Here is a 117,167-nt window from a genome sequence, read left to right as displayed (position 1 = left end):
CTGGAACTAGCTCTTGTAGACCAGGCTGGTCACAAACTCACAGAGATCCGCCTGTCTCTGCCTCCCGAGTACTGGGATTAAAAGCGTGCAGCACCACCAACTGGCTGAAGTATACATCTTTAATGAACAAAATCCAAAGATTTTCTGTACTGCTTTTTAAAATTTTATTTTACTGACCCTGTAGAGGAAATTCTTGATGCATATATGGGTTGAACAAGTTTGTGGGACTTTGTGTGTGTGTGTGTGTGTGTGTGTGTGAATGCAATGACTTTTTATAAACAAGGGAAGAGAAGCGCCTAGGTCATCATGTCAAGGCTGTTTTCTCTACTACTGGCTGTAGGAATGAGCCTCCTTTGAGATCTGGTTAATAAGGGAGTGAGGACCTTGACCTTGGCACAGTACTTGGTCCTCGGGAGAACTCCAGGATATTGGAGTAAAGTTCAGCAGTATTCTGGTGTAAGCGTTCTCTAGTCCTCTCGTTATCACTACACAGCAGTTCCAGAGCTTGAGAGTCTCCAGCCCTCGCTCCTAATTCCTTCAGTGTGGGGGTGGGGAACAGTGGTTGTCTTTCTCCTCAGTGTCCTCTCTTCTCTTCCCACACGATGGATTTCCTCTGCTGCTTTTCAACTGTGTAGAAATGAAGGCTGGAGAAGACGGATATGATAAACGCCGAAGTCATTCTAACTTACCTAAAACAGCATGGTGAACCATCTCTGTGACGAAAGTCTGTAATTCCCCTAAATTTGGGGGACTTTAAAGGTCCGTGAGTGCAATGGTTTTAATTTTTGCTGAGCCATAATGTTGAATCATGTTGGATAGACTATGACCCTCAGATCCATATCCCATCACATTAGTAGATCAAAGAGGGATCGTTACACGCTGTGGCTGTTTGATTGCCCCTAATGTTGGAATTAAATTATGTAACAGTGCTCTAGATCTCAGCACAGGATTGTTATACTTCGTAACTACTGCAGGGGTTTTCACCTTGCCAGAAAACAAAATAACAAACCTTTACAGCAATTTAACCTTCAATCTTGTAACAGTAATCAGGCAAATTGAACAGGCTAAGTGGTCTAAGAACCTGTTACAAAAACAATTGCTGACAACACAGCTAGTTTTGTTGACATGAATCTGAAAAATCCAGAATCCTGGAGGCTGAATTTCTAGGATGTTCCTTGGGGCAGGGCCTTAAAAGAAATGGCACTAGCCCTGTGAGCCTGCACAGACAGCAGAGCACTTCAGCAGCTGCCTGTGACACAGGCAGAAGAGGTCGCAAGGAGAGTCGAACCATTTCCAAGCCAGTTATCCCCCTAGGCAAAGGGTAGTTAAGAGAGGTCATAGCCACACCCAGATTTGAATTCCAACCCTAACTAACCAATCAGCTCTCCGTGCCTGAACAAATTGTTTTCAGGGTCCTTTTTTTTTTTTTAATCCACCGTCAGAACAATCCTAACTCTTGAAAGTTGTGTGACCAAGGAATGAGTTCCTCTCAGCTCTCAGTACTCTAGACTCAGGGCTCCTCATGGATGCTTTGCTGCATTCTCTGACATGGCTTTCTAGGCCCATATCCTACTATGCCTGTCCTCTTCCAGAGCCTGGATTTTGCAAAGGAAAAAGTAAAATGTTGTCATTGCTTGTCAAAGGTCTTTTTGCTTTTGAGGCAGGACCTATGTCTCTGGTTGGTCTGGAGTTTGCAATCTTCCTGTCTCCCATGTGATTGCCTACACCAGCATTCCTGGCCTTTTATTTGTCTGAAACTTGAGTTCCTGGGCTCAGGAAATCAGCCCCAGCCTCCTGACTGCTGGAAGACAGGTGTGCCCCTTCATTTTGAAGGTCTTTAAAACAAAGTACAGGGGCTGGAGAGATGACTCAGTGGTTAAGAGCATTGCATGCTCTTCCAAAGGACCCGAGTTCGATTCCCAGCAACCACATGGTGGCTCACAACCATCTGTAATGAGGTTTGGTGTCCTCTTCTGGCCTACAGACATATATGCAAACAGAATAGTGTGTCCACAATAAATAAATAAATATTTAAAAAAATAAAACAAAGTACAACTGCGTATGTTCCCAAAGGCTGGGTTTGAACCCACACAGCAAAAAGCTAAGAATTTCGAGAATTCAACTTTTACTAGATCCCCTTGCCCCCCAGGCAGGGCTGGGATTACATTCAGGCCAGGCAGGACCGTGCTAGGTAAACCCTCTTGCCCCTAAGCTATAGCCTCATCCCTACATTTCTGAGGGGAGAAGGCCCAGAATCAAAACTATTAGTTATGTTTCCCTATGCTAAGACAGTGGCAAAGGTCACACTACAGGGTGTTAAGGCTATTCTGCTCATGAGCCTAGACTGATACTGAAGAATTGAAATCTAGGAACTTGAGAGACGGCTCCTTGCAAGAGGCCCTCAGTTTGGTTGCCACAACCTTTCCACACATTCTTCTGGCTTCTGTGGTCACCAGAAATGCACAGATCACACACACACTCACTCATCCACATACCATTTCCAAACAGAATACGTCACCACTGGCCAGGTCTCCCTCTCTTCACCACTATTTCCTACCTAGTAGGAGTAGAAGCAAATCAGACAATATAGCTTTTTAAAAATTATTTAATTTAGTAGGTTTTTTTTTTGAAAAAAAGCAATAAGGCAAAAAAACTGAAAATATATTTTCTTGTTTTGCTTTCATGTGACTTTATTCCATCTTCAGGACTTCTAGGCTTCTTCCGTTAGCAGGGGTCTGGGAATCAAGCTAGAAATGTAGTGCAGATATAGAGGAAGGGGCTAAAGCAACAAGGTCCTGGGAAATTTCCATTCTATTCGAAGGCTCCAGAGATGGTGCCCATTTTATGGACCTCCCTGGAGTAACCCCTTGTGCTGGGAAAAGCCTTCTTAGGAGGAAATTCCCCAGTGCTCAATCTTTGATCATATTTGACCTAGGGAGGGAGAGCATGGATGCAGGGGATGACTAAAAATACTAATTTACCCAGTAAAATCCAATTTCCTGAAGGGATAGCTTCCTCTGGAATGGTATTTTCCCCACGGACCCACAATGGCTGAGGCTCAATAGTTAAGGAACAAAAACAAAAATATTAACAAAAAGTACATAAGGAAGGCACCTCAATTTATGACCCTCAACCAAGGGTGGGTTGCACAAGGGTTATGTTTCTGAACAGGAAACTAAAATTAAAACAGAAAAATTAAAGGAAGCAAGCCAGGGCCCGGCAGGCAGTTCCCAAAGGGCACAAGGGCTCTTAGCTCACATCCTTGGAAGAAAACTCTTTTGGGATTTAGCCTGAGCTGGCTGGGACATAAGGAAGGTGGAAATCACCTTCCTGACTTTCTACCCATACTCCTACGGAAGGAAACTGAGGCAGGAAAAAGACTAGGACTTCCTTTCCAAGAGCCAGGTGGTCAGGGAAGCAGAGCTGAGGCAGCAGTGGATCACCATGGCACGAACCCTCCTCCTCGTCCCTGTTCAGTAAGCGCCACATGTTTGGGGTTGCAGTGCCCCTCAAAGGTGGAAAGCAGAGGAGCATCGGCCCATATTAATGCATGTCCAAGAGAGTCCCAGGGAGACAGGTGGTATATAAAAAAAAAAATCAAGATTCTTCATGGGAAAGAGGAAAACAAACAAAAAATTAGATTTTTCTCTACATACACACACACACACACATATATATATATAATATACAGATGATTTAACACATTATTCCAGAGGTGGTTCCATTCCATGGGACTTTCAAGATGATGAAAACGTTTGTTGCAGAGAAACTTCTCTCAAATTCTGAAGTGTACAGAATGGGTCAGGCAATGTTTAGCTCCAGAGTGTGGCACAAACCCAAACTGGTACTGTGCCAGGAGAAAAGCCAGAAAGGCAACGAAAGACGGGATGAGGAGGGGCTGGGAAGGTACAAATGGCTAGCAGTCTTCTTCCACCCTGCCTGTGTTCTCAGAGGTTCTCCACCTGAGGAAGACCATAAAACCCCTTCATAAAAATACTGTGGCCCTCTTATCAACTACCAAAAGAGGCCTCTGGTTGTTGTCAAAGTAGAAGAAAACAGCAGAGGGGTGTTGTATATGCAAGTGAAGACAAAATCTCCAAGAACGTAACTCAATATTCCAGCCCTGGAGAACAATCTCTCCTGCAGATGCTCCCAAACCTTAGTTATTTACACACGCTGCTACATTAAACCAAGCCCATGTGTGAACACACTTCCTAACATGAGGCCTGTGCAAGATGCCTCTGCTGATTAAGTCTTAATGTGTTTCTTTTTACAGAACTTTAAAATCAGTTCTTGCTCTGAACAGCACCAAAATGCTCATGAATCACAATCTTATGCAGATCTTGGCTGAGCAGGACACTACAAAGGAAGGGTAAATGACGTCATCTTATATTGGGTCAGAGGGAGAAGACCAGGGACACTTACTTGCCTTTACAGATGTAGAGTAACACTAACTTTCAGCCACTAAACCGCTCCCTTACAAACATGAGTATCTACTACGTCGATTTCAGCGTCAATCAGCTAAGGCAACCAGCCAATCACCACCATGGGTGTCTGCTTCTGGTGATTGATTTGGAAAAAGTGATTGGTTAAGACAGACAAATTTGAGGAAAGCACTTGGTAAGAGTCCCAACTGCCAGCCTTCCTGCACATCCTCTGCCGTCTTCTCCGATCGACCCTCTTCCTTTGAGTTATAGCCACTTCAGAAAATGTCTGGGCAAGAACCCCAGTCCTGCTTTTCCTTACATTCCCAGTATTCACCCCTATAAATATGAGTTAGCTCCTTGGTGACAGGGTCCTTCTTCCGCTCAAACCACAGTGCCTTATAGGGGTCATATGGTGTGCCTAAAAGGGAAGAAAATGAAAAGCAAGTTTAGAGCTGGCACTTGCCATGTACAAGAAATCAGAGCAGGGGACAGGGTTGTTACCATCTTCCGTGGCTTTCACAGCTTCTGCTTCTCTCTTTTTCCTGGAGAGTCTCTGCTTTTCCTCTAGGCGCTGCTTCTCAGCATTTGCTTCATCCCAGCGCCCATTTTCCATCAGTCTCTGGTCAGGCCTCAACCGGCTGTCTGTGGGCGCAGTGCCACCTTCCCAGGCATTGAGAGTGAGGGCGAGCTCTGAGAAGTAGTACATGTTTTCTGCATTCTTCCTAAGAACAAACAAGACAAAAGAAAGGCAGCTCTAGAGCCTCAATTCAATCCAAGGAGCAACAGCTTGGAACACTGCCTGTATCTAAGTGTCCCACACATGGAAAAACTCCAAACTCTTATCAGGTAACTCCAAATAAGAGAGCCAAACTATACTGCTCCCACCTTTCCCAAGCATTACTTCATCCAACAGTTACTGCAGCATCTGCACTCAGAATTATCTATATTTATCAGGAAGAATAAAATCTTCAAAATTGCCTCATTTCTATTTCCTTTGCTTCCCTTCAGACCTCTTTCTGGGATGATCTGGCTATTTCTGTAGACATAATATATGATGATAACAAGAGACAAATGGCCTGCATTTGTCTCCAAAGCTCTGTGTGTTAGCTCCTGGGGTCTGTGGGGAAACTGTTAGTAGGCAGAAAGCAGCTTTCTTCCCTGGCTGCGCTGAATTGCTGTGAGAATGCAGGGCATGGTGGTGAAAGCCTGTAACCCAGCTCTTGGGAGGTAGAGGACCAGATCAGGACTTCAAAGAGCCTGAGCTATACAGTGAGACTAGACATTGTCTCAAAAACAGAACACTAAATTATAAAGAGATTGTTTTGAGTGGACCTTAAGAAAGAAGAACTACAATTTGGTATATGTTTGGTGAGGTAGATTCTTGGAAGAAATCATGCTTCAACTCCTATCATGTGTACAATCTCTAGTAATCTCTGCACAGGTTCTGATCTCCCTGGACAGTTCCACAGACAACCACAAAGAAAGCAGGCAGAACACCTTTATACTGCCCCAGAATTATACGCAAAGCCACCAGGAGGCTTGTATGCGATACTCACGGTAAAGGATTCCTTTTCCACAGCATAACCCTACTTTCTTCTGCTTCATGGCCTCTCTGTCGACCATCACCCCCATTTTCCCCAGAGGCTGGCTGAACTTTGAAACAATCCATTTTCTCATCCCATGTCCCCAGGAGGGCAAAGTGAACTTTTCCTGATGGGTCTGTAACTTCTCCTGTCACCTACAAGAAAAAGTCTTAGGGTAAGTCCTAGCTAAATCCAATTATTATAACACAGCCATGAATTCTTATTACACAGGAATTTCTGATGTAAGAAGGAAAAGTACCTGACAAAGTTACTCTAGAAATTACACAGATCCACAAACCCATTTGAATCCTCAACTAGTCTTCACTTTCCCCCCATTTTTTAAACAGTTTCTTTGTGTAATCCTGGCTGTCCTGGAACTCACTCTGTAGACCAGGCTGTCTTCTGCTTCCCAAGTACTGGGATTAAAGGCATGCACCACCCCCCTGGTTAGTCTTTATTCCCACGTGACACTCTGGATCTTGTAGATCAGGCTGGCCTTAAACTCACAGAGATCTGCCTGCCTCTGCCTCCCGAGTGCTGGGATTAAAGGTGTGCACCACCACCTAGCTTCTTTACATCTTCTTTATGCCTACTTTTCTGACATCCATATATAGAATACATGTCTTTCTACCTACCTACCTCAATACAAATGCACACTCACCAGCCCTTCTAAGGGATACACACTAAATGAAAAATATTTACATTTCAGCCTCTCTTACCTTTCTTGCTACATCCCTAGAGAAGTAGCTATAAGGAACAAATTTAAGATTACACTTGTCTCCTGTCTTGTGATTTACGATGTCAATCTCACCAGACTATAAAGAGAAAAGAATCATGGGTTAGTTTTATGAAGACTGACGTAAATTTTACATGTGAGCGCTCCCTTGTTTAAAGACCTGGGGCACTGTGGAAACCCTCTGTAATCATTGTATTTCAGGTTGAAATTAAGGTCAAACTGTTTGTGTTTCACATGTTGGTAACATGACTTGGCCTTCAGTACACAAACTGAAATGCACAGGTAGTAATCCACCCTTCTGAATAAGTCCCTCACGAGGACTCTTCTACAATTCCTTTGCTTGACACAAATGACAATTTCAAAACTCTACAGATCTTCCTATAGACTCCATTTGTTTGATTTTTTCACTCCTTTCTAGCCCTCAGATACTCAGCTTAATTCCGCATCAAGCATAAACCCTCCTCAGAAGATAATATAGCCTCTTTTCTGGCCGAGCTAGAACAGTCTTACCCCAAAGCTAACACTTAACTAGACAGACTCTCAGCATGTCTCCTGTATTAGGCAATTCTATTATACTTGCAGCCTATACACGCCATATTTCTTCAACGACACACTAATTCCTGCAGGGCCTTCTCTGACTTTCTAACGCTAGTGCCTAGGACACTGCAAATTCATTAAGAGCCGGGGCTATGTAACTCTGTCTTGCATTCCTTTATATTGCCCAACAGAGTCCCAGGAGTCACTGATGGAATGTATAATTTGGTCATTCATAAATAATAATTTGTAGATAGAATTTTACAGAGGTGGGACTACTGCCTGAGAGAATATCCTTTAAGAGATCCAGTAAAAAACAGTCTGGGACTAGCTACTGGATCCTAAATACAACAAAGATTACCTGAAGAGGTACTCTGAAGTTCAGAGACATTCTGGGTATCTTTGCTCACCTGATCTATCCACAACTTGCCCACAATAATGTTGTGTACTGTTGTGGTAACTTTTTTCCAGGTGTAATGGTGCCCAGTTGCATGGAAAATACAATGGATGGTACCTAGAAGCAAAAGTGTACAGCCAGGTATCAGAAAAACAGCACCATGCACACTAGAAATAAAGATTAATTTCCTTTTAACATTTCTTACTTTATAAAAAGAAAACAGCAAGTAAATAAGGAAAGAAAGAAAAGCATAACTTTCTCAAATGTTGTACTGGTTTACTTTTGTTTATTTGATTTTAAGTATAGGAATAAAATGATTAGGTGATGTCAGATAACAATTGGTGCACTTTAGCTAGGGAGTTGTATAATACAAATTTCAAAATTCACAGAAAAAAGGCAAATGTGTCCCATCATGGGGGAAAAAACAAACACTGTGAAAGGAACAAGTATGGGCAGTCAGGATTAGTAATCAGTTGGGGGACCTTAAGCAAACCACTTATCTATGGGTCTTAATATTAAGAGTGGAGAAATAGAGAGAGGAGAGCTTCAGAATTGGAACTGGACTTGGTCCTGGTTTTTCACTCACTAGCTATGCAACCCTATGCTACATAATAATTTGTCTAGGTTTGCTCTGGTACTAGGAGAATCTTTTGACTGTTGTCATTTCTCAAGAGAGATTATCTTAGGTGGGTTTGAAACTTCATGCTGCTGAGGTAACTCGGTGGACCACTGACAGCTAATGTTAATGAAATAATTCAGGATGAGAGCAAGACAGGTCAGAAAGTCAACGGTGTGGTGGCCCAAGTTTGGGCTTTGAGTAACCCATTATCATCATACTTACTAACCTTCAAGAAGGAAAGACAGATGTTGAATTAAATCTTACGGATTTCAATTAATTAAGTTTACATTATGAACCCCGTCCAAAACCAAAACACCCTCTGGAGTCCAAAATTCAAGAATAACACATCCTGATTCCTTTGGGGTCATGGAAGTGCTGTATGCAGAACCCTCCTTGCTTTAGCTCCCAAGTCTCTTTCATTCAGCTAACCCTGATTTGTAGAGAGAATGACATCACTGTATGTGCACCACTTTCCTGAGTTCCACAAGTCATTCCAGTAAGTTTTCAAAACTAATGACACCGGAGAGATGGCTCAGTGGTTAAGAGCACTTTTGCCTTTGCAGAGGACACAGTTTGGTTCCCAAAAGCTACATAATGACTTACAACCATCCATAACTCTAATTCTAGAGGACCTGTCTTTGACATTCTCTTCTGATCTCTGAGGATACCAGGCACACACACAGTACACAAACACATGTGCAGGCAACACACACACACACATAAAATAAATAAATCTAGAAATTTTTTTTTCAGTTGTCAAACCTGAGGGAACTTGGGTATCCCATAAATTTATAGCTTGTTGGTCCAAAGTATGGAAAATTTTGCACACCAAAATTTGTGGCTTATATCAGAAGCAAGGACATTTTGGGGACTGTGCTCTTAATGTACTGAGACTGTAAATACTGTGGGTAGTTAAATGTCAGAACTGCACTTATAATAAATATTTTAACTTCTTTTGGCCGGTTTTATCATCTACAGACTTGGGAAAGCACATCCTGGTCAGCAGTAAACATTTTATTTGCTCACCAAGGTGCTTGTAATGTAACAAGTACTTAGCAGGTATAGCTTCCCAAAGGATACTAAATTAAAATCCGTAGCAGGAGCAGAGGTATCTGAGACCTCAAAATGTGTGTGTGTGTATGTATGTGTGTGTATGTGTGTTTGTATGTAGTTAAGAGCACTTTCTGTTCTTGCAAAGGACCTGAGTTCTGTTCCCAGCACTCATGTCAGGTTCTCACAACTGCCTTCTGGTCTCCAGAGGCATCTGAACACTCAAGGCATACACATACACAGATATACATATATACACATAATAAAAAGATATTTTACAGAAACAAGATTTTACATTGAATTACAAGGGAATTTAATCAGCTAAAACAATTTTGAAAATAAACAAAACTGGAAGATTCACACTTTCTGATTTCAAGCTTATTACAAAACCATAGTAAACCGGGCAGCGGTGGCGCACACCTTTAATCACTGCACTCAGGAGGCAGAGGCAGGTGGATCTCAGAGTTCAAGACCGGCCTGGTCTACAGAGTGAGTTCCAGGAAAGCCAGGACTGTTACATAGAGAATCCCTGTCACAAAAAACCAAACCAAACCAAAATAAAAAACAAAACAAAAAAAATCGCAAACAAACAAATGCATACTAACAAAAACAATGTAGTACTGGCATAAAGACAAAGAAGTTATGATCAGAAAGCCCACAGATAAGACCTTACATACACTCTCAAATGATTTCTGACAAGGGTGCCAAGATCATTAAATAGGAAAAGGACAGTCTTTTATTTACATGCAAAATGAAGCTGGACCTTTGCAAAATAGTATACACAAACATACACAAACATTAATCCCAAACATCAATTTTTTTTCCAAATGTCAAATATTACACCTCAAACTATATAAAACTCAAAAGAGGTCAGGCAGTGGTGGCCCAAGCCTTTAATCCCAGCAGTCAGGAGGCAGAGGCAGGTAAATCTCTGAGTTAAAGGCCAGCCTGGTCTACAGAGTAAGTTCCAAGACAGTCAGGACTACACAGAGAAACCCTGTCTTGGGTGGTAAGTGGGGTAGGCTGGAGTGAGGAAATAGGGACACTCGAAATTGAAGGCAAAAGTTTCAAGACATTAGTTTAATAATGACTTTTTTCTTCTTTGGGTTTTCAAGACAGAGTTTCTCTGTGTAGACCTAGCTGTCTTGGAACTCAGAACTTCTGCCTCTGCCTCCCTAGTGCTGGGACTAAAGGTAAGTGCCACCATCACCAAGCAGTAATGACATTTGGGATGAGACACCAAAAAGTATAAGCAACAACAAAAACAAACACAAAAAGAAAATAGAGAAAATGGTCTTTTTTTGAAAATTAAAAATTTTGTACATCAAAGGGCAATACAATAAAAAGGAGTAAAAAGGCAACTTACAAATGGAAGAAAACATTTGTAAATCCTATTTTTTGTTTGTTTGTTTTCTTTTCTTTTTGATACAGGGTTTCTTTGTGTAGAACAGGATGGTCTTGAATTCAGAAATCTGCATGCACCTTCTGAGTGCTGGGATTAAAAAAATCATGCGCCACCACTGCCTGGTTTATAAATCCAATTTTTTTTTGATAAGGGAATGATATCCAGACCACATATAAAACTCCTAACACTCAACAAAACTCAGTTTTAAAATCTGGCAAGGAGTGTGGCGGCACACAATTTTAATTCCAGCACTCAGAAGACAGAGGCAGGGAAGTCTCTGAGTTCCATACCAATAAGACCTTGTCTCAAAAAACAAAATAACAAAAACTGCCAAAAAGGCCCAGGTATGGTGGTGCACACCACTGATCCCAGCACTCCAGAGGCAGTGCATCTCAGTAAGTTCGAGGCCAGCCCAACTGACATTTTGAGATTCAGACAGCCACAGCTACAAAATCTCAAACAACAACAAAAATCCTAAAAACAACTGGGAAAGGACTTACATAAACTACTCTAAAGTAAACACACAAATCATTGAAAAGCACACGAGGGAGGAATGAATGAAGGACGTGAGGTAACTACAGCCTTGGCACACTGTCTGGAGTGATATACAATGGTAGAGTCACATAAAATGATGGAAACTGTGGAATTTCTCAAAACATTAAAAAGAATTACCATGTGATCCAGCAATTCCACTACTGCTATATACTCAAAAGAATAGAAAGCAATGACTCTAAGAGATATTTATACTCAACTTCACAGAATTTATATGCAATAGTTAAAACATGACATGGAAGCAACCTATAACCATCAACAGGTGGACAGATTAAAAAAAATGTGTGTACATGTGCAATGTAATAGGAATAGTTAGCATAAAAAGAGAAATCCTAACATTGAACATAGAAGAAAAAGACCCTGAGATGAAATAAACCTATCAAAAAAGACAAATCTCGAAAATCAAAAAAAAAAAAAAAGACAAATACTTTTAAATCACAGATCTGTGAAAATTGTACAGACGAAAAGTAGAGCAGTGGTTTTCTGAGTCTGGAGGAAGGCCAAATGAGGGGTCTGGGTGCAGTTTCAGCTGAACAAAATAAAGTGTCTTGGAGCCAGATCATTAACAGTGTTCATATACCATCATGGATGTAGTAAATAGCACTTAACTACACACTTAACATGTATGAAATGCTTATATATGTGTGTGTATACACACACGCTCACACACACACACATACACATATATAAAAGTATATAATTACAATGAAATATTTGAGGGGGGGGAAGCATACAAAAGCCAAAAAAACAGTAGAATAACAAAGTCAAGATGTTGAGAAGACTATCAAAGGAAGAATTCTATATCCAGTAAAACTATCCTACATAAGCAAGAATTCAAGAATCATTCCCAGATCAATAAAACTAAATAATCGGTCTTCTAAAAATTATGAAAGGACACACTATCAATAGCTTTACTCCACATTAAGAAACTAAGAGAGTCAGGCGGTGGTATCGCACACCTTTAATCCCAGCACTTGGGAGGTAGAGGCAGGCGGGTCTCAGTGAATTCGATCCTGGTCTACAAAGTGAGCTCCAGGACAGCCAAAACTGTTACACAGAGAAACCTTGTCTTAAAAAGCAAAACAAACAAAAAAAGAAACTAAGACCAGTAAATCCAGCTATATATTAAAGACAGTATATAACTTTTTCTTATAAAATATCTCTATAAGTAAACAAAATAAAATTATGTGATAAGATTATGAAGTATAAAAGAACACTTTGCAGGGGGTGGAGAAATGGCTCTGTGGTTAAATGTTCTTGCAGAGGAGCCAAGGTACAAACATCTGGTGGTACACAACTGTAACACCAGTTCCAGGACATCTGATGAGTCTGGCTTCTGTGGGAACTACACTGAACACAAATGTACACATTCACATGCAATCTCTCTCTCTCTCTCTCTCTCTCTCTCTCTCTCTCTCTCTCTCTCTCTCTCTCCCTCTCTCTCTCTCTCTCTCTCTCTCTCTCTCTCTCTCACACACACACACACACACACACACACACACACACACACATTAAAACTAGCAAAAATAAATCATAACAGGGTTTCTCTGTGTAATAGCCCTGGTTTACCTAGAACTTGCTTTGTGGACCAAACTGGCCTTGAACTCAGAGAGATTCACCTAATTCTGCCTCCTTTTGGGATTAAAAGCATGTACCACCTGGGCTGGAGAGATGGCTCAGTGGTTAAGAGCACTGAGTGCTCTTCCAGAGGACCTGGGTTCAATTCCCAGCACCCACATGGCAGCTCACAACTTCCTGAAGATCCAGTTGCAGGGGATCTGACACCTTCACACCAATGCACATAAAATAAAGTTAAATAAACTGTAAAAAATATTTAAAAAAAAAAAAAGCATGTACCACCATGCCCAGAAAAAAAAAAAAAACCTTAAAAGACTTCTCTCTCTGTCTCTGTCTGTCTCTCACACACAGAAGAAAATCAGTGCGGAATGAGGAATGGCAGCAGCTGTAAAGTTCTGGTGTGCTTCCAACTCTACAGGTCAGGACTCCTACTCCCAGGCTTCATCTTTTTGATCCCAACACAAAAAATAGCTTGTAATTCAATAAAATAAAGTTTCATTTTATCCAGGATTCAATCATTACATAAATGACACCTAATCCATCAAGCAGAGGAGAAGACTGTGAGAGAGAAACCTAATCTCATAATCCTAACTGTTCTATGTACAGACAGAACTAGAGTAATGGGAAAACACCATTGAAATGATGTCTTTTTTTTTTTTTTTTTTTTTTGGTTTTTCGAGACAGGGTTTCTCTGTGGCTTTGGAGCCTGTCCTGGAACTAGCTCTGTAGACCAGGCTGGTCTTGAACTCACAGAGATCCGCCTGCCTCTGCCTCCCGAGTGCTGGGATTAAAGGCGTGCGCCACCACCGCCCGGCTTGAAATGATGTCTTAAAGGCATGCTAGAATCCATACTCTAAAGTAGTACTTAGAGACAAAAAGTAAATAAACTAAAGAGGCAAAGATATGGCAGGATGGGTCTTAAAAGGGTGCCTGGCCTCCTTACGCATTTGAAAGCTGGGGAGTTAAATGGTAACTAGCTAGTGATGCTGGTGCCTGAATTAGAGTTCCATTTCTTGATGCCTGAAACAGTAGCCTCCTCCATCATGCCAGAACACCTTTCACCGGAACAAATATGGTGGCCTTACCGAGGGGCATAATGGAGAGGTATTTGCCTCGAAACTTGCTGGTGATTTTGATTTCCTGACGCAATGTCCAGCCATTTTTGGATTCAGCATGGTGTGCGGCAGCAGGGGGATGATGACTCACCTTGGAGAAATCAGGTTTGAATTAAGAAAAGACTGGAGAAGAGAAAGACATGGCTCATTAATTGGCAATAAACACTCAAGAGTCTCCCTTTATATTTTTACATCCACAACAGTGGTGAACGACAGGCCTAGTGTGTTGAATCCTAATGAAAAAGAAGACAGAATGGGCTGAGACTGGCTTCTCAAAACCTACCCAGTCATAAGAAAGGAAAAGTGTTACAGATCTGGGCTCTTTACCTGCTCACAGAGGGATCGATAACCATTCTCCTCTAGTCGGTCCAGTTCGAAGGTCTCCCCAAGGAGAGGGTTGAATGGCTTGCTGGTTCGGAAGACAGTAGTGGAATAGGAGGAAACGGTGAAGGCTGCAACATAGCAGAGCTGTTCTAGAGAGTTCTCACATTTTGCAGCTCGGTCTAATAGCTCATGGTATTCCAGATCTTCAGTAAGGCGCTGAAGCATGGACAAGGGCTCATTAAAGTTTACCTGTAAGGAAGAGAACAGATTTAAAGCCTTTTCCCTGCCATTCACAGGAGACAGCTGGAGATGCTGAGATGCTGTGGTGATAAGGCAACAGGAAGACAAAAGAAGTTGCAGCTCTCCGATTAGACTCCAGGTGACCCACTCTCCCCTGTTAACATCTACGTCAGGGAGTGGCAGGAGTCACTGCCCTCTCAGATGGAAACCATGCGGCTTCTAGGCAGCACTGCAGACTCGACAACAGCCATAAGTTACTGACCACAGGAGACCCCATCAGACAGTAAATGAGGGAATTAATTGAGTGATTAAAGGAACAAAAATTTCAGAAGTGTACCTAGAGAGTAAGTTAGATATGGAACAATCTGGGGGAGAAGCAAAGGGGAGATAAGATTATAAAAGTACAGGAGTGCCTTGACCACAGAAATGATGGCACTGCCGAAGTCAGCTTCTCCCCTGGACTAGACGCTGGCTGAGGCTTGGTCAGGAACTGACTTCTGAGGCTGGACAGTGCTCTAGACATGGACTGTTGCTGCTGGAGTGGAGAGGAAGCAGGACATACTCTCACTCTTCAAATCTGACAGCCAACTTATAGCAGTCAATCGCTAGATGATGCATTTCAGCTAGGGAAAATGTGCGCCTATCCATTAGACAATATTATCCGAGTGCCGTGTGTGCCAAAGCCTGTGCTTCCCACATGGTGGAGAAGTGAACAACAGACACTGCTCACACTGCTTCTCCCTCAAGAAAATAAGTTAATTTCTAAGGTAACTTTGAAATTTTAAATAATTTTGCTAATTTAATATTTGTTGAAAGACCAGGCATGGTGGCACATGCCTTTTACCCAGCCATGTGCATGAAAGAAAAGACAGCAGGTGAATCTCTGTGAGCCTGAGGCCAGTCTGGCTTACATAAAGAGTTCCAGAACAGCCAGAACTACATAACACAGACCCATGTATCAAAAAACAAAAACAAACAAACAAGTATATTTTGCTTTAGGGGCTGAGCTTAGCGAGTAGGAGCTCTTACTCTGCCAGCATGAGGACCTAAGTTCAAATCTCTACTACCTACTACTACCTACATTAAAAAAAAAAAAACAGGCATCATGGCTGCATGAGCTTGTAACCCCAGCACTGGGGGTAGGGGGAGCCCACATGTAGAGACTGGCACCTCCCAAGAGTTCAGTGGCTGTTCAGTCTAGCTGAAATGGGGAGCTTCAAGCCCAGTGAGAGACCATCTCAGTATGACATTGCCAGGTGAGGTTCTCCTCTGCCCCCCATGCACAGCCCACACAAAATATAAATAATTGAGAGAGAGAGAGAGAGAGAGAGAGAGAGAGAGAGAGAGAGAGAGAGAGAGAGAGAAGGGAAGGGAATAGAAAAATGGCTCAGTGATTTCTTTTCTTTTTTGGTTTTTTGAGACAGGGTTTCCCAGTAGCTATGGAGCCTGTCCTGGAACTCTGTAGACCAGGCTGGCCTCCAACTCAGAGATCCACCTGCCTCTGCCTCCCGAGTGCACGACCACCGCCCAGCAGAGGCTCAGTGATTAACAGCACTTGCTGCTCCTCCAGAGGACTGGACTTCCATTAGTAACATTCATATCAGCTGGCTCACAAGCACCTTTAACTCCCGCTCCAGGCAATCAGATGACTCTGTCCTCCAGCCACTTGAACTCACATGCACATACCCACACATATATGTAATAAGCCCACACTACGAAAATGCTTGAATGTGGCACAGTGTCCAACTGGTAACAGTAAGACCCGAATCCTTAATGTAGCAGAATCTCTTAGTGACAACAATTCAGGCAGAATAAAGAAAATTTTTCACATATTCAGAGGAAAATCATGAAAAGCTGTGTCCTGGGCTACCAGACATAGAAGAGAACCTGGACCAGAGAGAGTCCACACATCACTAGTCTGTCACTATTTTTCATCTACATATAACCCACCTTCTAATAAATGTTCCAAGAACCCTGGTCACACTCAGAGGCCAAACGCAAACAAATGAGTTTGAGTATTTTAAGGAGAAGGAAGCAAGGACCTTACTCACTGCTAATGAGAGTTAGTTAGCCACAAAAGACAACCAGTGATTAGCAACACCAGCCAGCCATGAGCTGGGGACATGAAGAAGGGACATCACTGTACCTCAGAGGGTGAAGGGATATGCAGAAGCTTAGCACCTTGAGGAGCTCAGGAAAGACTGTTTAGTGAAACCTAGAGTCACACAGATGTTGTCAGAAAAATGCCTAAGAGGAAGCCATGATCTCCTACTGCTGACTTATACTGGCAGTGCCCAGCCAGATGCCAACAGGAACAGAACCGGCTGACCCCAGCTCTCTTGTGATAGAATGCTGTCTGAAAGATGACTTGTCTGGAGGGTACAGGATTGCACACTCCTAACGGCGATATCAATAAGGAAAGAAGATACAGGTCACCTACCCCAGAAGCTCTTTAGAAATAGAATCTACATCCCGAGAATGACGGCCTGCCTTTCCAGTCCACCTGCCTACTAATTCCTATAAGGTGCTCAATGCTCAAGCAAGTGGTCCTCCTTTATTTAGGTTTCCCAAACACCAGTGTTTTGGAGGTTTCTCTACTATAAGCTCATTAAGATCCTTTTCTTAGCTGGGTGGTGGTGGCGGTGATGCATGCCTTTAATTCCAGCACTTGGGAGGCAGAGGTAGGTGGATCTCTGTGAGTTCGAGGCCAGCCTGGTCTACAAGAGCTAGTTCCAGGATAGGCTCCAAAGCTACAGAGAAACCCTGTCTCAGAAAAAAATAAATAAATAAAATCCTTTTCTTCTAAGTCAACTTTCATTTTATTTTACTACCACTATTTTTTTCCTTTCCGTTCCTTTTCTTTTCTCTTTCTTTCTTTCTTTTTCCTTCTTTTTTTTTTTTTTTAGACAGAGTTTCTCTGTGTAACAGCTCTGGCTATCTTGGAACTTCCTTTGTAGACCAGGTTGCCCTCAAACTCACAGAGATCCACCTGCCTCTGCTTCCTGAACTGTGATTAAAGGCATTTGCCACCACTGCCTGACTATTACTACTGCTATTACTATACCATCATCATCAATATTATTATTGTGTAGTACTAGAGATGGAATGTAGGGCCTTAAACACCCTAGGCAAGCAATCTTATCACTGAGCTACATTCTCACCTTCAGATTTAGTCTTTTAAAGACTAAACCTTACACACGTGTATAAAAATCTATTTATTTTTTGAGGCTCAATTAATTACTTTAGTATTTGCTGAATGTCAATGTCAGGCAATATGCTGAGCATCAAGGACATACATAGCAACAATACAGTTCCTAGTTATGAGAAACAAACAGTCTATGAAGACGTGGTACCTATGTACCAAGAGGCTGAGGAAGTATTTTATTTCTGCTTCTAAGTACCAGGTTATGGACAGAACATGCAGCTCCCACACCCTAAGTCTTTATTTCTAGACTTTTCTCTACGTAGCTATGGTCAGATAAGTAAGTTGTGGCCACAGAGATTCAAGAGATTAATGGATTGTGCAATTTCCAGGAAGTACCTTTAAAAGGCACAGCCTGCTCTTACTTTTCCATCCTCTAGCTGACTGCAAAGTATCCTCCGACGGCTCAAGGAGCCATTACAGATCTATGAATTACAGCACTTAATCATTAGAGAGCCACAAAACAGAAAGAAACTTGGTACTGACAGTGGTGATATCAGCTCTGGACAGCCTACTTTTTGGATTTCAAAATAAGGATGTTAAGCTAAATTTGTTTAAGGCAGGTGCCTGTTTTCTGTTTGCTTTGTTTTTGTTTCCTCTGTAAAGAGCTACACAGTAAACATTTAAGCCTTCAGGACCACGTGGTCTCTGTCACATCACTCAACACTGCTGCTACAGCAAGACAGCAGCTACAACAGAAAGGAATGAATGAGTATCTCCGTCCCACAAAGCTTGATTTGTGGACAGTAGCCTCATGAATTATTACATTCCTTTAGATTTCTTCCCCAACCACTTAATGAAAAAATAAAAATAATTCTTGGCTTATGGCTGTTTAGATGGCAGCCAAATTTGGCCCCAGGGCCTTAGTTTGCTGACTCCTGATTCAAATTAACGTAGCTTGGGATTTCTTTCTATAAGCCAAACATCTGCCTAAGACGCACGCTCGCACTGCATAGGGCAAATTAGAGATACTCAGAAAATACTTGTAGAATGAATAAGCAAGCAGAACACTGCCAGACACAAACTATGGAGCTTCCTGGAGCACAGGGGATCAATATTTTACCCTGATAGATACTCCAGAGGTTTATTAAAGAGTCACTATAGCAAAATCCTCAACAAAGAGCCGTAGTCACAGCAGAGTGCCATAGGCTAGTGGACAAATAAACATAGTTCAAGCATAAAGAGCAGTGTGTGTAAATGCCTGAAGGGAAGAGGCAAAATGCCTGATACTTGAGGTCTATCCTGACTCTAATCTTCCTGACAGAGATCTGCCCATCAGGAGAAAGCACACAGCCCACTAAGGAACCAGATTATAGTCAAGGCAGCGATGACCCACTAAAGGACGGTAAGTTGAGAACTGACATGACCACACTTCCAGTTTTCCCTTTGACAAGAGCATGGATAGACAGAAGTGTAGTTAGAGGAAGGGAGGTCAGTTCAAATCCCATCTCTTTGCTTATTTTTAAGACAAGGTCTCAAGTAGCTCAGGCTGGCATTGAACTCCATCTGTAGTGAAAGCTGACCCTCAACTCCTGATCTTCCTGCCTCTATGTCCCAAGTGTTGAGATCATAGGAGAGTACTACCATGCCCAGCCCCAATATCCATCTTCATCATGGAGATGGTCCTTATCTTCTAGGTTTAATTAACTACTTTTATTTCTTTGTTTCCTTTGTATAGGGCTTCCCATAGCACTAAAAGAGGAAAAATACCATCCACCTATTTCCTTGACTATCTCTTTTAATCTATGTGTATTTTGTTTTTCTGTGCATGTCTATAAGAGTGAGATAAGGTCTCACTCTTTAACCCAGGTTGGCAGGGAACTATGTAGCCTAAGCTAGTCTCAAACTCTTGTCATTCCTCCCAGTGCTGGTATTAACAGGCATGAATTGTCACACGCTATTCACAGCTACTATTCTGTTATTTTAACCCGGGGGAGGAGAGGATAGTTGTGTGTATATGTGTGTAATGAGTGCATGTGCATACCAAGGCAGACACCAATGTCGCCATGCCTGACTTTTTATGTTCTTGTGCTTACATGGTAGAACCTTTACTGACCAAGTCATCTTAATCTCACTATATGCTTCTTCAAGACAGTATCAGTGCTGTGTTATCTGTGCATGCCTCACGCCTGCCTGCCTGCCTGCCTGCCTGCCTACCATGGAATTGCTCATAAATGTTATCAAAAATAAGCAACTGACTCTAGATGATCTGGAAAGATACTAGATCCTTAGCCAGTACTACACAATCTGACTTAAAAGGATGGTTTATGACTAGCAAGGAAATAAAGACCATGCTTAAAGCTGCTACAGTGTAACCAGAGTGCCACTGAGGCAGAAAGGACACCAGTCTTGAGTATTCGAGGACCTCACCGGCATTGGGATCTTAGAGAGCTCTTTTCCAATGCAGTTCTTCATGATGCTCCACAAGTTGAGGCTGTAGTTTGGCTTATATGGTATTCTGGTTCTCTTTTCCTTCTTGGTCTCCTCCAGCTGATGCTTGTACTAGAAGCAAAAACAAAGCCATTCAATCAGCCACAAAGAACAAAAAATCTGCTATCTATAACCTTCCCTTCCCCCATGCTTAACAAACAATAACAGAAGTTTCTATTTATCTTAGCACTTCACAGACAAGTTCTTGGGAATCAAAACTAAAGTCCCTCAACACTGACAACTTCCGAATAAGAGTTACCTGTTCATCAAGGCTGATGTCACTGCTGGCTCCACTGATATTGCTACCAGTACGTCTTCATGGATGAAAAACAGAGGAGAATTAGAACAAAGACCAGAATTTAAGTTTGGTCCTCATCAGTTCTTTATGAAACACAATGCCAAATATACTGCACACACTTAGAATGGGTATGAATTTGGGAGTCTCTGGAGAATTCAGTGTGTAAGTGCTAACAGTTTTCCCACATCTTAGCAACTGTCACCAGCTCAGACTCTCACGGGAAACAGTCTTATCATAAAAATACACATTCATTTTCTTAAACAGTCAAGGACAACTTACTTGTGGCCCAAATTTTCAGGCATGGTGATAATCTCTGGTGCATCAAAAAATTCATTCTCATCATCTTCATCACTCATGTCCCCTTTGCCAGAACAGCACTGGTCTACAAAGAAAAAAAGCCTCATTTGTTTTCTGTGGTTACATTTACCAATGCCTAGCACAGTGGGTTCTTTTAAATACTAATAACAAACATGGCAACAATGGTTGAAAGCAGTGGGAAAGCCAAAAGAAATCAATAGCTCTAAATGCATTTCACATGAGCCACCAATTGAGAATTTCTTCCGTCAGCTGCAGAAACCACGCAGATTGTATCAGACCAGCTATGTAAAGAGCTCGGTTTCTCACCTTTACCAGAGCCAGCACTGCCCGGAGTGTTTGCCGGCAGCACCGTGGCTCCCCGGAAGGCTCTCTCCAGGTGATTGTGCTGCTTTGCCAGCTGCTCAAGAGTCTCTTCCAGTCGGATACGCTGGTCTCTTTCATACTGTAGAGACTTCTGCCACTTTTTACTATGTGTCTGGGCTAACATGAGGAAATCTCTGCAAGCCTGTACAGAGAAAGTGTTGGTTATGCCACCTCAACTAGTCAGAGTCTCCACCAAGTAACCTTATTCTGGGAACATGAGAAGGCATATGACAATTAAATACTTCCTGCTATTTCACAGTAGCGGGGACAGCCAGCTCTGTGCTGCAATCAAGGTCAGACTGAGGAAAGAGCGAACACGGTTGTCATAGTTCTCCTATTTTCCTGGTCACGAGGACCAAGCAAATACCAAGTGAGCAGCAAAGCCAGACAAAGCATTAGTGGCAGCAGCATAAAGGGCGGGCATGTGAACTGCACCCGAGATCTTCTGAATAAAAGATAAAGTGTATGAAAATTGCTTTCAATAAATCAGCTACACTCACAAAACCCAAAGCTGAGGACTGAAACAGAGAACAGATCCGCACTGACTCACACTAGAGATGGGGTAACTTGGCCTTGCTTTTATTTCAGTCATTTCGGAAACAACTGAACTTAAAAATTAGAATACTACTTGGTGAATTAAAGATGGGAGGTAGAGAAAAACAAACAACCCCCCCTCCCCAATCTGATTATCTCCATACCTTTACTGACTCCTCAAGGCTAGGATCAAATCCTAATTACGGTTACAATACAAACAGCCCTCACACAACTACTCTCCCAGCCGCTGTTACCTCTGTACTCTACAGCACAGCCACACTGAACTCACCATTTCTAGGACACACAGCTCCTTCCAGTCCTAACTACTTAGGTATATGCTACTCACTCTGCCTGTACCTCTCTTCCCTTGCCACCTTCTCTAAGAAAGGAGAGGACCTATAAGAGAAATGGAATTTCTGTGACACCCCCACTCCTAAGCAGCCAGTTGCTTCTTCTATGTCCTTACCAGTTTCAGCATACTTCTGCCTATCACACGCACAGCTGTATCATGACTGGGTTTCTATCTCTCCAGAGGGATCACCAGCAACTTTAGAATACATTTTATAGCTTATTCATCTACAGGTCTTCAGCTCCTAACACACAGCAGGAGCCACATAAAGTTTGCTTAATAAACGAAGGAAGGAACCAATGTAAGCTTGGAAGTGTATTCCCTGTAACAGAGAAACTAAAAGGTTCTATTAGAATGTCTGCTCCCATGGTTTCAACAATTGCCTACAGGTCCACCAATGGCTACTAAATCAGTGATTCCAAATTGGACTCTCTGAGATTCAGACCAGAATATCCAAGTGCCTATTCAACGGTTCAAAGTACTTCAAAATCAGTGGCTCTCACGCTTGATTCACCACATTCTCTTGCTGCCTGTTTTCTCCTTTGAATTTCTCCATCACAAAGCGGTTCCAAAGCCTCCAAGCTGTCCAAGCCTATGGGTGTCTCTCTTTCAGAGGTGCTTCCTTCTTTACATCCAAATACTAAGTCCTAGTGACTCTCCTTTGATTTGCTGGAGTCTGTAATCTCTTTCCAGCACTCCACTGCAGAAGTAGTGGAGCACAGATCTAGAATTGGGCTGGCTAGCCTCAAGTCACAGCTCTTTCCTGCCATCTGGTTAGTTACAGAAGTCCTCTGTGCCTCACAGTCATTGTCTATAAACACAGACTAACACAGAGACCACCTCAGAGTTGTCACTGTCCACATATAGCACTTAGGACCACACCGGGCTCACAGGAAGCATTCAGTAAGGCAGTAACCAGCTTGCCTGCCTCAAGACTGGCCTCAGCCTCTTCTAGTGGGCTACCCGCAGCCCGCTCATCCGCACCTGCACTGCCCTAACCTCCACTCAAGCTTCACCTCTAGCTACTTCCTCACCTAATAGTCACCAGCAGTTCCCAGACTGAGGAGAACGGGTCCACAAATACCACATCACTGCCTCCACCAATTCTCCCATTCTCTTCTTATAATATTTACGGATAATAATTAAAATTTAGCAAGAAGCACCAGGCATGGTGGTACCTGCCTTTAATTTCAGCACTAGGGAGGCAGAGGCAAACAGATTTCTGTGATTTTGAGGCCAGCCTGGTCTACATCATAAGTTCCAGGACAGCTAGAGCTACACAGAGAGACCCTGTCTCAAAAATTAAAATAAAATTGCCTTCTTTTTAGGAAGATTTCATTCTCCCTCAGCATTTGGATGCTGTGCTAGCTTCTTTAACTTTCCAAGTACAGGCGGAACACCTCCAATGTGCTGCCTATGATGTCTACCCTGTCACAGCACATAGCTGCTCAGACTGCCTTTGCACTCTGTTCCTCCTGCCTAAGCCTCCAGAGTACTGAGATTAACAGGCATGTGTCACCACACGCACTGTATTTAGAGCCTTGCTATTATCACCTGAAAGATAAACAGATAACACGCAGGATAAAAAGTGAATTTTAGATAACCACTAGATGATAACAGGGACACAGGCAGTGGACAGGAAAGCAAACAGGGAAAGAACAGCTTTCTTCCACCAAGCTGTTGGCTGACTCAGTGTTGTCCTGAGGACTGAACCCACAGCCTGGAGCATGCAAGCAAGTATTCTCCCACAAAGCTACATTCCCCTCCTAAAAGCTTGGTTCTGACTTCTAAGATCATTCCAACATAACCTAGAACTTGAGGATGAATAAGTCCCCAAAGAATACATAAGAACAATTTACAAGAGAAAAGGCTAAGGCAAGGCTTTGGTTTTATAAAGCAGGGGTGCTTTATTTAGGGGGAAAAAAAATCATATTAGAATAAGGAAAAAAAGAAGAAGACTGTCAAATAGTTGAGTATTTACCTGATGTTGATAACTATTAGCCATCCTTCTTAGGTGACTGTAATGTTTGGAGCAGATTTTTTTTTAAAGGATACATATTTGGGACTGGGAAGGCTCTAGCAGAGGACCTGGGTTAGTTTTGCAGCACATGGTGGCTTGTGGCCACCAGTAACTTCAATCCCAGGAGTTACTTCTAGCCCCACAGGCACACAAGAGGTATACAGACATGCATGCAGGGCAAACACCCATAAACACAAAATGTAAGTCTACAGATTTACCATGGATATCTGTTTGTGCGATTACGAGGCTTCCTGGTCACTCAACACCTGCATCAACACTGACCTGCTGAATGCTCCTAGGAGGTGGCTAACCTTCCTGAAATTCCTAAAAAGAAAACCTAACTCGTCTTCTTTCTGGCTGGGGTAAATCAGAGCCATGAAGGTGTTCAACATTTAAAATAAAAGCTAACACAACTGCCATAAAGTAACAAAAAAAAAAAAAGAGAGAGAAAATGGAATTTCCCCTTCCTCACAGGGAAAGGTCTTTGATCTTCAGGCACCACAGGAATTAAACTAGATCTTCTCACGATCATTCCCTAAACAAGAGAAATCTGGCACTCGTGAGGTAACTTTACCCATTTAATTAGATGGGGAGAGAAGCTCTGCAAAACCGTTTCTCACAGAATACTCGTCTCACTTATGAAATGTCCTTGAGCATTTTTATGTGCACAGGAGCTAAAACAACCTGTCAGGTGAGAATCAGTTACCAGGAGAGGAAAAACAGCATCGTAAAACCTGGTATTCTTTCATACCTAGCAATACATCAGTAAGGCCAAAGATGCTTTGTATTTACCCACAGTCTTCTAATGCCTAAGTGGAGTTTTCTGGAGTCAAAGGCTAACACTGAACTAACTAGTATTACAAGTTCTCAGCAGTGCTTGAGCCAGGCCCTGCTCAGCATTCCACATGCAGGATGCCTTACCATGCAGACTCCAAGGAAGAAGGAAGCAAAAGAACACAACAGAGTAAAGCATTCAAAAGGCTCTTTCAGCTCTGACAGATAAGCTTAGAAAAAAGAGCAAAGAGGCAAAACCAAAAACAGAAGTTTAGGCACCAAGCTAATATGTAATAGCACCTCAGATGCCCTGCCACTCAGAGAAAGGAGGTTGCACCACCGGGCTCCTTACTGCCTCCCAGGCTGATGCAATGTCCATCTAACCACTTGAGCAGAGTATCTTCACCTGGGCAGCCAATCCTGTTTCATGCAACAGATGAGGATACCTAAAGCACCTAATCTTCGAAGCAAGGCTTAGGACAGTCGCTGCTCTACCAGTTAGTTCCAAGCACTGTGAAAGCATGACATTTCAGAGGGGAAGTGTCAAAAAGTCAGAGGTACACCATCTTTACTCACATTGATCATGGCATTGGAAGTTATCCTAAAGAGTGTAGCTCGTTCATTGACTTGTTTGATTTTCTCGTTGCTCTCAGCAGGCAGCTTCAGGGACTCCAGCTCACTGAGGGAACGCTGCAGGGCAGTGCCATGCTTAGCTATCAAGTCGTTGCACGTGCTCAGGTCCTCCACTTTGCTGGAGAGTGTCCGGAGCGTGTTCTGAAGCTCAGTCTTGTCAGTTTGTGAGACAGACTCTTCATCCCCAGATTCATCTGCAGGGACGCCAAGGTTAAGTTCTGTCTCTAGGATCAGGACCAAGAGTTGGAGCCCTACCTACTCTGCTCCAAGTAAACCACCATGCTTCACTATGTACATTCTGAGCAACTGAGGGCTGGCAATTCCAGAGGATTCCTCTACAGTGTGGCCCATGGCCTACAGCATACAGACTCGAGGCACTTCATAAAGGAGCACAGTCTCAGGTTGCAGTCCTAGATACTTAGATTCAGATGGTGGGAGGCAAGGCCTGGACCTGCATTTCTCTTTTAAAATTACATGCATTTCTAATTATATTTATGGGGCCAGGGTACGGTACATGTGTCATATGCATATATGGAGAGGTCAGAGAACAACATAGTGGGGGTCAGTTCTCTCCCTCCACTATGCAGGGCTCAGAAGTGGAATTCAGTTGTCAGGCTTGTTAGCAAGTGCCCTCGCTGGCTAATCCATCTCACTGGCCCAGAATCTGTGTTTCTAACTGTGACCAAAGTAGTCCTAATGTATACTGAAGTTTAAGATCCACTGACAGAAAGGATAGTATGGAAAACTGGATAGCTCTTCAAATTAGGAACATATAACTAAACCTTCCAACTCTTTGATGAGACAGCATCTCACGCAGCTCAGATTAGCTTTGAACTCTCTGTGTGTAGCCAAGATGACCTTGAACTCCTGATCCTCTTGCTCCCAACTCCTGAAAGGTGTGACCACCTCTAGCTTCAGCTATTCTAGTGAATCAAAGGCTTCAGGCATAGTAGGTAAGCACTCTTACCAACTGAACTACATACATCCCCAACAACAAACTTTTAAACATTAGCCTGAAGAGTCCAATGTAATCCAAAATAATTATTACCGCAAAGCCACCACTGTCTTTAGGGAGGCATGCAGGCCTTCTGCAAAATGGGTTGAGAACCACAGAGCAGCTTCTTTTTCTGTTTGTGTGTTTGTTTTGCAGAGCAGCTTCTTGAAATAGTTTATGTCGCTAAAAGCTCTATTAATTATTTTTCTCCAAGGGAGAGCTAAACTTCATGATGAACTTATCTGACCCTAAAGCCACTCCAAAAGCAAAACAAGAGAGCTCTCAGATCATGATCAAGTAGGAACTGTACCGTACCTCTCTCCATCAGCTGTGCACTATCAGTTTGTCACTGCAAACTGTTTCTCCAGCAGCGTCACTCCTTTGCGGAGCTGACTTCAGCCTTCAGATTAAACAAAAGGAACAAGAAAGGACCTGTCCACCGCGCTAAACTGAGGCAGGGCTCAAGGTCAAAATGTAACCCATCCCTACAAAATAAAGCAACGGAGTTTCCTCTAGTGACTTAATAGACACTAGGCGCGGTATGGGACCTGGTAAACGTAAGTCAGGACTGGCCGTCTCAGTTCTCTGCCACTAGCAAGCTCAGCATGACTATCAATATCTTGAGGGCAAATCCTATCATTTTCTTTAGAAAAGAAAAAGCTAATTTTAAAAAGATTTTCACTACTATAAACTGTGCTTGTGTGTGGCAGATCCTCCTGGAGCTGGACCCACAAATGGCTGTGAGCTTCCTGTCATGAGTGCTGAGAACTGAAATCCCATCCTTTGTAAGAACAGGACGTACCCTAACCACTGAGCAATCTCTCCAGCCCAGAAAAGATTGTTTATTAGGTATCTGTCGATTCTGTTACAACTTTAATAAATGAGAAGCTATCAGAAACTGGCCTAAAATTCCAGCACTTGAGAGGTGGAGACAGAGGGAGCAGGAGTTCAAGGTCATCTTAAACTACAGACAGAGAGTTTCGGGCCAGCCTAGGACGTGAGACTGCCAGAAAACAAACAAAACAATAACAAAAAACAACCTAGAGAAGAAAATATACAAAGGTCCAAATTGTGAGTTGTAAGATTACTAATACTGAAGCCAGGCAGTGGTGGCCGCACACCTTTAACCCCAGCACTCGGGTGACAGAGCAGGCGGAGCTCTCTAAGTTTGAGGCCAGCCTGGTTTACAAGAGTGATTTCCAGAACAGCTAAGACCATTACACAAAGAAGCCCTGTGTGTGTGGGGGGGGGTGATTCCTAATACTGAGCTAGTAATAAAATAATTATGTCTCAACTAACATGAAAAACAAAACACAGGCCAGGCATAGTGAAGCATGTCTTTAGTCCTAGCACTCAGGAGGCAGAGGCTGGAGGATAGGGTTCCAGGTCATCCAAGGCAACTAGTAAGACCGTGTATCCCTGTATCAAATTTTTTTAAAAAAAATTAAGCATAAGCACTTTAGTACCAAAGTTTTTCAACTTTGGGTACTTGATTCTTTCTTGGAGAGCAGGCGTGCTGTTCTGTGCCTCATAGGGCACCGAGTAGTATCTTTGGCTTCTAGTCTCTGTGTGCCAGTCACACCCCCAGCTTCCATTATTTCAACCAAAAATGTCTCTAGACATTACCAAATGGCATGTGTGTATATATGCAGGACTGAACTCAGTTTAGAACCACTACTCAAGAGAAATAACATTCAATGAGAAGCTTGGGATATCTAACGTACGAGACACAATCAAAAGATACACTGCAGTCAAGGGTAAAAACCTGTGCTACTCAGGTCCAGTGTTCCTTTGCTCCGTACCTGACTCTGCCAGCATCTTCACAGCCTTGGCCTTGGCCAGTTCCAGGGCTGTTACCCAGCGCTGCCGCTCTACTTCTGAGCTGGCCTTCAAGTGGTAGGTCTGAGCACCGCCATTGGAAATGATAAAGTTGCAAGAGTCTTCCACAGTGATGTTGGCTGTGGCGAGGTTGATGGTACCACGGCAGGTGTGTCTCATTTCTGCCTTGGACCTGCCATAGCAAGACAAAAAGGCTAAATAGAAAGGCTAAACAGCAAGACATTCGTCCTCCTCTACTTCTAGTTTCTTTCATAACTCTGGGCACTTTGAAAATTAAGTAGTGTTAGGAATTAACAAAGTCTTGTTATAGTTCTCTCAACCCTGGAAATTTAAACAGTAGGAGGCAGCAGGAAAGCTTCCCAAGCTTATAAGCATTATGTGAGTCGGATTTTATTGCCCCATTGTTCCTCCTCCCATTAGTTTGAAAAACACGGTCTTTACTGAGCTAGAATTGCACGAAATATTAACTCAGCAGTTAATAGGTACAAATGAATGAATTTTGACAAGTGGATCCAACTGTGAGACCACAACCACAATCTAAGTGAAGACCCTTCCCTCACCTGACACAGTTCCCTCGTGCCCACTGCAGACAGAAACTACTTTTTACTTAGCACGTTATAAAACACTTTATAACCTTGTGCAACAAAAATTTTTGACACTCTCATTCTCTAAGAATAGCTCCATTTTTATACACTGAGCCACCCCCACACTGTAAATCAGCCCAAATGAGAACTGTCATGCAACACTTAGGATTATATTGCAGAAGTGTATAAAAGGCAAATCTTAAGTGATTAGACTATTAAATATTGGTCATGGCTCAAATGATAAGAAATAAGAATAATTGCCAGTCTGAGACAATAAAGAAAGAATAAGCACAAAAGAATCACCAGGCATTTCACTCTTTCTGGAAAATGCAGTTTCCTAAGTTCCAGACTTTTATTGGTGGGAACTCCTAAGCCATCCTATTAATAGCCAGGAAAGACTCAGCAGGTCTGCACTCAAGAGGACTGGGTGTAAAACTTTCCCCCGATCTCTACTGACAGTTCTATTAATAGGCTAACTTTTGAACTTTACAACATTACTTGGTGACAACAAATTACAAAGCACTTGACATATAAATATCAAGATTCGCCTTAAACATCAAAATCTCAGCACTACATGCATGCAGAGAAAACTGCTCATGTCTTCACTATCGCTGGCTATGCCCAGGGACCTTCAGGTTCAAACTGCACTTCTCCCTGTCCAACTCGGAACATAAAGAGGCCAAAGTCCTCTGCCACAGCACAAAGCAGTGGAGCCACCAGCAAAACACACCTGGTACATCCAGAACTCCTACATGCCAGGAAGGGCACACACCCTTCCCCGACACCAAGATTTAGGATGTTTGAGTGAGTCTGTTTACTGCCCCTCAAGACAGATCCGCTGGTGTTCATTTCATCTCGTCTAACCTTTCTTTCTCAAATGTACTAATGAGCAATAAGGGATCACGGGGTGGGGGTGGGGGTCTCAAAGGACTGGCCATTTTCCATGCCCTGCACCTGCCACTGTAACGTGAATCCCTGCTTTTTCTATTCTTACCTCCCAGCCCCAAGCTTCAGTTACACTATGAATAATGCAGACTGAATTAGAGAGCCACAGCTGAGGGCCAGTTCACACTCACTACCTGGGCCTTTTATCACACTTCCACTAACAGCCTCCTATGATCTCTTCTGCCTCCACTGTCTTCATGCACCAGAGAAGGCTCTTGGATAATATAAAGTCCATAGCTGTTCAACAGACACTAAGGAACATTGGGAGGGAGGCAGGTTTGACCACAGCGCTCAGGCTTGGGCAAACATACCTATGGCTATTAATGTTTAGAACAGATGCAGGAAAGATTCTGAGCCTGCAGTCAAAGTTCTTCAGTCATTACAATATCACATGGTTAGTTTCTGGCTAGAAAGTCTTTGCCTGAAAAGGCCAGATGAAATAGTAATTTAATCTCTAGAAGCTAAAAGGAAAACTAATACTGTAGCCTGGGATGTTTTGGGGAGAGCTGGGATCCTGTGTAAGAGAGTTATGGGGCATCTTAGTAAAGAAGCAAAAGAAAGATGAAAAGGAAGGCTTGCTCATGTCTGTTCTTCCATCATCAGAGGATGGGGTCTATGAAGGAGAAAGGTATTTTAGAAATGGCATACTTAAGAGACTGTAGCTTTTGGACGTCTGACAACAGAGGAGGAATAACATAGTTAAGTCATTCCAGGAAAGAGATGGGATCACAGGCACCCTACTAGGAAGAAAAAACTGCCAAGGATGTAGGAAGGCAGTACTTCATGGAAACTCTGGAGGTGGGGTAATGCATCGACAGATAAACCGGACACTGTTGATTGGTTGCTTGTGAGGGGGACCATCCTAGTTAGCAAGGACAGGCCGATGGCATACTTTAGTATGTTTTGGAAGGAGTTTTGGCAGAGTCAGCTACTGTGAGAAAGAAGGTAAAAGTAGCAACAGATATATGAAGGGGAAAGCAACAGGTAAGTTATTAATGTCCAAGGTCAACACTGATTAAGATGGAGTCTAAACAATGAAGTAGCTTGCAAAGCAGAAAACTTGACTGGATTACAAAGGCCATAGAATATTTTTAATTTTTCTTTGAATTATTTTATGTGGAGCTTTTTGTTTACTTGTTTGGGTTTGGTTTTTATTTGTTGTGGGTTTTTAGAGGCAGGGTTTCTCTGTGTAGCCTTGGCTGCCCTGGAAGACCAGGCTGGCCTCGAACTCACAAAGATCTGCCTGATTCTGCCTCCTAAGTGCTGGATTAAAGGCATTCACCATCACCACCGGGCTTATTTTATGTCTTTTGCCTGCTTTTATGTACAGGCAGTTAAGTGCTCTTAACTATTGAGCTCTCTCTCTGGCCAAGACCATACAACATTAAAATCCTTGGATAATGCACATTTTTTTTTTTTTGAGTATGTTGTTCTGGCTGTCCTGGAACTTGCTATGGAGACCAGGATGCCTCAAACTCATAGAGCTCCACCTGCCTCTGCTTTTTGCTGGGATTAAAGTCTTGTTGTCACCATGCCCAACCCTTAATGAACAATATTTGAAAATGGGGGGGGATCAGTGATTTATGAACCAAATTAGGATATGAATCAAGTGAACATTAGGATAATAGTCAATTAAAACAAGATATGAGCTTGAATACATGGGAAAAAAACTGTGGGTCAAACTAAAGCTTTAGATGTATCTTATAACCCTAAACCGAGTTCTAGAAGAGCAGAAGAAAAGGGCTGTATTAAAACTAATTCAGAATACAGCAATGCAAATACACCTACTCACAACTAACGCTGCATAAACAGGGCAGGAACTATCTTAAGGCATCTTCTGTGGCCGAGAAGAGATAAGAAGGGCCACACAACAACCTCCAATTCAAACTCTCCTTGTAGGTCTCTAAAAGACAAGCCAATGCTGTTGAGGAGAAAGTTACTTGGCGCTGAGCCTTTTGGTAGTAGTGACTACTGGTGACACTACAGAGAAATACAGGCTGAGCTCCTGCTCTGCGTCAGACGCTTGGGTTCCCAAACTGGATGGCCTTTAGGAAGGGATGTCAACGAGAAATGGAATTATACTAAGCAAATTCCTCTTACGGTATACTTCTGTACTTTTTGCATGAAACACATTAGAACCATAATCCATAAACTGTTTTAGGTAATTATCTCTGCATCCAATTGGTTCATGTGGCAATGACCTTGGTTTTAGGTTATATTGGTATAAACTGTAGTTTCGAACCTGATTTTTCCAAGACCTTGGGAGAGCTACCAATGCTAAGTCGGCTTCCTTGTCAGGAACCTGAGAACCTGTCCTAACTCCCAGGGAGCTAGAGCTATGAATACTGAATGAAATGTAGCATGTAAGGCAGCCAGCCACAGTGCCCAGCCAGTGGGAAAGCTTACGACTTATCCCCAAGCACCTCTCAACACTTCTGTCTCCTCTGTCTAGTAATATAAGCCTCATAGTGTGACATGTTATGACCATGTTATGAGTCACGGTAAGTATACATTGACCATACCAAAATAAGCATTGGAAAACTTTAATAATCATTTCAAATACATGCATTCTTCCTTTAATAAAACTCAATCTTAAGTAAAACTATAAAGAGCACGGAACTGCTGGATAAGACAATCATTCCTGTGGGAGGAGATGGGGCAAGCACAAGCTAAGCTATGGTAACTCCATTCTCGGCTGTCCAGATCGAGAAAGCAAGCGCAAGCTTGGAGAGGTAAGACATATGGTGGACGGAATCCCTAAGTCTCCCCGCCCGCGGTGCTTTGCTGTCTGAATGTGTGGAGTGAACAAGCAAGGGTAGCTCTATCGAGAGTGTATTAAGAACCTTTAATTTTAGAGACTGGACACAAAAAGTTAAGAGTTAGAACTTTCACTGTAAGTTCCCGAGGGGCAGTGCCCGGGCTGGGTCTATGCCTCTCCAGCCTCATAACAGTGCCTCACTTGCAGAATTAGTGATTGCACCCACGTGGTAGCGGAAATACAATGGCAGAGCAGATGCTCTCCAAACAATTGCTGACAGGAAAGACCCGGGGATGGAGGCAGACTAGGCACCAGAGACGGGTGATGGCGGGGACAGGAGCGGCGTGTCAAATCGGGAGGGTCTGACTTTTGCAAGCTGTCAACCTATACAGGTGACAGCCAGGGACCCAGGGCGACCTTGGCAGCGAAGCCGGCCGGCCAAGAGTGACAGCGCGGGTCCGTGGGCTGCACTTGGGGGGGGAGGCCAGGTGAGCGCGGCGCCCCGGAAGCAGTTACCTGTAGTAGCTCAGCAGCCCGTTGCTCAGCACGAACCATCGCCGCTGGTAGCCTTTGATGTAATTGGTCCATTTGAAGAGCCAGCCCTCTCTAGCAGAGCCCGAGCCCCCGGCGCCCGAACCGCCCGAGCCCGCGGCTGGCGGTGCAGAGCCCGGGCCGCCCGCCGCCACTCCCCCGGCCGTGGGGCCCGGGCCGCCCGCCGCCGTCGCCGTGGCGGACGCCACCCCGGAGCCGGGCCCCGCGTCCCCGCGTCCGCCGCCGCCTCCCACCGCGGGTGGACCCGCGCCGCCGCCGCCCGGAGCCGCGATGGCGGCCGGGCCTGGCCCCACCACTCCTCTCAGCTCGGTCGCCGCCATAAGCCGCCGCCGCCCGGAGAGACACGACCGGAACCGCCTACGAGCGCCGCCACCGCCGCCCGGAGCGCCCAACACGGCTAGCGCTTCAGCCGCCGCCGCGCAGCGTCCCCGCCCCGCCAGCCCCGCCGCGGGAAGGAGGGCTCGGCCGCCGGGAAGGAGGGCGGCGATTGGTGCCGCCAAATGTCACTTGCGGAAGACCCCGCGGACATTGGCATTTCTCTCGGGCCTGTCATGCTACTCCGCCCAGTGAGAAGCTCGGGGCGCGACGCGTCCTCCAGGCCTGCTTTCGATTGGTTCACGGAGAAGCCAATCAAGCGGGTCTACAAAACCATTGGTGCTTTTCTGAAGTCCGAGGACGGGAGAATGTAGAGTGCCCGGCCGGTTTGGCCTCCGATTGGCTAGTATTCCCGTCAGTCATTTCAGTTTATGCTTCTGTCACTGCCACGTCACCCCCGCCCATCGCTCTGCCCTTCATCCTCTTCCGCCCTTAGGGATTGGTGGTTGGTATCAGCTGCTCAAGCCTTTCTACCAATTACTGAGCGCGTTGAGGTAAAAGGGGCAGAGCCCGGCCTTCACATCCTCACTCTTATTTTTTATTGGCTGACACCTCTGTCTTTCACACGTCGATGGGCTATGGCTGGAGATGATTGGCCCTGGATATTGCCAGTGAAAGCTGGGGAAGGCCGAGACGTCAAATAAATTCCTGGATGCGCGAGTGGGCCGCGCCCTTCTGGTCGCAGCTTTAAGGAAGTGGTGGACTTGTATAAGCGCTCTCTGGTGTGGGCGTGATGTGGAGTTCCTTCCTTCTGAATTAAGATTTGCAGATGGGTTCGGGGAGAGAGAGATGGACGGTTTCTGGGTCCTCCTAGGGTTCTCTTCTCAGGCCCTGTTTCCTGAAGAACCCAGAAAAAGCTTCCTCCTGGACCCATGACGCTTCCCCTTACCCCCACCTCATTCTCTTGATTTACCCTCTGTCTCTTCATTCTAGATGATTATAAACTTCTACTGGTTCTGACTATCAGTTTGCCTACTTAGTTTCCGGGAAGGATAGATGGGCAAGGACCTAGCTGTCCTTATATTTCTTTTCCAGATCTAAAGACCCTTACTAGGTTTAGTGTGGTAAAAACACATATAATTCTCTTGTTTGTTGTTTGGCTTTGTTGTTGTTTGGTTTTTTTTTTTTTTTTTTTTTTTGGTTTTTCGAGACAGGGTTTCTCTGTGGCTTTGGAGCCTGTCCTGGAACTAGCTCTTGTAGACCAGGCTGGCCTCGAACTCACAGAGATCCGCCTGTCTCTGCCTCCCGAGTGCTGTGTTGTTTGGTTTTGTACTGAGTGTTGAATCATTCGGTTTAATGAGTAATTACAGCTTGTGTTGGGGGGGGAGGTCACAAATTCAGTTACTAGTGCACCATTAAGCTGTTGTAAGCCATTATAAAAACAGCCAAAATCTGTAATTCAGGGAACCTAATAGCTGTTAGAGTTTGAACTGGCAGTAGGAATAGGATTTAACTTTTTTTATTCATTGCTTTTAATTATGTGTGAGGGTATGTGTCTCTGTGTGTGTTTGCACTTGTGTGCAGGTACTTGTGGATGCCAGTAGAGGACATATGATCCCCAATCCCCAGGAGCTGGAGTTAAAGTGGATGGGTAGCCAACCCGTAGGGATAATGGGAACAGAACTTGCCTCTTTAACCATCTCTCTAGCCCCAGGAGTCGCTTTTAGAGCCTGCGGAGACTATTTTCCTCATCGATGTCAAGAAAGTAATCTAAGCCAGGCAGTGGTGGTTCATGCCTTTAATTGAGCACTTGAAAGCCAGAGGCAGGAAGATCCGTGAGTTCAAGGGCAGCCTGGTCTACAATGTAGGTTTCAGTATGGGCTACACAGAGAAACCTTGTCTCAGAAAAAAATTAAAAAAAGGACACTGACATAGCTCTCACCTGGAGGTAGTGCCTTTAAAACAGCACTCAAGAAGCAGTGGCTGGCAGGCTAGAGTGAGTTCCAGGATGGCCAGGGCTACAAAAGACTAAACAGAAAAAGTAATCTAACCTGTTTTGTTTGAAAAGCCTGACTTCTTGCTTCAGTTAAAACATTTACAGGTGATACCAGAAAGGAAGGACCTTACAATAGTGCAGTTGTAATAAAGTTTGTTTGAATTTTGACAAACCGCAAATGGATGTAAAAAAAAAAAAATGTGAGCAGTGCTGCCACGTATCCCTCCGGTCAGTGTGGGATCACAAAAGGAAACACGCACTTTTAAAACCAGGAGATCTGGCTGTCCCCATTTCAACCCAGTAATCTACTTTAATGCCACTATTCCAGGGACAGCATTTTAAACGAGGTCCCTGTGATCTTGCAGCACAAAGTATAAATGTCATTGATTATTTCTTGCCAAAATAATTGAAATGGAATCAAATAAAGCCTCTAGATCTGAACTCCTGTTTCTAGGGGCTAGAGAAAGCCATTCAGTCATAGTCTAAGGAGACAGACAAATCAAGGATGTGGGGTCCCGGGAGATGGCTCAGAGGTTGTGATGTTTTCTTCTCTTGCTCAGGAAGCAGATGCAGGCAGATCTCTGAGTTCGAGGCCAGCCTGTTCTACAAAGTGAGCTCCAGGACAGCTAGGGCTACACAGAGAAATCTTGTCTAGAAAAACCAACCAACCAAACAAACAAACGAAAAATATTTGGAAAACTATGCCCAAGTATATAGAGGTGAATATTACACTATCTGTAATTTACCTTGAAATGATTCAGCACAAAAGGCAGAAAAAGGAAGACAGCCACTCAGGGTTAATTGTCATCAGTGAGACAGAGCATCTGAGAAATGACTTAAAGTAGGAAGAATTTGTTTTGCCTTATGGTCGGGATCTCTTTGCTCCATTGATTCTGGGTCTGTGTGATGAGACAGAACATGGGGAGCGTGTAGCGCAGCCGAGTGTGCAGCGCAGCAGAGTGTGCAGTGCAGCAAAGCACCTTACTTGTTAGCCCACAGCAAACAAAGGCAGGTCCCAGCGGTCTACCTTCCTCCAAATCTTAGAGAGATGACTCTGCACTAAGAGAGTTTGCTGCTCTCTCTGTCTCATTTCTCTCTCTTTCTCGCTAGTTTATTGAGACAGGATTTCTGTATGTAACAGTCCAGGCTGTCTTGGAACTCACTTTGTAAACCAGGTTGGCTTTAAACTCACAGAGATCCTCCTGCCTCTGTTTCCCAAGCGCTGGGATTAAAGGCATGCGCCACCACCGCCCCACCTTACTATACCTATAAAGGACTGAGGCTCAGTGTCTAGCACCCATAATTCCCACCTGTCTGTAACTCCAGTTCTAGGGGAGTTGGTGCTTCTTTTGACCTCCTTAGGCCCCTGTACACACTATGTGTACAGTGCACATACATATTCTCAGGCACACACAAGTGTACATAATTTTTTTTAAATAGATTTGTCTATTGATTAGTTCAAAGCCCTTATGAATCAATCACCTCCCAGCGTTTGAATCCACCACATGGGGGAACCAAGCCTTCAAGAAAGGAGCCATTCGGCAGGCAGGCACTCAGTGTATGTAAATCATCACAGGGGAGTGTACTCTAGAATCTGCACACATGTCAATGTACATACCTATGTGCTTACGAAAAAAGCAAATATAGCAAAAATGGAGTGGGTCTTGCATCGTTGGTTGGTTTTCTCACATGTGAAATATATCACTGTCCGTTGTGCTACAGTTTTTATTTTTGTTCAAAAAGATTTTCGAACAGCTGCATGGGGTGAAACATGGCTTTTTCTTAGCACTTGGCAGGCAGAGGCAAGACAATCTCTGAGTTCGAAGCCAGTCTGATCTATTGAGCTAGTTCCAGGACAGCCAGAGCTATGCAGAGAAACTGTCTCAAAAAACCATAAAGGAGAAAGACTTGCCGGTTGTGGTGGTGCACACCAGTAGGATTTGCTGAAGGAGGCAGAGGCAGGAGGATCATGAGTTCAAGGCCAGCCTGGGCTACACATTTAAAAAAACAAGACTTAAAAAATGCTAATTTGAATTATTGTTGTCACTGCACACTGCCTCCAGAATACAGCTCAGAATTTTTAGTCTGACAGATGAGGCCCTTCTGTCAGTCATCTCTGCCCTCCAGCCTCCTCTCCTGCTTTTGTCTCCACGCCCCATTAAACCAATCTACACACCTTCTCCAGGTGGGCTTTGGGTTTCTGCCTGGTGCCCTTGTAGAGACTTTCTGTCCATTCCAGTGGCCAATGTGATTAGTGTTATGCCCAGATCTCAGAGTCCCCACAAAACCAACTAGGAGACTGAGTCCTGTATGTAAAAGCAAAGAGCCTTTATTCTTATGCAAGTTTGCAAACTCGGACTCTTATGTGTCCAATGTGATCAGAGAGCCCAGAGCTCAGTTAGAGTGGGGGCAAGGAATTTCTAAGGTTCAGGACCCCTGATTGACTGACATTTGTCTAGGGGTGTCCTGGTTAAAAGTAATGGATATGTTCTGGCAGCTGATCCTATCTACAAGGGTTGGAACCTTAGGAATTTCCTTTGGATGGTCTGTTCCTAGGTGGTGCCTGGTAGTCTCAGTTTGTGGTCTTTTATGGGAACCAGGTATTGCCTCAGAGTAAACTGCGGAGACTCAGGCCTCCATTGAGTTTGTCATGGCTGGGTCCTACAATTAGCACGTGTTTATAGGGTGTCCCCTGATTCCCCTTTCTTCAGACTCAGACTTTCCCTATGATATTGCCTTAAGTGTTAGTCAAAACATCAGAGAAAAGCACATTGAAGAAGGGGACATTAGTTTTAGATCATAATTTTTGTTGTTGTTGTTGTTGTTTGTTTGTTTGTTTAAGACAGGGTTTCTCTGTGTAACAGGTCTGGCTCTCCTGGAACTTGCGCCCAACAGATGTGTTCCCATGGATTCACTGGAAACAGACACTGGGATTTTTACCTGGTAAGTCACTGCCACATGGCAATACACAGGTTAATAGAAATGAGTTAAATTAAGATGTAAGAATTAACTAATAGGGGCTGGAGAGATGGCTCAGAGGTTAAGAGCACTGATTGCTCCTCCAGAGCTCCAGAGGTCCTAAGTTCAATTCCCAGCAACCACATGGTGGTTCACAGCCATCTATAATGAAATCTGGTGCCTTCTTCTGGCCTGCTGGCATACATGGAAGAAATGTTGTATACATAATAAATAAATAAAATCTAAAAAAATTAAAAAAAAAGAATTAACCAATAAGAAACTAGAACTAATGGGCCAAGCAGTGGTTTAATTAATACAATTTCTGTGTGATTATTTTGGGGCTAAGATAGCCGGGTTGTTTGGACAAACAAGTGGGCCCTCCTTCCAACAATGATGCACCCAAAAGGTCTGCTTCACTAATTCCTTTGTCAATCCATCCAATCAAGATTAATCATTACGGGGCTGTGAGATGACTCAGGGTTAAGATCATGTATCATTCTTACAGAGGACCAGAATTCTGTTTCTTGCTCTTACATCAGGCAGCTCACAACTGCCTGTTACTCCAGCTTCAGAGGGACCCAAACCCTCTGGCCTCCAAGGGAACTCATAATCACACTCACATGTACACACACACACACACACACACACACACACACACACACAATTAAAGATAAATTTAGAATACTTTTTGAAAGGTTAACTATTGCATCTTGTCTTACAAAGATTTATGTTTCAGACCTATCTCCCCCACTACAGGGTGCCTCCTGCTAAGGTACCATTCATCCCTGCATTATGCCTGGTTTTAACTGTGCATATGCTATCCACTTGACATCTCAGTCATGTGTTGGAAACACCAGAGCAAACCTACAAACAGACAGGCTCCACATGAAGCATAAAGAATCTGAGGGTCAAATGCATATACTCAACTACACAAATGAACATACATGGTATTTGTACAGAGAAAAGATTTATAATAACGATACACACAGGAAAAGCTATGGAGGGCAACTGGGGTGTTAGGAAAGAGAGTAACACATGTAATTTGTTTCAAAGAAGAATAGACACCTTTTAAGCTGTTAGGGAAAAAATGGAGACAGTCATCCATGTGAAAGAGTCTGAGGAAGAAAAAGACAGTGACCCAGGTGGAGACAGAACATGGTACTCGGAGATCTGAAGGGCTCTTATGAAGTCTGGATTTCTTTCTTAGTGCACAGGGATTCAGTTAAAGCAAGTGACTGTTGTCTGAGGTTTTCTGATTATTTGGATATGTTGGACACACGGAGAGTCCGGGTTTGCAAAGTTGTATAAGAATAAAGGTTCTTTGCTTTTACATACGGGACTCAGTTTCCTAGTTGGTTTTTGGGGGGACTTCACGGATCTGGGCATAACAAGGTCAGCTGGCTCTGTGGGTTTTCCCATTATGACTTGACCCTTCTTGCTCTTTGACTGGACTCCAGGGACTCAGCCCAGTGCTTGACTGTGGATCTCTGTATCTGTTTCCATCAGTTACTGGATGAAGGCTCTATGATGACAATTAGGGTAGTTACCAGTCTGATTACAGGAGAAAGTCAGTTCAGGCACCCTCTCCACTATTGCTAGGAGTCTTAGCTGAGGTCATCCTGGGTTTTAACTGAGGATTCCTGGGTTTTTCCCTAACCCCATAATGGCTCCCTCTAATAAGATCTCTCTTTCATTACTTGACCTTCCCCTAACCCAAGCATCTTGTTTCCTCCGCTCTAACCCTCCTTCTCTCCTCCCTCCAGTTTACCCAGGAGATCTTTTTTTTAAATATGTATTTATTATGTATACAATACTCTGTCTGTGTGTATGCCTTCAGGCCAGAAGAGGGCACCAGACGCCATTACAGATGGTTGTGAGTCACCATGTGGTTGCTGGGAATTGAACTCAGGACCTTTGGAAGAGCAGGCAATGCTCTTAACCACTGAGCCATCTCTCCAGCCCCTACCCAGGAGATCTTATCTGTTTCCCCTTCCTAGGGCCATCCACTGTGCAGCCCTTATCTTTATGGGTCTGAGCACAGGAGTTCTTTGCTTTCAATGAGTCTGTTTGACTTCAGCCTCTCTTCTAGCGTGCATTTCACACAACAGTTTCCAGGGCGGATCTTCTTAATCTAGTCTGTTCTTCCTCCAGAATTCTAGATCAACCTGCCTCTGCCTCCTGAGGGCTGGGATTAAAGATGTGTGTCATCACACCTGGTTTACATCCAGGATTCTCAATGGCTTCCTTGATATGGAGGTTGAAATTCAACAACTCTTCTGCTAGGTTCTAACATTCCTTTACAATCTTGATTTTCACCATTATTCTATTTCAGCATACCTACCAAACACAAATGCTTTGGACATTTATGCATTCATGACTTCTTCTTCTTCTTCTTCTTCTTCTTCTTCTTCTTCTTCTTCTTCTTCTTCTTCTTCTTCTTCTTCTTCTTCTTCTTTTAAAAGCAAAAACTCCTTTTACAACTTGGGCAGTGGTGGCACACACCCAGCACTCAAGAAGCAGAGGCAAGCAGATCTGCATTTGAGGCCAGCCTGGTCTACAAGAGCTAGTTCCAAGATAGCCTCCAAAGCTACAGAGAAACCCTGTCTTGAAAAACCAAAACAACAAAAATAAACAACAAGAACAAACAGAAATAAAAAAAAGACTCCTTTTACATACATACCCCTCCTCTGTGTTTGTTTGGTTTTTGTTTTGTTTTGTTTTTGGGATAGTTTTTCTATGTATCCCTGGCAGTCCTGGAACCCATGTAGACCAGGCTAGCCTCAAATGCACAGAGATCCACATGCCTTTGCCTCCTGAGTGCTGGGATTAAAGGTGTGTATCACCTTGCCTGACTGGGAATGTGTCATGTTTTAGCAATTAGAAATAAAATGGATATGAAGAAGAAAGATCTGTGTGCAGGGTTTTTTCTTTCTTTTTAAGTTTATTTTTTAAGTTAACATACAGAGAAGTAGGTTTCATTACAGCATTTTCTTTGTCTGTGCGCACATGTGTGTATGTGGGTACATGCATGGATGCGTGTGCACGTAGAGGCCAGAGGTCAACCTTGTTTATAGTGACAGGAGTCCCTCATTGGCCTGGAACTTGCTGACCTGGCTATTCTGGGGATCTGCTGCCTCCCCAGCACTGAGATTACAGGTGTGTGCCATCATAACCAGCTTTTTGAATAAGGGTTCTGCAGATTAACCAGCGAGTTTTTTTGTTTTTATTTTGTTTGCTTTTTCCCAAAGCAAAGCCCTTTACTGATTATCACTGCAGTCCCCATTACAGGATTTCCACACAAATCCTTTGTTCTTAATTAATCTCTCCTCTGCTCTGCTGCTGCCTTCTCCCTCAGATACTCCCCTGTCTGCTTCCTAGGTCATTTTTCTTCCTTCTGAGCATACACGCTTTTAACAGAAACACGTGTCTTACTTATCAGGTCAAACCTTTAAACTTATTTTGTCGTTGTGCGTGGTGGCATTGGCTCTATGGCCCAGCTTTCACCTGTGATATTTTACCAATGGTGCAGATGTTTGTGGTGGTGAAAATCTTGTTAATGGAATGCAGTGTGAGCACTGGGCCCCATTTTACCCTCACTTCATAATGTGTTTTAATCGATAAAACACATGTTACTGGGAAACGTAATCTTTTTTTAAGTTTTAGTTATTGATTGATTGCTTTTTTTGTTTTTTTTTGGTATGTGTGTGTTTTCAAAGTACTCACCATATATCTCAGGCTGGCCTAGAACTTGCTCTGCAGACCAGGCTGGCTTTAAACTGACAGAGCTCCACCTGCCTTGTGCCGTCATGCTCCAACAACTGACTTGTTTTGAGGGACAGCAGGAGTCTCCCTTTCTCTCTCTCTCTCTCCTCTCTCTCTCTCCTTTTTTTCAAGACAGGGTTTCTCTGTGTAGCTCTGGCTGTCCTGGAACTTGCTCTGTAGATCAGGCTGGCCTAGAACTCAGACTGCCTCTCCCTCCTGAGTGCTGGGATCAAAGGTGCGCACCAACACTGCCCAGCTAAGGAGTCTCTTTGTAAATATGAATATGAAGTAATCTGAGTTTGTTTTAGACTGAATTCTCCCAATGCTTTACTGGGAAACACTCCTTCGTGGGAAATGAAAGCAGCAGGAAGGGCGAGAAACCAAAGAAAGCAATGCCATGGCAACAGAGACCCTCAATCCCGACATGAGCTAGACCAAGTCAGCTTACTGAGGTGTTCAAGCTTCAGAGTAGATAAGGCTCAGTCTTCTCCCTGAAGACTGTCCAGGGAGTATGCAATCCTGAGAAACAGACACTCACTCAGCTGTGAGCCCTCAGCCACCTGAGGGCAGTGCCCAGTCCCGAGGTGGGCATCTAGGTGGTGGCTCCAGAGCATCCTATACTTCACAAGCACATCCCTCTTAGGTCAAGACTTTTTTAGTTCACTTAACCTACGTGAAAGACCCTGGTAGAAGCTGCATCTGGTAATCCCATTGTTGCTTGTGCTTGCCAGAGGGACATTAATTCCAGCTCCCCCTAAGCGATTCATAATGCCTACCAGTTCCAGGTACTGTTATCAGAGCGGGAAAGAGCTTGGGGAATGAATTCTATTTTTGTGAACACTGGGGATTGGTCTAATTTCCTTGTTTGCTGTCTAACTTTTCCTGGAGCCAGGGCTATCTCTAAGCTTTCTAGCCTTCCTCTTTCGCTCAAGTCTGGGCAACAGAATGATGTAATTCAGTGAAACTGAGGAGGCAGAGTGAAGGAGTTAGAACAGATCTGAGAGAGTCTCAAGGGAAATAATGGGCCTTCTGCTTTTGGATTTTTAGATGCAAGAACCACATTTGGTGTGTTTTGTGTCTAACCATGTGAGGGAATCATAGTTTTTAAATAAGGAGAGCTTCACGTGCCCTCACAGGAGGCACCATTTACTGCTTATTCATTCAGTCACAGTGTCCCAGGGCCTTGGTCACCTGGGCTTAAGTCCTGTTTTCAGTAAATAAATTCAATCTTGGGCTGTTGATACAATAGCTCGCCAATTTTCTTATCACCATATTAATAACTGTTTCTTAAGGATTTGGGGGAAGGATTAAATAAAACACAGGAAATGTGCCTTAATATAGGATACGAAATGCTAACTATAATTATTAATTGTGCAAGATCATTAGAGCCCAACATATCTCACCCAAGTTGTGGTTCATATTTGAAGCCTCTCTCCTACAGGCTCATATGCAGAAGGTTTGGTCCCTAGTGAGTGGTCATATTAAGAGGTGATGGGATCACAGGACTCTAGCCTCATCATTTGGAAACTCATAACTGAATGGGCTATCAGGAGATGAGGCCTGGTTAGAGGAAGTAGATTTATGGGACTTTGGGGCTGACATTTGGAGGGCTATCCTTACTCCTGGACTCTTCTGTATGATATTTTATTTGTATTTTAATAAATAAAGCTTTCCTGAAGTTCAGATAGTAAAACAGTCTTGCAGACCAGGCAGTGGTGACATACACCTTTAATCCCAGTAGTCACACTAGTTGCTATAGAAACTGGGAGGTAACAGTGCATGCCTTTAATCCTAGCCCTAGAGAGGATTATAGACAGGAGGACACAGCTCTCTGATGTGGGATTCCCCTCTGTATGCTGTGAATACCATTGGTTAATAAAGAATCTATTTCAGCCAGTGGCTCAGCAGAGTAGAGCTAGGCGGGGAAAACTAAACTAAATGCTGGGATAAAGGAGGTAGAATCAGAGAGAAGCCATGTAGCTCTACCGGAGAAAGATGCCTGACAAAACTTTACCTGGTAAGCCACAGCCATGTGGCGATACACAGATTAATGGAGATGGGTTAGTTTAGGATATAAGAGTTAGCCAGAAATACACTTAAGCTATTGACCAAACAGTATTGCAAATAATACAGTTTCTGTGTGATTATTTCAGGGCTGAGCATCTGGGAACAAACAAGCAGCCTCCTTCTTACTATAGCTCTCAGGCATAGTTTCATTCCGAGGATTCCTGGAGACAGGATTGCCATTTTGGACTGAGGTAGAGGTAAGAGCCACTGGCTGGCTGTTTTGCTTTTCTTTTCTTTTTCAATATTTATTTATTATGTATACAATAGTTTGTCTGTGTGTATGTCTGCAGCCCAGAAGAGGGCACCAGACCTCATTACAGATGGTTGTGAGCCACCATGTGGTTGCCGGGAATTGAACTCAGGACCTTTGAAAGAGCAGGCGATGCTCTTAACCACTGAGCCATCTCTCCAGCCCCCTGTTTTGCTTTTCTGACCTTCAGGTTGAACCCCAAGATTTGTCTCTGAGTTTTTATTAATTGTGCTACATTCTTCCTCTGCCTTCTACCTACCATGAAGGGAAATTCTCCATCTACCACATGCTCTTTGCCTTGATGCTTTGTCTCAACACACTTGGGATCAGAAGCAATGGAACCAAGTGAGCAAGGGCTGAACCCATGATACCAAAATCAGCCTTCATTTCTTAAATTATTGTTGTTAATGTTATTTTTTTATTGTTTTGTTTTTTCAAGACAGGGTTTCTCTGTAAACATTCCCAGCTGTCCTGAACCTCACTTTGTAGACCAGGCAGGCCTCGAACTCACAGAGATCCACCTGCCTCTGCCTCCCGAGTGCTGGGACTAAAGGTGTGCACCACCACCATCTGGCAACGATTTTTTAAGTGTGTGTACATGGATGCTTGCTGGTCTGTATGTGTACCACAGGCAAGGAGTGTCTGGGGAGGCCAGGGAGAGTGTCAGGCCCCTGGAATTACAGGGAGTTGTGAGCTCCACGATTAGGGTAATGGGAAACACAACCTATCTTCTGAAAGAGCAGCAAGTAACCCTACCACTGAGCCATCTTTCCATAACTCCCCAAATTGTTTTATAATAGATATTTTGTTCCAGCAACTAAAAGCTCCAATGGTTTTCACTGAGAACATCAGCCTAAGTTCAAACAGACATGACTAGGCATGTCATATATTACCTATGGTTTTTAAATCTTTTATTTATTTAGGTTTTTCCAGCCAGGGTCTCTCTGTGTAATAGTCCTGGCTGTCCTGGAATTTGCTTTGTAGACCAGGCTTTGTAGATCAGATAGTATGGGGGTGAGGGATGGGAGGGATTTCCAGTGAATATTGAGAATTCACCTGCATTTAATTTTCTGTACACTTTTACACCCAATACAACAGGGGAAACTGTCGAGAACCAGCCTCAACAAAAATACCTCTTGCCAGGTTAGGGGCATGGGAATTTAGAAATAAAAGTAAAGAATATGAAGCCACATAAAAAATAACAGGACAGAAACCATAGAAAGGACCCAGGAGGGCATTCCAGTGAGTACTAAAAATCACCTGTGTTTATTTTCCCATAGCTTTTATACCCAGTGTAAACGGGGGGTGGAGAGGAGTAACAAAAGACTTAATGTGATACAAAGGACAACTCAAACAGTAACACTTGGAGACGTCAAATCATTAGCATTCTGTTGTCTCGGTAGCTAAGCTGCTCTAGATCACACATACTGAAGGCAGTCACTCCCCAGGTGACCTCATAATTACAAAAGAAGGAGCAGAAATACATTTGCATATCCTGACCACCTGTCAGGATGACATGGACCTACTTGAATGAGCTATTTTAACATTAAAAGAACCAAGCAATTACATCCTGAGTTGGGGCATGCAACTACACTTGTCGATCATTTGAGCAACCTCCAACTCTCTGATCATCAGACAGGGTAGAAATGGGCCCATATTTTTGGGCCTCAATAGGGAACAAAAGACTGCTTCAACATGATACAAAGGACAACTAGAATGTTACTTGCTTCAATATTTTGTGACATCAAGTCATTAGCATTTTGTTTTTTAGGCAGTGAACCCACCCTAGACCAAATATCCTGAAGGCAGTCACACACAAGGTCAAATCTCCTATTTCAAAAGAGGGAGCAGAAATCTGCTTGAATTTCCTGACCATTGGTCAGAGTGGAGTAGATCTACCTGTATGGCCATCTTAATGTCAAAAGAACCAGCTAACCACTTAGGTCAGGATGTGTAGCCCTGGTTGTTGTCAACAATTTTGAGCACCTCAAACTCTCTGACCTTCAGACAAAGTAGAAATAGGCTCACACTTTTAGGCCTCCACACTCCCTGAAGTCTTAGACACAGACAGCTTCCTCCATCCTGTATTGTTTCTGTTGGTAAGGTTACTTTTTCCCTCAAGGTGGCTGTCAGAGCTCCAGTTGTTTCTAACTGTGTCATAGGCAGCATGAAGAAAATGAGATCTAAAAGCAAAGCTTCTCTCTCTCTCTCTCCTCCTCTCCCCTGTCTCCAACATACAAACTCCCGTCTAGACCCAGCACCATGCCTATCTGCCTGTTGTCATGCCTTCAGGCATGATGGCCATGGACTCTAACCCTCTGGTGAGCCAAGCCTTCCAAGGCATCTAAAAATAATCCAGCGCACTTACTAGACATACTCCTTTGACTTCCATTATGTCAAATGATCCTCTGAAGGCAAGTGACTGGATGTGGCACAATGGCTGCAAGCGTCTGAACAGTCTTGGGTAAGCAAGAATCAAGGATGCCATGCAAGGGTCTTGGCTGGTTTTGTGTTTCTACTTCACACAAGCTAGAGTCATCAGAGAGGAAGGAGACTCAGTGGAGGAAAGGCCTCCATGAGATCCAGGTGTAAGACATGTTCTCAATTAGTGATCAGTGGAGGAGGGCCCAGATCATGGTGTGTGGGGGCCATTACTGGGCTTGAGGTTCTGGGTTCTATAAGAAAGCAGGCTGATCAAGCCATGAGGAGCAAGCGAGCCTTTGCACCAGCTCCTTCCTCCAGGATCCTCCCCTGTTTGAGTTCCTGTCCTGACTTCATTCTATGGTAAACAATTTTGTGGAAGTGTAAGTCAAATAAACCCTTTCCTCCACAACTTGATTTTTTGGTTATGGTATTTCATCACAGCAATAAAAACCCTAGCTAAGACACATGAGTTTATTATCAACACTGAAAAGAGATGTAATAAGCTACATAAACCTTTAGCATCAGAAGAAAATGAGTATTTTAAAAATGTAATTGAAAGAAGAAACCATTGAAGAGAAAAGAAATGGAATAAGAGAGAAAATCAAGTTATTAAGAGTGAAGAAGGAAAAAGGGAGGCAAGATTTTTGTGACTGAAAAATTAGACCAGCAATTAAGGGAATGCTATGAGGAATTCAATACTAAATTGGTTTGTGTCCATGGGAAAAGGTGGGTGAGGACTGGAAAGTGAAGATAGCATTTAGCAAAGAGATGAAGAGGCTGGTGGAAGAACAGGTATTCACAAGACAGATTAAACAACAACAAAAAAAAAAAAAAAGTGAGAAAAGAGGAAACAGAAAGAACTGGTGGAAAACATGTCTGGGCTGAAGGTCCAAGTCAGCAGAATCTAGGAGCAAAGGCTGCACAGTGAAGGAAGGGAGAGGAGGTCTGCCTCCTGCAGGACAACAACACACAGGTTAAACTAGAGACCCCACAAGAGAAGCTCTCACAACGGAAGACAGAAACAGGAAACTAAGGCCATTCTTTTTGAAAAGCAAGAGAAGATAATCTATGTAGCAAGAGCACAGACAGGAGGGGCCTGGATGAAACTTGAGGGATGGGCCCTTCAAGACTTAGAAAAGGAGGCAGATAAATATAAGCAAGTGAGAGGCTGACTCTCGGAGAGATGGCTCAGAGGTTAAGCACACCGGTCCTGAGTTCAATTCCCAGCAACTACATGATGGCTCATAACCATCTGTAATGAGGTCTGGTGCCCTCTTCTGGCATAGAGGTGTACAGGAGGAACATTGTATTCATAATAAATAAATCTTAAAAAAAAAAAGCAAATGAATGAAGACATGGCAAGAGAAAAAAAGGTATATTATGAACATCTAACTTAGTGACAAAAGGAAAAAACAGCTGAGGAGAAAATGGGACAGAACACCAGAGGACACAAAAGCAAAGAAGTTGGCTAAGGAGGGTCAGGAGCTGGCACTTAAAAGGGGGGCTAGAACGGAACTCATGAAAGAGGATATGTGTACATGGAGACCCAAAGTTCAAGAAAAGCATAAGGAACCAAGTTATATCTATTTTATTATTTGCCTTTACGTTTTAAAAGTTAATTGCTTACTCCTACTGCTTATTCTCTGGCCTACCAGCATCACCCATCCTTCTACTGCCTGGCTACTGGCCATTCAGCTTTTTATTAGACCAGGCAAGGTGTAACAAATGCAACACATCTTTACATAGTTAGACAATTATTCTGCAACGCAAATGCAACACATCTCTACATAACTGATTCAGAAAATATATTGAGTGAGGTAACCCAGACCCAGAAATACAAATGTTGCGTGTTCTCTCTTATTGGAGGCTCCTAACTCCAAATCTTCAGATGTGAATACCTAGTCTGCAGTTAACTACAGAAACTAAGAAAGTTAAATGAGACCATTTCCAGGCTAGGGAGATTGAGGGGAAATTAAGAGGGTAATAGTAGGGTACAAGTGATCTGGTAGAGGAAATGGGAAAAGGGGGGCTACTTAGAGAAGGAAAAAAGGGGTAAACACACCAGAAGGGAGATGGGTAAAATAATAGTATGGTAATCTGACAAGGCCACAAGGATTATAATAGTATTTACCTTAAAAGTACCTACAATACATGTAATTCTGGGTGTGGATATTCATATATAGTTTTAAGAAACTTTTCTCATTTGGGCTGATGGTACTTCTCCCAAGAACCAAAGATCATCTAACAAAAACTTCAGTGCCAGACACGAGTAGCCTTCTTTTGAGTTGTTGACTAGGACTGTCCAAGAGACTCCAAAACCATTACAAACTATTGACATTGCCCTTGGTTATCCCCCAGAGGTGGAAGATAAATCCCTGCTTCTGAAGATATCAGGGCCAGAGGCACCTGAGCTGGAACTGACCTGAAATCCCCCTCTCAGAGGACTTTTATGGTACCAGAAGGCTCCATGTAAGCTTCCAAAGGAGGGAGGCAAGCAACAGTCCTACCCAGCTATGATGTCTATGAACCACATCAAAACCTGCATGGCATTATAACTTTATGGGTGCAGTAGTGGCACACACACCTCAGTGGTAACCAACAGCTCTCTAACCTGACTTAAAACCTGTTCAACAAGAGGGATACCATGCCTGGTACTGGAAACCTAGCTGACTAGTCAGTGCTAGTGAAGTCATGGTTATTAGAGGAGAACCTATAGCTACTAATTCACTAACCCGGCAACATCCCTAACAACAATCGAAAAGCATTTGCTCATATATTCACAAGTAAGTGTAGTCTTCACCACTCATCAAGGGACTTCTCTGCAACAGATGGAGACGACTACAGGAAGACATAACCAATCCAAGTGCAGACTTGTGGAGACCAGTTCCAACAGAAACATTTACGAAACACTCCCACACCTAAGGCTCAGCGATTATTGCTGAAGAGGGGGCAGAAAGAGTATAAAATCCAAAAGATTAGGGAGTTTGCTGTGAGATTGTGTCTTATAGTAACATCAGGCACTATACCTGTAAAGTCTCACCCACATGAATGCTCAAGCATGAGCTGAACAAGAATGGCACCGATGAACATGCCAACCTAGATGGGGGAAATCTATGAGGAATCAACCCTACACAGAACTATAGGCTAGGGCTGGAGAGATGCTCAGTGGTTAAGAGCACTGACTGCTCTTCCAGGGGACCAGGGCTCAATTCCCAGCACACTTTCACACCAATGCACACAAAATAAAGTTAAATAAACCATAAAAATATTTTTTTAAAAAAAGAGCTATAGGCTATTGAGGAAAGCTGGCAGTGGGAGAGGTGGTCCTCCTTAGGGAAGAGTACATCAATCAATTGTCTAGTACTAAATGGTCAGCCCTGAAAGCAAACATACCAGTAACATTGTACGGACTCAACAGGTTATATATACTTGTATAAAAATACATATATGGATGCAATAACAATTAGTGAAAAAGGGAAAGGCCATGAATTTGAAGGACAGTGGGGAGGGGCATAGAGGAGGGCTTGGAGGGAGGAAAGGGAAGCAAGAGATGTTGTGATTAAATTGTACTCTCAAAAATAAAAATTATTGGGGCTGGAGAGATGGCTCAGAGGTTGAGCATTGCCTGCTCTTCCAAAGGTCCTGAGTTCAATTCCCAGCAACCACATGGTTGCTCACAACCATCTGTAATGAGGTCTGGTGCCCTCTTCTGGCCTGCAGTCATACACATAGACAGAATATTGTATACATAATAAATAAATATTTAAAAAAATAAAATAAAAATTATTCTCTTGGAACTCAGTGGTTAAAAGCATTTGCAGTTGTGGGTCTGTCTGGAGGACCCACATTCAGTTCTTAGCACCCACTTGGTCAGCTCACAACCACCTATAACTCCAGTTCTTCTGGCTGCCATGGGTACCAGCACTCATGTAGACACGTGTACACATGCACACACGCACATATGTATACACACACATACACACAAAGTAAATTTTTTTTGAATTTTTAGAGTTTTTAATAGTTAAACACAGAGGTCTGCTTCATTTCAGCCCCTTTACTGCCAAGCCAGGGGGCAGGGACTGTTTCAGTTTCTCGGCTTTCTCCTTGTCTGTGATGACCAGGGTGTAAAGGTACCTGCTACAGCGGACCTTGAACTTCACATTATCCTTGTTCTTCTTGATCTTGACAGACTTGGCATCCTTCTGCCGGGCCATCAGCAGGAAGTCCTTGATTTCCTCAATTTTTTGAGGCATGGCGACGGGCGCTCGGCGCTGGAGACCGTACCTTGGATTTAACCCCCGTCCCCAACTACCCCAAAGACTCACAGCCCAAAGTAAATATTTTAAAACAGTTATTTCCTCAATGATTTTACGTTTTTTGTTTGTTTAGTTTTGTTTTGAGAGAGGGTCTCATGTAGTTAGGCTGGCCTTGAACTCCTGGCCTCTTGCCTCCACCTTTCAAGTACTGAGATTATACGGAAGCATCTTCACAACTGACTAGCTAGTCACCTTGCCTTTTAAAGGTGCAGAGTATGCATCTTGCAGAAGGAAAACGGTGTGAGGTTTCGTTAGGGAACCTGCTATGTTGCGGGTGTGACTTGCCAGTAAAATTTATGTTGAAGTTCGGTTGCCCATGTGAGATGATTAAGAGGCTATGGGACCTTTAAGAGGTAATTAGGTTATAGGGTCTCCACTCGCATGAAGGAATTAATAAAGTGCCATAAAAGTGGGTTAGTTATCAGGAGGGCTTGTGCAGTGGGTCAGTTGCTCTGTTCCTCAGCTCTGCACACTCACTTCCCCTAGCCTTTCCATCACTCATGGAGCAGCACATGGCCCTCGGCCGAAGACGAGCAAATTCTGGAGCCATGCTCTTGGACTTTCAACAAAATGGACCAAAATCCATCTCTTTTTCTTAGGTGTTAACTACTTCAGCTACTGTTACAGCAATAGCAATAACACTTAGGTCTATTTCTATTTCTGTGCCATAGTGATTAATAATGGTGAATATCAGGTGTTTGTTTTTTTTTTCATTTTGCTCTTAGAAGTGCTGTCTTTCTAATGCAGTGAGACTAGATCCCTCTCCAGCTTTTGTGGTCTATTCTGTTCACTCCCGTTACTCCAATGATATTGACCATCAGTGGTTTCCTGTCTTATTTCTAGATTTACTTATTTCATGTTATGTGTATGACTGCCTAACCTGCACTTATGTATGTGCACCACTTGTGTGCCTGGTGCCTGCAGAGGTCAGAAGAGGCCACTGGATCCTTGGGAACTGGAGTTATAGATGGTTGTAAGCTAGTATGTGGGTGCTAGGAACTAAACCCTGGGCCTCTTCAAGACCAGTCAGTGTTCTTAACCACCCAGCCATCCTTCTACATCAAGTGCTCTTAACCACTGAGCCATCTCTCCAGCCCCATTTCTTCAACTTTTTTTTTTTAATACAGGCTCTTATTCTGTAGCCCAGTGCTGCAGGACAATGGTCTTCTACTCTGTAAAGATCTGTCACTTATATTGCTTTAATAAAACGCTGATTGGCCAGTGGCCAGGCAGGAAGTATAGGCGGGGCAACCAGAACAGGAGAATTCTGGGAAGAGAAAAGGGTCAGTCTATAGTTGTCACCCAGACACAGAGGAAGCAAGATGAGAATGCCTCACTGATAAAAGGTACCAAGGCACGTGGCTGACACAGACAAGAATTATGGGTTAATGTACAATGTAAGAGTTAAAAGAGTTAATAAGAAGCTTGAGCTAATAGGTCAACCAGTTTATGATTAATGTAAGCCTCTGTGTGTTTCTTTGGGACTGAACAGCTGCCGGATTGGGCGGGAGAGAAATCTCTGACAACAGCCCAGGCTAGCCTTGAATTCAAACAGGGATCCTCTTGTTTCGGCATCCCAGGCACAGGGATTACAGGCTTGCACCACCACTTCCTGAAGTTCTCAAAGGCTTCTTTTGTGTAGCTGTTCTCTTTTCATTCATGTTTGCTTGAAAAACACCCACTTAAAAAGCTCTGCCCCCATCCTGTGACGTACAAGCCCTACTCAAAGCCATCGCCCTAGCTGCTTCTTTCTAGAACACACCGCTGCAAGTATCCCACTAGGAGCGGAGCTGTACCAGAACAATAAGGTTTGGCTGATAAAATGAGTGACAGTGTGTTTAGAAACAGGCCTCTGGAAACAGACTTCACTTCTCACGTCTGTTTGAAGGGGTTCTTGGAATATCACCTTTGAGCTCGGTTTCATCATAGTCTTGTCATTTCACAGTCAGATAATTCTTGGTTGCCTGCTACGCCCTATGCTGGGTTCTGTGGTGAACAAGACAGTTTCTGCATTTGTTCTGCATTTGCGCAGCTCAGACGTGAATGCAGTAAATCCCAGAAGGAACAACCCACTTTTGACCTGAGTTTTCCACAACACCGACAGAATGGAAGTAAGGAACGCCATTTGCGTCTCCTTCCCAGGATCCAGATCCACATCACTACACCCATCCTTGTGATTCAAATCTTTACCGCAAACCCAATTCCCTTTTTGGACATTTCCAAGAGGCAACTGCTTAATCTGCCTGCTGAAAGTGAAGTCATTAAAACCCAATCAGGAAGGCTGCAGATGTTGCCTTCAAGCTGTGTAGCTTCCCAGCTGCTTCTACACAAAGCTCAGATCTAGGATCAGGAAGTATCTTCCAGCTAGGACTCAAATCCCAGTTTCAGCCCTTACCAGCTGGATGATCTAGAATTCAGTGGTTTTCAACCTTCCTAATGCTGTGACCCTTTAACACAGTTTCTCATGTTGTGACTCCCAACCAGAATATTACTTTGTAACTCTAATAATACTACTGCTCTGAATCATAATGTAAATGTCTGATATGCAGGATATCTGATATTCAACCCCAAAGGGGTTGACCCATAAATTAAGAACAGCTGGTCTAGAAAGTCGTTTTGGCAGTACAATTATAGTTGGCTATTCTCTTTCAAAAGGCTAGAGGATCAAAATAGAAAAGATTTGTTTGGGGACATAGATATGGCTCATGGCACACACACAGGCAAAACATATGTATACAAATCTCTTTTTAAAAGTGTAGTTGGGTGATGGTGGCGCACGCCTTTAATCCCAGCACTTGGGGAGGCAGAGGCAGGTGGGTCTCTGAGTTTGAGGCAAGCCCGCTCCACAGAGCAAGTTCCAGGACAGGCTCCAAAAATATAAAGAGAAACCCTATCTCGAAAACGACCCCCAAAAGGTGTATTCTTTCTAGATTATAAAATAGCTATAGAAACATGGTTTATCCTTGTTTATTCTTCATGAGAAATGGTGAGATATTTGGAGACTGAAACCTATCAACTGAAACAGTTAAATTTTTACACAGTAGGGCACAGAACCATAAACAGGGTGGCTCTCTGCACTGATGTAAAAAGATGGCTATGGTATATTAAAGATAAATGCAAAATGTCTCTAATTTATATTTTTGTGTGCATATTTATGCTGAAATCACTTCAAGGGCGCTATACTAACTCTTACCTTGTTTTTTCCTGGAGAGTAGAATTTTAATTTTTTTTTCAGAATGCTCTCTCTCTCTCTCTCTCTCTCTCTCTCTCTCTCTCTCTCTCTCTCTAGTTTTTGGACAGGCCCTCTGCATAGCCCTGGATGTTTTGAAACACACTATGTAGACCAGGGTGATCTTGAATTTACAGAGATCATCCTGCCTCTGACTCCTGAGTGCTGGGATTAAAAGTGTGCGCTGCACTTGGTTCAAGATGTTTTTTATTGGCATATATTCCACACAAAAAGTGGTTGCATTTTTATTCATGCGCATTATCTCTTTGGATCACATCCCTCCATTACTCTCTGCCTCCTTCCCCTTCTCACTAACGCCTTCCTCTTCCCAACCGGTCCCCTTTTGCTCTCACGTGTATGCGTGTGTGACTGTCTCATTAGGGTTCCTTATAGGAATATAGGGTTTGTTTACAGAGGCATGGACACTTCACCAGTAACTACACCACTGAAATAAAAGTCTCTCCATCCATCCCCCATCAACCATTAACTGCACATAAAACCTCAGGGGGGGTGGGACCCCATGGGCCCTTCCCCCTTCCATAACAGGACGTTGATCTGTCTAACCTTGCACAGATGATCACAGATGCTGTGAGTTCAAGATTGCGATAGTCATATCCTACCTGGCAGCCAGTATGCTACCTTGTTTCCCCTACCGCCTCTGTCTTTTTACATTCTTCCCACCCCTTCCACTAGTGCCCTGAGATTTCTAGAGAGTGATATAGATTCCCTAATTTTGAACATTTAACAGTCATTTACTCTCAGTACTTTGACTTGCTAGAAAGATGTTTCTCTGACCAACACTGACAGCAGCACTCATTTACAGGCATATTCACATAGCTATTTAGAAGGCAACTTGATGGATACATCATAACTATTAGCAAGACAACACAGCAGCTGTTTCCTGTCTTAGGTTTATGACCTCCTTGGTCATGGGCTTTTGACTGGGTATCAGATGAAACTATTCTCCTGTGGTGCCAGCATCAGTGCCATGCAGAAAGTGGTTGGTTACCACCATAACACACTTGCCACTATTGTACCAGTGGGCTCAGCTTGGCTAGCTGCTGTGTACTGTTGTAGCTAAGGGTCCACAACTGATGACAGTTCTCAGCAGCCCGCCTAGCTGCCCTGTACTGTTGTAGCTACGATCCATTACTGACGACAGTTCTCAGTGCTTGCATAGCATCTTCCAGCACTATGAGATCCAGCTAACACGCAGAAAACTTCCAGCTTGATTTATGTCCTGAGACCAAAGCACCTTCAGAAGTACGGTCTTACTACCTAGTTCTGGTGACAATCGATTGTTCTGGGGCATCAAGGAACTCCTTCACCAACATCTCATGGCACTGGGATTTTCATTTAATGACCTGTAACCTTTTTTTTTTTTTAAATCAAGTGTCAGATTTCTTCTTCTACTATAATGTATCCCAGACTGCCCATGAATTCATTCTGCTGCTGAGGATGACACTGAACTCCTGATCTTCTTGCCCCATCTTCCCAGTGCTGGAAGTACCCAATTTCATGCAGTACTAGAGATCAAACCCAGAGATTTGTGTATGCTAAGTTAGCAGTATCACCAGCATTTCTTCAAACTGATACAATCTAAGTAATCTTAAGGATGTTAAGTTCACAATTGGCAAAAAATAAAAAAACCCCAAACAACACACATTGCTCATCACTTAGTTTTCTTCTACACAGTTTGGAGAGCTCAAGTCCAATTTTGGTTAGTATCACTATGGAGAGTGAGTTCAGCTAAATTGGGAGCTTGGAGAGTCACGTTGAATAATAAGCAAGCCCCTCTGAACAGCCTTCCGTGCAACATTTGCAAACTAAAAAGTAAGGCAGAGGCTGCCATGAGACCTGCAAGCTATTCATAACTGTATCTCTAATGCAAGAGGAAAGGAAGTCAAAATAACGCCATTGGATCATTTTAAGATGCCGAGTTGTCAGACTAAAGCCTTGCTTGCAGAAATCCAACATACTCACTTCTCGGAGATCACAATGCCAACCAAGCTACTCAAGCACAGCTAGAAGAGGGAAAGCATAAGACCATTTTGGCCTTTACACACAGTAGACCTCACTGTCCTCTCAAAATAAAAATTTATAAGCTATGTCTTATCTTCCTAATGTTTCAAGGAGGAGACTTCAGTGATTCAATAGCTATAGTTTTGGAAAAAAATGCAATTTAGGATAAATAAGGGAGCTTACTAGGAACCTCCAGCTTGGACTTATTAAAATGTGTCTTTAAGTTGGGTGGTGGTGCATGCCTTTAATCCCAGCACTCGGGAGGCAGAGGAAGGCGGATCTCTGTGAGTTCGAAACCAACCTGGTCTACAAGAGCTAGTTCCAGGACAAGCTCCAAAAAAAACCTTGTCTTGAAAAACAAACAAAAAAACCCAAAACAATAGAACAAAAACAAAACAAAACAAAACAGGTCTTTGATTGTTCAGCTGGTATGCTCTATCCTTTTACTGTATTTTCCCCTGTAGCATTTTTTTTTCTGGGGCTGAAGAGATGTCTCAGGGGCTAACAGCACTTGCTCTTTCAGAGGACTTGGGTTCAGTTCTCAGCATCCAACATGGTGGCTCCCAATCATCTGTAACTACTTTTAGAGTATCTAGCACCCTTTTCTGACTTCTCCAAGAACCAGCCCAAATATAGTTGCACATACATTTGCAGACAAAACTCATAGTTTGATGCCAGTTGTTACACCACAAATTATCATCTAATATATAACTATTGACTACATTCATTATTCCTATGCTTAAAAAATACATTTAAAGTAACTAGAACATTCTCTGGGTTTTTACCATTAGTCAACCCAAGGCCTCAGGTGAGTTCTGGCTTCTCCTAGAGACTCAGTTTTCAGGTCTCTAAGTTGTGAAGTATTGCATACTACTGCATAGTGTCTCGTTGGACACTTTGAAGCCTTGTGGATCTTCCCCAAGGGCAGCCACCTAACAACAGGATTTAAGAACACATCTCTTTAATCCCAGCACTCGGGAGGCAGAGGCAGGTGGATCTCTGTGAGTTCGAGGCCAGCCTGGTCTACAAGAGCTAGTTCCAGGACAGGCTCCAAAACCACAGAGAAACCCTGTCTCGAAAAACCAAAAAAAAAAAAAACCAAAAAAAAAAAAAAAAACCACATCTCTTACTTCATTCAGCAACTGGTGGATACAGATGCAGAGACCCACAGCCAAACATTGGACTAAGCTTGGGGAATCCTGCTGAAGACAGGCGGGTTAGGATTATAGAAGCCAGAAGGATCAAGACATCACAAGAAAACCCACAGAATCAACTAACCTGAGCTCACCTGAGCTCACAGGCGTTCACAGAGACCAAACCAACAACCAGAGAGTGTAGTAATATGGAGCGGCGGCGGGGCTGTGTCCCCAAAACCCCAGCCGCTTGCCCGGCTCGGCTAGCTTATGCCCCAAATAATTACACGGACACTGTATTCTTTTAAACACTGCTCTGGCCCATTTCTAATCATCTGTGTAGCGCCCCTAGGTGCGCTTACCGGGAAGATTCTAGCCTAAGTCCATCCTGGGTCGGAGCTGGGGCATGGTGTGCGTCTTCCCTGGAGCAGGTAGCATGGCGTCTCTCCTGCGTCTGCTCCGGAGAGGAGAGCTGTGGAGTCTGACCTCACTTCCTCTTCCTCCCAGCCTTCCCTTCTGTTTACTCCACCCACCTAAGGGTGGGCCTATCAAATGGGCCTAGCAGTTTCTTTATTGCTTAAACAATGAAATCAACAGATTGATATATGACACTCCCACATCACTTCCCCTTTTTCTGTTTAAACAAAAAAAAGGAAGGCTTTAACCTTAACATAGCAAAATTACATATAACAAAACAGTTATCAAGTAAAAGTTACATCAGAAACATTTATACATATAACAAAATTGACCTTAAATCTCTATCAATGCAAATTATTCATACCTATATCATTTCCCCCTTTAAATGTAAAAGAACATTTATAAATAATATTTTGGGAACATGGGCGCAGTTTTTTCTCTCCAAACTGCTTCCTGCTGAATGGGGGCGCTGTTAATCAGATCATTTAGGGTGTAACCTGTGTGCCAGGTTTATCTCAGTTGGCAGTTGAGTGACGTAATTTTTTGAGGGCGTTCACAGGAACATTTCAGGAGGACGTGGTCCATCATACCAAATCGGAATAGAAGAAATCCATAGAGTCTCATCCTCTGTGAAAACAAAAGAAGACTCTCTCCAAAGCATCATATCCTTAGACCCAAATTTCGAAATCGTAATACCCTTATATCCATTCTGGTTTAGCTTGGCAGCCCATATAATGAAATATCTCTCTGTACTTAGCTCCTTCACAGTCAAAAAATTTAAAGAAAACACAATGTACATAATCCAGACTCTCTGTGAATTTTCCATCTTTATGCGGCTTATTTTTATTTATATCTATAACTATCTGTACTGTCTCTTTAAAGACTTTACTTTTACTTTTTTCTTTTTAAACCATTAACTTTATTCTCTATATTCTTTTTCTTCTCTCTCCCAAGCCAACGTACATTTATCCAACAGTGTGACTCATTTAGTAGTCTGAATCTGTCCTATTGTGAATCTGTAATTTTTTACTATCCAGGAGCAGTTTTGATTTGCGCCTTTAAATCACTAGGCACTTAAGAATCTAAGCTGTGACATTCCTAGGTTAACTTTTTGCTTTTTGAGCTGGAATAACCCTGTAGACCAGGCTGTCTTTGAACTCTCAGAGATCCGCCTGTCTCTGCCTCCCAGGCATTGGGATTAAAGGCGTGTGCTACCACACCTTGAACTCACAGAGATCTGTTCGTCTCTGCCTTCTAGGCACTGGGATTAAAGGCGTGTGCTACCACACCTTCAAGTCACAGAGGTCTATCTCCCTCTGCCTCCCAAGTGTTGGGATTAAAGGTGTGTACTACGAAGCACAACAACTTGCTTCCTTTGTTTTTTGCTTTAAGAACTTCAACTTTCAGCTTGCATATATTTTTAACACATTTTAAACCATTCAGAAATTTTCTCTGTCTTTGAATCTCTCTTTACTGTATATCTCTCTTTTTCTGACCACAAGAGCCTTTAATTTACCAATCAATATCAGTAGGACTAAAGGCGTGGCTTTGACGGCTGGATCCAGCCCATTCCTTAGCTTTTCAGCCTCATGGCTGATGTACAGGCTGCAGCCATGTTTATAGCCACAACTGGCATTTCAAGGTCCCTGCCAGCCAGAGAGCTACAACAGACAACACTCAAGTCCTCTCTCGGTAGCCGGCCCTCCTGCCTCAAACAGTCAGAGTTTGCCCTGGCAGGATGGCCCAGAAAGCCGGCATTTTTAAACGGCGCAGCTTTTTTCCTGCTACGGCTGAAAACCGAAAAGCATGCGTTCAGCTTTTCGTCAACACCGTTTAAGTGTTTCGTGGCAGGACCTCTTAATGAGCTGCAGGGTTTTGCAGCTGAAGCTGAGTCAGGAAGCCTCTTGGGGCTACCAGGTAGGAGCGGCACTCAGCACTTTAATTCTGAGACTGAGCGTGCAGCACAGAAATTCTTTTCATCCAAGTAACATCCAAATCTGACAGGCAGAGCACTGCGCAGTCTAAAAACACGTCTCTGTATGGCGGCAGGAATCCGCCATGCTCTTCCGCCTGCCTAAGCCTGATTCTGCCTTCTGCCCAGGAGCAGGCGGGGAGCTCTGAGTCATCGTCAAGGTCTCAGAGCACTCTCCTTCCAATCCCAAGCGGGAACACAAACATAAAGCCAGAGTTTGCACTGGCGGCACAGCCCCAGGAAGCCACGCTTTGAAGTGACACAGCGTTTTTTCTGCTGCTGTTGCCGAATCAGGAAATGTCTGTACAGCACGCCACCAACAAACAGCAAAAATCTGTGTCTCTCTCCCTTATTTTTAAGCCTTCTCAAGTTTTTTGTGGACTCAGTTAGCCCCACGTTGGGCGCCATTTTGTAGTAATATGGAGCGGCGGCGGGGCTGTGTCCCCAAAACCCCAGCCGCTTGCCCGGCTCGGCTAGCTTATGCCCCAAATAATTACACGGACACTGTATTCTTTTAAACACTGCTCTGGCCCATTTCTAATCATCTGTGTAGCGCCCCTAGGTGCGCTTACCGGGAAGATTCTAGCCTAAGTCCATCCTGGGTCGGAGCTGGGGCATGGTGTGCGTCTTCCCTGGAGCAGGTAGCATGGCGTCTCTCCTGCGTCTGCTCCGGAGAGGAGAGCTGTGGAGTCTGACCTCACTTCCTCTTCCTCCCAGCCTTCCCTTCTGTTTACTCCACCCACCTAAGGGTGGGCCTATCAAATGGGCCTAGCAGTTTCTTTATTGCTTAAACAATGAAATCAACAGATTGATATATGACACTCCCACATCAAGAGAGCTTGCATGAAACTGACCTAGGCCCTCTGCATATATGTGACAGTTGTGTAGCTTGGTCCTCTTGTGGTCCTCCTAACAGTGGGAGTTGTCTTTGACTCTTTGGCTGGCTTTTGGGACTCTACTCCTCATACTGGGTGCCTTGCCCAGCCTTAATACAAGGCAAGGTGCTTAGTCTCACAACTCGATATACCATGTTTTGTCAATATCCGTAAGAAGCCTGTTCTTTTCTGAACAGAAATGGTGGAGGAATGGATGGGGGCAGGGGAAGAGGGCAGAAGAGATGGGGGGAGGGGTTAAGAGGAGAGGAAGAAGGGGAAGCTGTGGTTTGGATATAAAATGAAACTGAAAAAAAAATCTCCCAGAAGTGGTGGCACATATCCTTAATCCCAGCACTCAGGAGGCAGAGGCAGACAGGTTGCTTAGAGTTCAAGCCAGTCTTGTCACAGAGGGAGTTCAGGACAGCCAGGGACACACAGAGAAACCCTGTCTAAAGAACAAACACAAGAAAATACATCTCTCCCAATTACATTCTACTCCTAGCAGCAGTAACACTCTGCTCTTCCCACTGTCCGACTTCCCTTCCCACTGTCCTTCCTCTAAAACAAAAGGGCATATGGGTGCTTTGTCTGTGTATGTACCCTGACACCATGCCTTTGTGTCCACAGAAATCAGAAGAGGGCAGATCCTGTGGAATTGAAGTTATGGATGGCTGTGAACTGCCAATGTGGATGATGAGAATGGAACTTGGGTCCTCTGGAAAAACAGCAAGTTCCTTTAACCACTGAACCATCTCCTTGTCCTCCTTTGATTTTCTTTACTCGTTTGATGAATGACCCTTCTGCTTTACATTCTACAAGCTAGGATTACAGCTATGTGCCTAGTAAGATGGTCCTTTTGTTTTAAAGATTAAACAAAACTACAGGGCTAGAGCTAAGAGAAATACAAACCACGAGGGCAGCTAAATGTTTACAGGACTACCTAAGCCATTTAAAAGTAAAGAGAGATGGGCATCTGTCTAGAAATATGTGAATTTCTTAAGGGTGAAGTGTCATTTCTTCAACATTAAGATTTTTGCTAGTGAACACAAGTATGATAGAAAATCCATTAAAAACAAATTCAGAAACAAAAAAGGTATAAAATACAAGTACACATTTTCAAGTATACAATTTGTTTTTATTTACAATACCCTATAAAAATGTAAATTTAGAAACTTTTATTTTTATTAATTAGAACTGAACAAAAAGCACAATAAAGAAGAAAATAATCAAGTGTTTACTTGATCAGGCGTGAAGGGAGGGTAGGAAAGGCTCAATGGAGACAATCAGCAGACGGTAGAGGGGAGCTAGAGACCGTCATTGGGGAGCAGCTGGCGGAGCCTGAGGCCACAGAATGAAAAGAAATGAAGATGAGAAGGAGGACAGCTGGTTGTAACGGAGGGCTTTACTGTATCTAGGTATGTGCAAAAACGTTTATTCTCTTTAAATATCATAGCCTGTCTCGACTACATTCAAAAAGGTGAGAAGAGCAGAAAGTAGGATCAGGATGGGAATATAAAATAAATTCAATTTAGTTTTTTAGAATTGCAACTACTAGGGAGCTAAGTCCCTTATCCTGGCTGACTGTTGAAGGTAAGAAAGGTGAAGGAAAGTGTCCCTAAGATTCAAACCCAGGCCCCAGCGGCCAGTAGATGGGGCTCAGGCAAGACTAAGCAGCCAGGACAGCACAGCAGTTCTGCTGCAGGGTAGAGGAGAATGAAGGGAGGAGCAGCCCAAGCTTAGCAGCCATGGCTACATTTGGAGGCTTCTACCCAAGACACTAAATGAAATGGGGAAGAGAAGCAGAAGCATGGCTTACAGAAGTCACATCAGGAAGACAGTGCAGGCGCACAAAGCTACACTGCAAAAGCAGGCTCTATGTGAGGCTCGTCTTGGGTACTCGTGAATGCACTTGAGAGGCAGGCTCAAGCACGCTGTAGTCATCACAGGAAAGGCTCAGCTGTGTGTGTGCTCTTTCCATTATGGTGGTCAGGAACAGAGAAAGAAAAGACTTCTCAGCCTAGAGCTGGGCAACAGCCAATTAACAGTTTGATTTAATGTAATGTGCCGTGTACCCTGTATTTATATATTAAAAAAGTAGAATCCACCAAATTACAAGATGGAACAGAAACAGACTAAAAATATATCAGCTGGTTTATTTTTAGAGGTATATGTCAACTAAACATTTTTCAAGCTAAAACTCACTCTTTAAGGACCCTCTGGAGACCACATGAATGTGTGTGTAGGGGTGTGTATATTTACCTACATCTTGACTTCTACTTGGTTTTGGCTCTTCTATAGTCATATTAATAAGGGAAGATGAAAAAAAAGACTTCAAAGGGTGGAGAGAACCTTTGGCAGACTACAACCTACTTTGAATTGTAATAGTGGTGATGAGATAAAGGGATATTATGTTTGTGTCTCTAGGGCAAAGAAAATGCAAAATTGAGAAGAATTGAGTAAAAGTAGGACATGCAAAGTGTAACACAGAGGTCAAAGAAACCAGCGGAAGTATTACCCAGCAGAAGTATCAGAGCAGTGGGGAAATACCTGGCATTCAGAGCTAACCTCTGAAAATAGGTTGACCCCACAAGACTTTCCTTTGGGTCATAAGCTACTTCCCCTCCCTCATTAAAAACACTCCATTGGTGATGGCAGCAGTGCAGGTGTCAGCCAAAAGGAGGTACAGGGCACACCGGAGAGCTTTTATCGTATCCCCTGAACCAGCCTAAGGGTATGAAGAGAAAGACAACTTTTGTATAAGTAAGTTAAAATAAGATGAATCTTTTGCATTAAAGCTACATCTCTGTAAGAATCCTCATAATAAAAGATATTTCTGTTCTCTCAGCATTCTGTCATTTTCTGAGGGACTGTTGCACACAATACAGTGATTTGTTTTAGCAAACACACAAACATTTGAATGGATGTCTCAACCTTTCGCCCCCATTCAGCTTCATCCTCTCACGGTATGATGTCTAAACACCAAGGTAGTGAAATGTATTTGGAACTTACTGTAGTTTTGTCTCCAGCAAGTTCAGTTTCTGCCGGTCAACATAGCGAGAAAAAAGGGACACTAGATTTGTGGGTATAGAAACTGGCTTGGCCAAGGCTGCTTGGGGTATCTGTAGAAGTTCTCTGGTTGCCATGAACATCACCTCTGTCCTGATAGAGAAAACCCAAAACGATATGAGAAGCACAAGGGGAAGAGAAAGGAAAGCAAAGATTATTTAGATGAATTTAAAATACAAGTACTGACCACTGGTTATTTTGTGTTGACTCTATAGCAGGGTCCGAACTCTGTAGGTCTTCCCCGCGGCTTAGGAGGATTAGGAGCAGTGACAAGCCAAACTGTAAGAAAAGCCAAATGGAATCAGACTTAACAACGCATCTAAGAGGCTGGAGAGATGGCTTAGTGGTTAAGAGCACTTGCTGTTCTTGTAGAGGATCAGGGTTCTGTTCCCAGAAACTACGGGATGGCTCACAAACACCCACTGGTATCTGTAAGGTGTACATGCACACAAAACATTCATGCACATAAAACACTCATGTGCATAAAACATATCTAAAAGCAACAACAGCAAAAACCAAAACAGTGCATCTAAGCCTCTTACACTTCAGTTAATGGGACCCTGGCACTGATGGGAAGGGCTGTTCACAAAGGCTTTTGTGCAGCCAGGGGTAGGGGATCAGGCAAGCCTGGTATTAGAGTTTGTCTTTCCTCTGGATTGTTTCTGGCATAGTAGACATCAAGTACAGAAAGCCCTCTCTCTATCCTATTCTGTTTTGAAAAGATTTTCTTCCCAGTCACGAATAATCATTTGGCATTTCTTTTATTTTTTTATTTTTATTTTTTTGAAACAGGGTTTCTCTGTAGCTTTTGGTTCCTGTCCTGGAACTAGCTCTTGTAGACCAGGCTGGCCTCAAACTCCCAGAGATCCGCCTGCCTCTGCCTCCTGAGTGCTGGGATTAAAGGCGTGCACCATCACCACCCGGCTCTTTTTTTTTTCATTTCTTTTATTTTTAAGAATAAAACAGATTAAGAAGAAAAGTCAAAGTTCATAGAAAATTAGAAGAAAAAAATTAAGTAAGTAAAGTTATTTTGTAAAGAAAAAAAGGTATTAAGAACTGAAGCTGGGTGTGGTGATGCACACCTTTAATCCAGCAATTGGGAGGCAGAGGCAGGTGGATCTCTGTGAGTTTGAGGCCAACCTAGTCTATAAAGTGAGTTCCAGGATAGCTATACAGAGAAACCCTATCCCGAGGTAGAAAAAAAAAAAAAGAAAAAAGAAAAAAGAGAAAGAACTACAAGGTGCTCTGGAGATGTAGCTCAGTTGGTAGCATTCTTTGCTAGCATGCACAAGGTTCCAGGTCTGACCCAGCATAAACTTGTGATGATGCATACCTACAATCCCAACATTCAGGAGGATCAAAAGATCAAAGTTATCCTTGGCTACACTGGGGGTTGGGGACCAGCCTGGGATACACGACAATGCCTCAAAAAGCAAAACAAAACAAATTAACAAAAATAAAGAGGAATATACATAGGGTAAACAAAATAATCAAAGCTCAAAGGAAACTGAGAAAATATATATATACACTCCTGGGGCTAAGAAGATAGCTCAGTTGGTAAAATACCTGAGCTTAGATCCCAAGAAATAAGAAAAATCTGCACATGGTGGTGTGCACCTGACCCCAGCTTGGGAGATGGAGCCTGAAGACCTTCATGTACAGTGGCCAGCCAGCCTAAACCAAACTGATGAACTTCAAGTTGGGTCTGAGAACTTCTCTCAAAAAGCAAAGGCAGAGAATAATCAAGGAAAGATGCCTGATGTCAACCTCTGGCCATATGGCCTCTACATGCACACCACCAAGTGCACGTGTGTGATGGAGGAAGGTCATTGGTTAAAAAATAAAGAAACTGGGCTGGAGAGATGGCTCAGAGGTTAGGAGCATTGCCTGTTCTTCCAAAGGTCCTGAGTTCAATTCCCAGCAACCACATGGTAGCTCACAACCATCTGTAATGAGATCTGTGCCCTCTTCTGGCCTGCGGGCATATACACTGACAGAATATTGTATACATAATAAATAAATAAATATTAAAAAAAAATAAAGAAACTGCTTGGCTGGCCCTCATAGGTTAAAACATAGGTGGGAGGAGTAAACAGAACAGAATGCTGGGAGGAAGAGGAAGTGAGCTCAGAGGCCATGCTCCCCTCTCCCGGGCAGACGCAACGAAGCAAGCTGCCAGGTCAGACATGCCGGTAAGACCGGTGCTACAGTTTATTAGAGATGGGTTGATCGGGATATAGAATTAGCCTGTAAGGGCTAGAGTTAATGGGCCAAGCAGTGTTTAAAAGAATACAGTGTCTGTGTAATTATTTTGGGGCATAAGCTAGCAGGCGGCCGGGGTGCTGGGGACGCAGCCCTGCTGCTCCTATTACAACACGTGTGTGTATACACAGAGTATATTCTTTTTTTTTTAAACATTTATTTATTTATTATGTATACAATATTCTGTCTGTGTGTATGCCTGCAGGCCAGAAGAGGGCACCAGACCTCATTACAGATGGTTGTGGGCCACCATATGATTGCTGGGATTTGAACTCAGGACCTTTGGAAGAGCAGGCAATGCTCTTAACCTCTGAGCCATCTCTCCAGCCCCACAGAGTATATTCTTATCTGAAGATAAAAACTTACAAAGAGTGTTAATAGGCATCTAAAAAAATCAGCAACATGATTTTTTTTGTTTTTTGAGACAGGGTTTGTGTAGCCCTGGCTGTCCTTGAACTTAAGAGATCTGCCTGCCTCTGTACCTCAAGATTGCTGGGAAAAAAGGTATGTGCTAGCATGCCTATCACAACATGAACACTTAAGGGGCACCAAATGAAAATACCGATAACACTAGGTTAAATGTGTAAGTCATATCTATAATGGATCATAAATGGATACATATTTTGGGATTTCATTCTATTTTCCTGGGTTTATATTAGAGGGTAATCTTTCTTTTCCACAAAGCTTCCCTTAATGTTATTTGCAGGCAAATTTTCACCAGGCTCATAATCTGTATGACTTTCTGGTTTGTTACTGTTCTTATCAAAATTAAAACAGCGACTAAGTAATAGGAAGGTCATGACTGGTCACTTGAGAACCCACCAATATCCCAAGGGACACAGGTATCGTCTCCTATCTCAGATGGCCTGTTATTGATGGCAGGTCAAAGAAGAAAGAGGTCCTGGGACTTCACCTCTGGGTTGCTTAGTGTGGCCCTAAACAAGTGCCTCATACCAGATATCATCTAAAAACTAGGACGACTGTAAAACCTGCATCAACACTTGCACATCCCAACAAACACCCAGGGTCATAAGGCTAGAAAAGGGCAGGCAAGGCCTGACACTGCCTGTTTAGAAACTCAAGATCCTCTTTCCTCATTAGGTTTCCTCTAAAAGGTTTTGAACTAAAAAAGACTTTTTTTAAAGGTAGGGTTTATGGCCTCAATATGTAAACTAGGCTGGCCTCAAACTCAGAGACCCACTGGCCTGAATGCTGGGATTAAACACAAGTGCACCAAGTTTTGCCTTAATCTTTGGAACTTTAACATGACATAACTAAAAGCTGTATGTAGTTTTCCTGCAGCTAGGTATGTCATGTGGCTATATCCTGGCCACTGTTTCTCAGCAGAAGCTGGTTAGAATTTGCTGCGGGATTTATACACTGTAAAGATTTGTCACTCATACTGGTTTAAGAAAACGTGGATTGGCTAGTAGCCAGGCAGGAAGTATAGGCAGGCAACCAGACTTAAAAATAAAAATGAAAGAAATAGAGTTTTAAAAAAAAAGCTACATAAAGATGGAAAATACAGAGAAAGTCTGGATACTCTGTTATTATGTTGTCTTTGAATTGTTTGACTGCTGAGGAAGGAGCAACAGCTGCTAAAAGACTTGACTAGAGATGCTGCTGGATTAATGTAAGCTATATATTTTGAAAAGCCTTGATTTAAAAATTTAAGTCAAAAGATATGTTACTTTGGAGTAGAGGTTTTGCTTTTGTGTCCACAGAAAATTATAACCCAACATTACAGAACACCTCTGTTGCACTTTCCTGAATTCTAAATCCAGAACAACCTAAAGACTGCTGGCTGGGGCTGGAGAGATGGCTCAGCCATTAAAGGTTGGGCTCACAACCAAAAATATAAGACTGTTGGCTGAGATGATCCAGGCTCATATAATAAATACTTCAGTCAGGACTTGACTATAATCCTAAATTTTCTTTAGGTCCCCATAAGATTATCAGCACCCTCAATCAGCAGGAAGTGGTCTAGAAAACTATGCCAAAAGTGGATTATGGATGTTTGTCTTTGTTTGGAATGTTGGTTACAAGTTGTTATTGATAATGGCCAGGAAAAAAAGTTAAAACAAAGGAGATTAGATTCAGAATTCTTGCTTGGAAAAGAAAAAAAGAGGAAGTGCTGTGGGATAATGCTTTTGTACACTGTAAAGATTTGTCACTCATATTGGTTTAATAAAATGCTGATTGGCCAGTAGTATAGGTGGGACAACAAGACTAAGAGAATTCTGGGAAGAGGAAAGGCAGAGATGCAGACACTAGCTAGATGCAAGGGAAGCAAGATGAGAATGCCTTACTGATAAAAGGTACCAAGCCACATGGCTAAACATAGATAAGAATTATGGGTTAATTTAAGTTTTAAGAGCTAGTTAATAATAAGCCTGAGCTAATAGGTCAACCAGTTTATAACTAATATAAGCCTCTGTGTGTTTTGTTGGGACTGAACGGCTGTAGGACCAAGCAGGACAGAAACTTGTTTATAAGAATTCCTGGGGAAAGTCCTAACAAAGAGGACAAACAGTTAATCATCTATACCCAGCTTTGTTCCTCATGCCAAGACAGTTTTAACTTTCAGAACTGTCCTGAAGCATCATGAGTATGGAAATATACTGTTAAAGAGGACCAGAGTAATTGTAAAAAAGACCAGATGCTTGATGCCACAAATTTCATAAAGAACTATTTTCTCCAAACCACTGTTTGTTTTCTAGCCTTTGTTAGTGTAATGTAATTCCTGAGTGGAAGAAAGCTATAGTAATCATAATTCTCCTAAGTCAATGCCACATAAGCTGAGGACACTGAAGGACAAGACCACCTTGTTCTGTAGCACAGCAGTGAGGTGAGGATTGGAGGGTGCTGGTGCAGTTGCACTTTGAGGTAGGTTCATTAGCTGTTGCAGAAGGCTGGTGACAGTCACTGAAGGAAGATGATAGAGGAGAAGAGAGAAGGGACTCAGTAAGCATGGCAGCACCTACAAAACATAAACAAGAGTATTACCTTCTGTCAACTGTCCCTTCACTTACCTCCCAGCAGGATACTCACCACCATATACAAAATCATTACGATACTACTGTGTGTCAGGATATTTGGCTATTGTGGAAAGGTAGGATAAATACTTGACTCTTCCTTTTTAGTTTTTGAGATGAGTTATTGGTCTAGCACTCACTATAAATGATTGATATATTTTTGGTATTATGAAGTCATTAAATGAAATCTAATTCAGTCTATTGCTGTAATTTTCCTTTCTGATGTTAAGTATACCACTTCTGGCAAATAGGAGTCGCTCAGATTGCTATGCGTACCCCTAGTAACGTATTAGTTACTCGCCTTTGATGTAAGACCAGGATTAACTGTAATCCCAAGCCTCACATCTGGAACCAGCAATTACCGCAAGAAAATGGATTTTGGGGACACGGTAGATTATTTTTTAATTGAACAGGTTAAAAACTCAGCACATGCATGTACACATATGTAAGCATACATATATACAAACAGAGATGGGGGAAGAGAGAGCATAAACTATAACTCTACACATACATATTTTTAGGTTAGTCTCAAATTTATGGCAACCCTTCTGTCTTAGCCTCCCTAATGTGGAAAAGTTAGGCATGAGCTACCATATGCAACTTTTCTATATAGTTAACTAAGTGTTCTTTACTAGCAAGTAAGCTTCATGAAGGTATTTTTGAATTCCTAGCTTCATTTCTGCGACATAAAATGGTACCTGGTATAGAGATGTATTAAGTGAGCATATGGTAAATGGGTAAGATTTTCCCAAACTTGCTTCCACTGACGAATTTCTGTGAGATCATGATCGACACATTGCCCACTGCTGCATTCTCTTCTTTTTGCATTTATGTTTTATTCTCTAACATAAATCTCAAATCTTGAAAATGTTCCTCCATTCCATTTTTCATTCTTGGAGTCTCTTAAAAATGTACTGGTTTTGGGGGCTAGAGAGACAGCTCAGCTGTTTAGAGAGCACTTGTTGCTTTTACAGAAGACCCAGATTAAATTCCTAGCATCAAAATGGTGATTCACAAACTACCTACTCTGACCTCCACGGATACCAGTTATGCACAAAATGCATGTAAACACCTGTGGGCAAACTATTCCTAAATAAAATTTAAAACATCTAATCAATTTTATAACATAATTTTTTTTCATTCTGGTACATTTTTCTAATGAGATTTAAACTTTTCATTTCTTTCTGTAAATACTAAAATCTCAAAAGCTACAGCAGCAATTTCCAGCTCTTTTGTGTTTTACATTATATAGGCATATCTTCTGCACAGATAATTCAGTAGTTACTACTCAATCTGTAGTTAACTACAATGTTTCCTTAGAAGTATCTCGTTGTTCTGAGTCCCATGCTCAATAATACTATTCTTTTAGCAATTTCTTGTCTTGAACTTGAAAAAGTACGAGAAATTTTGATAATCTTTGAAAAATTATTACAAGAATAAACAGGGATCTTTTAATCAAAAATTTACCTGTGGGTCACCATTCAACTAAATCTCCAGGCTAACAGAAAGCTACTGACAACAGAGCAGGGAGAGATATTTTACATACACAAAAGCAACTAAAAGCCAGTTTTCAACTTGACACGCCTAAGAAAAGTTGCCCTACGTGGTGGGTACCTCATCTTGTGCGTCCTTCTTGATAAGGAAAGGGAGGTTCCTGGCAGTTGCCATGAGAATGTCAGCTGCTTGCTCTGTGGAGAGGAAAGGGAGAATGCGGGCAACCATTCTCTTTCCTTTTCGGATACACATGATCTGTACGAAGTGGTCATCGCTTGGCCTGCAAGAAAAATGCCACCTAATGTCAGTAAGGGCAATATAGAAAACTCACATTAAAAAAAAAAAAAGCAACCCTATTTTCATAATCATCTGCATTACCAATATTGAGGATTACTCTCCAATTCTAACTAAATAATAAAAAGTAAAATTAAGTTTTACAAATATATTTCCCATATTATATATAAAATGTGATCAAATTTGATATAAGTAAAAATTAAATGTTAACTTGTAAGTGTTAGGAGGGCACATAAAATTTGCATGGTTTTATAATTTGACTTTTTTCACCTTCCGTCTCTGATATGAGGAATTGGGTGCAGAGCCTCCTGCATGCTAGGCAAGTGCTTTACCACTGATCTACAGCAATCTCCAACTTCAGTTAACCTCTTAAGGGAACCACTTTTCTCCATCAATAAATATGCTTCAGTTAAGTACATTTAATGGGTACATAACATGCCTATCTATGGATAAACTACATTTATCAGACCAACAGCCAGAAAGGAAGTCTATTTTGTTTGTGTAAGTTCTGACTCAGGAGAACCTGAGTGACGGGAAAGGAGCTGTCAGCAGATGTGGTCCTCTTACATTAAATATTTGGGATTTATAGGACATTATCACAACTAGGTTTGCTTCAGACAATTAGCAGGAGAAAAGATGACAAAGAAAGTCAAAATTCTTCACTGGAAGATCGACTGGCTTCCACATATACACTAGAGTATGTCTACAGATGGAAATCCCAAGAAAGTACAAATATTGTTAAGTGCCAGTTTAGCAGGAAAGCAAATACATATAGATCACAAAGTTGAACACACTAGTAACTGTACTCCAGATATAACTTCTCACCTCAAAACCAAAATCCAGTAACGATCCCTCTTATCTGCAGCACTAGTACAATCCTAGTAGACACTGTATATTGTTGAAAAAATGAATCCAAGAAAGAACTCAAAAGGATTATGGAATGTTTTACATGAAGTAGCACCCAAGTGAGGACAAAAAGAAAGATACTAGTATAGTGTGGTGGCCCACACCTTTAATAAGGGACATTTGGAAAACAACTGGATCTCTGTGAATTCAAGGTCAGTCAGGGCCATGCAGTGTGCCTCTGTCTCAAAACAAAAACAAAACCCAGGAAAGATAGATGCAATGCTTATAGAAATGATGGGACAGGGTACACCACAATCCCAAATATGTGGAGTTTAGTGGCAATGGAAGAGGTCTCCCCTTTCTTTAAAGTGCACCGTGCATACCTCTCTTGTCCAGGCAATTTGCCCCTCAGGTTGTCATACATGCTACAGATTTTGTGCTTTCTTTCATCCACCAGGGCAGGCCGCTCTTCTTCTAAACTTAGGAGATAGCGCCTTTCATAATCTTCCACATCAAGGAGTAAACTATAGGTCTAGGGGAGAGACAGAACAGGCTATAACATGCTGGGTCAACACCGCAGAGTATTAGATAAGCGTCTTCATAGTTTAGGCCTAACAAGTAAAAATACAAGAGTATAATACAATTTTTTTTTTCAAGACAGGGTTTCTCTGTAGCTTTAGAGGCTGTCCTGGAACTAGCTCTTGTAGACCAGGCTGGTCTTGAATTCAGAGATCCGCCTGCCTCTGCCTGGGATTAAAGGCGTGCACCACCACCACCTGACTAAAATGAGTTTTTAGAAAAGCCAGAGCTTGAGTGTCAAGGGTTTCCCTCCATCTTTTAGTACTTTCTGTATGATGCAGCATTTCTACCTGAATCCAGAGGTTGCCAATTAGGCTGAACTAACTAGCTAGGTTGCTCCAAGGATTCTGTCTCTGCCCCCCGTATACTGGGAGGATTGCCATATCTCCCTGGCATTTATGTGGATACTGAGGATGCAAACTCTGTTCCTCAAATTTATACAGCAAACATTTTATCATCTTCTCCAGCCGTGATAATCTGTGTGACAGATAGGGTCTCACTGTGGAGCTCTTCTGGAACTGACTCTTTAGTCCTCACATTTAGAAACTGACTCGGATTCAAATCTACCACATTGGATTCCTGAGAAATATTTACTAATCAGGCCATTTTTCTTTTCTTTTCTTTTTTTTTTTTTTTGTTTTTTCGAGACAGGGTTTCTCTGTGGCTTTGGAGCCTGTCCTGGAACTAGCTCTGTAGACCAGGCTGGTCTCGAACTCACAGAGATCCGCCTGCCTCTGCCTCCCAAGTGCTGGGACTAAAGGCGTGCGCCACTATCGCCCAGCTTTTTCTTTTCTTCTTTGGTTTCTTGAGACAGGATTTCTCTGTATAGCCTTGGTTGTGCTGGAATTAGCTTTGTAGACCAGGTGGACCTCAAACTTACGGAGATCCATCTGTCTCTGCCTCCCAGGTGCTGGGATCAAAATTATTTTTATGTACATTGGGGGTCTGCCTGCATGCATGTCTGTGTGAGGATGCCAGATCCCCTAGAACTGGAGTTACAGACAGTTGTGAGTTACCATGTGGGTCCAAGAACTGAACCCAAAGTCCTTTGGAAGAACAGCCAGTGTTCTTAACCACCGAGCCATCTCTACCCTGACCAGGCCAGTGTTCTTAACCACCGAGCCATCTCTACCCTGATCAGGCAATATTTTAAATTTAACTTTACAGGTGTCAACTAGTGATCTAGCACTCTGCAGGTAATTCAATTCATTTGCACACTCAACCCCCAAACAAAACTACTACAATCATCCCCATGAAGAAACTGACGACAGCATAAAAGGTTAAGTAACTCAGCTTCTCATTATAGACTCAAAAGGGCTGGTTTGCGCTATGTTCTAAACCACTGTGTTCTAGGTAGCGTAGTGCGGTATGTATGCAGTACTGCGCTGTGGTAAGCGTGCTTTACAGACTGTCTATATGTATCATTATGTTTCCCTTAGTCCACAGGAATGCCTAATAAGTGCTGTAAAACTAAATTAGCTCATGGAACAACAAAACTTTTACTCTTATTTTTATTAGGCTCAAGATGACCTGGGTTGATGAGATGGCTCAGTGTGGTAAAGTCTGACGGCCCGAGTTCAATCCTGCAGGCCATGTGTTGGAAGGAGCTGCATGCTGTCTCCTGCAAATTATCATCTGACTCCCACACAAGGGTTGTAGCAGATACAACACTGACACATGAGATAAACATATGACCTGCTCAAAGATAATCATCTATTAGCTGAGTAACTGCGAATAAAACCTCAGCGCAGTGCTCTTCCCAAGTATAGAACAATCACTGCCAGAACACTCTGGTAAACAACAAGCACTCAACACAAATTAATTCTTAGGTAATAGAAAAGAACATGTGCCAGTGAGATGACTCAGCAGATAAAGGTCCCTCCCCACAAGCCTGACAATCTGAGTTAGAGCCTTAAAGCCTATATGGTGGAAGGCAAGATGCCACCCCCTCAAGTTGTCATCTGACACACATGCACAATGTCACCTCCAATCATAAAATGTAATTACAAAAAATTAAAAAAAATCAAAGAACACTGATTTACTGCTCACTTTTTTACTCTTGAACACACATATATTTGATAGTTCTTTAAATTGAAACTAAATATAGAAATAGATTCTATTCTTACTTTCTCAATTATGACAAGGGTTTTCCTTCTCTTGTCCCGAACTTGTTTTTCTTTTGTTTCCTTAAAAAAAAAAATAAAGTTATTCAGTACAAATTCTTTACCTCTATTAAGAACATTTAATCAAGAATGCACCTTTAGGTTTATTGGTGAAAATACTTGAGAATACGGACTCCTTAAAAGTTAACAATCTAAAATGACAAAATTATGAAACAAAGGCCATTGACTAAACCAGCTCACAAATTAAGCTAAATTAATAAATCTAATAACACAAAAACAATGTTTTATGCAGCAAACTGAACTAAACAGGCACTATTTGCAGCCAGAGGTATCAGATCCAAAGACCCCTGCTATTGCAGGCCCTGTGGCCGACTTGTAAGTAAAGGCTTTAGAGCCAGCAGGAGAGCTCAACTGGCTAACAGTGCCTGCTGCACTGACCATCTGAATGTGATCTCTGAGTCCCTGTGGCAAGGAGAATCTCGGAAAGTTGTCCTCTTGATTTCCACAAGTACACCGTGGCATGTGTCACATACACACCCCACTTTTTATTTTTTTTTTAAGAAGGCACCATATTTCAGGGTATGTGTGAAAAACCAAAAAGTCAGGACAGACCAGGTCAACCTAGGTTACAATTCCACCAAGCCTCATCTCATTCCAATGACTCCAAAATGAACACCCATTAACTGGCACTTACATCATCCTCACTCCGAGATGTCACAACAGCATCGATCATCTTCCGAGGATTATTCACACTAGAGACAGTAAGCTTACCCAAAGAGCCCTCGAACTGCACTGCAAGGACAAAGAAGACTCCAGTAAAGACTTGGCATAAAGCAGACAGCATTCAAATCTTTTCTTGGTTCTTCACCCATGGTTTAATAATTTACCACAAGAATGTATGTAGTGAAGCAACCCCTTTCCTTTTCTCTTTTGCTTCAATCATGATCCTATGCTTCTGCCTCCTCAATACTGAGATTACAGATGAGAATCACCACAGCCACCTAATGCAAGTCCTTTGCATAATCTATTCTCCACCTTTCATTAAAATAATTATCAAAAGAATATTTCCTCTATCTATTTTAGGAATACTAAAAAAGATCATAGTAAGTTTTTAAAAATTACAGAATCTCAACGAGCAAAGGATCTATGAGTTCGTCTGTCGGGTTACTCATGCTCTCCACAAGTTTCTCTTAACAATAGACTGGGACCTTACCAGGCTTATAAGCATGCTCCAGTTTGGCCACCTGGGGGGTGATGAGCTTGGTACGCTCCTTCTTAGGACCATCACCTTGTATTTCTTCAGCAGCTGACAATTTCTCCAGTTTTTCAAAGTAATTCTACAAGACAAGATGGCTTTCATTGCAAAACACAGATCCCCACTGTTATTCATACTAATTACACCAATGGTAGTCATAAAGCTAGGACTCCAGAAATACACTGATGCCTAGGTTTTCTTTTAACTTTATTTTATTTATGTTGTGGGAATAATCTTTTTTGTACACTGTGTAGATATGTCTTTGCCAAGGCATCTTCTGATTGGTTTAATAAAGAGCTCAACGGCTAATAGGTAGGCAGGAAGAGGTTAAGCAAGACTTCTGGGAACAAAGATAGGAAGAGGAGATGCTAGCAAGCTGGACACACAGAATGGGAGAGAGCCACAAGACAGAATGTAGATTAACAGAAACAGGTTAAATTGAGCTATAAGAGCAAGCTGGGAAGAAGTCTAAGCTAAAGGCCAAGCTTTCATAATTATTAATAAGTCTCTGTGTCATTATTTGAGGGCTGACAGTCCAAGAAAGTCCAACAAGAAAGCTTACTACATATCTATTTATTTTTGCTTTTTTGAGATAGAATTTCTCGGTGTAACTGTTCTCACTATCCTGGAATTAGCTCTGTAGACCAAGCTGGCCTCGAACTCAGAGATCTGCCTGCCTCTACCTCCCAAGTGTTGGGATTAAAAACATGTGCCACCACCACCAGGCTATCTTATTTTTTTTTTGATTTTTTCCCCCCAGTGTGCCCTGGCTGTCCTAGAACTCACTATGTAGACCAGGTTAGTCTAGAACTCAGAGATCTTCCTGTCTCTACCTCCTCTGGGATTAAAGGCATGTAAATCCATCCTTGCTTTATTAAAAACTAATCTATGGTCAGGTGGTGGCAGTGTACACCTTTAATCCCAGCAACTAGGAGGCAGAGGCATGTGGATATCTGAGAGTTTGAGGCCAGTCTGAGAAATCCTGTATCAAAACATACTCAAAATCCAAAACAAAACAAACAAAACCAATCTACTGATTACGGGAACACAAGCGACAGAGTATGTTTATAGCACGTTCAATGCCCAGCACCACAAACCTGACACTCATACACCCTCAAATCCCTTAGCCTTCAAAAACATTGACTGGTTTAGTAAAATGTTCCAGTGGGCAAAGGCACTTGTCACCAATCATGATGACTGCTTAATAGGCACCTCAGCCACTACTCCTAGATATGGTGGAGGAGGAGATTTATTATAGATAAAAGGGAGACTGTAGGCAAAGACAGGGACACCTGGAAAAGTCCAGATGGGGCATGACCCTGAGCCACGTGAGAAGGGAAGGGCAAAGGAGGAGACAAGGGAGAGAGAAGGACCAAGATACAGCAGGCAAGAGGACAAGGATACAAAACAGGCAACCAAAATGGCTGGAATATATAGGGGAACACCTCAAGGGGAAGGGCAGCCCAGGCTCTGAGCTAGAGTGTTCTGGGGGGAGGTGTTGGGAGGGGTTAAGGGTGGAGTATATTGGTCATACCCTGTGGAGTAAAGGATTCTGGGAGAATCTGGTGGCCAGGTCCACCTTGATATATTAAATAGGCACCTCAGCCATTTGTCTTGGGGTATGAGACTTAACACTCAATCTCTGGGATCTACCTTATGAAAGGAAAAAGCTAATTCCCCTTGACAACCACATGTGGGCCTCGATAGCTGTGCCTCAATGCCCACAAAATAAATGCTTTTAAAGAGTATTTTAAAAACGTGAATTAATGAAGTTGTCTTTAACAAGATCTCCTGAGTAAATTGGGAGCGTGGGGATCACAGAAGATAGAAGGGGAGGGCAGATGAGGGAAGGGAGAAAAATAAATAGCTCAATAAAAACAAACAAAAAAAGATGAAGATGTCTTTAAAGTTAGATTGCTAATATTCTTCTCTTTATTTTTTGGTGTGTATGGGGGTACTACAGATTGAAGCCTGAAACTTATACATGCTAAGCAAGTGCTCTCCCACTGAGCTACATCCCTAGCCCCACACCACCAATATTCTTAGATTATTAATGCCAAAATGAAAATATCAATCTGAGCACATATAGCTTGACAATATCAAGTATTAAAAAATGGACAGAATCTACTTAGTCAATTTGCATCCCTGAACAATATCTCAATAGAAAATTCTATTACTAGCATAAGTGGACAAATAAATTGTTCTCAAAGCAAGCACTGGCTATTTACCTGGTAATAGAAATCATCCAGGTAGGGATCAGTGCTCTGCAGCTGCATCATCTGGATTTTAGAGACCCAGTCCTTCTCCCGCTGCAACATGAGATTAGCATAGGGATCCTTCCGGAGATGATCTTGATGACTGGTCCGGTGACTTCCTCTGTCTCCCGCACCATTGAGATTCCGATGCTGACTAAAAGGCAAGTGCATGCTGCATTCAGGCCAAGTCAGCATATTAGCCATGCTTTTCTTTCTCTCTCTCTCTCTTTTTTTTTTCGAGATAGGGTTTCCCTGTGTGACAGTCCTAGCTGTCCTGGAACTAGCTCTTGTAGAAGACCAAGCTGGCCACAAACTCACAGGGATTCACCTGCCTCTGCCTCCCGAGTGCTGGGTTTAAAGGGGTGCACTACCACTACCCGGCCAGCCATGCTTTTCAAAATACAAACATGCTGGTTCAAAAACACCCCCCTCTGCCTTTGTGAAGGAAAAAAGAATCAAAGGGAAATAAAGCTATGTGATGCACAGTCACAGAAATAACATTAAGATCTGAGCACTTCCCCTTTGTTAAGTACATCCATATCTGGACTTTTTTGCAGATTATAACCACACGCAGGAGGTAGATTTCTTCACTTAATACACTGAGGCCAGGAGAAATCAAAGCTATTTAGCGGGTGGCAGAGTAAGACTGAATACTGGCCAATCTGATCCTAAAGTCTGTACTCTTTAATTTTTCCTTAACTCACTGAAAATCATAACACTTTGCTGTATCCAGCTCAAGCAAATACTTTAATAAATATTTGCCCATTGTCTAGATTTAGTATTTTGGCCAATTTGGTTCACTTTGAAGTCACACAGCCAACCATGGTGACACAAACTTATATTCCCAATACTCAAGGCTTACTAAAAACCGTGGATCTGAAGCCAGCCTGGGATAGAGTTTGAGGCTGGTTTCGACTACACAGTGAAAACCTGCCTCAAAAAACCAAGTAATACAGTTGAGAGTTGAAGGCCTTCAAGATTGTGTAAAAATTTTTATGTGTATTTGTGCATGTACAAGGCAGAAGAGGGTGTCAGATCTCCTGGATCTGGAATAATAGGTGACTATAAGCTGGGAACTCAACTCTGGTCCTCCTACAGCTTCCTTTTCAAATAAGAACCACCATGCAGTCTTTAGATGGATTCTCAACATGTTCATACCTTTATACTGCTTGTTCATCTGTCTTTAAATGTTTCTTTTTTTTTTTTTTTGATTCAGGGTCTCACTATGCAGACCTGGTTAGCCTGGCTATATATATAGTCTCACTATGTAGGTCAGGTTGTCCTGGAACTCAGAGACCCACAGTGCTTTTACCTCCTCAGTGCCGGGATTAAATGCATGAACCACCATGCTTGGTTTGTCTTTTAGTCCCCCCCTTCCCCCCAAAGACAGGGTTTCTCTGTGTAACAGTCTTGACTGTCCTGGAATTCATTTTGTAGACCAGACTGGCCTTAAACTCACAGAGATCTGTCTGCCTCTGCTTTCCAAGTGCTGGGATTGATTAAAGGAGTGCACCCCACTGCAGGGTTTCGAGTCTTTATACAGTATTATTCTGTATACTTTTGATTGCATAAATGGTAACAGGATAATTCTACTTGCTTCCTTACATCACAAAAGTATATTATAATGTGAAACCGCAAAGATGTGGTCTAGCCATGTTTGTAACTTTGTCTACTGCTTAAATCCTCTCCTGAGGAGCTACATACTCAATCGTCATCCCAAATAGAACAGTGAGAAACTTCAAGTTGTGCTTGTCTGAAGATGGTAACTGTCTTAATTTTCATCTTTACACTGAATTAAGTGCGCTTGAACATCTCTTCAGTTTTAGAAACCACTCAACACATTTTCTTCTAATGAGAACTAAATATTTGGGCATGTGTTTTGCTAGTGTTTTCATTTCTTCATCAAAGAATTTTTTTTTTTTAGCCATCTTTGTTTATTATTTGTTTGGCTTCTTCCTTTTTTAGGTCTTTGCCTCCAAGTGATAGAATTACATGCATGTGGGCTGGAGAAATGGCTCAGAGGTTAAGAGCACTAGCTGCTCTTCCAGAGGTTCTGAGTTCAATTCCCAGCAACCATATGGTGGCTCACAACCGTCTATGATGAAATCTGGTGCCCTCTTCTGGTGTGCAGGCATACATGCAGGTAGAATGTTGTATACATAATAAATAAATCTTTAGAAAAAAAAAAGAATTACAAGCATGTGTCACCAACACCTGCCAAGAATTAAATTTAATTATTTTAATACAGTTAAATGTATTAATCTTTTTCTATATAGCTTATAAATATAAATGGAGTTTTGTTTATAAGTCCACATTGGTTTCCTTTTTCTCCCCTGCAAAAATAAATTCTAGAACATTTTTGAAAGTGAGAATTATACAGAGAACAAAAATCAGATGTTGAGAACCCCTCAAAGCTATACCTAGTTTCCTTAATTTATCTAGGCAAATAATTATAGAATGACTTGATATAGACACAGAAGAAGAAGCTTTATATATCCTACTGTTTTTAGTTTTCAAAACCTATTAAAGTTTTGCAACACAGCCAGGGACACACACACACGTGTGTGTGTGTATACATTTGAATGAATACAAAATAATGAGAGAAAAAGAATGACCATTGTGTTCACTAACACCTACATTTAGAGCTGGCTACTGTATTTAAGATTACTTCTGAATTAGAAGACAAGAAAAAGGCAGTTAAGACGTGATTATAAATTTGATAAGGAATATAAATGTCAGAGATCAACTTTAACTATGACTTAAGGCCAACATGACTTTGAGTATCACATACATAAGTAAATAAATGTAACAGAAATCTTGTCATTTAGAGAGCTAGCATATAGTGTGTGTGTGTGTGTGTGTGTGTGTGTGTGTGTGTGTGTATACACACACGTGTATATAACAAAGAGAAGAAAAGAAGAGCCAGTGATATAGTTCAGTGGGTTATGGCACTTGACAGTTGAGTTCAATTCCCAGAACCAACTTGGCGGAAGATAAAAACCAATCCCTGCAAAGTTGTTTCCACGGATCCACATATGCATACACACAGCATAAGCACAACAAAATATGCTCTGTACTTAACAAATGTATAAAAAAAAAAAAAAGCAAAACCAAACAAATCAAAAGTAGCCCGCGTCAGTAGCTTCCTCTTACATGTGAGGAGAATGATGAGTACTCACTTTCTGCTCTGCTGCTGCCTCTGATGCAACAGGCGCCGGTGCTGTGGATGAAGGTGAGTTGTGTCTGGTCTAAACATTGGGGCCTGAGGTCTAAGAAAAAAGGGAAAATGGTTCTTGATTACCTCATCTTGATGACTTCATTTTTAAAAAGATTGTCAGTACAGAATAATGCCACACATGTTCACTCAAGGGATGGCCAGAGTGTATTCCAATCAGGCTTTTAGAAGGGAAAGCTGTAATTTTAAATTTCTTCCACAATGACCAATCCCTTAACCCAAGAGGATGACTATGATTTATGATACCAAATCCCACTGCAGACACTGCTATGAAAGTATTTTATAGACATAATTTACATTTATAATCAGTTGACTTTAAGAAATTGCCCTCCCTAATCTGGGAGGCCTAACAGCCAAAACCAGAAGTCCCTCAGAGAAGAAACCTCTATCAAGATCAGAAATAATCTGCTGGGACTCTAGCCTACGAGCTGACATACTTCAGGGTCAAGACTGCAATGTGACTCTTAGTTTCTAGGCTACTAAATGGATTTCCAATTTGCCAGTCAGTTCCTTAGATTAAAATAACTTTCCCCACATATATGTATCTTCTACTGATGTTTCTCTTGAGAACATGAACTGACATGATTTATATAAGACGACACAATTTTTTCCGAGCAGAATCCAAGTCCGTCTCCTTATAAAACCAGCAACTCAGCTGGACTGAGATCAGCTAGCTTCTTGGCCTGTCTTTATCTGTTACTTCTTCAGTTATCACCACCATGTATCTTACTGCATAAAGTTTGAAAAATGGGTATGAAATAAAACTTTAGTAAAAGAAGCAATTAATCTATCGTGTGCAAAAGAGGCATAATACTCCGGAGAGCAGTGTAGAGCCTGAAGACTCAAGCAGTTCTCTGACAACTTGAGGATCCAGGAGCTTCTCAAATACTTATATCATAAAAGTTTTACATTGTAAAACTAAATGAGAAATAAAACTTTTATACCATAAAACTAAAATGTCTGACAATGGATCAACAGAGACATGTTTTGTATACCTTAGGTTTTGCAGGTGAGGTCCTGGGCCAGGAGGATGCTGCTGGGGGGGTGGCGTAGTGGGGGGTGGAGCACTAAAGAAGGCACGGAAGCCTGGTGCTGGGGGAAGCATCTGCCCAACTCGCCCTTGTAGCAACTTAGGATTCATGGCAGCCAGGGGGCTACCAACAAATCCAGGGACCCGTGCAAACTGGCTGGGAGACATCCGTCCAGGCTGTAGCTGCAAAGAAGAACAAGATCTTTAGTATAATAGAATTAGCAATTCCTACTAGCCCCATTCCCTTCTGTGGACAGGGTTTCATTATGTACTTCAGGCTGTTTGGGAACTCCCGTGTAGCTCTGGCTGCTCTCAAACACATGATCCTAATTCAGTCTCCCAAGTGTTGGAATTATAGGCAGGCACCATCAAAAAGGTAAATATTATTTCCATTAATGTTCTTGCTTGAGAAAATGAGAGGGGGGGCGTGAAATGAAAAAGGGCCACGCGCTAAGAGTGAAAGAAGCAGGTGTCAAGCTTCAGTGGATTTTAGGACAGTAGGATTATCTTTATGGGGTATGGCTAAACCGTAGGCTTACCTGTGCTCCTCCAAGAAGCTGTGCTCTCTGCAGGGGACTAAGTACAGGAGGAACACTAGGCGGAAAAGGGTGGCCCAGAAGGGAGGAGTTCTAAGGACACAAAAAAGGGAAATTATGTTCATATTATGGATCAAGCAAATCAATATATTAAGCAAACTCAGAATAAATTTGGTATAAAGTTAGATTTAAATACCCTCAAACTGGAGAGCTTTATATCAGAAAAGAAAGAAATTATGAAACACTATGTCCATGTAAGAGGAAAAAGACAGCTGCAGAATGAAAGGCTTAAGTAGCAGAAAATAAAAACGAACACAGATCTTTCTGCGCTTTTCCTTTTGTTGAGACAGAGTCTTGCTAAATAGCTTGAACTGGTAGCCTGAAAGTCACTCACTATACAGACCAGTATACAGACCAGGCTAGCCCGGAATTAAGAATCCTTCTGCCTCAGTCTACTGAGTGCTAGGAATACAGGCATATAGAGTAATTCCCAGCTGATCTTACAAAAAGTGGCAGGCAACCAAGTAAAATTTTCTTTTCTTTTCTTTTTTTTTTTTTTTAGTTTTTCGAGACAGGGTTTCTCTGTAGCTTTGGAGCCTGTCCTGGCACTAGCTCTTGTAGACCAGGCTGGCCTCAAACTCACAGAGATCCGTCTGCCTCTGCCTCCAGAGTGCTGGGATTAAAGGCGTGCACCACCACCGCCCGGCCAAAGTAAAATTTTCTCCTTTGACCTTGGGACCACAAACCTCAGGAAATAAGGAGATTACAAGGAATACATATAATCTAGAAAATATCAGCTCTACTACATAGTAATGGTGATCATGAAGCTCACATTATACATTCCTATTATGTTATAAAGTGACATACCGGGACACTGCAGAGCTGGTTTGGTGACATCCTCTCACCATAGGGAGCAGGATAACGTGGTGGCATTGGGGGCCGTACATGAACAGGCTTCGGACACAGAATCTATTAAGACAAACATACACAACTACATTCAATGAATCAGTCTTTTGCCTTCCTACACTCCCTCCCCTTAAGTACTGGTAGAGACACAGAACTCAATGCAAAGCCCTACTTCTAAGCAAATTGCTCTGGCTATGGGTTCAAACATAGAACCTTTGTTCACTTCCTCTCACAAATTAGTTTCATCTTAACTGAGGAAGATTTAGCTAATTCTCCAGTATCCCCACCCTTCCATGCTATCTGAGGGAAGTACCAGCAGACATTCTGACTTGAAAATTTTCTCCAAGAGGATATATTTTGGTTATAGTGAGGGACAAGGAATGATAAGAAAGCTGGAGGATTAACTAAGTCCTATTCTGAAGCCTCAGTGATATGGCCGCCATGCTCAGCAATGTTGTGATACATTGTGACTCCACCATTTCTTAGGATATTGAGCCTAACTAGGCCATACCAACACCACCCTCCCCCCATACCTTCCAAATTGGCCTTCCTTTTCAGCTGCTGGTTTCAGGTGGAGGAAAGTCTATGGAACAGGACTGCACAGGCTCTAGGGAAAGCAGGGATATCTTAAAGGTAAAAAGGGATGTGGACAATGCTGAGTGTTCCCACTCCCCCCAGCTTTCAGTTATCTCTCTGCTAATGTACCCGGCAGCCAGCAAAACACCTCAAAAAGGACATAATGTACTAATGTGGCTAACTACTCTTTTCTCCCCCAGTTAAAAGATATCAGAAGCAGCAGCAGCAAATGGTATTAGGGAATGTGTCTCATCTGCACTAACGTCTTCTCTAATTGGCTATTATTTTAGTGCCTACCCACAATGTCCACCCTCCTCCCAGTATCTAAATAATTTTGCCCAGATTCCCAATATTCTGGGCTGTGTACATTAATGAAAGGTACCTGTTGGTTGAAGCTGGGAATGGCCATCTGCTTAGGTGGGGTGCCTATAGGAACAGCTCGAACAGGAGGACTTCCAATGACAGGTGATGTTGACCGCCTTGGTAAAGCTCGCTCAGAAAGGTCCCGATCATCTTCTGGGCCCTGTGGGGGCCGCTGAGGCAAGGCATATTCTAATACAGACACTGTAGGCATTTCCTAATTGAGGAAGTGGTTAAAAACCATACAGAGAAATTATCTAGCTTGTAATGAAGGTATCTTAATTTTTATTTAATTTTAACTCACATATAGTAAGTCATCCTTTAGTATACAATTCTCTGACTTTTGATAAATTACATGACCAATTTTATGATTCCCATAAAATTCCTTTATATTATTCTTTCATAATCAGCCCTTTGGCCCTGTGCCCTACCACTGTCCAACAATCTGGCCCTGATCTGCAGTTCTGCCTAGAATTTAACTAGCTCAAATCTTACACTGACATCTATGAGCTCTAACAACTCCCTTTTAGCCTTTAAACTGAGGGCTGAGGAAGGGAGCATTATTAGCAGGTACAATTAGCAAGTGCTGGATACAGCAAAGAAAGCTAACACTGGTGAATGAGACACACTTCTATATTATTACAGTATATTACTGTTAATGATATACTATATTATCACAGTAAGACAAGGATGACAACACGAGCTAACTTATCTGTGGATACGAGTCATTGTACAAGAAAAGAAAATGTTTAAAATACCTGAGCAAGAAGTGGTCCACGGATTCGCCTCAGAACTTCAGATCCATCCCAGATGCTGGAATTCAGACTTCTGGGTTGAGGCTGCCAAAAAAGAAACGTACACATAGTCTAGAAAAGTGTGGCTCTTGGACTTGATCCTCAACTACTTGGGAATAAGATGTCACACTGTCCCAGAATACACAATTCCTCAACTTTATCTACAAAAATGCCAATATCAGCAATTACCGACCTTTCGGTCTGTTTTCTTTTATGAGATAGGGTCTTATTCTGTAGCCCAGGCTGTCCTTGAACTTACTAAGTAGGTGGGCTAACTCCAACCCACAGTGATCTGCATGCTTCAGCCTCCCCAGTGCTGGCATTTTATATGCGAGTCACCCCAACTGACCAATTAATAATTTTCTATGGCACATGTAATTCTGTTATTAAACAGAAAATAAATGATAAAGCTAAGTACTTTATTAATCTGTTGTTATCTGAGCTATTGTTAGTTCCCACATAAGTAACTTACTTGTAAAACTGGCCTGGTCTGCACTGCTCTCATGATAGCTGGATCTTCTAGCTCATTTTCAATCACCATCTTACTGAGCCTTTCTGCGAGATTCTCCTCATGGTCACCCAACAGGTCCATCTCATCCCTCTCTCTACTGCCTGCTTGTTCATCAGCTGCCGCAGGTAGCTTCTCTTCCAGCTCAGCCAGGCGCTCATGTGCTTCCTGCCAATCATCATCTGTAAGACAAGTCAGTTCATAGAAGAAATGTAGCTCAGCTGGATGGTGTGGTGCATGTCTTTAATCCCAGTACCTGGGAGGCAGAGGCAGGTAGATGTCTGTGAGCTCTGGGTCAGCCTGGACTACACAGCAGGTTCCAGAGCAGCCAGAGTAGAACAATGAGACCCTGCCTCAGAAAAAAACAAACAAGTAAATAAATAAATTCTCTCTCTCTCTCTCTTAACAAAAAGGTTTTATGACAGTTAAGTTTCTGTAAGCAGACATGACATACATAAAGCGAACTTTTCACTATTAAAAATAGAAAACATATTAGGAATAAAATACAAGTTCTGGGGGTCTAGAGAAATGACTTAGTGGATAACAGTACTTGCTGCACAATCATGAAGACTAAAATCTGGATCCTAGTACCTGTTTAACGGGGCCAGGGATCCTGCAGATGCCTAGCACACTAGCTCCAAGGTGGGACACCTGCTTTGATCTCTACACACAAAAGGGCATGTACCTGAACACTCATGTAGGAATACAGTCACATACTCATTCTCTCTGTCTCTCAACAGTTTCAAGTATTAACTAACAATGTCTGAATCTTTTCCCAGTCTGAAACTGACTTCTAAACTGTGGAAAGGTCTTTTATACTACTTTGGGTACACAACTAGTTTCGAAATTTGAAGCTATTTCAGGCAAACACTACAGGAAAAAGTAAAAACTTATAGCACTAACACAAGACTTTCTCTTAAATTTAACTGCCATCTTCTTCTAAGCCAGCAGTTCTCAACCTGGGAGCCACAGACTCTTGTGCAAGCCTATCTCCAAAAATATTTAAAATTCATAAAAATAGCAAAATTACAGTTATGAGAATAATTTTATTGTTGGGGAGTAACCACAACATAAGGAACTATATTAAAGGGTTGAAAATTAGGAAGGCTGAGAACCACTTAGAATTTAAGTCTTTGAATCTATTAAATTTTAGTTAGTATTTTTAAAGTCTTTATTATATGACAAGTGCTGTTTTAGGAACACAGGATCCAATGTACACGACAAGAATGCTACCCTCTCCTAGTCTTCATTCAAACAGGAAAACAAAGAAAATAAACACAATGAATAAGCAAAGGACACATTGTACTAGAAGAAAATTCTATGGGAGCATGGAAGAAAGGTAGACGAAAATGTAAACAAACAGATGTTCAAAGACAGGCCACACTGTGATGACGACGACAGAGCCAAGATTTTAACTCTCCCTCTGTACACTGTACCTTGGATATCTTCTCGTGTAAATACATGGAAATACTCATTTTTTTTTAAAAAAAAGATTTACTTATTTAGTATGTATACAGTATTCTGCATACAGGAATGCTTGCAGGCCAGAAGACACCAGATCTCATTGTAGATGGCTGTGACTTACCATGTGGTTGCTGAGAATTGAACTCAGAACTTATGGAAGAGCAGCCAGTGTCCTTAACTGCTGTGCTGTCTCTCCAGCACCCAATACTGATTTTTTCTTATTTTTTTAAACCACTATATATGATTCTATTCTATCAACATACTAATTTAACTCATTTCCTAGTGAAAAGCATTCCGAAATTTAAAACTACACTGTAGGAAACATGATGCATATCTTAAGAGACTTAAGTATTTACGTAGGCTAACTCATGTTTAGAGTCAGGCTATATATTTAAACTTTACTATTTATCAAATAGAAATGTATCACATATATAATACTAATAATCCAAAAAGCAAAGCAAGTAGGACTTCCAAATTCAATATTTTGGTGTCAAAGGACTTTTTCAGAACTCTGTGAAAGATCCAAACATTAGTCTTCTTAAGGTGTCCTTAAAATGATGTGGATCATGGAGAGAGGGCTCAGTGGTTAGGAGCACTGGCTGCTCTTCCAGAGATCCTGAGTTTAATTCCCAGCAACTACACGGTGGCTCACAACAAGGGATCTGATACCCTCTTCTGGCATAAAGTCAACAGAACACTCATATACATAAAATAAATAAATTAAAAATAATTGTGGACTATGCGGGGCAGTGGTGACGGTGCACACCTTTAATTCCAGAGGCAGAGGCAGAGGCAGAGGCAGAGGCAGAGGCAGAGGCAGAGGCAGAGGCAGAGGCAGAGGCAGAGGCAGAGGCAGAGGCAGAGGCAGAGGCAGAGGCAGAGGCAGAGGCAGAGGCAGAGGCAGAGGCAGAGGCAGAGGCAGAGGCAGAGGCAGAGGCAGAGGCAGAGGCAGAGGCAGAGGCAGAGGCAGAGGCAGAGGCAGAGGCAGAGGCAGACAGATCTGTGAGTTGGAGGCCAGTTTGTCTACATTGTAAGTTCTAGGACAGTCAGAGCTGTTATACAGAGGAAACCCTGTCTCAATAAACCAAAACCAAAAAAAAAAAAAAACAAAACAAAAAACCCCAGAACAAACAAACAAACAAATCCAAGCCTCTAAACGTAAGCCACCTTTCATGTGGGGTTTCAGCCCCTTAACAAAATGCATGGTCAAGTGTCATAGAAAAAAATTTAAGGAGCTACTTTATTATGAGAAGCTTGGAAAGACACCATGTTGTGCTCAAAAGGGAAAAAATATACTTCAGATAAAAATTATAGAATTTAACTGGGTGGTGGTGGCTCATACCTTTAATCCCAGGACTTGGGAGGCAGAGACAGGCGGATCTCAGGGTTCAGAGTGCAAGGCCAGTCTGGTCTACAGAGTCAGTTCCAGGACAGTGAGGGCTACACAGAGAAACCCTGTCTTGGAAATAAATATTATACACACACACACACAAATGTAATTTAAATTTTACTTATAAGTCTTGCTTATAAGCACACACACACACACACACATATATATATATATATATAAAATTATAGAATTTACGTGGCTAATTACGAAACATTATCAAGAAAAAGGTAACTGGGGTTGGAGAGATGGTTCAGTGGTTAGGAGCACTGGTTGCTCTCCCAGAGGACCTGGGTTCAATTCCCAACACCCACATGGTAGCTCAGACCTGTCTGTAATTATAGTTCCAGGGCTTCTGACAACCCTCACACAGACATGCATGCAGGCAGAATACCAATGAGCATAAAATAATAATACAACAGCAATAATAATAACTGGAGCGATGGGTCAGTGGACACAGCACTTGCCACATAAACATGAGGTTAATAGTTCAAATCCCTAGCATCCACATAAAAAAAAAATCTGTGTAGTATATTCCATCTGTAATCCCAGTGCTGCAGAGGTGGGGGAAAGGGACAGGGGATGGGGAAGAGATATCCTGGGGCCAAGTTGCTTAGAAAATCTAGCAAGCTCTGGATTCAGTAGAGACCCTATCTCAGCATTTAATAAAGTGGGAGGGTGATTGAGGAAGTTACGTTACCTACCCTCTAGCCTCTACACACACCTCCACACATGCAAACATGAACACACATACACCACACAAAATACACATGATAAAAAGTGAAACTAAAAGCTCAACACACAAACATGCACTTTCATACACAAGCACATACACATGAACTAAAACATGAACACAAACTAAAAATATAGTTGCTCAGCTATATGCCAATGTCTGACCTAAGTTTACTATTGCTCAAAGAGATATATAAAGAATAATAAAAGGAAGGAGACATTTCTTCACTTAATTAACCTGTACACCCTGAATGAACTCTTTCCATAAACTTCAAGCCCATCTTGAGACTATTTTTCTTTTCCTTTTTTGGTTTTTCGAGAAAAGGTTTGACTGTTTAGCTCTGGCTGTCCTGGAACTTGCCTGTAGACTAGGCTGTCCTTGTACTCACTGAGCTCTGCCTGCCTCGGTCTCTGCTTCTCAAGTGCTGGAATTAAAGGCCTGTGCCACTACCGCCAGGCAGCTATTTCTAAATAAAAACAAGAAGTCATTATGTGTATGCTAAGGAAAAAGCGGGGAGGAACACTGAGCTCTTCTAAATCAAAGCAGATTTCCAGACTTCACCAAATACACCTGTACGACAGTCAGTAACTTACAGTTTGTATTCACAGTTCCTGAACCTCTTGGCCTCTGTGTTTATCTATTAAAATCAGGACAATATTGAGGCTGTGGATATAGTTCAGTGGTACAGCATTCACCTTGTGAGGCTTTTGTTCAACCCCTAGTACAGGGGAAACAAACACTACTGTAAAAATTAATAATATACGTTCAATATCGAGAATGGAGTCTATGACCACCAGGTTAAGTTTAAGCTTTTATTTTTAGAAAACGGATAGGGATTACTTAACACCGTTTGTTGCTCTGAGATGATGTAAACACTTTTTTTTATACAGAAGACAAAGGTTAAGTTTCTTACAGAAAGGTGACATGAGAACTTTTGTTGCCAGTGACCTAACATATTATTCAAGGCGCTGACACCACAAATCACAAATTATTAAATCGACAATTTAAACCCACTGGTTTAAACTCTGTATATTGCTTGTGTATCTATGGTTTTTCCAAAGAAGTGACAGATCAACTTAGAAAGCATTTTTTTCCATAACAAAGATATTGTAAAGGTATCAAGAATTTCAGTTTACAATTCCATCTTATCAAACTCTGAATGGAAAGCAAAGACCTTTGGAAAACTTTTTTCTAGTATAACCTTTGTTGGCAAAGAAGTCCTTAATCACCCTTCTGTTCTCAGGTGCAAAGTAAGCTAGCCATGTTATCCTGTTGCCTCTACATTCTATCAGCTGCTCTACTACGCACCCCAAGAACCTTTACCAGACCACATAAAACAGTTCTATATAATCCAGTATCCTTTCCAAGAATATTTGTGACGACAAACAAAAATGTACGGGGGGAGGGGGAATATTGTCAAAACTCTGAAGGTCAGTAAGAAGGTGAAAATCATTCTATCAAGGTTCAAAATTGAGAATATATTATTATGCTGTCTCATCTTAGTAAATCTAGAATAGAAATCTAGTAAATAATAGAAAAATCCAGAGAAGCATATGCTGCTTGCTGCTTCTATTGTATTTTAGGGGTTACCGCTAAACTACCTCCTAAATACGATTTGCAATTCATGTCATTCCTCAGTGCCTGTAATTCTATTCTACATAGCTTCCTTTGCCATCTCCATGGAGACAGACAACAGCATCTTGGATCATGCCACTCTCCTGGACAATCTCATCTCCTGAGCACTGGCTATCCTCCAAAGCTCTCTATGCCCTTTCTACCAACCACTGCTTCTACTTTCAGTTATCTCTTGTTGCTCTCCTTTGTGACAATTTTGGTTTTCTAGACAAAGCAAACCTTTCCATTTTTGCCACTTCATTCAACTCTGTGAGCTTTGAAGAATTTAAGCTGTCTAAATTATTGCAAAACCAGTAGCCACTATAACAATTTTAAAGTTTTTTGAAACTGAACACCTTAGGATCATCCAATACTACTGTATTTTTCCTGGATTTCTTATTATTTAACTTGGAACACTTATTGCAGAGACTGAACTTCAGCAATTCCAAAGAAATCACAAATATTTACACACACCCCTAATCTAAACACCATTATTCCCGGATTCTGATAGCAGGAGCAGGAATACCTACATTTCGTGTTCTCATCTGTACACTTTACTTCTTCTTTTTAAAAGCACAACTTGTTAGTTTACTTTCTCTGAACTTGTTCTGAGTACTTTTATGAACTCATGAAGATATTCTATTACCAAAATTCTTTGTATAGAAAGTGTTTTTAATGTACTGAAGAAACCTTGAGACAGCAGTAATTATTATGCAATAAAGTTGTGATGGTCTAGAATGTTTCCCCCCTTTTGAGACAGGGCTTTTTCCCATGTAGCCCAAGCCAGCCTAGCACTCAAAATCCCCCTCTTCCTCCTTTTGATTGTGGTAGACTGAATTTTAAAATGTCTTACATAGAATTTTCTACAAGTCCATTAGTTTTCCTTGTGTGCTCTACAAACACTCCCTTTACTACAATTATTTTCATCATCATTTAAATGTCTACTTTTCCAGGGATTTAAATTCTTTACTCTGGCAACCCAGAGCTACACTGTATTGAGACTTCCTGTTATTACAGGTAAGGCAGAGGCCCAGGTGAGCAGAAGAGAAAATAAACTACTGTTACTGAGGGGAGTCTGTACTATTATATAAGAAACAGAACTGGGTCGGGAAGAAGGCTCAGCTTAGCAGATAAAACCACTGCATGCACACGTCTGAACCTCAGAGCACAGCTGCATGCACTGGGCCCACATCTGTAATCTCAACATTCCTACTTTGGAGGTGGAGACACAAGAATGACTTCCATCTCTGGGTCACCTCGCCTGGAATATGTAGCTCTGAGGCAGAAACAAGAGATCCTTTCTCAACAAGGTGGAATATGAGAACCAACTCCTGAACGCTGTCCTCTGACCTCCACGAAACGGCCAGGCACATGCTACACTGACCTACACTCATGCATACGCACACAGAATAAACAAAAATTCAAATTAGAGGTTGACTTTACTAAGACCAAAGCACTTGATCAGATCAACAGACACTATAAAAAGAAAGATGCCACTTACCAACTGCACCTGACCCAAACGTATCATCATTGAATTGATCGATTTCTTCATCTTCTTCTCCCAGGCCTTGAAATGCATCTTCATCTTCATCTAGAGGACAATCCTCTAAAGACTGCAAGAAAGAGAAAGACAGTTAACTTTTCATGAAATTTACTCAGTCATTTAAAGTAAGTCCTAATACTGGTGTCTCTTTAATGGCAGTAACATCTTAGACTTTTGGTATATAAACACACAATTCTTTTATTCCACATGGTGAGATAGTGCTAATTATAAACGAATACTTCATTATCTTGAGTTTCATATAGTTTTGAAAATAAAATATATTTTTCTCACTACATCCATGCTGTTTTCCCAACCCTTTGAAACCTTTCCATATTTCTTCCTCTTCCCTGTAGAACTAAACTCTAGTCAGAATGCAGAACTCAAAACATTTTTATCCACAATTAAGCTGAGCATTAGAAAAACAATCACAGGTTCTTACTCTACTCTTACAAAACTGTCTAATCATGCACATAATTAACTTTTAAAAGTTCTTAATTTTTTTATTTTACGTGCATTGGTGGCTTAACTGAATGTATGTCTGTGTGAGGGTGCCAGGTCCCTTGGAACTGAAGTTAGTTATGAACTGCCATGTGGGTGCTGGGAATTGAACCTGGGTCATCTGGAAGAGCAGCCCGTGGTTTTAACAGCTGAGCCATTGCTCCAGCCCCTGAAACTCATTTTTAAAATTAATTCAGCGATACCGTTTGAGGGCCTACTATGTCTCAGGCTTTGAGCTAGGTACCAAACCTCAGTCCCTTAAGTTGTAATTTTGAGCCAAATACAACTTGATTTAAAGAAATCTGTGTGAAGATCAAACAAAGCAAAGATTGTAGAATGCTGAATAAAAGCTAGAATCACCATATCATCTTGGGTATGTTCTACTATTTCTCGAGGTACAGGCTGATCCTCCTGCCTCACCTTCCAGCCAGTAAATTAGCTAGGTGTATTCTAATTTCAATCATTTCTCTCGCTTCAGTTTAACAGGTTTTCTTTACTTATGGCAACTCTGTTTTGTTTTGTTTCTAGACAGGGTTTCTCTGCGTACCTGCTCTGGGTGTCCTGGAACTCGCCTGGTAGACCAGGTTGGCCTTGAATACAGAAACCTGCCTGCCTCTGCTTCCTGAGTGGTCGGATTAAGGGCATGCACCACTGCTTCTTCTGGCAATTTCTATTCACTGTATCTCATCATCTCCATGTTTAGACAAAGTAAGTTGAGTCAAAAATGTAAAATCAAAGACCCTACTGCTTTCATTGGTCAAAGATTCCAAATTGGAATTACACACTCTAATAGGAGGGCTTGTAATTTACCTCACCTGGGAACTTTTTCGACCGATGCTACGGTCCTCTCAATCTTCCACAGAGCTAGGCCCGCAACTGCCTCCACACCAGAAGCAACATCTAGCAACTCTCTTTGAAATCACAATGATCTACTTGTTCAAATCAGGATGACTCTCTAAAGATTTCCCTAGCTCAGTCCTTAAACCGTGGGTCCGGAATCTGTTTCATCCCTAGATTAGGAGTTGCTCAAGGTCACACAGCAGTGGGTGGCTGTCAGCAAACAGCTACATTCCCCGGACGACGTTCCGAAACCCACCCTTTTCCTCCACTCACTCCGTAGAAACTTCTGCCGGACACGCCCCCCTCCCCACTCCGTGCCTTCTTCACCGGCCGACTAAAGTCTCGGCCAAAAGGCCAGTCCCGGCTCCTGCACCTGACGGCTGCCCGCGTGCATAGGGGTGTGTGTAATAGGGGAGAAGGGGTTCCGGGTGCAGGGCGGGAAAAGCTTCCGTGGGCATCCCCCGGGGAGTCTGCCTGAGGAAAAGCAACCGGGTAGGAGCAATGCTAATCTCCTCGGCAGCTCCGGGAGCGGAGGCGCAAGTGTAGGGTCAGGTTACCGCACTTAACGGGCCCTCCCCGCCGCAACCCAGCGGCCGGCTCTCTCCAGTCCCGCCCCTCCGCGGTCCGGTCCGGGCCCCGCCCGAGTCCCACGGCCGATGCCGAGTCCTCAGCCACCCGCGCCCTGCCCCCTCCTCAGCGGAACAGGACCCACGCGGCGGGGCGGCAGAGGAAAAAGGGGCGCGCGGGCGAGGGAGGGGTCACTTCCGGTCGCAGCCACTCACCTCGTAGCGGAACATTCTTGGGGAGGGGGAAAGGGAGCGGGGAGGGGAATGGGGGGGAGGGAGGGAAAGAAGCGCCGACTCCCCGGGCTGCTCCGCGCGCGCGGGTCTTCCACCGGCTCGCGACCCCTGGCCGCCGCCGTACGCCGGAGCGTGCGTGGGGACGTGCGCAGGCGCGCCTGGGAGTGGGCGGGCGCCCAGGCGGCGGCGGCTACGTGGGGACAGATTTGGCGTTTGGCTTCCCTGTGTGTGCGGCGGGAAGGAACTCCCGAGGCGAGGCACTGCGCACGCGCGGGCTGTCTGGGCTGACCTAGGGAGCCTGGGCTTGCCGCTCCGCCTTCGTGCTCCCGGAGGCGCTGTGCTCTGAGTCACGAGGTTGCCGTCAGTGCCTGGGCGGAGAAAAGCCTTGTGATTGTCACAGGATTCGTCCCTGAAGCTTCTCGGTTGAGGAAATCCCGGATTCTTGGGCGGTTTTCTTTACCGCTTAGCGTCCTTATCTGGGTGCCTTGGTTTAGTCGGGGACGGGGAATAATTATGGAAAGTCAGTGATCTTGGGAAGGGAAAGGTTGCTGGCTCCTGAATCAGCGGGCCGAGGCTGTGATTGATAAGGGGTCAAAGTGTTCACGGCGCCTGTTTTCTTAGAAAAATGCCGGGGATACATTTAAGGAGGGTTATTTAGGGGGATTTTACTCACCAGGCACTTCAGGCCGGAGGGAAGCGAGAGAGCACTCTTTAAAAGAAAAGGCGGTTGGAGTCACCGCGCCAAGGTCTGCAAGCCTGGATGCCCAGTAGGGCGACAGCCACTTCCTTGGAGTTTGTCCAGCTTGCAAGCCTGTTCTAGACGTCTGGTGCTTTGGTTTTGTTTGGCCCTAGCGTTTCTGGTGTTGCTCTGGCTCAACCTCTCCTCCCCCACCTCAAGTGACTGGGGTTTTTTTTCTTCCTTTCTCTTCTCCTCTCTCTCTGTCACCTCTTCTCTCCTCTCTCTTCGCTCTCTCTCTACTTTCTCTTTCCTTCTCTCTGCTTTCTTCCCTCTCCCTCTCTTTTCTTTCCTTTCTCCTTTCTCGCCTCTCTCTCTCCTTTCTCTCTCCTTTCTCTCTCCTTTTCTCCCTCTCTCCCCTCTCTCCAATCTCCGTCCCCTCCGCTTTCCTCCCTCCCTCTCCCTCTGGCTGCCCTGGCTCTTGCTTAGACCAGACTGACCTCGACCTCACAGATCCCTCTAATCTCTGCCTCCTGCCTCCCAAGTGCTGGGATTAAAGGTCTGCATGACCACCTGACTCTGGATGTCTTAAACACAGCCTCACCTGGGAACGGTGCACTGTAAATTCTTTAACATATTACTGTGACTGCAAATCAACTGGTTTACTACACTCATTGGGTTTGAAAATAAACGTTCTGGGTGGGAAACAGCAGCTGTCTTTTCACTGCTGTGAGAAACTGGGTATGTTTTTTCTAAACACCTGACCCTTGGGGTATTCTTTTGTAAAATGGGTATAATTATATCTCCTTCACTGGGTGTGGTGGTGCACGCCTTTAATCCCAGCCTTTGGTAGCAGAGGCTGTGTAGTTCTGTAGGTTCAAGGCCAGTCTGCTCGAAGTAATTGAGTTTCAGGGCACGTAGGCCTTGTCACAAAAAGAGCTGAGAAGAGGCCAAGTATGGAGGTTGCCCATCCATAATTCCAGAACTCAGAACAAGATAGAGGCAATGGAGGCAAGAGCTTCAGGAGTAAAGAATATTTTAGTGAAGTTTTGCAGGTCATGCCATCTGGGCTACATGAGATAGACCCTGCCTTTAAAAAAAAAAATCAAGCCGAGAAAGGGTGTCAGACCATACTGTTACGGGCAGGCAGACCTTAGCACAACTAATGATATAATAGAAACTCTATTTAGGCCTTGAAACCCAGCATGTATGTAGGCACATACATACCTGCAGACACACACACACACACACACACACACACACACACACACACACAGAGAGAGAGAGAGAGAGAGAGAGAGAGAGAGAGAGAGAGAAAACAAAGACCTAATTTATCAAGGTCCCATAGACTGGGGAAGTCCCTAGATGTACTGACCTTGCTTTTAGGTTCCTGTAGTTTGGCTTCTGACTAACTGTACTTGCTAAGGTGTGTCAATTCGGTGTGGTTTCTGTGCTTGTAAGCTCACCTTGAGAGGCTCAGGACAGCACTGGGGCCCTGAATACCCATTGTAGTTCCAGGCCATCTAATAAAGACCTACTAGAGCCGGGCAGTGGTGGCACACGCCTTCAATCCCAGCACTGGGAGGCAGAGGCAGGCAGATCTCTCTGAGTTCAAGGCCAGCCTGGTCTACTAGGGCTAGTTCTAGGACAGGATCCAAAGCCACAGAGGAAACCCTGTCTCAAAAAACCAAAATAATAATAATAATAAAAGACCTACTATCAACTTAAACCTATGTCTAAGTAGTCTTTGGTGGATACCTCACAGCAATACCAACTTCCTTTAGATTTACATTTTCTCCAGTTTTTAAAGGTAATCCTATTTGTTATAATACATATATCATGCATTTTAAAAACTTGTAAAACAGTTGGATGTGGTGTCACATACATTTACTCTCAGAACTCAGGCGGCTGAGGCAAGTGGATCCTGTGTGTTTGAGGCCAGCTCTACGTAATGAGACCTAAGCCGACCAAAACTACATAATAGCACTGTCTTAAAAACAATATTCTGTGTTTAGAGAGATGGTCAGCATTTAAGAGCACTGCGTAGTCTTCCAGGGACTTGGATTCAAATCTCAGTACCTACAAGTGGGTCACAACTGTAACTTCAGTCCAGGGGATTGGATGCCCTCTTCTGACCTCCAGGACAAGCTCCAAAGCTACAGAGAAACCTTTTCTCGAAAGGCCATAAGAAAAAATAGGATAATGGGCTGTATGGCATTAACTGCTCATCCTATGGGGAAGGGATGAAATGCTCTTTATTATTACTATTTAGTGGGAAAGTGAGGAAGAGCTTAGAGAAGTGCTAATTCCGAGAATAAGATTATTATCTGATGGAGGAAGGTCATTGGCTAATAAAGGAACTGCCTTGGCCCATTTCATTGGTTAGAAGATAGGTGGGAGGAGTAAACAGAACAAAACGCTGGGAGGAAGAGGAAGTTAGGTCAGACTCGACAGCTCTCCTCTCGGGAGCAGACGCCTTCAGAGAGACACCATGCTCCCAGCTCCCAGGCAGATGCAAGCAATGAAGCTCCAACCCAGGATGGACATAGGCTAGAATCTTCCCGGTAAGCGCACCTAGGGGCGCTACACAGATGATTAGAAATGGGCTAAATTAATATATGAGAATTAGCCTAGAAGAGGCTAGATAGAAATGGGCCAAAGCAGTGTTTAAATGAATACAGTTTGTGTGTAATTATTTCGGGGCAAAAGCTAGCCGAGCAGGCGGCTGGGGTGTTGGGGACGCAGCCACGCCGCCCCTATTACTACAAATGGCGCCCAACGTGGACAACTGCTTCCACATAAAGCCTGAGACAGCTTGGGAAGTAATTCTAGAACAAAATGACAGCTTTGTGCATGGTTTCTTGGTAGCAGCACTCTCTTGGGTCTACTCTGCTTGCCAGAGGCAAGCAAGCGCCTCATCTAAGAGAGGCTTCCTGACTCAGCTTTAGCTCTAAAGCCTGCAGCTCATTAAGAGGTCCTGCCATGAAACACTTAAACAATGTTGACGAAAAGCTGAACGCATGCTTTTCGGTTTTAAGCCGTGGCAGGAAAAAGCTGTGCCGTTTAAAAATGCCGGCTTTCTGGGCTGTCCTGCCAGGGCAAACTCTGACTCTTTTACGCAGGTGGTTCATGCGGTTTGCAAGCACAGGCTGCTGAAGCTCGCTTGCTGGCAGGGACCTTGAAACGCCATGAGGCTGGAAAGCTAAGGAATGGGCTACATCTAGCCGGCAAAGCCACGCCTTTAGTCCTACTGAGATTGCTTGGTAAATTAAAGACTCATGTGGTCAAAAAACAGAGAGATATACAGTAAAGAGAGATTCAAAGACAATGAAAATTTCTAAATGGTTTACAGTGTGTTGAAAATATATGCAGACTAAAAGTTCAAGTTCTTAAAGTAAAAACAAAAATAAGGAAGAAAGAGAGTAGTTGGGTGTGGTAGCACACGCCTTTAATCCCAGTGTCTAAAAGGCAGAGACAAACAGATCTCTGTGAGTTCAAGTAGTAGCAAACACCTTTAATCCCAATGCCTGGGAGGCAGAGACAAACGGATCTCTGAGAGTTCAAAGACAGCCTGGTCTACAGTTATTCCAGGTCAAAGATATACGCTCAAAAAGCAAAAAGTTAACCTAGGAATGTCACAGCTTAGATTCTTAAGCGCCTAGTGATTTAAAGAAACAAATCAAAAGTGCTCATGGATAGTAAAAAATTGCAGATTCATAATAGGACAGATTCAGACCATTAAATGAGTCACACTGTTGGATGAATGTATGTAGGCTTGGGAGAGAGAAGAAAAAGAATATAGAGAATAAAGTTAATGGTTTTAAAAAAAAGGTAAAGTCTTTAAAGAGACAGAGTACAGATAGTTAAGAGATTAAAAGAAATAAAGAAAAATAAGCCACGTAAAAATGGAAAATTCACAGAGAGTCTGGATTATGTACATTGTGTTTTCTTTAAAAATTTTGACTGTGAAGGAGCTAAGTACAGAGAGACATTTCATTATATGGGCTGCCAAGTGGAACCAGAACGGATATCATGAGGATATGACTTCAGAATTTGGGTCTAAGGATATGATGCTTTGGAAAGGGTCTTCTTTTGTTTTCACAGAGGATCAGACCTTGTGGATTGCATTTATCCCGATATGGTATGATAGACCATGCCCTCCTGAAGGGTTGTTGTGAACATCTTCAAAAAATTACTTCGCTCAACTGCCAACTGAGATGACCCTGGCACATAGGTTATACCATGAACGACGCCCCCATTCAGCAGGAAGCAGTTTGGAGAGAAAAAAACTGCGCCCATGTTCCCAAATATGGTTTATAAACGTTCTTTTACAATTAAAGGGGGATATGTTTTCCCCTTTTTCGGTTTAAACAAAAAAAAAAAGGCTTTAACTTTAACATAACAAAATTACATATAACAAAACAGTTATCAAGTAAAAGTTACAATAATCTTTATCATAACTAAGGAAAGCTATAAGTATAACTAACTATTCTTAACTCCATCAAAGACTCCAGAAAGATACAATATGACCTAAGCAAACAAGAAAAAAGCAACTTTTAAACTCTAGAAATGACAGAGACATCTCGCTGCCTAGACAGTCATTCAAAGTTCCTCTGTACCGTTGGGGCATCCATCTTCAGCCTACAGGCCCATAGTTTGCAGCAGACATTTCCACAAAGCAGGAAATTTCAAAGGCAGTCACTATCTGCTTGTCCTGAAGAATGTCTTGCAGACTCTTTCATGAATCAGGAACCCCGAAAGATCATCTCACCTTTAGGCAAGTTCAGTAGTCCTCACTCTGCGGGTTCTCTGTGTCCAGTTTATGCAATAGTCCAGGCAAGAGCAGTTTCTTGCCCAAATGGCTATCCAACTCCATAAGGATCCTCTTCGATGCCCATCTTCCTCTTGAAGTAGATTGGTGCTGCCAGGAGCAGAGTGTCTCATTGTCATGAAAAGTCCTCAGTTATTAAAACATTTAATGTCCTATTCTGTAATCTTTGAAAGACATGAAGAATGTCTATCTAAAATATATCTCTATATATCTAGAAAATCTAACTAACATGACTACAAGCTTTACTTTTATCGATTATCCATTAACAACCTATATTTCTTAATTATACAGTACATATTTAAATGAACTACACAATCACAATACCTTAATCAAAATCAGAAACACTTATACATATAACAAAATTGACCTTAAATCTCTATCAATAAAGCAAAATCTATACTAATGCAAATTATTCATATCTATATCAATTATCACAATCTTGAGCCAGACTTGAAGCTTGATTTTACTGGGGTGCATCTAAAAGCTGGCTGTCTGGTTAAGGAGAGCAGCCCCACATCCATTTCTTGGGACCTTTTAAAGAGTAAAATCATAAGTTGTTGCAAAGCAGGTTTACAGAAAAGAGACAATGAGCATATTGAGTAGTTCTTTGGACCATCAGCTCCCAAATAATGACAAAGACTTTTTTTTAAAAAATTTATTTTATTGATATTTATTGAGCTCTACATTTTTCTCTGCTCCCCTCCCTGCCTCTGCCCTCCCCTCTTCAACCCTCCTCCAAAGTCCCCATGTTCCCGATTTACTCAGGAGATCTTGTCTTTTTCTACTTTACTTCCCATGTAGATTATATCAATGTAAGTCTCTCTTAGTGTCCTCATTGTTGTCTAAGTTCTCTGGGATTGTAGTTTGTAGGCTGGCTTTCTTTGCTTTATGTTTAAAAACTACCTATGAGTGAGTACATGTGATAATTGTCTTTCTGTGTCTGGGTTACCTCACTCAAAATGATGTTTTCTAGCTCCATCCATTTTCCTGCAAAATTCAAGCTGTTGTTATTTTTTCTGCTATGTAGTACTCCATTGTATAAATGTACCACATTTTCCTTATCCATTGTTCGATCGAGGGGCATTTAGGTTGTTCCCAGGTTCTGGCTATGACAAACAAAGCTGCTATGAACATAGTTGAGCATATGTCCTTGTGGCATGATTGAGCATCTTTTGATATATACCTGAAAGTGGTATTATTGGGTCTTGAGAAAGGTTGTTTCCTAATTTTCTGAGACACACTGACATCCAAAAGGGTTGTACCACTTGCATTCCCACCAGCAATGCAGAAGTGTTTCCTTTTCCCCTCAATCTCTCCAGCATAGGTTGTCATCAGTGTTTTTGATCTTGGCCATTTTTATGGGTATAAGATGGAATCTCAGAGTTGTTTTGATTTGTATTTCTCTGATGACTAAGGATGTTGAACATTTCCTTAAGTGTCTCAGCCATTTTAGATTCCTTTGTTGAGAGTTCTCTGTTTAGGTCTGTACTCCATTTTTTTTAAAAAATTGGATTATGTGATCTTTTGGTGTCCAATTTCTTGAGTTCTTTGTATGTATTGGAGATCAGACCTTTGTCTTATGTGGGACTAGTGAAGATCTTTTCCCATTCTGTAGGCTGTCGTTTTGTCTTGTTGACCATGTTCTTTGCTTTACAGAAGCTTTTCAGTTTTAGGAGGTCCCATTTATTAATTGTTTCTCTCAATGTCTGTGCTGCTGGGGTTATATTTAGGAAGTGGTTCCCTATGCCAATGTGTTCAAGTGTACTTCCTACTTTCTCTTCTATAAGGTTCAGTGTGGCTGGTTTTGTGTTGAGGTCTTTGATCCATTTGGACTTGAGTTTTGTGCATGGTGATAGATATGGGTCTATTTTCATTTTTCTACATGTTGATATCCAGTTATGCCAGCACCACTTGTTAAATATGCTTTCTTTTTTTCCATTTGGTATTTTTTGCTTCTTTATCAAATATCAGGTGTTTGAAGATGTGTGTATTGATATCCAGGTCTTCTGTTCAGTTCCATTGGTCCATTTGTCTGTTCTTATGCCAGTACCAGGCTGTTTTCAGTACTGTAGCTCTGTAGTAGAATTTGAAGTCAGGGATTATGATGCCTCCAGATATTATTTTTATAGTATATCCCCCTTTCCTTCAGAAAGACATACTTTTATCTAACTCCTTTGTTTAGATTTTTTTCCTGACCATGACTAATAACAACTTGTAATCAACCCCTCCCTAAATGATTACAAATATCTATAAGTATAACTCATCAAAGGACCAAAAGCCATCCACCCTACCTCTTGGGAATGTGGGCGTTGTGTTCTCCTGACTGCTTCCTGTTGTCTAGATGTGCTGGCTTCTTTAGGAGACCCTGGGAAAATTGGGATAATCAAGTCCTGGGACAGGTAGCTGTAGTATTTGTTGTCCAATCTCTATGCAACGAGAAAGTATAAGGCTTATGTGAAGTCTTGGCTGGAGTAGTGTGTGAGACGGGACCATCTCAGCCAGCAGCCTTGAAGCTGTTTGGGATTCAGAACTCTGAGAAAACTGTAACAGAGACACTCTGAGATGCTGCATCACCCAAGTCACCCATTTTCATTGGTATTTGGTCCCTTTGCTCTGAAAACATGTAAATCTTTAAAAATAGCTTACATGTCTGCATTAATAGAAGTATAGATTATGTATGTGGTGTGCACAAGTCAGTTAAAGCTGATTTTTTATGTTTGAACATGTAAAAGGCATCCTGCAGAGCAAAGCTTCACCAACCCCCAGACTCCTGAGCATTGCTTCTCAGAGTCCATTCTTGTAAAAGAGGTCCCATGTACTTTGCAAAAGAGTTTACTATTAGTTTTGCTACAAACCTTTCCTCCTTAGACCCCTATCTTGAGTGCTGTTTCTTTTAGAAAGAGGTCGCAGGTGCTTTGCAAAAGACATATCCATTGCCAAGGAGTTTCAATGTAGTCATGCCCTAAGTTTTCCTGTAATAATTGCCATGAGGAAATTTGTTCCCAAAGTTTTACTGTGTTTAAATATGTAAAAATAAACTGCTGAGGGCTGAACCATTTTTGCTAACTCAGTTGTGCTGAACCAAGTTTCCTTCTTGCCTCTTGTGGTTCATTTCTATGCCAGCAGTAGAGCTTGCAGGGACCCCCTCCTCAACACCCCCTTGCAGTAATGTAATCAAAGTTCTTGGAATTAGGATCTGGGTAGTTTTGAGGAGCTATTTTTTCAGCCTATAGCATATGGTACATATAAGTCATTGTTATATTCAAAGTGAATTTTGGTATTTATCTAGCATTGCGTTTCTTTCCTACTGAATTAGGTTGCCTATTGTGGTGGTCTGAAAGAAAATGATCTTCATAGGCCTATAGACAGTGGCACTAGTAGGAGGTGTGACCTTGCTGGAGGAAGTGTGTTAATGTGGCGATGGGCTTTGAGGCTTCATATGCTTTGCCCTGTGTGGCACAGTTTCCTTCTGCTGCCTGCAGGTCAAGGTGTAGAACTCTCAGCTACCTCTCCAGCACCACATCTGCCTGCAGGCCACCATGTTTCTTGCCATGACAACAATGGACTAAACGTCTGATTTGTAAGTCAGCCCCGGTGAAATGTTTTCCTTTATAAGAGTTGCCTTGGTCATGATATCTCTTCACAGCAACAGAAACGCTAACTAAAACACCCATTGTATAACTTTGATGTTTAACTCTGGGAACTATTGCCTTTATCTAATGTGTACAACACACCATCCTGGATTCAGTGGATGAAAACAATGATTTTACTAATGAATCTAAAACTTGACCATGATGCCACGGAAGCTTCTCATCTCCACAATATGAGTCATTTGCTGGTGCTTCCTGGAAGCTGAGTCAGTCGGTTGTTAGGAGAAGGAATTGCTTGAAGTTTGAAGTATTAAGAAGTTGGTGCAATCTGCCAGTTGGGAGATCTGAGGGTGTCAGATGAGGCACTCAGCTGTGGGTATTTCTTGTGGTCCCCAAATTGATTTGCAGAGTAATGACTGGATTCCAAGAGCAAGTCCCCAAAAAGGCAGTGAGAAGGTGTACATCATTTATCACCTAGGTCTGGAAGAGAAAGACAGCATTCTTCTCACGGTCAGGAGGTTGACCAAAGCTTGAGGGACACCAGTGAAAGAGTTTAAGAACTGTCATGTTGACCAGAAAGGAATACATAAGAGTGTGGAACTGTCACTCAGCCCAGACGCTGAGAGACTGGCACTTCAAGTGATACTGCCAGTGTACATTAGCAGGAAGCTCACAAAGGCAAACATCTGGATTTTCAGGAAGATGGAAATAGAGTTAGCTGGTCTCTCTAGTTTGGTCTTCGTCCCCCATGAATATGATATATTAGGTTTTCTAAACAAAAGAAAAATGTATTTTAAGAAACAAAGTGTTAGTGCTGACACTGGGAACTACAGCTGATAAGAGGTAAGAGATAGTGTTTTTAATCATGTTTAATGTTAGCAGTTGTGAAGATGGGGCTTGCAGAGATGCCTCAGTGGTCAAGAACACTTGACTACTCTTCCAGAGTATCCAGGATCCAGTCCCAGCATCCACAAGGTTGGTCATAAACAGTCCAAGAGGATCTGATGCCCTCTTCTGGCCTCCATGGACACTGCATGCATGTGGTACACAGATTTGCATGCAGGCAAAACACCTACACACATAAAAATTAATTAAATTAAAAATACAATTCTGAAAATGAAATTATATTGTTCAGGTCACACTTTTAACTGAGTCAAACTACCAAGCTCATCACCATGAAGAAATTAAATTAATTTGCCCCTTGTGGGCAACTGAAATTAAGAAACCTTATATATTTTTGTTGTTGTTTAAGAATTAGAATTTGTAGACAGAAGTTTTTGTCCTGCCTGGTCCTGCAGCCATTCGGGTCCAAATAAGTACACAGAGGCTTATATCAATTATAAACTGTTTGGCCTATTGCTCAACTTTATTACTAATTAGCTCTTACAACTTAAAATAACCCCAAATTCTTTTTTTAATTTATTTATTTATTAAAGATTTCTGTCTCTTCCCCGCCACCGCCTCCCATTTCCCTCTCCCTTCCCCAAACAAGTCCCCCTCCCTCGTCAGCCCAAAGAGCAATCAGGGTTCCTTGCCCTATGGGAAGTTCAAGGAACACCCACCTCCATCCAGGTCTAGTAAGGTGAGCATCCAAACTGCCTAGGCTCCCACAAAGCCAGTACGTGCAGTAGGATCAAAAACCCATTGCCATTGTTCTTGAGTTCTCAGTAGTCCTCATTGTCCGCTATGTTCAGCGAGTCTGGTTTTATCCCAGGCTTTTTCAGATCCAGGCCAGCTGGCCTTGGTGAGTTCCCAATAGAACATCCCCATTGTCTCAGTGTGTGTAACCCCAAATTCTTATCTATGTTTAGCCACATGGCTTGGTACCTTTTCTTAGTATGGTATTCTCATCTTATTTCCACTGTGTCTGGCATGCAGCTGTGTTTTTGCCTTTCTTCTTCCCAGAATTCTCCTAGTCTGGTTGCTCCAATTCTACTTCCTGCCTGACTACTGGACAATCAGCATTTTATTAAACCAATATGAAGCTGGGCATTGGTGAGAGATGCCTTTAATCCCAGCCCTCGGGAGGCAGAGGCAGGCAAATTTTTGTGAGTTCGAGGCTAGTTCCAGGACAGGCTCCAAAGCTAAAGAGAACCTTGTCTTGAAAAAACAAAAAAATTAAAATAAAAAAAAACCAATATGAGTAACGAATCTTTACTGTGACACGAGTATTATCCCAGAGCATTTTCCCTTTTGAAAACAAGAATTTTGAATCTAATTTCCTTTGTTTAGCTTTTTTTCCTGACAATTATCCATAACAACTTGTAAACAACACTTTAAACAAAGACAAACATCCATAATCTATGTTTTGGGAATGTGGGCATAGTTTTCTAGGCTACTTCCTGATTATTGGGGCATTGGCAATCTCTGAGAGACCCTGAGAAAATTTAGGATTATGGTTAAATCTTGACTGGAGTTTTCCGAGGTGGATCACCTCAATCAGTTACCTTGAAGCTGTTCTGATGTAGAACTCAGAGGAAACTTCCACAGATCTTCTGAGACATTAGATCATCTGGGTCACCCACTACTATTGGAGATCTTTCATGGAATCTTCCTTGGCCAAACCTGATTTTTCTTAACCCAGAATGAATCCACAGCCTCTTATTTCCTGTGGAAATAAAAGCAGAGCCTCTTTCCCAAAGTAACATGTCTTTTGACTTGAATTTTGAGGTCAAGATATTTTAAAAATATATAGGTTGGTTTAATCCAGAAGCATTTGTAATCAAATGTCTTTTAGCAGTTGTTGCTCCTTCCTCAGCAAACAATTCAAAGGCAACTCAATAACATACAGTATCTAGACTTTCTGTATTTTTCAACTTTACATGACTGATTTTTAATACTGTTTTCTTTTTTTTGTTTGTTTTTTGAGACAGGGTTTCATTGTAGTTTTAGAGCCTGTCCTGGAACTAGCTCTGGTAGACCAGGCTGGCCTCTAACTCACAGAGATCCGCCTGCCTCTGCCTTCCAGGTGCTGGGATTAAAGGTGTGTGCCACCACTGCCCGGCTACTCTGTTTCCTTTTTTTTTTTTTGGTTTTTTTCGAGACAGGGTTTCTCTGTGGCTTTGGAGCCTGTCCTGGAACTAGCTCTGTAGACCAGGCTGGCCTCGAACTCACAGAGATCCGCCTGCCTCTGCCTCCCAAGTGCTGGGATTAAAGGCGTGCGCCACCAACGCCCGGCCTCTGTTTCCTTTTTAAGGACTTTCTCTATCCTTTTACTTTTCTCTCCCAAGCCTACATATATTTTAAAACATGCTGTAAACCGTTTAGAGAGTTTTTTCATTTTAATCTGCTATTGAATATCTCTATCTTTTTCTGACCACATGAGTCTTTAATTTTTTTTAGCAGCATGGCTAGGATTAATGTTGCAGCTTTGGTGGCTGGTTCTGCCCCATTCCTTGGTTTCCTGGGAGTCTAGCTTTTTGGCATAGTTACTGGCAGAAGTCACATTTATTTCTAGGTCCATGTCAACAACAAGAAGCATTGCACTGACGATTATAAACACCATTTAAGTGTTTGGTAACAGGGCCTCTTATGATGTGGGAGTGTCATATATCAATCTGTTGATTTCATTGGTTAAGTAATAACTTGCTTGGCTCATAGCTTAGAACATAGGTGGGTGGAGTAAACAGAACAGAATGCTGGGAGGAAGAGGAAGTGACCTCAGAGACTCGACAGCTCTGCTCTCTGGAGCAGAGAGACGCCATGCCCCGCTCCCAGGCAGACGCACGTGATGAAGCTCCGACCCAGGATGGACGTAGGCTAGAATCTTCCCAGTAAGACCGGTGCCCACAGATTATTAGAGTTGGGTTGATAGGGATATCAGAATTAGCCAGTAAGGGCTAGAGCTAAAGGGCCAAGCAGTGTTTAAAAGAATACAGTTTCCGTGTAATTATTTCCGGTAAAGCTAGCCATGGGGGTGGTCGGGTGCCGGGGACGCAGCCCCGCTGCTCCTATTTCAACACTCTTAAAAGAACCATATGGTTTTTGCTACTAATGCTGAGTCAGGAAGCCTCTCTTAAAGGAACCATGCCTCTGTTTGCCTCTAGCAAATAGACCCCACCCAAGAAAATACTGCTACCAAGAAGTCGTACTTGACTTTGTTCTTTTTTTTTGCCTAGAATCCTTCCCAAGTTCTCTCAGGTTGGTTTTGCTTTTATTTTTTTTGAGACAGGGTTTCTCTGTGGCTTTGGAGCCTGTCCTGTCACTAGCTCTTGTAGACCAGGCTGGCCTCGAACTCCCAGAGATCCGCCTGCCTCTGCCTCCCGAGTGCTGGGATTAAAGGCGTGCTCCACCACGGCCCGGCTTCTCTCAGGTTTTATGTGGATGTAGTTGCTGAACATTGGGTGTCATTTGTAGTTGTAAGTTTCTGTCCCACTTAGTCCCACAGCCATTCAGTTGCAAATCAACACACAGAGGCATGAACCCTTATATCTGTATAATTATACTATATCTCTGTAGTATAATTCTTTTTTTTTTTTTCGAGACAGGGTTTCTCTGTGGCTTTGGAGCCTGTCCTGGAACTAGCTCTGTAGACCAGGCTGGTCTTGAACTCACAGAGATCCACCTGTCTTTGCCTCCCGAGTGCTGGGATTAAAGGCGTGCGCCACCACCGCCCGGCTTGTAGTATAATTCTTGAGGTCAGGAATTGTTATATTCTTTCAGCATTGTTCTTCCTGATTATTACTGCAATAGCTATTCAGAGTCCTTTGTGCTTTCATATGAAGAATAGTTAGTAGGGAATAAACTTTCAGACAAAGGAAAATAGTTTTAAAACATGGACACCAAAACAGAAAGGAAGCAGTAGTTTTGAATGTTTACATCAGGGCAAGAGATTTGTCATGAGACCCATATCAAAAGGCAATAATTATCCATTTACCTGATCTGTTACCCTGAATCTTATATGAAGCAATGATATTTAGGGATACATATACAAGCATGATATATTAATCTTCCACATTAAAGTTTGTAGCATTTAGGCATATTTGTGAAATGTAAGAGAGTTGAATTTGTTTTAAATTAACTTGAATACGAAGAACTCAAATAATAACTGGAGACAAGAAATACATTCGTGTAAATAAAGAATGCCAGTTTTCAAATATTGGAGTAATGGCTCAAAAGACATTAATTTGGATATAGTCATAATGCCTTTGCTCTTTGAACAAGTTTTCTGTCCAATTATTTCTAATATAATTTTTAATAAGAATGATTGACTTAAGATTCATCCACTCAACAGATTTGTAGGTGCACACTACAACTACAGGAAGAATTTTGCTGAGATTTCTTGAACTTACTTGCACACCTGAAGCCTTTATGTTTGTTGTATTAATTTTCATTGCTTTTCCTCTGCTGTGATAAAATCCATGGCCAAGAGGGTTTGTTTTGGTTGTTGGTTTCAGAGAGATAGGAGTCCATCATGGTGGGGAGGCACAGCAGCAAGCAGCAAGCCAGAGAGATGATATTTTCAACCCCACCCCCACCCCTTAGGAGTAACAGAGGGGGCGTGCTCAGGCCTGGGAAGTCAGTGTGCAGAGAAAGAGAGGAAGATGGTGCGTCCAGCTTTTTTTTGTTAAACCATTTTTGTTAAATATAAATTATGTATATATAAGTATATATATATATATAACACAATATATAGAGATTGCACGCACACACACACACACACACACACACACACACACATATATATTACAGACTTTAAAACCTTTTTATTGATTTTTATTGAGCTCAACATTTTTCTCTGCTCCCCTCCCTGCCTCTTCCCGTCCCCCTTCAACCCTCCCCCAAGGTCCCCATGTTCCCAATTTACTCAGGAGATCTTGTCGTTTTCTACTTCCCATGTAGATTAGATCTATGTAAGTGGAGAGATGATATTTTCAATGGAGACAGGAAGCAGAGAAAGTGAACTGGAAGTGGGATGAGGCTAGCAACTCTAAAGTCTTACCACCTCTCCAACTACCACCACCAACTGGGGACCGGGTGCTCAGACACATAAGCCTGTGGGGGACATTTCTCTCTTAATCACCACACCTATTAATTAGCAGTTTCTCAACTTATGTTTCCACCCTGTCTTGGTATCCACGCTTCTAACTTTTATGAGTTTGAATGTTTGGAATTTCATATAAATAGAATTATGAAGCAGTTGTCATTTGTGATTGGCTCATTTTGTATAGTGCATCACCCTCACAATGAAATCATATTGCTGCCCATTTTTTCCTTTTAAAGAATAAGTGATATTTCATTATATGTGTTTTCCACATTTTTGTCATGTAGTCATTTTTATGGGCATCTGGGTTGTTTCCTCGTCTCAGCTACCGTCATGAGTGCTGTCAAGAAACCTGGGTACCAATGTCTCTTCCAGAACATGATTTCAATGATTCCTTTTTGTTTGGTTTTTTTGAGACAGGGGTTCTCTGTGTAACAGCCCTAGCTGTCCTGCAGCTCACTTTGTAGACCAGGCTGGTGTCAAACTCACAGAAATCTACCTGCGTCTTCCTCCCAGGGGCTGGAATTAAAGGTGTGTGTCATCACACCTGGCTAATTCCAATTATTTATAATAAATACTATTAAGTGGGGTATCTATGTCATATGGCAACATTGGGAACAGGCAAAGCATTTTGTCCTAAGTGCTGACATTTGACTTCAGACTCCATTTTACCTGCAGGGTGAAACAAAGTTCAGGTTCCCAAGCCCTAGGGGACCTGGGAACCGTCCAGCAGGTGACACACCTCCTCCCTACACCATGGAAATAGTTGTTATGCACCTGTAGTTCTCTGGAAACAGTATGACTGTTTCCAATAACAGAAGGATCAGAAGAATCTGATTGGTTGGACTAAAAGGCTTGCATTGTATGTTGGTTGACAATGATAGAACACTTAAGGAAAGGCCCTGATTTTTTTTTAATTCTGATGGATGAAAATTATAACTAACTTGGCAACAAATGTTTGTGATTTTTGTGCTTAAATACTTGCTTAAACTGACATTTGGTTGAAGTTCAGCTCCCAAGTCTGTTCAGTCCGCTCCCCTTGCCCCCTTCTTTTGTGCCGCCTGAATTAAATCTTGCTTTGTGGTGTATGATAGCTCCGACTGTCCTGGAACCCACTTGGTAGATCAGGTTGGCCCCAAACTCAGAGAGATCCACGTGCCTCTGCCTCCTCACTGCTGGGATTAAAGGCGTACACCACCACTGCCTAGGTATATAGTGTTTCAACAGTGGCTCCCTCATTTTGCTTTCCCAACATTGTGTTAGGTGTTTATAACTCTTTGCATCTTTGACAAGAGTATTGTCTTTAGTTTTTTTAAAAGACAAATGAATTTATTTATTTTATATACTTGGTATTTTGTCTTCATGTATTTATATATGTGTGCCATGTATGTGCTATGCCTGAAGCAGTGAGAGAGAGTATTGGATCCCCTGGAACTGAAGTTAACAGAAGGTTGTGAACTACCATGTAGGTGCTAGGAACAGAACCAGGGTCCTCTGAAGAGCAGCCAATGTTTTTACCTGCCAAGTCATCTCTCCAGTACTGTCTTTTGTTTTGTTTATTTATTATTATTATTATTATTATTATTATTATTATTATTAGTTTAGTATCTTTGTTTTTGATAGTAGCTATCTTAACATGGTTGAGGTCCTGTATTGTGGTTTTGATTTACAAAATCCTTAATGATTTATGATACTGAGCATCTTCTTATTTACCTGTTGGCTATTTGTATGTCTTCGGAGAGAAATGTTCATTCATGTTCTTAGGTCATTTTTAGATTAAATATTTAGTTTTTAAGATGTTCAGTAGTGAGTTGTGTGAGTTCTATACATGTTTTGGAGATTAACCCTTTTTCTGATGTGTAATTTTCAAACATAGTATCTTATTTTGTGCCATTTTTCACTCTGTTATACATAAGCCTTTTAGCTTGATGCTGCCTTTTAACCTATTTTTGCTTTGTGGCTCTTGTATTTGGTGTCATCCCTTGATTCAATTGCCCAGACCAACATCTGGAATATTTCCTTTTATGTTTTTTGTAGGCATTTTAGAATTTGGATCTAATGTTTAAGTCTTAAATCAATTTTAAGGATTTTTAAATTATTTTATCTATGTGCATGTATGTGTGTGTGTGGACATGTATGTCTGTACACATATATGTAGAGGTACCCACAGATACCAGAGAAAAACTTTGGATCCCTTTCAACTGGAGCTAAAGGCTCTTGTAAGTCACTGAACATGGATGCTGGGAACTGAACTGTGGTCCTCTTGAAAAACTAGAGCTCTTAAACTTTGGAGCATCTTTTCAGCCCTCAGTCTTTAATCCATTTTGAATTAAATCCTCCCACCACGCATGTGTGTGTGCACATATGTGCAGGCATATGAGCATGTGTATACATGGAGAGGCCAGAAGTCAACTATTATTCCTCTGGAGTCTTTCATCTCGATTTTTGAGATTAAAGTCTCTTATTGGGATCTGAGACTAACAATTAGCTTGGCTGGTTTGCCAGAGAGCCCTTGGGATCCTCCTGTCTTTGTTGTCCAAGTGCTGGGATCACAAAGGCACACCGCTCTGCCAGGTTTTGGTACTGGAAATCTAATTCAGGTTCTACATTTTACTAATTGAAATATATCGCCAGCTCCAAGCTGCTCATTTATAAATTAGTATCCACTGTAGACAGTACTAGATGTCATAAAGATATTTTCATATAAGTATATAATATACTTTGACCATGGTCCTCTCTCATACTCTGTACCATCCTCTTCCTCGTGTTAATTTTCTTTTTCACTCTTTTCTGGGGGTGTTGAGACAGGGTTTGACCCAGGTAAGTTTTGAACTCTCTTTGTAACAGAGGATGAGCTTGCTCTCCTGATTCTCCTGTCTCCACCTCTCAAGAACTAGGATTATAGGCATGAACCATATAGCTGTAGTGCTGGGGATCAAGCTTCCTATTTCTCAGACTGGATTCTTCCAACTAAGTTACACTCCTAAATCATGAGCTGATTTTGTGTTATGGTGTAAAATAAAATACAAAATCTGTCACAATATGTTTGAAGAACTGTCAGATAGAAGTGAACTCTAGAGAGGAGAAACAAAAGGACCAGGAGAAGGATGTGAGTCATAGATAGACTTTAGCCTGAGATTCAGTTTAACAACTTGAGTTGTCTTGTAAGGGATGGTCCATCTTACAAGGTAGTGATGACTCCTACTGAGAGCCAGAGCGGATTCTGATGACTGTCCAGAAGGAGAAATGCTTTTTGATTCATACTATGTGTATGAGTGTTTTGCCTGTATGCATGTATGTGTACCACGTGTTCAATGCCTGAGGAGGTCAGAAGAGGGCATCATCTTTCCTAGAACTGGAGTTAGGGATGGCAATGAACAACCATGTGGGTGCTGGGAACTGAACACAGGTCCTCTGCAAGAACAAGAGGTGTTCTTATCCACTGAGCCATCTCTCCATCTCCAAGAGGAAGAGAAAAAGAAAAGAAGAAATTCTCAAAAATTGTAAGATTCAGTGATGCTCGCTTTCATCATTCCCATTATTTTCACTTATTAAATTAAACAACTTTCCCCTTTTTGCACTTTTTCATTATTGGAAATCTCTTTAAAAGTTCTGAGCCCTTTTGTGAGTTTTCATTTTCATTAATAACAATAAAATATACAAAAGAAAAATTTTCCTACATGTTGCTTTTATCATTATTTATTACTATTATTTAAATTTTAATTTTTTTCCATTAAGTACCTAGTTGTACAATAAGCAAACTTGAGCCCACAGAGATGGGGAAGCTTGTCTGCATTTACATATGGTCCTATTGGCAAAGCAAGCCCAAATTATAAGAACATCACATAGAGAATTTACCCTGTAGTTTTGTAGATACTGTGTTCTCATCTTGGAGATATCATTTTTTTTTTAGCCACTTGCAATTTTTTCCCCTGAAAAATTAGCATGGTATACATGAGTTAATGTTGTAATTGGAGCGGCAGGGCTGTGTCCCCCGCACCCCGGCCGCCTGGCTAGCTTATGCCCCGAAATAACAACACACAAACTGTATTCATTTAAACACTGCTTGGCCCATTTCTATCTAGCCTCTTCTAGGCTAATTCTCACATATTAATTTAGCCCATTTCTAATCATCTCTGTAGCACCGGTCTTACTGGGAAGATTCTAGCCTACGTCCATCCTGGGTCTGAGCTTCATCGCATGCGTCTGCCCGGGAGAGGGGAGCATGTTGTCTCTTTCTCCAGAGAGCAGAGCTGTTGAGTCTGAGCTCACTTCCTCTTCCTCCCAGCATTCTGTTCTGTTTACTCCTCCTACCTATCTTTTAACCTATCAGGGCCAAGCAGTTTCTTTATTGCTTAACCAATGAAATCAACAGATTGATATATGACACTCCCACATCAAGTTAATCCATACAAAGTGCCTGGTATGTAATAGCTGCCCTACGAATGTTGCTTTGCCTCTCTCCATTCATGTCCAGGGCATAATATTGCTTTATGTGATATAGCTTTGTTTTCAGAAAGACAGAAGCATAAATTTTCTCTGGAAGTCAAATCAGACTATGTGTCTCCAAGTGCTGAGGACATTTCTGAATTATGCATGTCATTCCATTACTATCTTATTATTATAATCAGTTGTTTTATTTGTGTTGAGGCAGGATTTTCCTATGTAGCTTAGTCGGCTTCTGCCTCCCGAGTACCAGAATTACAGATTGCACCATGTATGTCTGGAACCTTCATAATTAGTAATAGAATTCCATTTCATTTTCAGAGTGCCCTGATTAAAATAAATCACAAGTTCACCCTCCCTAGAACTTTCTCAAGGCCTTCTTTAGAGCGTCTTTCAGTTCCTTGTTCCTCATACTGTAGATCAAAGGGTTTAAAATGGGTGTGATAAAAGTGTAGACCACAGACACCATTCGGCCCATCTCAGGAGAGTAGCTGGAACTGGGAGACAAATATATAAAACTGGTGCAGCCATACTGCAGGAGGACCACTATGATGTGGGAAGAGCAGGTAGAGAAGGCTCAATGTCGCCCTTCAGCAGACCGGATCTGTAAAATGGTTGTGATGATGAAGACATAGGAGATGGAGATCAGAGACAGGGGGATGCTCAGGACAATGAAGCTGATGACAAACAGGGCGGTCCTGTGAACGTGTGTGTCTGCACAAGCCAGGCGCATGACTGCAGGCATATCACAGTAGAAGTGATAGATCTCGTTGTTATGGCAGAACGGGAGATGGAAGATTAAAATAGTTAGTGTCAGTGACAGAAGGAATCCCAGGACCAGCGACCCCACCACCATCTCCACACACAAGGGCCAGCTCATGATAAGTGTGTATCTCAGGGGGTAGCATATTGCGACAAACCGGTCGTACGCCATGACTGCAAGCAGGACACAGTCAGCTCCACCCAAGAAGACAAAGAAAAACATCTGGGTGCCACAACCAGTAGTGGAAACAGGAGTTTTGCCCATTGAGAGAAGGTTTGCCAAGGCCAGAGGTGCAATGGCTGATGTGTAGAAGATTTCCAGAACTGCCAAGTTAGCCAGGAAAAAGTACATGGGGGTGTGGAGCGAGTGGTTAGTATGGACAACCACAGCGATTGTGGCGTTTCCACTGAGGCTGGTCAGGTACATCACTAAAAAGGCCACAAAAATGACCATCTGCACCCCAGGGTCAGGTGAGAATGGACGGAAGAAGAATTGGATATTAGCAGTTTTATTTATTGTTTCCATGGGGAAGTGTACAAGGCCTACCTCAAAGAAAAATGGCGGGAGTCTCAAGGTGTTCCTCAGTGTGTATGATGCCCTGCTTCAACCTCCATTCGCTGCTAGATCTCCTTCCAAGGCACCTCAGCAACATGCATAGTTTATTCCACAGAAGTCCATGGAACCGATGACCTAAACATTTGCCATCTCCTTGTCTCTCTTTTCTTCCTCTCCAGTAACAAAGACTGAGAAATCCTCAGTCCTGGGAACTTTGACATCTGAGTGCAGTGTGAACCATAGTTTCTGTTGTAGAGGAGTTCCCCAAAGTATGCGCTGAACAAATCAATGAATAAGACCAATTTAAAGTTCAAAGCTACAAAACGGAGAAACAGAATATAGATTCTTTGAAACTTAGACTAAAAATTGTTATGACTGTATAGGCAAATGTGTGTCATCATTTAGAGAGAATTATGCTACTGGTATTTTATGATACTGTATCATAAACTCTTGTGTTTCTCAACACCTAGAGTCTTTATTGTTTCATTTTCTTTTTGCTGTTGTTGAGAAAGGGTGTCCTGTAGCCCAGACTGAGCTCACTATGGAGCTGAATCTAATCAGACTTCTGTCCTTCTGCCTCCATCTCCAGAATGCTGGAGCGCTGGTGTGGGCCACCATGCCTCGTTTTCTGGGGTCCTGGTGTTTTGTACCTGCTAGGCAGGAACTTTACCAATAAAGTTGAATCCTAGCCCTGAGTCTGCCTTGTTTTTCTTAACATGATGATCTTTAGTTCCATGAAATATCCTGCAAATGTGACTGCATTTTTAATGCTTACATTCCATATACACATTCATATATACATATATAATTATGTACATATATTACAGGATACAGGACATATAATACATAGAATAATAATTATGTATTATTATATTATCTGTATATGTATATTGATTTTTCATGACAGTGTTTCTCTGTGTAGTCCTGGTTGTCCTAGAACTCACTCTGTAGACCAGGCTGGCCTTGAACTCAGAGATTTGCCTGCCTCTGCCTCTTGAATGTTAGGGTTAAAGGCTTGGGCCACCACCACCCAGCTCCTAATTATATTTTTTGGTTTTCCCAAATCAGGCCTGCGGTTCTGAGGTCAACAGCTCATAATGGAACATGCTTTATTATGAATTTGTTTACTAATCCATATCACTATTTCAGTAGGCATGCATAGTCAGCACCAAGCCCATCTAACAGGTGAAGACACACATAGGAGATTAAGGAAGCCAGTGACGCAGGAAAGCATGACCTCGCTTTTCTTCATTCTGTCTGTTTCCTATGCTTGCTTTTCCTGACACTCTGGGTTTCCTTACTCTTTCTCTTGACTTCCCAGTCCCCTTTGTCCTGCTGGTGCTCATCTGCCAGGTGGCTGACCTTCATTGCTGAACTTAACTCTAAATTAAAAAAAAAGAA

General features: G+C 42.4%; 3 protein-coding genes and 1 pseudogene across 4 annotated transcripts; all 4 read right to left on the bottom strand.

Annotated features, from left to right (window-relative positions):
- Positions 1-2,587: 2,587 nt before the first annotated feature.
- On the bottom strand, positions 2,588-33,595 carry Osbp (oxysterol binding protein). Its single transcript, XM_075973560.1, has 14 exons — positions 33,118-33,595; positions 28,278-28,486; positions 25,425-25,675; positions 21,115-21,313; positions 20,770-20,872; positions 20,452-20,506; positions 20,133-20,264; positions 14,324-14,569; positions 13,967-14,087; positions 7,691-7,794; positions 6,730-6,825; positions 5,984-6,165; positions 4,929-5,149; positions 2,588-4,845 (listed from the first exon to the last, which is right to left on the bottom strand). Exons 1-14 carry the CDS (start codon positions 33,471-33,473, stop codon positions 4,703-4,705), a joined length of 2,418 nt encoding a protein of 805 aa, XP_075829675.1. The 5' UTR covers positions 33,474-33,595; the 3' UTR covers positions 2,588-4,702.
- A 17,321-nt stretch (positions 33,596-50,916) lies between these two features.
- LOC142851090 (large ribosomal subunit protein eL38 pseudogene) lies at positions 50,917-51,248 on the bottom strand (annotated as a pseudogene).
- A 10,754-nt stretch (positions 51,249-62,002) lies between these two features.
- Positions 62,003-95,082, bottom strand: Patl1 (PAT1 homolog 1, processing body mRNA decay factor). Of its 2 annotated transcripts, XM_075973558.1 has the most exons (19): positions 94,905-95,082; positions 92,743-92,854; positions 86,008-86,225; positions 85,500-85,580; positions 84,764-84,958; positions 83,767-83,868; positions 82,903-82,992; positions 82,329-82,546; positions 81,278-81,367; positions 78,072-78,252; positions 75,802-75,925; positions 75,283-75,380; positions 74,592-74,651; positions 72,270-72,418; positions 70,867-71,026; positions 69,042-69,197; positions 64,143-64,234; positions 63,899-64,048; positions 62,003-63,614 (listed from the first exon to the last, which is right to left on the bottom strand). In XM_075973558.1, the coding sequence occupies exons 1-19, from the start codon at positions 94,917-94,919 to the stop codon at positions 63,593-63,595; spliced, it is 2,313 nt and encodes a 770-aa protein (XP_075829673.1). In that variant the 5' UTR covers positions 94,920-95,082; the 3' UTR covers positions 62,003-63,592. The 2 variants fall into 2 exon arrangements, with proteins under 2 accessions (XP_075829673.1, XP_075829674.1); XM_075973559.1 differs by lacking the exons at positions 84,764-84,958; positions 85,500-85,580; positions 86,008-86,225; positions 92,743-92,854; positions 94,905-95,082 and adding an exon at positions 84,339-84,412.
- A 19,724-nt stretch (positions 95,083-114,806) lies between these two features.
- On the bottom strand, positions 114,807-115,736 carry LOC142851089 (olfactory receptor 10V1-like). Its single transcript, XM_075975000.1, is given in 1 exon segment — positions 114,807-115,736. A coding segment is annotated over 1 exon segment (930 nt).
- Between the last annotated feature and the right edge of the window lie 1,431 nt (positions 115,737-117,167).

The sequence above is a fragment of the Microtus pennsylvanicus genome, chromosome 5, assembly GCF_037038515.1.
Source record: "Microtus pennsylvanicus isolate mMicPen1 chromosome 5, mMicPen1.hap1, whole genome shotgun sequence".
Lineage (NCBI taxonomy): Eukaryota > Metazoa > Chordata > Mammalia > Rodentia > Cricetidae > Microtus > Microtus pennsylvanicus.
This window is presented reverse-complemented; position numbering and strand designations above follow the sequence as displayed.

What these genes read in the sequence shown, in the direction of transcription:
- Patl1 (XM_075973558.1), bottom strand. An exon ending in CTGCTGTGCTACAGAACAAG is followed by an intron (nt 64,235 to 69,041) that starts GTGGTCTTGTCC and finishes CTTTTCTTACAG; the next exon opens with TTTGGCTTGTCACTGCTCCT. An exon ending in TCAACACAAAATAACCAGTG is followed by an intron (nt 64,049 to 64,142) that starts GTCAGTACTTGT and finishes TTTCTCTATCAG; the next exon opens with GACAGAGGTGATGTTCATGG.
- Osbp (XM_075973560.1), bottom strand. Translation starts at nt 33,473, where the DNA reads ATGGCGGCGACCGAGCTGAGAGGAGTGGTGGGGCCAGGCCCGGCCGCC. An exon ending in TGGAAAAGGAATCCTTTACC is followed by an intron (nt 5,150 to 5,983) that starts GTGAGTATCGCA and finishes GTTTGTTCTTAG; the next exon opens with GAAGAATGCAGAAAACATGT. An exon ending in TGTGAAAGCCACGGAAGATG is followed by an intron (nt 4,846 to 4,928) that starts GTAACAACCCTG and finishes CTTCCCTTTTAG; the next exon opens with GCACACCATATGACCCCTAT.